This window comes from Pogona vitticeps, chromosome 2 (assembly GCF_051106095.1).
Source record: "Pogona vitticeps strain Pit_001003342236 chromosome 2, PviZW2.1, whole genome shotgun sequence".
Classification (NCBI taxonomy): Eukaryota; Metazoa; Chordata; class Lepidosauria; order Squamata; family Agamidae; genus Pogona; species Pogona vitticeps.
This window is the reverse complement of record NC_135784.1, coordinates 25,177,245-25,282,176: the sequence shown is the minus strand read 5'-3', so window position 1 is coordinate 25,282,176 and position 104,932 is coordinate 25,177,245. Positions and strand designations below refer to the sequence as shown.

Genomic DNA, 104,932 nt, shown 5'->3' with positions numbered 1-104,932 from the left:
TTGCCTTGGGAGGTGGCTAGTGCTCCAGCGCTGGAAGCAATCAAGAAATAAATTGGACAAACATCTGTGAGATCTTTCGATGTGCAACTCTGCACTGAACAGGGGTTTGATTGGACTCCTTGGCCTTATAAGCCCCTTCCAACTCAAATTATTTTATGATTCTAGGAAATAAGCACTTCTGACGCTGCACATTATTTGCAGTCTCTTAAAATACAAAACTTAGCAATTCCTTCTTCCTACGTTTGTGCACTTGCAATGACATAGTAACCTTAACTCTGCTATTAAACTGGCAGTTTTCCCCTTGATAATTGAATTTCCCTCAATATTTTTTAAAAGGAATTTTCGCACTAGTATTTAAAAGGGAGAGAGAGAAAAGTATCACTATCAGCAATGAGAATGCAAACACGTGGTATTTGATAATTGCTTTCTCTTTTTTAAATGACCTATATAATACAGGGATTAACTAGTTGCTCTCAACTGTGTCTACATGGACAATGCACTGCAATCTACCATGATTTGTTTCATTGCATGTCATTCATACAAGTTGGTGCTGCGAGTTAAACTGCAGAAGTCTCTGTGCTGCAAGGTCGGAAGACCAGCAGTCGTAATATTGAATCCACATGACGGAGTGAGTGCCCGTCGCTTGTCCCAGCTCCTGCCAACCTAGCAGTTCGAAAGCATGTAAAATGTGACTAGATAAACAGGTACCACCTCAGTGGGAAGGTCACGGAGTTCCGTGTTCAATCACACTGGCCACGTGACCACGGAAACTGTCTTCAGACAAATGCTGGCTCTATGGGTTGGAAGCAGGGATGAGCACCGCACCCTAGAGTCGGACACGACTGGACTAAATGTCAAGGGGAAACTTTATGCCAGTCCTGATCACATGGAACATCTTCCTTAGCTTTGTGGAGCTTATATATCCAAGATAGATGAACTGTATAAAATCCTTAAAGCAGAAACAGCCCCAAATGAGACTAAGTTATTTCACTACACCTATAGTTCATTTCAGTTTATTGCTCGTTTGCCTGCCAGGCCTTGTACATACACAAGACTACAAACAAAACTAAGAATACTAGAACAAGATACTCAACAAATTAACTACTAGAGTAAATCTAAATGAAAACAAATGCCTGTGTAAGTAAAATGTCACAATAAGCACGTCTCGTTGTCCAGTGAGATATATAGCTTCCTCTTCCCCAAAGCCAACCAGGCACCTTTAAAAGCCATTTTTCCTCCAACACAGTCTTCCTGCCAAAATAAAAGTTTACTTGGGAATTAAAAAGCTATCTGATACTCCTTCTGACAGAGGAGCCTCAGGTTGGAGTGGTTACACTGCAGTACTGCAGTCAAGTCTCTGCTCGTGACCCAAATTTAATTCTGATAGATTGAATTTGGGTCAATCCATCTTTCCAAGATTGGTAAATTGAGTACTCACCTCACCAGGGTGTGTGTGTGTATGTGTGCAATGTATAGTTTGCAAACTAAGTTGTAAACCATCCACAGAGTGTTTTAAATGCTATGAGGCAGAACACTTTGCTTTGCTAATACCAGTAGCAGGCGGTTTCCTGTACCAAATCCTCAGATCAGATCCTAATGGGAATTCAAGTTGAGTGAGATCCCCACTGGACAGCATCTCTCCCCTCCATACTGTCCACACCTCGGTGAACTCTTTACTTTCATCGACTGTAGTACATTTTGTCTGCTCTTAGTTAAAACCCACAGCATCCCTCATATGCAAGGAAAAGTTAGATGTCGGGACAGTTTTCCAGGAAGAGCAGTGTAATCTTTGTATATTGTATTACGATAGCACTTAACCCTTTACAGATATGCTCTCTGACATTTACTATTAACTTGAAGCCTCCTCTTTGACATTGACTGAAAAATCCAATTTGGAAATGAGTTCATTTCAGAAGCCCATGATTCTAACCCCATAGCTTCAAATACCAAGAAAACAAGGGGTGAGGCTGGCTGAAAAGTGAGCTTTTTACCCAGAAGTAATATGTCACCTTCTGTACTAATATTCCTACTGAAGTTATAATAATTTAGTTTTAATTTTAAAAGTTCAAGCTAGGGAGCCACTAGCTTAGCAACTGAATTGTGTATAAAAGTGAACCAAAGCTTTTAAACACTGATATTTTGTTCCAACAGCTGGCTACCCAGATGTTCCTTTTCTCAAACACTAGCTTGTTTCATTTGTATGTTTTTATTATGCAAATATGAGAAAAGGTAGGGGGAGGACAATCATAAAATGTCCAGAGGAACAACAGAAAATGAGGTAGTGGGAACAAGACATTGGAAAAAGAATAAATGAAGAAGAATGGAGGAAGATATGGAAAATGAGGGTTTTAAGATTTATGTCAGTAAGAATAAGGGGAAAAAATTTAAATTCAGTTTAAGATGGTATTTAACACCGTTCAAATTAAACAAAATTAATGCCAATCATCTGAATGTCTGTTGGAAATGCGAGAAAGAAGTTGGTACATACTTTCATATGTGGTGGGAATGTGGAAAAAGTGCAAAGATTTTGGAAACAAATTTTCAAAGAATTAAGCTATATGTGTGGAAAAGATATAGAATGTGATGCCGAGATTGCTTTGTTATCAATATATGAGAATGTGGAATATGACAAAATGACTAAAGAATTGATAATTAATTTATTAACAGCAGCTAGATTGATTATTGCTAGGGAATGGAAATTAAAAACTGAATTGCAAATTGAAGAATGGTACAAAGAAATATGGAATATAGCAATAAATGATAAATTAACTTGTAATTTAACGATTAAGAAAGGAGAATTGAAAAAGAATAATTTTTATGAAATATGGGGCACATTTTTGGAATATGTGCTAAGGGGGAAAGGGAAAGCTCCAAATCAAGAATCTATGCAGTTTTGGAGAAGAGGACAATAGAAGAAAAGAAGAAGATGGCAAGAGGTCCCATACATAGTGGTGGGGAACACAGTCATTGTATTTGAGTTTATATGTTATATGTATATGTTTTGTTTATGTTATAGTTATAGAAAATTAAAAAATACTTAAAAAAATGAGGTAGAAGGAAACCAACAATCATGCGTTTAAATGTGTAAATTGAGATAAGAGGTTGTTTTCAATCCCAGCTAGAGCACATCCACTGAATTCCTGGAACCTATGTAAGCATTAACTATGTGTCTGCAGATTTGTTTCTGGACTATAGTTCCCCAGGTGCCAAACGGGGATTTCTGGGAGCTGAGACTATCAAACACAAATCCACACACTTCTAGTGTTATCTGATCAAAATCTCATTTATGTAAGCCCCTTTACTCTAGTTAGCCCATACATCTCAACAAAATAACAGGATGAAGCTGGCAGCTGAAAAACACAGATTCAATTTTTTTTAAAAAAAACCTAGATCTTCAGAAAGCTGAGTGGTGAGTGTTTTGTCCTTCTAGCCATGGAGTGGGGATCTTCAATGGAAGAAGGGTGTCCTTGCTCCATGTATGCTGTCCATTTCTTACTCCCCATCACATGGTCTGGATGTACTGGAAACCACTTTCAACTATTGGGTGGTGCTCATGTTTCTTACCACTTAATACTACCATCACCTTTATTTCAGAACCAGCCTTCACTTTTAATGTGCCTATACAGAGACAGTTTTCCATTGAATATGCTGTGCAGAACATTCAAATCCCTTATTTCACTTAACACCGCGTACCTACATTTACTTTATTTCACAAAGCTTTTTTTGGTGGCTCCTCCCTTGCTCGTTATGATGATTAGAGGATTCCAAAAGAAGTCTAAAAAAAGTAACTTTTCCAACATCAGACATACATGGCCTTACTTTTGTCATTTTGTAATTTTGTTGATGATGGTGTGATAAAAACATTACTACAATTTGTGCACTCAAGGTATTTCCCTCCAAGTAATGTTTGGGGCAGCTTGTTGCAGTTGATTGGACTAAGGGGTGTTTCCAAAGGCCAGAGACCTGGTGAAGTTTCTCCTCAACATGTAATCTCTGGTAAATTATCCTAGATAATATTTTGCATGGTGAGAATGGTTGGAAAAATCTTTGAATGAGTTCCCTATTAAGTCCATTTTCTGAAAATAGTCTTAGAATAATAATTTCAGTGAGGACTACAGAGCTGGAAGGACACCTATGGCTCATTGAGTCCAGCCCCTGTCAGGGAGGCACAGAAGGGAATCGAACCCTCAACCATTGGCTCCACAGCTAGAGACCTAAACCACTGAATGACCCACCAGTTCAATACAGAATCTGTGCAATTCTGTCAGACTTCAAGTGTAAGCAAATCATATTCTACTGGGATTTGCATGGTTTTTCCTGTGTATGGACTCTCTGATGCCTCACAAGCTGCGAATTCCGACCAAACAGTTTCCCACATATCTGGCAGCTGTACAGCTTCTCTCCTCTGTGGATTCTCTGATGGTACAGAAGGGTTGCATTCTGAGCAAAGCCTTTCCCACACTCCTGGCACTTGTATGGCTTCTCACCAGTGTGGACTCTCCGGTGAATGACAAGAACTGAACTGGAAGCAAAACATTTCCCACACACCTGGCATTTGTATGGTTTCTCCCCAGTGTGAATTCTGTGGTGGGTGACCAGAAGTGAATTCTGAGCAAAACACTTCCCACACTCTTGGCATTTAAAAGGTTTCTCTCCTGTGTGGATTCTATAGTGGGTCAGAAGTTGTGAACTAGAAGCAAAGCATTTTCCACACTCTTGGCATTTATATGGTTTCTCTCCTCTGTGGACTCTTAGATGGTACAGAAATGTAGAATTGTGAGCAAAAGATTTCCCACATTCTTGGCATTTGTATGGCTTCTCTCCTGTGTGGACTCTCTGGTGGCTCACAAACTGTGAACTAGAAGCAAAACATTTCTTGCATGCCTGGCATTTATAAGGTTTTTCTCTTGTGTGAAATCTCTGGTGTTTTCGAAGCTGTGAATATGAAACGTAACATTTCCCAAATTCCAGGCATTTGTACAGTTTGTCCCTTGTGTGAACTCTCTGGTGCCTCACAAGATTTGAATGATGAGCAAAACATTTTCCACATTCCTGGCATTTGTATGGTTTCTCTCCTATATGGATTCTCTGGTGCCTCATCAAGTATGAACTCTGAGCAAAACATTTTCCACACTCCTGGCATTTGTATGGTTTTTCTCCTGTATGGACTTTCAGATGGCTTGAAAAATGTGAATTGTGGGCAAAACATTTCCCACATTCCTGGCATTTGTATGGTTTTTCTCCTGTGTGGACTCTCTCATGGATCACAAGCTGTGAACTGGAAGCAAAACACTTCCTGCACACTTGGCATTTATATGGTTTCTCTTTGGTGTGAAATCTCTGATGGCTCACAAGGTTTGAATTTTGAGCAAAACATTTCCCACACTCCTGGCATTTGTAGGGTTTCTCCCCAGTATGGACTCTCCGATGGATTACAAGGTGTGAATTCTGAGCGAAACATTTCCCACACTCCTGGCATTTGTACGGTTTCTCTCCTGTGTGGACTCTCTGATGCTCCAGAAGATGTGAATTGGAAGCGAAACATTTTCCACATTCCTGGCACTTGTATGATCTCTCTCCTGTATGAACTGTTTGATGTCTTATAAGTCCAAACTTATGAGCAAAACACTTCCCACACTCCTCACATTTGTATGGTTTCTCTCCTGTGTGGACTCTGTGATGGATCACAAGGCCTGAACTGGAAGCAAAGCCTTTCCCACACTCCTGACATTTGTATGGTCTTTCCCCTGTGTGAACTCTCTGATGCTCCACAAGGTGCGAGTTGCAAGCAAAACATTTCCCACACACTTCACATGGAAAACGTTTCTTCCTGGCATGGATCTTCTTGTGAAGGATAAGTGCCGCCCTGTGTGCAAAATCTTCCCCACATTTGCCACATGTGTAGTTTTGCTCTTTGGTAAAACCTTTCCCTTCCTTGGGGGTTTGCTGGCCTCTAGCAAGATCCATTTTGTTTGTAAAACTCCTTCCATGATTTACGCAGTCATTCATTTCTTTCCAGTTATCTGCTAGGAAGAAGGATAAGGGAAGACAAGACTGAATCTTAAGTCTGAGAGACATGCAGACCAACAATGAGGAATGTGAATGAAAGGAAACTTAGGGGGCAAAGAGAATATGTAATATATCTCTCTTGTTCCAGTAGTTATGGTGTTTGTGTCTCCCTTCTCACATTGCAGTGCTTTCAAAACTTTGCCGTCATTCAACTTGCAGCTGCTTTTACTTTAACAAACTAATGTTTCTGTGCTTTGCTAATGTATCTGGGGCTTAAACTACAGTCTCTTCATTTACTATATTATTGTTTGTGTTTTTCTATTTTTAATTTGTGATGCACAACCTTGAAAACCTTGGCTGTTTGGAGGGGCTAAAAATACAGTGCTAACCCATGCAATGTAGTGGGGCAGAGTGATGGACTAGGGCTCAGGAGACCTGGATTTGCATCTGCATTTGGCCATGGAAACTCACTGTGCTTGGGAATTGATACTGCTAAAACCACTCCCTAACTATGTCACTTACCTTGAAAGCCTATTAAGGTAGCTGTTCTGACTTGACAGTTCATAACATAACAAAAAAAAATCATTCAATAAATAATGATAGCCAAACAGAACCAGTTAACACATATGAATAAAGAAATGGCTGGTCTGTTGCTTTTTATGTTCTCATTCTGACCATCTCAGGAGCATCTCCTAACTTAGCGGTCCTCAACCTTGGGTCCCCCAATGTTCTTGGACTACAACTCCCAGAAGCCTTCACTGCTGGCTGAGCTGGCCAAGATTTCTGGGAGTTGCAGTCCAAGAACATAAGCTTCAGCATAGAAGAATGAGAGATGCAGTTACCCAAAAACTTTATAATTTATCCAGGACTGGGACCTAGATTTCAGCATCACTTACTAATCCTGTAAAGATGGATAATGTTTTCGTGAAGGCTTTCACGGCCAGGATCTAATGGTTGTTGTGGGTTTTTCGTGCTGTCCTTTGAAGATGCCGTCCACAGAGACTGGTGACACGTTAGGAAGAACAACCTTCAGAACACGGCCAAAGAACCTGAAAAACCCACAACAACCAATGGATAATGTTCATCTGTTAAGAACCTAAGAAAAAGACACCACTGTGCTCTCTCTCTCTCTCTCTCTCTTTTCTTTTGTACTCTGTGCTTTCCCCCTTTTTTAATTTTGCTGCAGTAGTCACAGCAAAATAAACATACATCTGCTCCAGTTTTCCAAGAAGCTGTGTGTTCTCCAAGCCAATATTTTACAGATACTCCTGTATCATATTCTTGGGCAGACAACTGTGCACAGGGTGCACCAGGACTGTGCACCTTCTTTCAAAGGGAAAGTAGATTGCTTTTCATCATCAGCCTGGCTGTGTATTTTGCAGGGCTAAGATGACCCCCAACCAACTTCCAACAAAAAGCTGATGGGTGAAAAATGCAACTTTGCAGAGCAGAGTCAGTGACAAGGATATTTCTAGTCAAGTCTTCAAAAGATATTTGGTGTGGCATCCTGTCAAACTGTGATCTGGTATGTGAGATGTTCCTTTCCTCAGCATCCAGAAAACCTTACCTCCGCAACTCCTCCAGTGAGGAGAAGTGAAGCGACAGGAGAAATACAGCAGGTAAAGAAGGGAGCATGGCAATTCAGAAACTAGAGGGTGCAATGGGTAGGGACTTGCTATAACGACACTGCAGAAAAATAATGTCATGTGGGGTTTTTTTCTTCCCAGACCTACGATAATTATTTTGGCCTGGATAATAAAGTGAAGCCTGCCAAAACGTTTGTCTGAGTAAACAATACTGCAGTATTAATGTTGGAAAAACCAGCGGTGAAGATATGGTGTCTTCACAACCAAAGTAGCCCATTGCGATGATCTGTCTGGATAATACGTAACAAGTGGCTAACAGCACACACAGTTGTGGAACAAACCACAGATACCAGATACCTTGCAGTTGTGGCTAGGTATACATTGCAACCACAAAATGCAGCATCCACACCAGAACCAAAAAACATGAGACACTGCAGACTAAAACAACCGGCAAAACCATCAGCAGCTAAACATGCCCTAAAACAAGCTGGACATGAAATTCTATTTCAAACTACTGAAGTACTGGACAACACCAGCAATCATTATATTAGACTGCACAGGGAAGCCATTGAAATCCACAAACACCAGCAGAGCTTCAACAAAAAAAGAAGAAAGTGTAAAACTCAACAAAGCCTGGCTCCCAGCACTGAAAAATACAGCCTGCAAAAAGTCTACGAACTCTACCCAGCTACAAGGACCAGTGATCACTGCACACAAAACACCAGCTAACAACACCCATTAATCACAATGACAGATAATCTCTCCCTCTTATCACAATAATACACCCACAACAAAAAACACGCTGATCACCACAATCACCCATCTCCTGAAAAGGACAAAAGCTGATCCCTTTTGTCCTCCTGAAAAGGACAAAACCTGGTGCAGTTTGTTTGGATACTCAACTATCCAAACAAACTGCACCAGAGCACAGACAGAGTTCTGACTCCTGATCTCAGAAGATGCCGGCCACAGAGACTGGTGAAACGTTAGGAAGAACAACCTTAAGAACACAGCCAAAGAGCCCAAAAAACCCACAACAACCATCAGATCCCGGCCATGAAAGCCTTCGAGAATACCGTTTTGTCACACCTTAAAGGCTGACAAATTTTATTTGGCATTTTCAAAGACTTCAACATGCTTCACGAAGTAGGCCTACAAAAGCTCATGCCCAGTAGTAGTCTTTAAGGTAGCACGAGACTCTCTCTCTTTTCAGCAATGGCTGTTCCTGGGAACTGATCAAGAGAAGGGTGTGCATACAGTATGATACAAAGGTTGAACTTCTAGCTGAGAAAGAGGAGAGATGCATTTTGTAACAGAAAAGGTAAGGAATGGGTGGCTTTCCAGATGTTGGTCTGCAACTGCCATCATTCTTGACTAGGCTGTTGAGCAACATCTGGCCATACATTCCATAACCCTGCTTTAGCGTTCAGAGCAAATATGCAATTCAGGGGGTCCCCGATACTGTTACACCATTTGGCTTTCTTTAATTTGCGGGCAACGTAAGTTTTCCACTTCCTATCATGTGAATGAAGCCAAGTCAGGCTCCTGGCAAATTTTTGTTTCTCTTTCTCACCTGTGTTGTGTTCTGATGTGACCTCCATTTCCTTCAAGGTGAGTTGATCAGAGAACAATGGGTCTGGGACACCCAATTTAAGTCTGACAAGTGGAAATCCTGCTCAAGAATAGATGAGACAGAAAAAGAGAGAAAATATTAAGTTATGGGATTTAGGATTCAAAGTATGCACTTGCTAATTGAACTGAACAAACCAACACAGATACTCTTAACTCTGCGGGCTCTTTCATAGCCACCAGGTGCTTCCTGCTCATTTCATTTTATTAACTGTTTAAGAAATCTAGAATATGGTGTAAGATAACATGCTTCCTTCATAGGGTACAGAATTCTCTCTTCAATTCCAAGACAACACACCCTAGTTACTTCCCAGCTGGATTACTGTAATGTGCTCTACGTGGAGATGCCGATGGAAAGTGTCAGGAAACTTCAATGGGTCCAAAAATGCAGCAGCCAGATTGCTAACTGGGGCTGGTTACAGGGATCACATCCCCCCCCCCCCGTTACAGCAGCTCCACTGGCTGCCAATCAGTTACCAGGCACAATTTAAAATGCTGGATTTAACCTATAAAGTCCTAAATGGTCTGGGTCCAAACTATCTCAAAGACCGTATCTCCCATTATGAGCTGTCTCAGGTGTTAAGATCATCAGGAGAAGCCTTTCTCTCATCCCGCCAGCTTCGCAAGTGCATCTGATGGGGAAACAGGACAGAGCCTTCCCTGTTGTTGCTTCCAGACTTGGGAACTCCCTCCCACAGGAGGCCAGGCTGGGCCCATTTTTGCTATCCTTCCACAAGCAGGCAAAGACTCTTCTCTTCAGGCAAGTGTTCCTTCAATAAACCAGCTACCTGTGTGTCATTTTTAGACAGACTATTATGCACTACTGCTTGGATTTTTATTACTACTTGTGTTTTCCATTTTTCAGAGTGACATTTTAAAATTTTTTGTATACTTACTGATCTTCACCTTAATACTGCCTGTTAATATTGTAAGATGCCTCCTTGTTCACTGAACGTAGTTTTAAATATTGTCTTTTAATGACGCTAACCACAGTTTTATACTCATTGTTTTCAACTTTAAATATTGTATTTCATTGCTGTATGCCACCTTGGGTCCTTTTTAAAGAGAAAAGTGGGGAATTTTTTTTTTAAAACAACCAATAAAACAAATTAGTAGAAAATGCTTAATATATTTTGCTAACTTACACTGAGTTAAAACTATCTAATTCTTTGTCATTCACTTGGGAGGACCACTATTAAAACAATGGCCAGAATTTTATTGCTGATTTTCACCTTCATAATGGAAATTATGTAGCTTTTGGCAGCAAATTGCCATAAATGCCTTTTCTCCTTGTTGTTCTCCTCCCACTAAAGACTGGATATCATCACAGCTACTTTTAATTGTTGTTGTAATTATGCTGTTTTATGTTATTGAATTTTATCTCTGTTGTTGGCCGCCTAGAGTAGTCCACCGCGACTAGATAGGCGGGATATAAATTAAATAAATAAATAATAATAATAGCTCTAATGATTGTAGTTATGGCAGTTTTCAAACAGTGATACCGTGCCGCATCGGAAGCAGTCCTCTCTTCAGCCCATAAGGTCTTCTCCATCCTGCCTGCCTTCTCCCATTCATGTTATCTTAAATAATCATCTACAGCCAGCCACCACAGATTGTTATCTATACAAATATCTCTTGAATCAAGATCTTCATCAACAAAATGATTTTATAATTCAGTATCTGAAAATGGCAGGTGGAATCTTATTGGGCAGAACCGACCGGTTCTGATAAATTGTCAAGGGGAACCTTTACCTATGTGATGATCACCATAACAGTTAATGCAATTAAAGCTCCACATGTGGATAAATATGAAACAGGATACCGGCCGTCATCTCTGAAATTTCTGGACTACATAAATCGTGTTTCCACACACTTGATCACTTCTTCAAATGAAACTTTGCAATATTGCCCATGTTTGGAACTTCCTGCTTGTGACTTAGAGACTTACAACCCAGAAAACAAGCGTGTGAGGGGCTGAAATAAAAGATTCCCACGTTCACGTCCAGGTCACCAAAAGGTATTAGAATAGAGATTTGGAATTTGAGGTCCCGCATATATTGGTTTGCAATCCACATCATGCCATGGATTGGTTTGCAATCCACATCGTGCCATGGATTGGTCTGCAATCCACATCGTGCCATGGATTGGTTTGCAATCCACATCACGCCATGGATTGGTTTGCAATCCACATCACGCCATGGATTGGTTTGCAATCCACATCGTGCCATGGATTGGATTGCAATCCACATCGTGCCATGGATTGGTTTGCAATCCACATCACACCATGGATTGGTTTGCAATCCACATCGTGCCATGGATTGGTTTGCAATCCACATCACGCCATGGATTGGTTTGCAATCCACATCACGCCATGGATTGGTTTGCAATCCACATCGTGCCATGGATTGGTTTGCAATCCACATCACGCCATGGATTGGTTTGCAATCCACATCGTGCCATGGATTGGTCTGCAATCCACATCGTGCCATGGATTGGTTTGCAATCCACATCACGCCATGGATTGGTTTGCAATCCACATCGTGCCATGGATTGGTTTGCAATCCACATCGTGCCATGGATTGGTTTGCAATCCACATCACGCCATGGATTGGATTGCAATCCACATCACGCCATGGATTGGTTTGCAATCCACATCGTGCCATGGATTGGTTTGCAATCCACATCACGCCATGGATTGGTTTGCAATCCACATCGTGCCATGGATTGGTTTGCAATCCACATCACGCCATGGATTGGTTTGCAATCCACATCGTGCCATGGATTGGTCTGCAATCCACATCGTGCCATGGATTGGTTTGCAATCCACATCACGCCATGGATTGGTTTGCAATCCACATCACGCCATGGATTGGTTTGCAATCCACATCGTGCCATGGATTGGATTGCAATCCACATCGTGCCATGGATTGGTTTGCAATCCACATCACGCCATGGATTGGTTTGCAATCCACATCGTGCCATGGATTGGTTTGCAATCCACATCACGCCATGGATTGGTTTGCAATCCACATCGTGCCATGGATTGGTTTGCAATCCACATCACGCCATGGATTGGTTTGCAATCCACATCGTGCCATGGATTGGTCTGCAATCCACATCGTGCCATGGATTGGTTTGCAATCCACATCACGCCATGGATTGGTTTGCAATCCACATCGTGCCATGGATTGGTTTGCAATCCACATCGTGCCATGGATTGGTTTGCAATCCACATCACGCCATGGATTGGATTGCAATCCACATCACGCCATGGATTGGTCTGCAATCCACATTGTGTCATGGATTGGATTGCAATCCACATCGTGACATGGATTGGTCTGCAATCCACATTGTGCCATGGATTGGTTTGCAATCCACATCATGCCTACCGGCCATGGTGGCCTGGAGCGGATGGGACCTAAAACATCTGAAAATTCCCTACTTCTGTATTAGAAAATTGCAGCCACCCACACTATCCGCTTGGCTTTTCATCTCTGCTCACTAGAGGGTGTTGCACCCATACCTGTTGAATTAGATAGAGATGGGCAATCAAGGTGCAGAATGCGCATTATAGCCTGCTATGCGCAGCCAAGCATTTCCAAATACTCCCCAAAATGGATGGAGGTCGGTGCAGCCACCCCAGCAGAGTCGTCCACCACCCCCTCCCCTTACAAAAGCTTCATTTGCTTCTCTGTTCATAAAATTGCTCCCTTGCTGCCTCACTTCTCCCCTTCGCTCTTTTTCTGGCGAGTGGATTTTCCTTTTTTTGAGCCCAATCCGGCCCTAGTTACTCCCTCTCACCTTGCTCGCTCCTTGACCTCTTACTCGCCTTCCAAGAATCCTGCTTCGGGTGGGGTTCGAGCTACGGAACAGCCCCCGATCCTCTTGCCAGCAACCCGGGCTGCCTTTAATTTGCGGCCGACATCGGAGTTTTTACTTCCTGTCATGTGACTGAAGCCATGCCAGGCTCCTGGCAAAAAAACATAACAAAAGCCCATTCCATTGTACGCCTCGCCTCCTGAATGAGTGCCGGAGGACTTTGTGGTGGATCATAAATTTAGATGCGGACAGATGAGCTCAACCAATTTAAATAAGTGTCGGGATCTACCAGGAGAGAGAAACTGGGAGCAAAGCCTCTACATCTTTTGTTCTCCGTCTGTGCCATTTCCAGACCAAAACAATCCAACGCCTTCTATTAGATAGCGTTGGATTTTTTTTTAACTGAGGTAAAGGCACTTGAGCCAGTGAGAGCTGAGTTCAAGTCCTCACTCAGCCATGGGAACTCACAGAATGGAGGACGAGGAGAATGGAAAAAAAACATTCCTTAAAAGCACCATAGTGCACTGGTTCTTAACCTTGGGTTACTCAGGAGTTTTGGACTACAACTCCCAGAAGCCTTCACCACCAGCTGTCCTGACTGGGGTTTCTGGGAGTTGCAGTTCAAAAGCATCCGAGTAACAAAGGTTAAGAACCACTGCCATAGTGCTTAAAGCAGTCTCCCGGAGGCTTACAAGTTATTTATGCAGGCAACACATGCCCCCTTCAGCAAACTGGATATATAGTATTGCCCCCTTCATCAAGCTGGATACTGAATTTACCAGCTTCAGAAAGATGGAAAGCTGATTGAACCTCAAGCCAACTCCCGGGATTGAACCTGGAGTTGTGAGCCCAGTTTTGACTGCAGCAGTTTAACCACTGTGGTGCAAGGCTCTTCATATATTACATTCCTAAATATCTCACATACTGTACCTTCAAAATCCCGGTAGGATCACTATTACTCAGATGTGACTTGGTGGCAAAAGTTTATTGCCGGCATTGCCAATTTAGGAGTTTGCAACTATGGGGCGTTCACACAGCATGCATCAGGGACAGCACACCTATTCATCAGGAGCTGTTGGAGGTGATTTTGAGGATGGGTTTCAGTGAGGCAATTCTAAGGGAAAGTGGAAGATACCACAGAAAAAAAGAGAGACTGGGGAGACCACAAGCTTGTAAGTGAATAAAAAGCATCGACTAGGAGAGAAAAGAGATTCCTTCTACCTCACCAGTTAATATATGGTTTCATTCATTCATTTACTGCATAATAATGTGTTTTTTGGCATATTTAGGCAAGTATCTGAACATGAATGGGGCTTAAATTAGGAGTGTCTGATGCAGTTGCCCACAAAATAAGATACTTTTATCCTGAAAGCCTGCGGAGGGGTCTGTGACTGCCTTTGGCTCAGTGTGCCTACAAACCCTTTGCAGTGCACACAATCACATTCAGCCTGCGAAGGTCTAGGATGCTCCAGGACACAGCTTCATTTAGGAGTGGATTCTGTACTTACTGAAACACATCAGTATTTAAAGTGATAGAGTACTTAAGGGAAATTCAATTTCGTACTGCGGGTAATTTGTATTTAGTTAGACTACACGGGTTTTCTTTTTGTTACTTTATACAGCACCATGTGTCTCTTGTTTTGGTTGGCTATTGTTTAGGAATGGGGCAAACCCCCACATCCCCGTCCCCACTTCAGGTGAATGCACAAAGAGGGCTCTAATATTGTCACATCACACAGCAAAAAAAAGACACCTCGTAGAAACCATATAGATTCCCTTACTCTCCGAAGGCTGTAAACAACCCTCAACACTTTAAAGTTTCCAAATGGAACTGAGCACGGACATTCACAACTTATTGTTATACTTATATTGTCATGCCTTTCCTCCCTATATGAGTTGAAAGTGTCCTTTGTGGTTCTCCTCTCTGCTTTTACCATCACAACTACCTGTAAAATAAGTCAGGAATGTGTTAGTGGCCTAAGATAACAAAAGGCTTTGAATTACTCGAAGGTTTGTGTCTTTTCCAAGGAGTCTTCTCTTCTCACGAGATGGCCGAAGTATTGGAGCCTCAGCTTCAGGATCTGTCCTTCTAGTGAGCACTCAGGGTTGATTTCCTGCAAAATGGCCACAACTGCTTTTTCTCTGGGGAATATGCAACGTTGGCAGTGTTCCAGAAAGCTTTGCCTGGACTGGGTTTGGATTGGCTGATTGGCACCTTCTTTATTAGCAGGGGTTCAAATACTGTATATGAATGGGCAAATGCAAAACCTGCTTGGCCCTTGTGTCTGTTGAAGTTCAGACCATCATTTTGCCCATTTCAGCTGACCTCTGTGTGAGATCAGGAACCCTGACTGCTGTTGTTTTGAGGTCCCATGGTGTAAATATTCACTAGTTACTTAAACAAAAATCGGTGGTTGTTTCCAAACTGTTTTTTTTAACTTGGCCTTGCTAATCTGCTTTAAGAATTATGTTCTCGTTTGGATCTGGCATTCTTTTCTAGACTTTCAATAAATACAAAAAACTCCTCCACAACTGCGTTCATTCAGTATAGGTTGGAGAGCTGGTACTAAATCCACTAAAATCAGAGGCACTGAAAGACTCCAGGCATTGCTATATTTTCATCAAAAACTCCATCAGTATGCACTTATTTTTGGTTCCGTTAACAGTCCTAATCAAGAACATTTTCTTTGATGCCTTCAAAGAAGGACCAATAGTTCTAGGTGGCAATCTGAATACTGCTATAGAAGCTGTGGAGAAGAGGAACTACTGTACTGTCATACTCACATACATGTACACCCTATGCTCCATTTATTGGGAGTTTGAACTACTTGATCAAGTCCGGCGTTTGATCTAGTCTGGTGTCTATCACCGGACTAGATCAGATGGAAAGCTCTTTAATCTCTCCAAGAGCAAAGACCAAAGTCCAGCTGAAATGCATGTGAGTCTTCGTCTTCAACAATGATGCAGCTGTTGTTGCCCATTCTGCTGAAGAGCTCCATCAACTTATGAATCGTTTTAGAAAGGCCTGCCAAGATTTTGGACTAACAATCAGCCTGAAGAAAACACAAGTCATGGGCCAGGGCGTGGACTCACCTCCCTCTATTACCGTCTCTACACAAGAATTGGAGCTTGTTCATGATTTAATGTACCTTGGTTCAACAATCTTTGACACCCTCTCTCTAGACGTCGAGCTGGATAAATGCATTGGCAAAGCAGCTACCATGTTCTCTAGACTCATAAAGAATGGCTGAATAAGAAGTTGACGGCATATACAGTGGTGCTCGCTTAACGGCGATAATCCATTCCAGGAAAATCGCTGTTAAGCGAAAACATCGTAAAGCAAAAATAAAAAGCCCATTGAAACGCATTGAAAACCTTTCAATGCATTCCAATGGGCTTAAAACTCACCGTCCAGCGAAGATCCTCCATACGGCTGCAATTTTCGCTGCCTGTATAGCGAGGAATCCATCCCTAAACACAGCGGGGAGCCATTTTATTTACCTGGTGGCCATTTTGAAACCGCCGATCAGCTGTTTAAAAACATCCTTTTGCAAAGAATCGGTTCCTGAAACAGGGAACCAATCATTGCAAAGCAAAATTCCCCCATTTAGACCATCGTTTTGCGATCGCAACTGCGATTGCAAAAAGATCGTCGTAATGCGGATTCGTCGTAATGCAGTGAGTCCTGGACCCTTTGTGCATGGCAGAAGAGGAAGTTGAACACGTTCCATATGCGCTGTCTCTGACGCAGTTTGGGTATCACCTGGCAGGACAAAGTTCCAAATAGAGTAGTCCTAGGAGCTGGAATTTTTAGCATGTATACATTACTGAAACAGTGATGTCTATGTTGGCTCAGGCATGTCATGAGAATGGCTGACGATCTCCTGAGACTGAAGGATGCCTAGAACTACTAAGCATCTAATGGTTTAGCTGGCAGGAACTTCATTCTGCAAAACAGATATATTAAATTTATTCACGTAGATGCTACTGCTATTCCAGATTTGACTACATTCTCTTATCCAGCTCTATTAGACATTAACTCTGGAACTCAAACACCAGATTAATTTCCATCTCTCACCATATGCCAGTTTTAGCTAAAGTACACTTCCTAAATAACATGCCCAAACACTTTCAATGGACTTTACCCCTGGTTTGTTGACCAAGATCAAGCAGGTAATTTCTTCCTTTTTTACTGGATAATGACACTATAGTCCAAATACTAATATACACTCCCTTTGGGACCCATTCAAAGTCATCCTGAGGGGTGAATGTATCAAAGAATATAGCTTTATTGAGAAACAAATGCATATTACTGAAAACAGACCGGGAGCCAAAAGCAAAACTTTAGAAGATCATTATGAAAAAAAAAATTGTCACCAAGATCACATGGCAGAATTAATTTTGAGAAAAAGAAAAAGAACAAAAAAGGCTTGATCTGAACAAAATACAAATATAAACACATTTCCCACTGCTCCAGCAAGCTCCCTGGTCCATGCCCATTCTCACACTAGCTGCAAGATTAGTCACACAATAGAAAGCCTGCTAGAGCAGATTTATGGAAAGACGTAATTTTTACAAAGTCAGAACTTCAGATGAATGTTCTCTTCTGATCCTCCTTTGTTTTGCTACTGCCGTGTTGCTGAGTTTTTACTTGTCTATTTTTAAAGGAAAACCTTCTCTGTGCATCTGAAAATTTCAAGGAAGAGAATGCGGGGCGGGGAAATCAAAGAATTTCCCCAAACAATCAAGTAAAAGCTAATATACCCAGACATTATATTTTGGGATTTCTTTTTCTCTACCCACTTTTTTCTTTGAAGAATGAGCCTTAATTTAAAAAGAAAGAATTAGCACATATAGGTAAGGTAAAGGTTCCCCTTGACATTTAGTCCAGCCGTATCCGACTCTAGAGCGCGGTGCTCATCCCTATCTCCAAGCCATAGAACGAGCGTTTTTCCGAAGACAGTTTCCGTGGTCATGTGGCCAGCGCGACTAGACATGAAACAGTTACCTTCTCACCGAGGTGGTACCTATTTATCTACTCACATTTACATGCCTTCAAACTGCTAGGTTGGCAGGAGCTGGGACAAGCGAGAGGAGCTCACTCCATTGCGTGGATTTGATCTTACGACTGCTGGTCTTGTTACCTTATTGCACAGAGGCTTAACCTAAGGCTGTTAAAGCTGTTTTCTATGGATTACATTAAATAGAACATTTTAACGCCTTATTTAGCTTGACCTGAATCTCCCGACCATCAAATTTACTAGATTCCAAAAAGCATTAATATACAAAAATTGTGAGTTTAGCAGATTTCAGTTATGATCTCATAAGGCATTCTAATAATACAGTAGATGCTGGAGCACTCAAAACAGATGGGTCTATGAAGAAATGCTAGTTGTAACTGCAAATATTGCTGCTAACTAGCTTGCTGCAGGATAATAACATTTCACCTTTTCACTGGTTGGATAGCTCAGTAAGTTAAGTTTCCGGCTATGGAGCCAACTATTGGGAGTTAAATTCCCCACTGTTCAATTGAGAGTTTAGTTCTCCCTTTTGGGAGAAAAGCCAGCCTATGTGGCTTTGGGCAAGCTGCACAGTCCCAGGGCACCCCTTAGAGGAAGGGTTTGGTAAACTACTTCTGAGTATTCTCTACCTGGAAAACCGTGAAAAGGGTCACCATAAGTCAGACCTGACTTGATAGCACATGATTATTATTATTAAACATGCAGATCCATAGCACTAAGAACTGCTGTGAAATCCCAGCAAGACCATGTACCAATAACAAAACACTGCCTAATTGCAGTTGCCTCATTCTTCTGCCAACATCATTTAGCCTTACTCAGTTGGGCTCAATTCCAAGTGAAGCATCTCATTTGATGCTCCCCAGTTTCAATGGGGGATATGGAGCAAGGGCTGGGACACTGCAAATAGGTCATCTGAACCTCCATCATTATAGGAGTATCTCTTTTATTATCCCACCTTTCTCCCAATACAGAAAACCAAGGTAAATTACAACATGATTTAAAAAAAAAACACACAGCTAAAAACCATCAGTTGTAACAGTAGAACACAATTAAACATATCATCTTGAAACAATTACTGCATTAAAATAATTCAAAAGCATGCCAGAAAAAAAGAAGTAAAAAAATACAGCATCTTTCATTCAAAGTCTCTTCTTCCACAATCAGTCTGGACACTTGACGGGGGCGGGGAGTCTTTATTTACTGGAAAAGGTGGAGGAGGAGGCCAGCACTGTCTCTCTTGGAAAAATGTTTCCTAGCCAGGGAGCAGACACTGAAGAGGTCCTCATATTTGTCGGTGAGGGTGCTGAGGCCACTAAGGAGCAACCTCTGAACATCTAGAAACCTAGGAAGGCCTGTATGGTGAAATATGATCCTTCAAACAGCCTGGACCCTAATCATAGAGGGCTTCATAGGTCAAAATTGGCATTTTCAATTGTGTGAATAAATGCACTGCTATCTTGCAAAGCTGAACTGACATGGAATTTCTGCTTTTCTCTATAATCAACCCCAGCCGACAGTCTGGCAGCAGCATTTTGGAGACAATTAACTTTCCATGGGCAGTCCAACACAGTGTGTTACAGTAATCCAAAGAGGCGGTACCGAAGATATGTGTCACTGTGAAGAAAAGCAGAACCAAACCATTTCCATCTTGGGCTTTATGGCCAAGGTCAGTGTGATCAGAGCCACGTGGAGACAGCTTGATTCCCAGTGAATGTCAGCCACTACTTCCAGAGGTGCACCTGTATCACTGTTTTGTAACCGTAAGGTAACGAAGACTCCACACTAGGTGGCCAAGCTCGCTGGGGATTTCTGAAGCTGTGGGTCCCAAAATAACTTTCCCAAGGTCACTTCTTACCCTTTACATGATTTCATTTCTGTAAACACATTGTGAGAATCCACAAGTTGAATGTTGTGAGAAAAACTTTCTCCACATCATGTGCATTCAAAGGCTTTGTTGCCAGGGTGGTTTTTGGGATGGTTTAACTGACAGTGATTGACAAAGAAGACATATCTCATAGGCATGGATGAAATTTCTCCCCTGAACTTCTGGTAATGTGTAAACCTGAATGGTACCAAAATATTTTCCAGACTAGGCACTGACAGGATTCCTCCCTTGTACAATGTCAAGTATGTCTCTTAAGATTCAGGAAGTGAGCAAGCCATTTTCTACCGCTGGAGAATTCGTTGGGCTTCTTCCTGCTCTGGATTCCAAATGCTCCCTAAACCTATACAAGGCCTGCAAGCTTTTCAGTTCTGTAGAACCATTCAGCAGAAAAAGTGGTTAAAAAGGGGGTAGGAACCTGAAAATCAAAAAGTGACCAAAAAGTGACCAATTAATGGTCAAAGTACAAAATAGTTAAGTTATAAGTGCTAAAGTTGAGACTGTATGCTTGATTGGTCTCTGACAGACATGAAATAATCATCGTTATGTCCCATCAAGTCAATTTTGACTTATATCAAACTTTTACAGGGTTTTCCAGGTAGAGAATACTTTGAAGTGGTTTACCCTTCCCTTTTTATGAGAGCACTTTGGGAATCTGCAGCTTCCCAAGCCACACAATTTGGCTCTACTCATGGGAAGCACAGTGGGGAATCGAATTCACCACCAAGGGGCCTACTGCCAGATACCAACACCACTGAGCTATCCAGCCAAATGGTAGACATGTAGGTGTCCAATTATACCTTGCAGTACATGCTGGGCTGGCGAGGAAATGATAGGCTCCATTCTTTGAAAACAAAAGGCTAGGAGTGTCTCAGAGATTTGCTTACTGCCTTGGGCAAAATACACAGCTTGCTAAGGCAACATAGAGTAGAAGTACAAGAAACAAAGATTGGCCAATCTGATGAAATTTTAATTTGTTAAAATGAAAGTGACCTATGGATTTTTTTCCCTCTGGCACCAACACATGACCTTCTACGTGTAAAGTCCGAACTATGACCAAAACATTTCCACAGTACTGTACTGGCATTTTCATTGTTTCTTTCCTGCATGGACTCTCTGATGCCTCACAAGTTGTGAGTTCCGACCAAACACTTTCCCACATTCCTGGCAACTGTATGGTTTCTCTTTCCTGTGGATTCTCTGATGGTACAGAAGGGTTGAATTCTGAGAAAAATATTTCCCACACTCCCGGCATTTGTATGGTTTCTCTCCTGTGTGGACTCGCTGGTGAATGACAAGAACTGAACCAGAAACAAAACATTTCCCACACTCCTGGCATTTATATGGTTTCTCTCCTGTATGAATTCTCTGGTGGGCAACGAGTTGGGAATTCTGAGCAAAACGTTTTCCGCATTCTTGACATTTGTATGGTTTTTCCCCTGTGTGGATTCTGTGGTGAGTCAGGAGATCTGAACTAAAAGCAAAGGATTTTCCACATTCCTGGCATTTGTACGGTTTCTCTCCTGTGTGGACTCTCTGATGATATAGAAAGGCCGAACGATGTGAAAAACACTGCTCACACTCCTGGCATTTGTATGGTTTCCCTCTTGTGTGGATTCTCTGGTGGCTTAGAAGCTGTGAATTTGAAGCAAAACATTTCCCACATGCCTCACACTTGTATGGTTTTTCTTTTGTGTGGAATCTCTGGTGTTTCACAAGCTGTGAATAGGAAGCATAACATTTCCCACAATCTGAGCATATATACGGTTTCTCTCTTATGTGAACTCTCTGGTGCCTTACAACATTTGAACTATGAGAAAAGCATTTTCCACATTCCTGGCACTTGTAAGGTTTCTCTCCCTTGTGGACTCTCAGGTGTCTCCTCAAATTCGAATTCTGAGCAAAGCATTTCCCACACTCCTGGCAATTGTATGGCTTCTCTCCCGTGTGGACTCTCTGGTGGCTTGAGAACTGAGATATATCAGCAAAACATTTCCCACAGTGGTGGCATTTGTATGGTTTCTCTCCTGTGTGGACTCTCCGGTGGCTCACAAGTTGTGGCTTTGAAGCAAAACATTTCTTGCACATCTGGCATTTGAATGGTTTCACTCCTGTGTGGACTCTTCGGTGGCTCACAAGCTGTGAATTACTAACGAAACATTTTTCACAATCCTCACATTTGTATGGTTTCTCCCCTGTGTGGATTCTCTGGTGAATCACAAGCTGTGAATTCTGGGCATAGTTTTTCCCACATTCCTGGCATTTGTAAGGTTTCTCCCCTGTGTGGACTCTCTGATGCTCCAGAATGTGTGAGTTGGAAGCAAAACATTTTCCACAATCTTGACATTTATATGGTTTCTCTCCTGTGTGTGCTCTCTGGTGGATCTTAAGTCCAGACTTGTAAGCATAACATTTCCCACAATCCTCACATTTGTATGGCTTCTCTCCTGTGTGGACTCTCTGGTGGATCACAAGATTTGAAACTCGAGGAAAGCACTTCCCACACTCTTGGCATTTGTATGGCTTCTCTCCTGTGTGGATTCTCTGATGCTCCCGGAGGTGTGATTTGCAAGCAAAACATTTTCCACACACTTCGCACTCAAAGCGTTTCTTTCCACTTTGGGGCTTTTCGTGAAATGTGTTTTGGTTGATGCATGTGTAGCTTGACTCCGTCATACCATCCTCCTCTTCTGTGTGGGTTTGCTGGTGTCTGGCAAGATCAAGTTTGTCCATAAAATGCTGTTCTTGCTCTATATGTACCCTCGTTTCCCTCCAATTATCTTCTGGGGGGGGAAAGAAACAGAGAAAAGTTTGGCTTCCAAGGCTGACGGATAAAAGGAGCTAAATGAACTGTGCAGATTCTGAAGGAAACACTGGACACGTCCCCTGCCCCTGTCTCATGCCATCCTTCCCATATTAAGGGTTCAACTCATCTTGTTTGTATCCCATTATACATGCACTGGTATCTAGACATATGAAACTATAAATATTTCCCTCCCTTCCTTTTCCATCAGTTGGTTGCTTCTTGTGCCATTGGTTCAGTTTTTGGCCCTCAGCCATTTCAATGGCTGGTTCATTGACAGTTCTTCTAAGCAACTGCCAGTAGGTTTTATTGTTGCTGTTGTTTGGTATCAAGCTGGCTTACCCAATTGTTTGCCATCATTCCACTCCTCAGAATCTGGCACCCAGATGTCATCCTCCTGCTCCATATGAGAAATAAGCTCAGGCTTTGGACCTGGGAAATATGTTAGGGAAAGAAAAGAGCAATGAAAACCAGTCATCATATACACAAATGAATGTGCCTGCCTTGCAATTTTTAAGAATCTTAAGACGAGCCATGATGGATCAGACACAAAGCCTCTATGGAGTCCAGCATTCTATCCACACCAATCAGTTTCTCTGGAAAGCCTGGCAGGAAGACGTGAGGGGAAGCTCAACCTCCATTTCGTGTTGCCCAGCATCTGATACACAGAGACATACTACTGGAATACTGGAGAAAATGTACAACAATCCTGTTTCACTGTGCTTTTCTCCACTTACCTGTGCTTTGCTGTGAGGTAACTTCCATATTCTCCAAAATGATCTGATCAGAAAACCTTGGGCTTTCCTCAAGCCAGATGATCAACTCAAGGTTGATGAGTTGGAATTCTGTTCAAAATTGAGAGAAAGGGATGAAATATTCAGAATGTGAAGCATGGACTTGTACACTAATCAAAAGCAGGGGGGAGGGTATCAATACAGATACTTTTCTGGACCAGTTCAGAACTAGATTTTTCTAAGGAAATGTTTTGGAGAATATAGAACATGATGTGGGTTAATGTTCCATTCCAGGGCCACAGGGAAAATTCCTTCTTCAATTTCAGAGCTTTGAATTATAGTAGAAAAGATTTAAAACATTTTGGTAACCACAGTTACGTCTTTCTGATGCACAGAGGCTACTAAATTATCATTGTAGTTTTTTGTTATCTTGTTGCTCGTTAACATTTTTGAAAAATCAAGGGACAGGCATGGCTTGTTTCTGAGTGCCTGTGGGAAACAGGATGCTAGACTAAAGAGGTTTTGCTCTGACAATGCACAAGTTGTGCCTTCTTTGTCTGAAAGCATTAAAATCAGCATTTGACATTAGAGAACCATGTGCCTCTGAAAAATCAGTACAGAAGGATGTATAAGAAAAGATGTTCTTTATTTACAAACTGTCCCTCTCTTCAATTCCCTGAAATACAATACTTGAAAGGTACAGAGGAAAAGTAGGATCTGTTCTTGATTACCCCAGAATTCAGGACACATAATAACGGGCTCAAGTTACAGGAAGTCAGATTTGCGCTGAATAGCTGGAGAAATCTCTTAACTGTTAGAGCAGTGTGACAATGAAACTAATTACCTTGGATGGAGAGTGTCCCCTTTATTTTGCCATAAAATATCTGATTCTGAACCCACAGTGCTCATTACCCTTCTGTCAAACAAAACAGTGCTCACCACATCCTCAAATGCCACTGGGCCTAAAAAAGATTAAACTCAACCCTAAGCACATACACAGTGCCTGCAATCCATATGCTATCCCTTTCAAGGTAAACCCCTATTGGCTCCTGTGCTACTCCACAGCAGAATGTGGTAGTGCCAGATGGTGTAAACCAACACATGCCAAACAAGTGAATGTAGTTCTTAGTGATTTATGTAAGATTACTACTGGTTGCCTGAAACCTACCCCCTTTGAAAAAAATTATTCTTTAGCTGGCATTGCCCCTCCAGAAGTATGTGGGGAGGTATACTAGCAAAGAATGAACAAAATAAGTAATACAGCACCAAACTCTCCCACTTCATGGATACCAGCACCCAGATGACAGCTAAAATCAAGGAAAAAGTTTTCTGCACCACGTGTAAAAATGAAAATCTAATAAGTGGCTGAGATAATGCAATTGAAAAAGTCTGCTTATAATGGTCTTAATATTTCAATTTGTTTTTAACTGTACGTATATTTCATATACATCCATAATATTAAATTATGCTATGCTCTGATACATAAAAAGAAAGTTTACTTTTGTGTTGACATCACAGTTAAAGCAGAAATTTAAACTGGGGGCTTTAAGGTAGCAACCGACCGTGACCCATTCTGATGGGCCCATTCTGATGCAGGCGCTTTGCATCAGAATGGTCCCAAGTTCAGTTTCTGGCATCCATCGTTAAGACAGGAGTGGTCAAATTGTGGATGACCAAATGTTCCTGGACTATTAATCCCATCAGCCTTTAGGATCAGTTATGACACCTAAGATTGATGGAAGCTTTTCTCAAGGTTCGTTTCTATTTGGGAAAGCAATTACATTTTAAATAATATTTTTAGCTTTTTGAAACAAAATTTGAATGTGTTCTTACCCTGTTTCCCCCAAAATAAGCCCTAACCTGAAAATAAGCCCTAGTATGATTTTTTAGGATGCTCATAATATAAGCCCTACCCCAAAAATAAGCCCCAGTTAAGTGAAACCCCACCCTCCACCATTGTGCAGCAACCAGAAGAAGATGAAAGGACTGTATTTAAATAAACGTAGTTTGTTGTACATAAAAAAAACATTCTCTGAAAATAAGCCCTAATGCATTTTGGAGCAAAAATTAATATAACACCCTGTCTTATTTTGGGGAAAACAGGGTATTCCACTTTATTACAATAGTGTGATTCTGGTGTATCTCCTTCTTGTCACTCATGATGTAATTTTTATAAAATAAATAAACGTGCCTTATCTTGGAGGATTGCCACTTTACACTTTGCAGCAGCACTCATTCCTTTCTTACATACAGTATTTTGGAAAACAACAACTGCAGAATCTACTTGTGATTTCCACATCCTTGTGTCTTCCATATCCTGTTTATCAGTTGCATATTTAGAAATTGAGAAAACAGATCTGGAAGGAACTGTGTTTGGAGTTGGTGGAGTGGAATAAGCAATTCTGAAATCCCTTTAAAAACGGAGGCGAGGGATTCCTGCCAGCTTCCGCCTCCCTCTCTCATCATCACCAGCAAAGCATCACCTCCCATCGCTGCCCTTCCCACCAACCGCTCTTATTATCACCTCTTCCCACCCTCCAGCCCCATCTTTCCCTCCTCATGGCTGGCTTTTTGTCGTGTCCCCCCTCCCGACTCAATCCTGCACCCCTAACACTCCCCGGGCCTCCTCATTTACCTTCTTCATGATCTCAAATGAAGCCCTACTCCGAGCCAAGTTCGTAATTTAGAAAAATCCGCCCCCCATCCCCCACTAGCGACGCACCTCTTGTGGGTCTTTTTCTCCCATCTGAGGGCAAGCTTGGGTTTCTACTTCCCATCACGTGACCGAAGCCGCGCCAGTCTCCTGGCAGAGCCCGCACCAGTCCCTCCAATCTACAGCCTGAGGACCACGATTAGGGAACAATATATGACTGCTGGCTTTGAACGAGGCGGGGGACAGAGCTGTGTTTCACATCATCCCTTTCTTACCCTTTCTTACCTTTTCTAGTGTCTGTCCCATTTGTCTAAAGTTCTCCCCTTATTTTAAAATTGTTTTTATTTATATTGTCATATTATTGTTGTAAGCCGCCTAGAGTGGTCTTAATCAACTAGATAGGCGGGATATTAAATAAATAAATAAATAAATAAATAAATAAATAAATAAATAAATAAATAAATAAATAAATAATATGCCTCTGCCTTTTTCTGCTTTCTGGACCAAAACCATCTTGCCCGAATCCCTGCGATGGCCAGCTTTTGATTTCTTCATTGGCATGGGCTGATAGGTTTGGCGATCTGGCTGCAGAACCAGAGATTGGGAGTTCGATTCCCCACTGTGCCTTCATGACAGAGGCTGCACTCAAATGATCCACAGGGTCTTTTCCAGCTTTTCAGTTCCAAGATAGTGATGATGGTTGGTTAAGCTGTTTACAGCCAGAAGGGTGGTCACAGGCTGTACAACTTCATTTGCAGAGTGCGACCTGCCCTCGCAGAAGTTGCAGAATAAAAAGCAGAACATCTTCAGTCAAAAGGGACAGGGAGCAAGAAAGGACACAGAGCGTCGAGTGTACAGAACGCCAGCCTTGCCATAAGGTACTATGTGGTGATTACCTTAAGCAGCCAATGCCAGAGCAATAGCAATGCCCACCCCAAACAGGTGTGGCACAACCATGGGATTCCTCATGCAAGACAGTAGGACTCAGCTGAATCATATGGCGATCAAGGACCTGGGCGAAGTAGCGTGCTTTCACTGGTCCCAAGTACTCTGGGACGTGGTGGCACTGCGGGCTAAACCGCAGAAGCCTGTGCTGCAGGGTCAGAAGACCAGCAGTCGTAAGATCGAATCCACGCGATGGAGTGAGCGCCCGTCGCTTGTCCCAGCTCCTGCCAACCTAGCGGTTCGAAAGCATGAAAATGCAAGTAGATAAATAGGAACCACCTCAGTGGGAAGGTAACAGCGTTCCGTGTCTAAGTCGCACTGGCCATGTGACCACGGAAGATTGTCTTCGGAGAAAACTCTGGCTCTATGGCTTGGAAATGGGGATGAGCACCGCCCCCTAGAGTCAGACATGACTGGACAAAAATTGTCAAGGGGAACCTTTACCTTTAAGTACTCTGTCCTTCTGAGGATTCGGCTTTAAAAACTAACATCAATTTGGGTGTTGAAAACTGCAGCCAAACATCTCTGATATTCCACAATTTCAGTCCTGGACACAGCCGTTAAGACATGGAGCTTGAACTTTATGGCGCTTCAACTCGTAGAAGATAGCCATAATTCTAGCCATAATCTGGCAGATGTTTTGATTATTGAATATCCCAGGCTTTTTTGGGGAAAAGATATAATTACATGTACATTGGTGACATTACCAAGCAGTTTTTGATTTGATTATCTTGCTAGCTGCCCCATACAAGCAATTTTTGCTACTGAACTATCTCGAAACCATAACCAAGGGCAGAAATGTTATCTAATGTGCATAAAGAAGGGAACTACGTGCATGCTGCTACTGTGCAAGTTTCAGGAGTTTCTTAGGAATAGGAAAGTACCCAGACATTGAGATTTTGATTTTCCATTGGTCCTTGACAGGAGCTGGACTAAAGGATCCATAGGATCTCTTCTAGCTTTGCAGTTCTAGGATGATGATGATTACATCAACTGCATTGCCAGGAACCAGCTATCCATAGGGGCAAAAGCAAATTCTCTTGTGGCTGCCCAGGCAGCTTGACATCTTTTATGCTTCTTAGGGAGAAGATATATAAAATGCTCCCCCGAAAAAGCTTCTGCAGTATTTCACTTTCCCCGTCAAAATAGAGATGCCACCAATAGGAATTGCTAGAGCTCATTGTCTTTCTGAGGAGGCCTAGTGCAGTATATCTTTCATATTGTGAGGGACTCTCCCTTTAATCTGTACCAACATGTGGTCTATCGCAGATTTATTGCCAAGTTTTGATCAGGATTCCTTACAGCTTCCAAACTTGTGGGAACATTTTGGGTTGACGGATCAGAAATAGAGACGAGAGGGTTCCCAAGTTTTTCCTCCACACAGATCTGGACTTTACTTTTTCTGCTGAAAACGAAAGGAACCCTCCGTCCAATTCCTGGGGTGCCCTTCCAGGATGCCGAGCCCCTTCATCAGGTCTTGTTTTCATGGAATGGCTAATAACAAAGAACTTCAAATGAGGGGCTTTCTCCACTGAAGAGAGAGAGAGAGATGGCAGAGGTACCGACTTCCATAACACTTCCACAATTAAACTTGCTGTCTTATATCTTGGGGGACTGAGTTTCTGAGAAACCATGCCTGTAGTGAATGTAACAAGACCATTGTGTGATACATAGTTACGAAGCGCCACAGAACGTGAGAGGAACTGAGGGGGCTACAACTGAGCAGGACATGCTGCTCTCAAAATGGTGGCTGCCAGGACAGCTTTCAAAATGGTGGGCAAGAGAGGTGACCAAGCCCCTGCCCTTTGTCAAATCTTTTGCACTTCCTTCAGAGACCTCCACAACCACAGGCAATGTTTTGCAGGAATCAATAGCTCTTTCCTTCTTGCTACCAATGCCCATTTCCCCCCGTTCATTTAAAAAAGCCTGTTCTCTCTCTCTAGAGGCTCTGGAAGGGAGTGGCCATGGATCCAGCAGCTAAGATGGCTACGCAGGCTCTCAAACTGGCAGTTTCATCAGTGGCAGAATGGGTTACAAGGGGCACGCAAAGGAGCCATTAAACCACTGAACAACCAACTGTTTGCTGTGCCCTGAGGGGAGCCTGTGTTCAGTAGAGAATGCCGTGCAGTCTCATTTCGTAATACAATGAGTGACTGGGCACATATTTAAACCCGGGTGGAGTGACCCTCTGTTCCCCGGGCAAACAGACACAATTTATGACCCAAGTCAGAGAGCCAACCCCTGCACGATTCAAAGTCACACAACGTGGAGGGTGCCTGCTGGCATTATCTGAGGATTTGCTGCCATCTTCTAAGGCAACTACCCAAGACCCTGTAAAGGTGGCGCTGGTGACATAAATGGCAGTTGTTGAGGCGCTGGCAGCCGGAGCAAAGCCTTCTGGCTCCGGAGGCAGCAGCCAGCCGGCTACAACCCAAAGTGCTCTTGACAGCCATGACCAATGTAACTTATATTCATACCCCCTCCTTCAAGGCAAAGCTATGGAAAAAAAAGGCACTGCTTCATTACCACTCATTACAAGTCCAAAGGTTTAAACTTCGAAAGCATGATGGTTGTTTGCAGGCAAATATTTTAAAACAGAATAAGCAAGATCATAATTAAGATAGTGAAACAGTGAACAGCAAATATAAAGAATTGTATGATACAGGAGTCATTTAATATCTGCAGTGATGCCTTGTTTCAGCATTCACTACAAGAAGAATAAAATATGCTTCTCTTTGCCAAGGGCAGTCCTGGCTCATTTAAAGAAGAAGAAAACAAGCAGAAAGGCAAACTCAAGCAACGTAAGAAAAACAAACCACCCAGGGGAGCCTGTGGGTCTCCATTATCGCTTTCTGCCTGTTATTATGTGCTGTCAAGTCCCTTCTGACTCTTGGCAACCCAACATAGTGTTTAGCACCATCATCGCCAGTGTGTTTCAATGGTGGTCAGAACTTGAACCCAGGTCTCGTAAGTTCTACGAGTAATCAAACACTCTACCCACTATACCACACAGGTTCTCAAGCAGATCAGCTGAAAAGGTAAAAGTTGGCAACCTCTGTGGGACTGGGGCCACTTTTACCATCAGCCAACTGGTTTAGGAATGCACACTCAGAAAGAAGTGGCATAAGGAAAACTAGGAAAGAGAGTTATATTCACAAGTGTATATTTTTATATATTATTTTATAAGTTATGATACTAAAAGATACTGAAATACTAGTTGAGAAACACCACAGCTCAACTGAAACACAAGTAATTATTACTATAAAAGAGTAATTTAATTTCATTAAAGATTATTTCCTCATTTGCTTCCAAACCCACTAAGAACTAGAGGCTTAAAAAAACTAATTAAGAACTTTTAGTACTATATGCCATTACAAGTTGCATCCAACTTATAGTAACCCTAATAGATTTTTATGGAATGGCTTTTGTCATTGCCACACACATACACCCCAGTGATTTTTCCATGGCCAAATTGAGATTTGAGCCTAGATCTCCAAAGTCCTGGTCTATCCTTTTATCTACTATATACCATGCTGGCCCTCTAATTGACAATTATATTTAATTAATTACATAATAAAGTTAAATCAAATTAAAGAAACTCTAAATTTTAAAGTAACAAATGCTTACAGAATCTGTTTAAATTACAAAGGAAGAAATTAGTGATTGAAAACAAAAGAAGACAGACTCTGTGGAAGAGGCTTGTACTTAATGTTAATTAAAGGTTTCCACTTTCAATAAATAAATAAAAACATTCAGGGGAACATTGAGAAGGGGATAATGGGTTGCCACAGAAAAGACGTTGGGGGCCACATGTTGACCACAATGCAGTAATATACTCTGTGTGCCACACAAATATGATTATATAGCAAACCATAATTTAAGTACTGTACATTAAAATGTGTAGTGTATTTAGTAGCAGTGGCGGAAGCAGAAAGTAGCTGGGAAATGGATGAAACAGTTCAATTTTCTTTACTTAATTGGCAGTCTAGCCTTCAAAAATGAAAATGGGTGTCATTTTTCTGCTACTCAAGCAAGCAAAGTTGAGACTCAAGGGCAAGGTTGTGTCATAATTATTTAATCCCATGCAAGATTAAATAATTCTCATAGACTTTCTTGTTTCAGGCTTCTTGCAAACACTTAAAGTATGCAGATTAGATTCAAGAATGGGCCTCCAGGGTATTTACTTTGGCCCGCAGTATCTCATTGGCATTTTGCAAGCACATTATATCTACCACCTATTTCACAGCATGAACTTCCAAACTCTGGGACTCCCTCCCTTAGTAGACTAGGTTAGCTCCACCTTTGCTGTCCTTCTGCAAGCAGAAGACCTTTATTTCCAGGCAAGCTTTCCCTTAATAACTGGCTTTCTGAGAGAGGTTTTTAATGGACTAGTTGTGTCTTGTTGCTTTAAAATGTGTTTTTAGTATCGATTTTAGTTACCAGTTTTAATATATTTGTTTAATTCTTTTTAAATGTTTTTCTTCTTACTGTTTTTAGATTTCACATATTGTCTTTTCATGATGTTAGCCACCAGGGTCCTTTTTGAGACGAACGGAGTGGTAAAAATATTTTAAATAAATACATAACAAATAAAATTATGCTCTCAGCCTCTTTGAGAAAAAGAAAATTTCTGTCCACTGAAGTCTGAAGTATAGCAAGAGATGTTTTAAGTGTCACATCCCTGAACACTATACAGTGGTGCCCTGTATGACGACGATAATCCATTCCGTCAAAATCGCTGTACAGCGAAATCGTCGTCATGTGGAAAAAAAACATTGGAATGCATTGAAAATGATTAATGTGTTCCAATGGGGGAAATACCTGATCGTCCAGCAAAGATCCTCCATAGGGCAGCCATTTTGCGATCTCTGTCTTGCGGAAATAGGTCCAGAAAACAGTGGGGAGCCATTTTGCGAACCACCGATCAACTGTTTTAAACTGTCATTTTGTGAACAATCAGTTCTCGAAGCACGGACCTAATCATCGTAAAGCAAAAAAAACCCCATAGGAACGATCGTTTTGCGATCGCTATAGCGATCGCAAGTCATCGTACAGCAATTTTGTTGTCATGCAGGGTAATTGTATTGTGGCACACCACTTATTTAGAAGTGAACATATAATTTTATGGTTTTCATAACATGGACCCGTACCACCTTTTCTTCCGACTGTCATCGGAAATCATGCCTTATCGGTTGTGGCCCCATCCTTATGGAATGCGCCCCGAGCAAAAGTACATCAGGCCCTGTCCTTCCCATCCTTTAAGAGGATGCTAAAGACTGACCCATTTCAAGAGCCATTCAAAAGCATATTCCCTTATGTTTGTTGCCATCATTTTTGATATCTATTGCTTGTTTTACTTGACATGTTTAATGTGGTTGGGTGACTGTTACACTGTGTTGTTGTAAACAGCTTTGAGTAGTGCTTTGCCAGCAGTAAACAAACAAACAAATATCTTCTTGTCCCTCCTAAGTTTAAAAAAAGGGGGGATTAAGAATGCTCCAAGGGTGAACTTTCTTCCCATCTGTCTCTTCTTTTAATGCTATTAGAGCCAACTTGTAAAAAGGTAATTACACAAAACAAACAGAAACATTTTTATCTTGCTTTCCCACATGAATTAGAAGGATGAAAGAAATAATAAGGATCCAAGCTGAAGAAAAGGGAACCAACGTTCAACACAATCCTGCCACCTCCGTCGTCTTGATTAGAAAGAAGGAACATAACAGCAATGATGGAGTTTCTTCCAAAACCTCCAATGCATTATCAAACCTGGGCTGTATCAAAACATTTTCCAGACTGGTTCTTTTGAATAATTTCTCTCATGTCTCTTAAAACTACAGAAGTGGGAAGTTTTCCACACTTGGAGCATTTGCGGGGCTCTGCCGTTTTACACTTTAAAATACAGGTCCAAATCCTGTTGCTTAGCATGGTGAATTACATTAGAGTAGAGCCATTGAATCTATAGGGATTTGGAAAGTCAGTTCTTCTGCAAGTTCCACTGATTCCAATGGGCCTACTCTAACAGCAACTTAGTTTTGTATAGTGAGTTGTATTTGAATAGGTCCACTTGAATAACTTGAACTTATGGAGCAGCTGACTCACTAAATCCTCACTGATTCAAAGTGTGATTAACTAAGCTAAACATCAGGATTTTGGCCATTGTCTGAAATGCCATAAAGTTGTGCAGGCTTCTGAATTCTACAATACTCATCATGATGGGTAGTACAAAAAGGGGAGGAGCATGAACATTAAAAAAAACTGTCCGTTTTTTGAAGCTGTTAGGTACATAGCTTTTCTCTCAGTCCCGCCACATACACAGATACATTTGGTGGAGATATGGGTCGAGGCCTTCTCTGTGGCTGCACCCAGACTCTGGAACTCCCTCCCACAGGAGGCCAAGCTGGAATCTTTGCTGTCTTTCCACAAGCAGATGAAGACCTTTCTCTTCTGTCAGGCTTTTTCACACTGACTGGTGATGTGAGCTGGGTTTTAAATGAAGTGTTGTGCCTTGTTGCTTTTGGAATCTGGTTTTGGTGTTGATTTTGTCTATCCTTTTTAGTGTAGTATTTATCTGATCATTTTTAATACAGTACAGTATTTGTATACTTACTGTTTTTAGTTTTTAAATATTCTCTTTTAATGATGCAAGCCATGTTGGATCCTTTTTAAGAAGAAAGCTATCTTTACCTTTAAAAAGGTAAAAATATTTTATATAAATAAATAAATAAATAAATAATAGCTACACTGAGATGCAAAATGAGATTGCGAGATTTTTGAGTCCATGTTAGCTAGCTGTTTATTGAGGCGAGATAGGTTCCCACCTCTGGAATTATCAAGCTGGAGCTACTTCAGAGAACTGTCTCTAATCTTGGGCCAGAGACAGACAAGGCCAAATTCAAGCACTAAAACCCGCTGCAGAGGATGTACATTTGCTTCTGGTTTTCTGGAGATGGGGAGGTCTTGATAAACATCACCAAGGTCCTTGAGCAGAAAACTGCTTTCTCTAGATGCCTTCTTTCTTTGTTTTGCTTTTTCTTTTCCTTCCTTCTAGCCAAAATGGTAAAGGAACAATACACACGGAATACTCCAGACTGGAATGTTAGTTGACCCAAATAGAGGTCATCATCATGGCCTGTCTAATTTGCATTGTTCTCAGGCACTTGTACAGTTACCTTGTATTTAGTCAAGCAGAACATTTTCTGAAGTACTGGCAATGTCATAGTTCCTCCTCTGTGTGGACTCTCTTATGTCTTATAAGTTGTGAGTTCCGACCAAAGAATTTCCCACATTCCTGGCAACTGTATGGCTTCTCTCTTTTGTGGATTCTTTGATGGTACAGAAGGGTTGAATTTTGAGCAAAATATTTCCCACATTCACGACATTTGTATGGTTTCTCTCCTGTGTGGACTCTTTGATGTATAATGAGAACAGAACCAGAAACAAAGCATTTCCCGCATTCATGGCATTTGTAAGGTTTTTCTCCTGTGTGGACTCTATGATGGGTCATGAGCTGTGAATTCTGAGAAAAACATTTCCCACATTCCTGACATCTGTAGGGCTTTTCTCCTGTGTGGACCCTATGGTGGGTCAGAAGATCTGAACTGAAAGCAAAGCATTTTCCACATTCCTGGCATTTGTATGGTTTCTCTCCAGAGTGAACTCTCTGATGATATAGAAAGGCTGAATTGTGAGCAAAACACTCTCCACACTCCTGACATTTATACGGTTTCTCTCCAGTATGAATTCTTTGGTGGCTCACAAGCTGTGAACTAGAAGCAAAACATCTTCTGCATGCTTGGCATTGGTACAGTTTCATTTTTGCATGGAATTTCTGGTGTTTCACAAGCTGTGAATAGGAAGCACAAGATTTCCCACACTCGGGGCATTTACATGGTTCCTTCTTTATGTGAACCCTTTGGTGTCTCACAAGGTTTGAACTATGAGCAAAACATTTTTCACACTCTTGGCATTTGTACGGTTTCTCTCCTACATGGCCTCTCTGGTGCCTCCTCAGGTTTGAATTCTGAGCAAAGCATTTTCCACACTCTTGACATGTGTACGGCTTCTCTCCCGTGTGGACTCTCTGGTGGCTTGAGAACTGAGAAATATCAGCAAAGCATTTCCCACAGTGGAGGCATTTGTATGGTTTCTCTCCTGTGTGGACTCTCTGGTGGCCGACAAGCTGTGGCCTGGAAGCAAAACACTTCCCACATTCCTGACATTTGTATGGTTTCTCCCCTGTATGGACCCTCTGGTGGCTCACAAGTTGTGAATTGCTAACAAAACATTTCCCACAATCCTGGCAACAATATGGTTTCTCCCCAGTGTGGATTCTCTGGTGAATGGCAAGCTGTGAATTTTGAGCATAGTTTTTCCCACATTCCTGACATCTGAATGGTTTTTCTCCTGTGTGGACTCTCTGATGTTCCAGGAGATGTGCATTGCGAGCAAAACATTTCTCACACTCCTGGCATCTATATGGTTTTTCTCCTGTGTGGATTCTCTGGTGGACTGTAAGTCCAAACTTGAAAGCATAGCACTTCCCACATTCCTCACATCTGTACGGTTTCTGACCTGTGTGGACTGCTTGATGTCTCACAAGCCCTAACTTTTGAGCAAAATACTTTTCGCACGTCTGGCATTTGTATGGTTTCTGTCCTGTGTGGTCTTCCTTCTGGCTTGTATACTGTGAATTGCTTTCCAAATGTTTCCCAGACTCTTCACATTTCTTTCCAGTGTGGACTCTCTCATGATGTGTAAACGCCATCTTTTGGAAAAATTCTTTTCCATGAACAGTGCATGTGTGGGTTTGCTCGTTGGTATATCCTTTTTCCTTTGTGTTGGTTTGCTGCTGTCTGGCACGGTCCAGTTCTTCTGTAAAGCTTCTTTTGTATCTTACGGATACCTCCATTTCCTTCCCGTTATCTGCTGAATAAGAAGAACAAGCGCAGACAGGATTTAATGCTAAGGCTGAGGGAGAAGAAATTCCAAGAAGAAAAATGTCTGAATAAACAAGGATCCTGAAAGACAGCAGAAGGGGGGGGGAATTGTATGTATCTTTTCCCATCTCCAAAGGCCCCTGTATTATTATATTTTAGATTCCAAGTGCAGGTTTGTTTATTCTATCAGGCATTTTAACAACTGTTTGCCTTGCTTTTAGAACACTCCAGTTTGCTGCTGGTTTTATTTTACTTTCCATTGCTATAGTATTTTTATTCTTTGCTGCTGGTTTTATCTTGGGTTTAGTATATGCTCTATTTGGCTGCTTTTTTAATTTCCTGCATTTGTCTGATTAAGACAGTGTACACTTTCCAGAGAATCCTTTCTTATTTGAGGGGCATCTAAAAATGCTAGTTAAACAGAACAACTGAATGTAGTTAAATAATGAACCAGGGGAGACAAACAGCTGACTGGAAGGACTGTTCCCTTTTTGCTGTCTGTGACTTTCCTGTCAGCATCTCCTGGACAAGGGTGACAAACTGTTCATAACAGAAGGTCAGTGAGATGGGGTTCCCCGGCACTTTAAATGCTAAGCCAGAATTAAGGCCCAGATGTCAGCGGGGTTTAGCGCAAGGTTGGGGTTTAGTTCCAAATAACATTATTTTTTCAGACATCATCCATGGAAAATGTGAAATGGATAGCTCAGTGGTTTAGGCATCTGGCTGTGGAGCCAGAGTTTGGAAATTCACTTCCCCACCGTTCCTCCTTGACAAGGGCTGGACTCAATGATCCATAGGGTCCCTTTCAGTTCTGCAGTTCTAAGAAGAAGATGATGATTGGATGGATACTGCTTTACAGAAGAAGGCCAACGTTAACCTTTTAAACATCTACCTCTACAATACTGTGGGTTTTTGTATGTAGCCTGGGTTCCTCTCATTGCAGATTAACATGTTCATAACAATATTTATTTACGTACTCTTTGCTGAGGGCACACATCATTCCATAATCCCTTTTGTCAAAGGAACCCATATCTTTGTTTCAAAAATAAATTTATACTAGATTGCTGAACCTTGCTTCAATAAACTCATCTGAAGTGCTAATACCCAGAAGATTTACTTTACATATCCAAGAGGTTATTATATTTATCAAGGCATCTGGAAGTTATCTTCAATGATCATCAGGAGTTTCAAGGTTGGAAATCACTGCTGTATGAATGGCCAATTGACCACTTCCAGTTACAATTTATGAAGTGTAATACTAAAAGATAATTATATAAGAATGAACTTAACATTTTAATTTGTTTTTAATTTTACCTATGTTTCACATAGAAAGAATAAGAGAGGGAGAAAAAAGGAAGGGAGGGAGGGAGGGAGGAAAAGAAAGAAAGAAAGAAAGAAAGAAAGAAAGAAAGAAAGAAAGAAAGAAAGAAAGAAAGAAAGAAAGAAAGAAAGAAAGAAAGAAAGAAAGACACACCAAAATTACAGGCCTGGTTTCAACAGCTATTGAAATCACAGGCACCAATTCCTATTCGACCCAAATCAAAAGGAATGTCTAACGGCTGGTGGGAGGAGATGGTGGAATACTAGCTTCAATATCCTCTGGATGACGTTTGAAAAATATTGTCATTTGGAACAAAATCACAAATTGAGATTAAGCCCAAAAGCTTTGTATGGTCCCTTCACTAAAAGTATCTCCACAATACAGAGACTGATGATGTAACAATAGAGAGATCATGATGTAATTCTGGATGAGGGTGCTGACCTGGCATAGATTACTGAGACCTGGGTGGGACAGGAGGGTGGTGTCTCCCTCTCCCAGCTGTGTCCGCCTGGGTACTCGGTCCAGCACCAATGCCGCTTGGAGGGTCGGGGAGGGGGAGTTGCTATAGTCTATAGGAGTTCTAGCTCCTTGATCAGGCTTCCTATCCCTTTGAGAGGAGGTCTCGAGGGCCTGTATTGTGTGTTGGGCTTGCAAGACAGATTAGGGATTCTGTTGGTGTACTACCCACCCTGCTGCGTACCAACAGTCTCCCTGCCTAAGCTGACGGCGGTAGTCTCAGACCTGGTGTTGAGGACTCCCAGGTTGTTGGTGCTGGGGGACCTCAACATCCATGCTGAGGCTGCCTTGACTGGGGCGTCTCAGGACTTCATGGCCACCATGACAACCATGGGGCTGTCTCAATGCGTCATCGGCCCGACACATGAGAAGGGCCATACCTTGGACCTGGTTTTCTCAATGGGACTGGAAGATGGTGGTTTGAATGTGGAGGGGCTGGTTGTGACCCCAGTGTCATGGTCAGATCACTTCCCGGTCAAGTTTAGTCTATTAGCTTCTTCGTCCCTCTGCAAGGGTAGGGGAATCTATTAAGATGATCCGCCCTCGGAGACTAATGGATCTGGATGGTTTCCTGAACACTCTGGGGGATTATCCGTCTGATATGGTTGGCGCTCCTGTCGAAGCTCAGGTCACCCTATGGAATAGGGAGGCGACGCGGGCGGTTGACCCGATGGCGCCTAAGCGCCCTTTCCCTGCACGCAGAGCCCAGATAGCTCCTTGGTATACTTCTGAACTGCAGGTGATGAAGCGAGAGGGGAGACGGCTGGGGCGCAGGTGGAGGAAGTCCCATTGGGAGTCCGATCAAATATGACTTAGAGCCCATTATCAGGCCTATTTCGTGGCAATATGGCTGTCGAAACGGCAATATTTCTCCATCTGTATTGCTTCCTCAGAATGTCGTCCAGCAGAGCTGTTTCGGGTGGTCCGGGATCTTCTTCAACCGGAAAATCTGGTGGAGGTCCCGGACTGCTCATCAGCTCGCTGTGATGAGTTTACCATTCATTCTGAGGGAAAAATCGCTCAGATTCGCAGAGGGTTGGACTCCACCATTACTACAAAATCAGAGGATATGTCCAATGTGCCATGCTTAGGTCAAATATTAATGGATGAGTTTCATTTGTTGAGACCTGAGGATGTGGACAGGGTGCTTGGATCTGTCCATCTTACCATCACTCTGCTCAACCCCTGACCATCTTGGCTAATTGGAAGATCTGCTGGGGGGGGTCGAGGAGGCCATAAACGCCTCTTTGAGAGAGGGAGTGGTCCCTACCACCTTGAAAGAGGCGGTAATTCGACCATTCCTTAAAAGCGTGCTGCACGCTTTGCTTTTAAAAAGCCTAACCTGGACCCAAGGCTGGTGGTTAACTACCGGCCAGTGGCGAACCTCCCTTATTTGGGCAAGGTGTTGGAGCGGGATTTGGCTGGGCAACTCCAGGTGCTGCTGGATGAAACGGATTTTCTGGATCCATTTCAATCGGGTTTCAGGCCAGGTTTTAGTATAGAGACTGCCTTGGTCACCCTGTACAATGACCTTTGCTGGGAGAGAGACAGGAGGAGTGTGACCCTGTTGATACTCCTGGACCTCTCAACGGCTTTCAACACCATCGACCATGGTGTCCTTCTGGATAGGCTGGCTGGGTTGGGAGCTGGGGGCACCGCTTTACGGTGGTTCAGTTCCTTCCTGGAGGACCATGTTCAGAGGGTGGTGCTGGGGGACAGCTGCTCTGGCCCATGGCATTTATGTCATGGGATTCCTCATGGCTTGATACTGTCCCCCATGCTGTTTAACATCTACATGGAACTGCTAGGAGAGGTCATCAGGAGGTTTGGGCTGAGGAGTCAGCAATATGCTGATGACACTCAGCTCTACCTCTCGTTTTCCACCAATCCAGGTGAGGCGGTTTCTGTGCTGAACTCGTGTCTGGACCTGATAATGGACTGGATGAGGGTTAATAAATTGAAACTCAATCCAGACAAGACGGAAGTGCTGTTAGTATTGCTTCGCCAGACAGGCTGGAGGGCCTTTTCCCTGCCCTGAATGGGGTTCCACTCCCCCTAAGGGACAGAGTCCGCGGCCTGGGGTTGCTCCTGGACCCCAGTCTAACTCGGGAAGCCCAGGTGGACTCGGTGGCCAGGGGCGCCTTCCTTCAGCTGTGGAAATTGTACCAGCTATGGCCCTACCTGGACGAGCGGAGTCTCATGACAGTTACACACGCACTGGTAACATGTCATATAGATTATTGCAATGCACTCTATGTGGGGCTGCCTTTGAAGACGGTCCGGCGACTGCAACTGGTCCAGAAATGAGCTGCACAGCTGGTGAGTGGCGCGGCCGCTAGGGAACATATCCAGCCGATTCTGATTAAATTACATTGGTTACCAGTTGCTGCCCGGGCCCAATTCAAAGTGCTTGTTTTGACATATAAAGCCCTAAACGGTTTGGGCCCTGGAGACCTGATGGACTGCCTCCTTCCATATGAGCCTACCTGGCAGTTGAGATCTAGCCAGGGGGCCCTTTTGAAAGAGCCGTCTCTCCAGGAGGTAAGAAGGATGGCTTGTAAACAAAGGGCCTTTTTGGCAGCTGCCCCGAGACTATGGAATGCCCTCCTGAGTAAGATTCGTCTGGTGCCGATACTGATGACATTTCCGTGCCAGGTCAAAACCTTCCTGTTCCAGAAGGCTTTTAATTGAAATAATATCAACTGTGGGTCATGATGGCAATTTTTAGAGTATCTATTTTAATTGTACTTTAATTGTTTTATCTTTATTGTATTTTAATTGTTGTAAGCTGCCCAGAGACTTTTGGGTAGAGTGGGCGGTGTATAAGTGAAATACAGTGGTGCCTCGCTTAGCGACGTTAATCCGTTCCAGAGAAAATGTCGCTAAGGGATTTCGTCGCTAAGGGAAATAAAAAAGCCCATAGAAACACATTAAAACATGTTTAATGCGTTCCTATGGGCTTGAAAACTGACCTTATCTGAAGATCCTCCATTGCGGCGGCCATTTTGGGTGCCTCTAAAGCGAGGCAACACAGCGGGCGTCCATTTTGTTTACCCAGTGGCCATTTTGGAACCGCCAATCAGCTGGCCAAAAACAGGGGCCTTGCGATGGTTGCTTCCGCACGATCATCGCAAAGTGAAATTCCCCCATAGGAAACATCGGAAAGCGATCACTAAGCAGCGTCGCAAAGCGATTTCGTTACTCAATGGAGCGATCAGTAAGCGAGGCACCACTGTAAATAAAATAAATAGGCCTGACCTACTGCTGACAGGCCAGGTTAACTGCTCATTGCATGGGTAGCTAAATAAAACAGAAAATGAATGGTTAATGAACGTGAAACAACAAAAACCAAAACTTGCATTGATTCAATAAATGACAGAAATGCTAATCCAGATTAGGGCCAAGAATTAAACCCAAGTCTCCTGGGTTGAAGTCTGTCAGTCTATCCACCACACTACATTGGGTACCAAAAGTCTTAGCCACACTCTTTTAAATAACATTTCATGCTTCTGACGAAGGAACCCCAGATCACAAAAGTCTGAGCCATAACAAATGCCTTGTCTTTTAAGCCTAAAGCACAAACCTTTGTAGCTTTGTTATTATTTTCTGTTGCTTTGTTATTGTTCTTTGTTGCTTTGTCTCTCTTCACTGGTTTTGCTGCAAACAGACTAACACCAGGTATGTATTTGCGTATATCCTAGATATACACCTATATTCTTAGACTACAGCTCCCAAAATCTCCTTCTCAGCATGTTCACGGGCCATGGAAATCTTGGGAGTTGTAGTCCAGAAAAACAAAGATGCAGCTCTGACTATTTACACACATCCACACCAGCATACAGGATAATCCTAATTCTAATTCTAATTCTAATTCTAATAATAATAATAATAATAATAATAATAATAATGATAATGATAATAATAATACTGCAAAGTCCTGTTGACTCTGCTTTTACTATTACTGCTACAAATACTGTAACTTTAAAGTGCAAATATGAGCAACATATGAACCCTGAAAAAAATGTAGTTTCGGCCAGGTGCTGCCTTTACAAGAAATGTGCTACTTTGTGAGAAAATATCTAGGAGCAATGCAAAAATGATCTACAAACTGTACATTTATGAGTCAAAAACCCAGTAGTAGGGAAAAGCCTCTAGTACCCCTATTTCACCTGAGGTGATCTCTGGGAAAGTCTTGGATTTCTGTTGGTGAAGATCACATGACTGCTCTTCTGGTTCCTGTTTGATTGTCCCATCAGGAAACACTGATCAGAAGAAAGATGTAAGAAGACGGGGTTAAGAAAATTAATTGTTCTCTTACCAAAAAAAGAGAGTATAAATAGATTTTGTAACAAATAATGAGATCAGGGAATAAACTAATATCACTCTATTAATTGTATTTTAATTGTATTTTAATTGTATTTTAATCATTTTATATTTTATTGTATTGAATTTTAATTGTTGTAAGCCACCCAGAGACCTTTGGGTAGAGTGGGCGGCATATAAATTAAATAAATAAATAAAAATAATAAATAAATATTCTTCCCCTAACAATGGTTCTGTTGGCATGGGCTAATCGTGAATTTGGTTAAATAGCTTCTAATAGATTGTGTTCCACATCCCTGATCCAAAGTTTAGTGCAAATACGCAATTTGCCCCCCACCTGTGTTGTTCCGTGATGTATCCTCCATTTTTTTCCCCAAAATAAGGCATTCAGGGAACCATGAGTCTTGCTTAAGACAGGAGCTTGGATCAGGCTTGGCGATGTGAAATCCTGCTCAAGAATACAGAAGAAAGGGAGGAGGTGAAAGAGAGAATGCAAAAAAGAAGGCATTGAGGCGGGACTTCAGATTTAAAGTCTAGAGTTGTGCTAATCAAACTGAACAAATCAATATAGCAGTTGTCTCCTAACAGAGGCTCTTTCTGAAGGACCTCTAAGACACTGTAGACATTTCTAACTCAATTCAAAGTACCTTCATTCTGAAATATGGCGATTTTAAAACATACTGTGAGTTAATGCTCCCTTTCCTCAGCCCAACTCCTTTCTCAATTTTCAGATGGCTCTGACCAGAGATTAGAACATCAGGCAAAAACCAAAGAAAAAGAACAATAAAAATTTAAAAAGACAAAAAACTTCTGTTCCCTTAAAACCAACTGTTATGTGAGCTTTCATGGTGAAGTCCACTTCTTCAGACATATAAGGTAAAAAATACAGAGTTGACACAATAAAACATCCATGCCCTGCTTTAAGATACAGTTTTGCATTCTTGCATTTCACATGTGCAATACTTTATGACTTATGTTTGGTGTTCATTTCTTTTGAAATCTGGTTTTGTAAACAATCCCACAAGAGACAGAAAACAAAATAAGAAAAAAAAAGGGGGGGAAGGGGAGTTGTGGTGCCCTGATTTTTGAGCTGCAGTTTTGGCAAGCAGACAGGTGAAAAGAGGGACGTTACACACAGCCTCAGTCAAATGCGATCTCAAGATGATCAGTGGGTGAGCAAGACTAACAGTTGTCGGTACAATGGTATAATTTGTCCTCCTGCAGAAGAAGAGAATCCTATGCGGGAAAGCCAGCACTCGAATCAACATGAGCCACTTTTGCAAGGGGTCAGCTGTTACTCACGTCAGTCCCAACCAGCTAGAAATGCCAGGTAGTCTGGAATAAGCACAGCTTGCATGGATTGACTGGAGTTACAACATCGTGTGGTGTCACTCCTGGCCAGTGGTTCCCAACTTTGGGTCCTCCATATGTTCTTCAATTAAAACTCCCATAAGCTTTTACCACTAGCTGTGCTGGCCAAGATTTCTGGGAGTTGTAGTCCAAGGACATCTCAGGACTCACAAATGGGAAACGATGCTCTAGACCAGTGGTCCTCAACCTTGGGCCTCCAGATGTTCTTGGACTACAGCTCCCAGAGGCCTTCACCACCACTTCTGCTGGCTAGGATTTCTGGGAGTTGAAGTCCAAGAACATCTGGAGGCCCAAGGTTGGGGACCACTGCTCTAGACCACTGGTTCTTAACCTTGGTTACTCAGATGTTTTTAGACTGCAACTCCCAGAAGCCTTCACCATCAGCTGTGCTGACTGGGATTTCTGGGAGTTGCAGTTCAAAAACATCCGAGTAACAAAGGTTAAGAACCACTGCTCTAGACTGAAGTCTACAGTATATATTTTTAAAAATCTAAAGTCATATTTCAGACCTAAGAGATATTTACAAAAACACGGACCTGTCACCGTGCCATGACTTTTAAAGCGCATCCAACTATTTTAAAAATTAAACACTTCAATATAGTACAAAAACTCTTAAAAAATAGTCTGCATAAAATATACCTCAGAGATCTATAGGGATAGGAGGTCAGCTGTTCCATCCCCAACACTTTAAAAAGCCATTTCTTCAGGACTCCTGGAAAACGAATAAGATATAGGTCTCTGTAGGGTCATAAGTGACACACCTCAAACAAAAGCAAGCCCCACATTCATTTCTATTTGCTGTTTTTCACACAGGGACTCTCTCTGTGTGTCTATGTGTGTCATACACATACAGTATAGCGCAGTGCTTCAGCTGCTGACTACAGCAAACTAGTAAGGTCTCATAGTAAGATGCAGTTACAGTAGTTAAATATCCTAGTCTCAAGTCTTCAATTCATGTGATGTGACACATTATTGGGGTCCTTCTTGGCATGTGAAGAGGTCTACCTTTTACCATTAAGCACTGCTCGCTGCAACACTTTGTGACAAGGACTTCTTGATCCAATGTGGCTGAGAGGTGGAAGGGGATAACTTCCCTATATACCAGAAGCCTTGTTCCTCTCAGGTTAGAAGATAATATGCTTAAGCAATTATTGCTTTATTTACTATCTGCTATGTAGTAGAAGGATATGCAGCTGTCAGACTCGGACAGTAATCTCACAGTTGCTGTTGATTAAATTGTCGTAGTCCCCATGCTTCTTATCATTTTGCAAGCACTTGTACCTTTAAATTTCATATTTTAGGTGGTTAAAGTACATTTTCTACTTTTGAATTTTATTGTCTTTATGTTTTACACTGCTGTTACTGCAATGAGTACTTGATTTTCATGTGAATTGCCAAAAAAAAAATCCTCTTCCGGGTTCATAAATTTTATAAATAAAAATAAAAATGAATACACTATATCATTAGCCATCTGCATTCAATTTCTTTATTTAGGAATCTATATAACAAGTTGGAGGTGGGTTAAAATATTTTGTACGTACGTACAAATAAATAAATAAATAAATAAATAAATAAATAAATAAATAAATAAATACTGGAGGCCAATAAGGATTTGGGCTGGAGTGAGTGAAACAGCAATTCTGAAATTCTCCTTCTCATTGCAGGATACAGAACAAGGATCATCATCACCCAATGTTGGACTACAATACCCATCTCATACATTACATGCTGGACTGAGGGAGTGAATGGACCTGGAGTTGACCCACGTTCAACTGTTGCCAAACAGTGTTAGGGATGCTGGGGTGGAGGAAGGAAACTTTAAAAAAACAATTCTTAAAAAAGGGAGCCGTCAAGCTCCTTTCTTCTGAGACCAGCTCTGATTTCACTCGGGTCGTCTGTGATCAAAGCCCTTCTGTAAATCAAATTTTAGGGTGGAGACGGGTAACGAGAAAGCGAAAAGGAGATTGAAAGGGCTGCTGTTTGCTCAGCTCCCACACCTTCCACCGCGGCATCACCAGGGTCGATCTTGCAGGCGTGGACAGAAGTGCACGCAGAACGACTGCATGTCAGAAACATTCAACACGTAGACGATGCATCGCAGGAAGCCATTAAAAGCCGAGCTACCCCTCGCATCGCCCTTGAAAAGGCCCGCCTGTACCGTCACTTTGCTCCTCCATCCCATTTCGCATGGGCTCCAGGACGAGCAGCCCCTTCAATGGCTTCCCTGCCCAGAGACCTAGTTTTCTCCATTCTACCCACCCCTTTCTTATTGCGGGATTTCTCTTTTCCGACTCAGCCCTGCGCCAAAAATTCCCACCCTCCTCTTTTACCTCCTTTAAGGTGTCTTGAGAGTCCTCGCTCCAGCTGGGATGGTGTTTATACAAGGGACCCCCCATTAAGGTTGCACCCCTTCTTTTCTTTTTTAATTTGCTAACCAGCTCGCTTTCCACTTCCCATCACGTGACTGAAGGCATTCCAGGCTCCTGGCTTACAGTTTACAAACCCATCCGATCTACCGCCTGAAAAAAATGGCTGAATGAGGGAGGCGTACTAAAACCTATAGGATTTGCCTGAGAGAGAGTGAATCCACAACAATGCTTCTGTAGCTTTTTCGTCTCTGTCCTGCTTTGCAGACCAAAACAATGCTTTTCTATGAGGGCACATCCCTTGCATCTCTTACCTGGGAGAGACACTCCCCTATTGTGGGTCTTTCTCATTTGTTGTTCCATTCCTCTAGTGTGTTTGGCAATGTAAGGAAAAAAGGGCTCTGCTCCAAGGAGTTTACAAGTCAGATTTGACCAGAAAAGACACTAAGGGCAACAACTGATTTCCAGGCTAAGGGTTTCATGTAAGAAAGGGCCACCTCCGCTGAAAACGGTCCAGGAGTCAATGACAAGATGGACTTTTTTCTTCCAGGGTTTTCCATTACCTTTATTTCCAAAGTGATGAAAAGAGTCATCCCATCCTCTTCTGAAGTCCCACTGATGCTTTACTCAGTGGGTAAATACCTACTCACAGACCTACTCTCACAGGAAGTCCTTCCGTATTGGAAGAAAACTCTCCTCCTAAAACTGAAGATTCATGCCATGAGGGGGTTTGTTGTCCCAACGCTCCTTTCCACAGGCCTATGGAATTCCTGATATCCTGCCAGTATTTTCCAGTTGGTGGAAGTGCAAGCACCAGGATGCTTAAGATACAATCCTTTTGGGCCCCTCTTCAGCTGCCCTGATAAAGCAAATCTAAGAGGGAGTGAGGTATTTGAGGGACGACAAAGACGGAGAAGACTACACTGTATGTGGAGAACATAAAGAAGCACCTACTTGAGAAGATGGTGGGTCACTGTAGCCCTCCCCAACCATGTTTTAGCCATAATCCATTCAGTAATGTGTTCTCTTACCTGACGAGGTCTAAAGGAACAACCCTGGCACATGGGATGTCTGAAGATATTTTTCTAAAAGGACATTACAAAATCCCATACACTCAGAACACATTTTTGTTTTTAGCAGAAGCAGCCTTAGCTTTGATTTGGAATTAGAAATAATATACAAAAAGGCCAAGGCGTTTTTGCCATTGATAATATTGTACAGAAAATTCTATTACCTTATTTCATTCTTACGCTCCTGAATGAAGCTACTTCTTTCAAAAAAACAAAATTTCTAAATGGTGGCTGCAGATTTATAAAAATTTCTGTGGAGTTCTAGTGAGGCTAAATAACCATGTGGAAGAAGCTGAAGCACTGAAAGTGGATGGTTATTAAAGAGATACCAGAAGGGCATGCAATTGCAAGCGTTTAAATACCAACTGCTACTGAAACACAGCTCCCAAGCAAATACATACTGCAAAGTGAGTTGGCATTTCAACTATGGACTGCCAAAATGTTGATTATTCCAGTTGGATTTTGGACTAGCCTCATGATCTTCCAAGTCAGTCTTATTCTAAATTAACCACCAAGATTGATGTTATCTAGTTTACATCAGCATCATAAAACTATAGAGCTGGAAGGGACCTTGTGGATCACTGCATCCAGCCCCTGTCAAGCAGGCACAGTGGAGAATCAAACTCCCAACCTCTGGCTCTGCAGACAGAGACCTAAACCATTGAGTTTTGTGGCAGACAGAAAGCATGGACTTAGATATGAAACAGCTCAACTGAACCTCCATCACCAGAAGCTGTACTATATACGTAGGTATAAAAAAAATCCAACCCACAGTGACCCTTCCCAGGGTTTATGAGTATAAAGTACTTAGAAGACACTTACCCGTCCTTTCTTCTGTGGAAGCTGTAGGACCATGTCGTTCGCCCAAGGCTACACAGTATTGCTCTTCTACAGGGGATTGTGAGAAACTGAACTCCTCGCCCTGTGCTCTAAGTCAGTGATTTATCCAGCAGGCTTTGTGCATATATTTATTTATTATGTATCCCACCTTTCTCCCAATACAGGGTGTCAAGGCATGGCTTACAAAAAAATTTTAAAAATCAGAAACAGCTAAAAACACACCGTTATAATATGAAAAGGGCAACTAAATATATGTGATCCTAATGAAACAACCACTGAATTAAAACGACGTAAAACAATTTAAAAGCACATCCATCAGAAAAACAAGAAACAGCAGTAAAAAAAAAATCCAGCATCCACCATTAAAAATGCCCTTTTCTCAGTTGCTGTTGGGTGCCCTTCCTGAATGAAAAGATCTTCACCTGGTGACAGAAGGACAACAGGAAGGGGACCCATTAAAGCCCTTTTCTGAACCAGTTCCACAGTTTCGGAACTACTACTGAACAGGGCTCCCAAGAAGACGCCACAAAGGACTGAGAGGCTCCTTGTGTTGATCTTAAAATCCTGGCGGATTCGTTTGGGGAAACACAAGCTTCCAGCTAGCCTGGATGCAAACTGTATAGTCCTCTATCTCTATGTCCTAACCTGCACCATGAAAGATGCTGGAAATGAACAAGTAGTCTGTGATGCTGACATAAGAATGAAACCACCACCATCCCCTTTAACTGGCTCTGGTCAACATTCTTGTTGCAAGCTTTGGGGGCCCACCCAAGTTTCTGAACACTTTCCAAAGGCAGATACATGTACAGCATCTGCAAGTAAACTACGCAGATACATCTCCTATGGTGTGTCACGCACCCAAATCAGAAACTCCAGGAATAAGCACAGCCAACACACTGTGGAAATACACAAGACATCATCAAAAATGGGGTGTTCAGGATCAGGGCTCAATCCAGGAATACGTGCAAGCTGTAAACCTAAGTTTTCAGAGGGAAGTAATCTCAGCCAACCAAAATTAAAACCATGTTACTGGACCACTTTTCAACTGACCAGGAACACTGTTATAAGCAGAAGTACTATTGTCATGTCTGAATTAAGTTTCAATTTGTTTGCACTCATCTAGTCCGTTACTAATATCTGACAGTGCAGGAACCCTTCCCTGCTTGGAGGTTCCTCAAAAAGATCTGTAACATGGAAGGAAAATGCTGAACGATCAACATCTTGGCCAGATCCATCAGGGCTCTTCATACAGCATCACTAATAAGACTCTTTTTAAGGGGTTCAATGATGTATCTTGTTGTCACTTTTTTGTGCCATCAAGTCGCCTATGACGTTTGGCGACCTTATCAATGGCCGATCTCCAACATGTCCTGTCTTCAACAGCCCTGCTCAGCTTCTGCAAACTCAAGCCTGTGGCGTCCTTTAGGGAGTCAGTATGTTTTGTATTTGGTCTTCCTCTTTTCCTGCTGACTTCAAACTTTTCCAGCATTATTGTCTTTTCCAGAGAATCCTGCCTTCTCATGGTGTGCCCAAAGTAGGACAGCCTCAGCTTCAACATATTTATCTCCAGAGATAGTTCAGGCTTGATTTGATCTAGGACCTACTTGTTCATCTTTCTGGCAGTCCAGGTATCCACAAACATCTCATCCAGCACCACATTTCAAATTAATCAATTTTTCCTGTCATCTTTTTTAAATGTCCAGCTTTCACACCCATACGTGGTGGCTGGAAATACAGGAGTGTGGTTGATCTTGGTCATGGTCTCTAGTGACACATCCTTACACTTGATTATCTTTTCTAATTCCTTCATTGCTGCCCTTCCTAGTCTCCATCTTCTTCTGAATATTTGGCTTCAGTCTCCAATTGGAATTTGCACTCTTACAGTAATAGCAAAAATATTGCTTTAGGAGTGAGAAAAGTTCCTGAACCAACATATAATAGAAATAAAAAAACACACACAGCTTACACATTCTTGTACAGTTGTAGTTTAACCAAATAAAGGCAGACTGCTGATTTTAATGTAGCTGCACTCTCCCAACATAGCTACCTTTCCTTTTGTAAAGCCTGACCCCTAGAGATATTTTCCACAGTAGTGACATTTTTCATGGTTTCTCCCCTGTATGGACTCTCCGATGCCTCACAAGCTGTGACTTTCGGCCAAACAGTTTCCCACACTCTTGGCAACTGTATGGTTTCTCTCCTCTGTGGACCCTCTGATGATAAAGAAAAGTTGAATTCTGAGCAAAATATTTCCCACACTCCTTGCATCTGTATGGTTTCTCTCCTGTGTGGACTCTCTGGTGAATCACAAGAACTGAACTGGAAGCAAAACATTTACCACAGTCCTGGCATTTGTAAGGTTTCTCTCCTGTGTGGATTCTGTGATGGGCCATAAGCTGTGAATTCTGAGAAAAACATTTCCCACACTGCTGGCATTTGTATGGTTTTTCCCCTGTGTGGACTCTATGGTGGGTCAGAAGCCTTGAGCTAGAAGCAAAGCATTTCCCACATTCCTCGCATTTGTATGGTTTCTCTCCTGTGTGGACTCTCTGGTGATACAGAAAGGCTGAATTGTGAGCAAAACATTGCCCACACTCCTGGCATTTGTATGGTTTCTCTCCTGTGTGGACTATCTGATGCATCACCAGCTGTGAGTTGGAAGCAAAGCACTTCCTACATACCTCACATTTGTATGGTTTCTGTCTTAAATGGAATCTCTGGTGGCTCTCAAGATCTGAATTCTGAGCAAAACATTTTCCGCATTGCTGGCATTTGTGTAGTTTCTCCCCTGTGTGGACTCTCTGGTGGCTCAGAAGGGCAGAACTTGAAGCAAAGCATTTTTGACACTCCTGGCACTTGTATGGTCTTTCTCCTGTGTGAACTCTCAGGTGAATTGAAAAGTGTGAATTGTGAGCAAAGCTTTTTCCACATTCTTGGCATCTGTATGGCCTTTCTCCTGTGTGGACTCTCTGGTGGATCACTAGTTGTGAACTGGAAGCAAAACATTTTCTACATTCTTGACATTTGTATGGTTTCTCTCTTGTATGTAATCTCTGGTGACTTACAAGGTTTGAATTCTGAGCGAAACATCTTCCACATTCCTGGCATTTGTATGGCTTTTCTCCTGTATGGACTCTCAAGTGGATCACAAGGTGTGAATTCTGAGCAAAATATTTCCCACATTCCTGGCATTTGTAGGGTTTCTCTCCTGTGTGGACTCTCTGGTGGCTTGAAAAGTGTGAAGTATGAGCAAAGCATTTCCCACACTCCTGACATTGGTACGGTTTTTCTCCTGTATGGACTGTCTGGTGTCTCAGAAGCCCTATCTTATGGGCATAACATTTTCCACATTCTTGGCATTTGTATGGTTTCTCCCCTGTGTGCACTCTGTGATGGATCACAAGAACCGAACTAGAAGAAAAGCATTTCCCACACTCCTGGCATTTGTATGGTTTCTCTCCTGTGTGAATTCTTTGATGCTCCTGAAGGTGTGAATTGCAAGCAAAAAATTTCCCACACACTTCACATCCAAAGCGTTTTTTCCCTGCGTGGACTTTCCTGTGAAGTGTGAGTGCCGTCTTTTCGGCAAAATACTCTCCACATACAGTGCATTTATAGAACTGCTCTTTAGTGTAATGCTCCTCTCCTGTGTGGGTTTGCTGGTGTCTGGGAAGATCCAATTTCTCCATGAAACTCCTTTCATCCTTCGTATCCTCTCTTGTTTCTCTCCAGTTATCTGCTAGAAAGGAGGATTAAAAAAAATACAAGATTGAACGCCAAGTCTGAGGCAAGTGGTTTACCTTTCCCTTCTTCTGAGACTGTGCAGCTTGCTCAAGGCCCCACAGTCTGGCTCTTCTCCCAGGCGGTATGGTGGGAAATCCAACTCCCAACCCCTGGTTCAGCAGCCAGATACCTAAACTACTGAACTATCCAGCCAGCCAAGTAATTTTTTCATAGCAATAGCTAAATGGTACAATGATCCATACTGAAAACTGTACAGTGGGGTCTTGACTTGAGAACTTAATCCGTATTGGAAGGCGGTTCTCAAGTCGAAAAGTTCTCAGGTCAAATCTGCATTTCCCATAGGAACGCATTGAAAACCATTTGATCCGTATCTGCTCTTTTCCGTCCATAGAAACTAATGGGAAGCTGCTATTCTGCCTTCGACCACTAGAGGGGGATATTTTGTTTCTTTTTTTCTTAGGTCAAGAAAGGTTCAGGGAAGGCAGGGAAAATACAGTCCAGGCAGTACAGGACCAGGCAGTCTGAAGACTGTCTCCCAATCCACTCTCTAAATGCTGGGAGGAGTGAGGAAGCAGACAGGCACCCTTTTCACTGGCCAACAGTTAACTGAAAGTTCACTTTTTGCACTTTCCCTGCCTCCCACGTGGGTTTTTTTCAGTTCTTAACTCAAATCTAAGTATGTACGTCAAGTCAATATTTTCCTATGAGAGTGGTTCTTAAGTCAAAATGTTCTTAACTCGAGCCGTTCTTAAGTCAAGACCCCACTGTATGAAGAAACAATCCGTTGATGGTGTGTGACTACAAAGAATGTCTAAGATAGAGTTCCTGGTTTTTTTTTTTTTTTTTTTTTTTTTTTTGGTTTTTTTTGCTTTTGTCGGGGGGATGTTATACATTTTGTTTTGTTTTTGTCTTTTGGTTCCCCAGTATCTGCTAGGCATTGATTACTTTGGCTGTAATGCCTGCAGGGGAAAAAAAAGGATGCTCTAACTTCTTTAAAGGCACCGTTTATTTGAAGCTTTTTACATATTTGAATAATTTACTGTTTTTAGCTTTTAATATTGTGTTTTAGGATGTAAGCCACCTTGAGTCTCTTTTTTTAAATCGGAGAAAGGCAGCATAAAATATTTTAAATAAATCAGGTAAGTTGACAGCAAGGTGCACATTCTCAATGTATTCTTTACAAACCACATTCCTGGAAATATGATTCTGTTTGTAAACAAGGTGCACAAGGACCCAGGGAAAATGCATTTCCTTTCATTGCTAGCACAGCAGCAAAATTGTTCTGTGTGTTTAGTGTCAGGGGGATTCAGGGGAGTGCAGTGTGGTTCCAACCCCCCAAAGATCTGCTGCTTTGAAAATAATTTCTGAATGTTTTAATGGTTTATTTATTTCATTAATTTAAAACATGATTACCCCACCTTTCTCCTTAAATGAACTGTTATGCATTACTATCTTGACTCGATTTTGAATACTATGTATGTTTTCCTTTTTTTTTGTTTTTAATTTCTCAGAGTGGTCTTTTAAAATATATTTTATACTGATTGTGCTTAGCTTTAATGTTGCCTTTTAATGATGTAAGAAGCCTCTTTATACTGATTGTGCTTAGCTTTAAATGTCTTTCAGTCTTGTAAGCCACTTTGGGTCTTTTTAAAAGAGAAAGACAGGGTAAAAATATTTTTTAAATATAAATAAATTAAAAAGGACCAAAAGTGGCTTATATTATTGAAAGATAGTACTGAAAGCTAAAAACAATGAGTATATAGCTAAGGCTTACATCATTAAAATAAAATATTTAAATCTAAAAACAATTACTATAAAAAGGAAGTTGAGTCAGTGACAAGATTTCTCCCAGGCAGTGGGATTTCTGGCTTGTATGGTGACAGGCTGGCTCACCTGATGAGTCACCTGATCTGGTGTCCGAGATTTCTGCTTCATCCCAATCCTCAGAGTCAGGGAGCCACAGTTCCTCTCCCTGTTGCATTTGAGAAATGAGCTCAGACTTTGGAACTGGACGATCGGCTGAAAAAAGAACCCCAGAAAATAAAAGCAAGATCATGAGTAATCCATGAAAGGACACGGATCATGTGCAATTCAGAAGAAGGCAAGAAGAGCTGTGTTAGCTAAGACCAAAAGACCCTTAACTCGAGTGTTTTGTTCATGTAGCGGCCAACCAGAGTAGTCTAGGACAGTGGTCCCGAACCTTGGGCCTCTAGATGTTCTTGGACCACAACTCCCAGAAGGCTTCACCACCACCTCTGCTGGGCAGGATTTCTGGGAGTTGAAGTCCAAGAACATTTGGAGGCTCAAGGTTGGAGACCACTGGTCTAGGAAGCCTGCTGAAAGGACATGAGTGAAACTACGTAATAGGAATTAAAGCCCAAAGGTATCTGGTGCCCAGCTGCTTCCCCTGCCTGCTCTAACACTTCAGTTCAAACTGTAATTTGAAGATGCTGTTCAAATTGTACAAATTATACAAATTATTGTATGGGTATACTGTGTATATATTTACAATGACAATTAATAATAATAATAATAATAATAATAACAATAATAACAATAATAACAATAACAACAACAACAACAACAACAACAATAATAATAATAATAATAATAATAATTATTATTATTATTATTATTATTACTACTACTACTACTACTACTACTACTACTACTACTACTACTACTACTATTATTATTAATTACCCCTTGTGTTTTTGTTTCCTTACCTGTATTCTCTTGTAATGTATCCTCCATTTTCTCCAAGATGAGCTAATCTGGGAACTAAGGATCTTGCTCAAGCTAGGAGATCAACTCAGGCTTGATGAGTGAAAATCCTGTCAAGAATATATAAGAGGCAGCCAGAAAAAAAATTGTCAGGTGGGATTTAGGATTTGAAAGGTGAAATGACTAGATAGGCGGGGTATAAATACAATCAATCAATCAATCAATAATCAATCAATCAATCAATAAAATATAGATGCTTTCTCATGAAACAGGCTCTGCTACAGTCACCAGGACCTACAAGCTCAGGACTAGTGGTTCCCAACTTTGGGTAACCCAGGTGTTCTTGAGTCACAACTCCCAGAAATCCTAGTCAGCACAGCTAGTGGTGAAAGCTTTTGGGAGTTGCAGTCTAAGAACATCTGAATTACTCAAGGTTGGGAACCATTAATCTAGACCAGTGGTTCTTAACCTTGGGTTACTCAGGTGTTTTTGAACTGCAGCTCCCAGAAACCCCAGCCAGCACAGCTGGTGGTGAAGGCTTCTGGGAGTTGCAGTCCAAAAACACTTGAGTAACCCAAGATTAAGAACCACTGATCTAGACCAATGGTTCTTAACCTTTGTTACTCGGATGCTTTTGAACTGCAACTCCCAAAAGAAACACCAGTCAGGACAGCTGGTGGTGAAGGCTTCTGGAAGTTGCAGTCCAAAACTCCTGAGTAACCCAAGGTTAAGAACCAGTGATCTAGACAATCTGCTTCAATCTGGTTGGGCACTCTAGAATACCCTTCGAGCTAACACACCCCTTTCTCTTTTCAATTTCCTTCTCCGTTTTTAAGTGACTTGAATGAGAGAGTGGAACATCAGCAGAAAAAAAGCTTAACTTCTTTTGCTGTCACTGAATTTGAAAATCTAATTCTTGTACATTAATGTTGGGTGGGAATGTGGACTGTAATCCATGAAAGCTCATGCTGAAAAAAAAATCAGCTACTCTTTATGAGTCCATCATCATTTTTTTTTTATTTTTGCTATACATGCTGAAAGATGTTGGTGTTGTAACTTCATAGAAAATGTTGAAAACTTTGCATGTGTAACCAAAAGGAACTTGTTACAGGTAACTGTTATTTTAAATTGTTACTTCCTAGCTCTGTCCCTAACTATAGAGCTGGTTTCTAAACCATGGTCTGGAGGCGAGGGATAACCATAGCTCACCCAATTCAAATGGCACATTCTGCTATACAGTGGTGCCTTGCTTAACGATTTTAATTGGTTCCAATAAAACCATCACTATGTGAAAACATCGTTAAGCGAAACACCATTTCCCATAGAGATGCATTGAAAACTGGATAATCCGTTCCAATTGGAACGGATTACCATCCTTAAGCGAAAATCCCCATAGGAAAAAACGTTAAGTGAAACCCATTGAAATGCATTGAAGCCTATTTCAGTGGGGAAAAAAAATTCACAAAAAATTCAAAAAGACTCAGAACAAAGCCAAAGTAAGTTAACGAAGGTTTTATTAGGTGCACTACCGATTCCAAGCATTTTAAACATTTTTAAACATTTTAGAATATTTTTAAAATAGCAAAAACGGGGCTGTAAAAAAAAACGTTAAGCGAAACAAGGGGACCTAAAACTGTCATTGTTAAGTGAAGCATGGTCCCAAAATCGTTAAGCGAAAATTGCCCATAGGAAAAATCGTTAAGTGAAGCACAAGATTGCTCTGAAAAAGCCATCGTTAAGTGAATTTTTTGTTGTATGAAGCAATTGTTAAGCGAGGCACCACTGTAGTTGAAATAATCTGGAAGCAAAGGAACGAATACTTCCGAGAAAGGGGAGCACAGAAGCCCACCACTTCATTCCAGATCTTACAAATCACGATTGAAAAAATCAATAAACATATTATTCTCTTTGTCTCTAGGTCACTGTAAGAGCAGAAGGGATTTTTTTGAACAAAATAATCACATTTATTTTATTTATTAAAATATATATATATTGCAGCCTTAATGGAGTAACTTTTAATGGATTACAGGACTTAAACCAACACATAAACAGAAACAGTACAGTTTCATTAAAACAACAGGCAAAGTACTGTAATAGCACAACAATGGAACAACAACATCCATTAAATATGCACACGAACCAAATGCAAGGAGGGAAGAGTTACCTTGAATTTAGGAAAGTTTATACAAGTTCTGCAAAGCACATAATCTGAAATCTGTTAAGACTGGGATAAAAAACAGAATGGCCAGAATCACTGTACTATTATATAATTACTGAAGCCCCGTGGCGCAGTGGTTAAACCGCTGTACTGCAGCTAAAACTGTGCTCACGACCTGGGGTTCAAATCCCAGGTAGCCGGCTCAAGGTTGACTCAGCCTTCCATCCTTCCGAGGTCGGTAAAATGAGTACCCAGCTTGCTGGGGGGGCAATGTGTAGCCTGTATAATTAAAATTGTAAACCGCCCGGAGAGTGCTTGTAGCGCTATGGGGCAGTATATAAGTCCAATAAATAAATAAATAAATAAATATAAAGGAGAGAGGTGGTTACACTGGAAGTACTTTGTAGCCCCATTCTGCCATTATACCCTGTTTCCCTGAAAATTAGACAGGGTCTTATATTAATTTGTGCTCCAAAAATGCATTAGGGCTTAATTTTCAGAGGATGTGTTTTTTTTTTTCCATGTACGTTTATTCAAATAAGCCATGTCATCTTCTGGTTGCTGCACAAGGGTGGAGGGCGGGGTTTCACTTATCTATGGCTTAATTTTGGCGTAGGTCTTAGATTACAAGCATCCTGCAAAATCCTACTAGGGCTTATTTTCAGGGTAGGTCTTATTTTAGGAGAAACAGGGTATGTCAAAGCATGGTGAGCTCTAATCTTGGTAAGGGTTGAAGGCATCCACAGGAGCTACTTCTTACCCTGTCCAGTAAGTTAATCAAGACCTTTGCATATTGAGACCAAACATCTGGAGAGAAACATAGACATCCCTACAGAGCTTCCATATCAGAAGTTCTGCCTTATCAAGGTTACCTGGCCTTATAAAAATGATGTGAGCTAATAGCCTAAAACTTGATCATAGAAAAAAATGTACAACTGGAAGGAACTGGAAGGCTCGTCTAGTTTCACCCTCTGCTGATGCAAGAATCTGCAGCAAGAACCTTCCTAGCTGATGGCCACCCCATCTCTAACAAAAGACAGCTCACCGCCTTCTGCGGCAGTCCATTCCACTGTCAAATGGCTCCTATCACCACAAAGTTCTTCCTAATGTTTAGTTGAAATCTGCTTTCTTACAATTTGAGTCCACACACTTGCGTCCCTCCCTCTGGAGCAGCAGACAAGAAGCTTGCTCCATTTCCCATGTGACAGCCTTTCCGATATTTGCAGATGACTATCCTCCCACCTCTTGCATTCTAATTGCTCCATTGATTTCCTACTCAGCCCCAGGGAGCAACTGCCTTGGATCAGCCAGAGCTACAGAATGCTAGGTTATATTTGTGATTTTTTAGAATATTCTGATAAAAGTATCACCTATCCTTACCTTTGGGTTATGTACAAGGATGACACAGCTGCTGTATCTGAGGGGAGAAGATGAGACACAATTCATATAGACTTGAGACACACAGTTTAGAAGCTAACGTGAAATTAAGCTTGAGTCCTCTAGGCAGACGCATCGAAACACAGCAAGCTCTGTTCCCCCAAAGGCGCTCATACTTCAGATGCAACTCTTGTTCCTTTGACTATTTACTAGCAAAAATATGCAGCCTTCTCTGACCAGCATTGTTGTCACTTGACTGTAATGTCTATGGTGGCTTTCCATTGAACTGGAAATTCCTTCCTTTTGGCCCAAACAGTTTAACTTTAAAATTCATATTTTTAACTGGTTGACATAAATTGCACACTGCTATTTATAATGAATGTTTAAGTTATTATTGTAAAGATTGCTTAATTCTTGTGTATATTGCCAAGAAACAATCCTCTGCCTGACTGAAGGCCTGACTGGTAACCTTTATAAATAAATGCTGCTTTCAGACCTGGCTACAGACAGACTCCTGACTCACTGTTCTTAAGAGACAGACAAAGGCCTCCATTAGTGACTTGTTTCAGGCTGTGTTTAGAAATTAATAGAATAAGTATAATTAATAAAATAAAATTAATAGTAAAATAATTCATATTATTGCAGTTGTTATATGACATCAAGTTGGAATTGACTTAAGGCAACCCTTATGGGGATGTGGTGGCGCTGCGGGCTAAACCGCAGAAGCCTGTGCTGCAGGGTCAGAAGACCAGCAGTCGTAAGATCGAATCCACGCAATGGAGTGAGCGCCCGTCGCTTGTCCCAGCTCCCGCCTACCTAGCAGTTCGAAAGCATGCAAATGCAAGTAGCTTAATAGGGACCACCTCGGTGGGAAGGTAACAGCGTTCCGTGTCTAAGTCGCACTGGCCATGTGACCACGAAAGATTGTCTTCGGACAAAATGCTGGCTCTATGGCTTGGAAACGGGGATGAGCACCGCCCCCTAGAGTTGAACACGACTGGACACAAAATGTCAAGGGGAACCTTTACCTTTACCTAACCCTTATAGAGCTTTCAAGGTAAGTGAGGTATTTAAGGAGTGGTTTTACCCGTTCCTTGAAACGAGTTAAAACCCGTTTTACGTGGTGGCACTGCAGGTTAAACCGCAGAAACCTCCGTGCTGCAAGGTCAGAAGACCAGCAGTCTTAAGATCGAATCCAAGCAACAGAGTGAGCTCCCATCGCTTGTCCCAGTTCCAGCCAACCTAACAGTTCAAAAGCATGTAAATGCGAGTAGATAAACAGGTACCATGACAGTGGGAAGGTAATGGCATTCCGTGTCTAGTTGCGCTGGCCACGTGACCGAGACTGTCTTTGGACAAATGCTGGATCTACAGCTTAGAGTCAGGCATGACTGGACTAAATGTCAAGGCGAACCTTTACCATTACCTTTTTTACCCACTCCACACCCCCATTCAGTTTCCATGGCTGAGTGGGCATTCGAACGCATTTCTCCTGAGTCCTAATCTGTCAGTCTGTCCACTACACCACACTGAATATTGCTTGATTACCATAGTAGCTATAGTATAATTAATAGAATAAGAAATGGGGGTGAGTGTTGCTAAGACAGCTATTCTGAAATTATCACTGACAGGGCGGGATAAGTTGTTAGAAGAGAGACTATAGCACCCATCTTCCCATATATGCCATTCTGGGCTGGGGGAGGTGGGACCAGGAGTTCATCAACATCTGGAGGGCAGACAAACACCGCCTGTCTTACTCACATGCAGATTGCAAAACATAACTGTTTTTTTCCCCTCTGACCGATAACTGATATTCAGCTAATCTTCCGCATTTTCAAGGAAAGGGAAGGTTACAAACGCAGAGGAAGGATTCGAACCCTGTTCCTTTCCATCACAGCTCTGATCCTGCCCGGGCCAACATCTGGTTTCTGGGAGGACTGGCCCTTTCGGGTGTAGAGAGACAACCAGAGAGCAAAAAAGGGGGTTTTTAGAGAGAGAGAGAGAGAGAGAAAAGCAGCTCGCCCATGGGGCAGGCATTCAGCTCTACCTTTCATCTATGCTGACTGGATCTTGCAGGCTTCGGCAGCTGCGCAGGCAGGACCTGTTGAACTACAGACGAGCGATGAGATAAGAGAAGAATGCAGGATCCACATGGTAAATAGCAGCCGTGGAAAGCCAAGCCTCGAACCTCTTTCTCACGAGCAACACATGCCGCCCTCTATGCCTTCCCGGCTCCCTCAAATTGCCCCCCCAGCTTTGTTACCGGATTCCTCTTCTTCCCCCCCAAAGGAACCTTGCACCCTCACATCCCCACCCGCCCTCCTCTTGTTGCCTCTCCCTCCAGATGTGCAGCAATCGTCATCCCAGTGGCGGGGGGGGGGAGATTTCAGCGGGGTCCTCTTTCAAGGTTGCACCGCTCCTCTTTCTTGCCCGGCAGGGGCAAGCTTGCTTTCCACTTCCCATCATGTGACTGAAGGCGAGCCCGGTTCCTGGCAAAGCAACCCCCGACCCCCCCCCCCCCAATTCCATGGATCCCAAAATCTAGTGAGCACCTTAGAATGGGCGGCCATCGGGCTGGAGCCATTGACAGCCTGCTTCTGCCCGGGAGAGAGAAAAGCTCCCTGCAATGATCATCAGCTTTTTCCCCTCTCTCATTGTTTCTGCCCCCTCCTGCTTTCCCAGACCATAATATCCCGTGATTGGAGATCTCTTCCCAGATAACGCTTAAAAAAAAAAAAAAAAGGAAACAAAAGAAAAAATAAAGAAGACAAAAACGTTGTGGTACCTTCAAGACTAATTGCTATACAGTATTTTAATCGAAGTAAAGGTTAGCTGTGTGGTCCAAACAAAATAAAATCGAAATGCCAAAAATAGGCAACACCTTTATAAACCACTAAAAATCATCCTACAATTCAGGAGCTTTCATGGATTAAAACACCTCTTCATCAGATTTTAACGTGAGCTTTCAGGGAGAAGTCCACTTTGTCAGACGTAAGAGTGTAGCCTTAAGAGTGGGTATTATAATGATAATAAATAAGATCTCTATATTTGGATGAATCCAATCCTTTTTTTGGCGATATGCTTGCTGCTACTTCTTGGAAAATTACAACCATGGAACGAATAATTCTTGGATTGCCTGCTTGTTAAACAATTGGGGGGGGGACATGTTTTGCTGGGACCGTCTGTGTCACTATGTACCCTCTGTGGCCACCCCTCAGACCTTTCCTGTGTAAACCCTTCAGGGCTGAGAACCTGCCTTCTTGTACTTTATCAGGACACTGAAAGAATTGGATAGTAAATGAACAAAACCAACAGTTCACAAGGTAGACAGACCTTCGCTCTATTTGGCTGAGCCCAGTGCTTTTCAAAGTTGTAGTTTTTGAAGATGTGCACATGGTACCTTTTAGTCTCACAAGCACATCAGACAAGAAAAAAAAATGTTGTGGCACCTCTTAAAGAAACATGCTCAGGTACAAAATGACATTGCCTCCCTTCATTTATTCACAGACTGATCACAAAGGAATAATTGTCACTTTGGTTACTAAAAAAAACTGTCCCCTTGTCGATTTATCTGTACTCCACCACCTACTCGTGGGACCTTTTGTAAATACGACAAACACCCTCACTCTTATATCTGAGGAAGTGGACTTGATCCACAAAAGCTCACATTAGAGAAATGTACTGTAGCAGTAAGGCTTTAAGGTACCACAAAGTTTTCTTCCTTGTTTGCTTGCTTCTGTATGTTTGTCTGATACACGTCTCTCCACATATTCTCAAGGATACTGTATATGGCAGGGCTAGTTTAGCTGTTTTACCTAACGGGCACAGGCAACAAAGACTGGAGAGGGGCCAACGGAAGTGCTGATGTAGGCAATACAGAATGTCTGGGCCAGAATCCTGTTGGTACATAGTCCTGAACATTTAACTATTACACCAACTTCCTGTTCAACACTTTCCTTCCTTAAGAAGCCTGATCAGCAGATTTCTGCAACATCTGACAAAAATACTTGCTATGTCCTTTGACTAATGTGTGTAAAAGTGGTCAACCTGTCCATTTTCAGCGCTTCCTAGCTTGCTGTCGTCTTGGCAAAATTAATTAGGTCAGTATAAAATTTGGTACGTTTGTACGAAACTCAAAACACACTATACTTGGAAGCAATGGAATGTGGAGGATTATGACAGAGCCTTTTTGTTGTTGTTAATTGCTCTGACTCATGAGCACACCCCTATTTATTCTTCAACCCATCTTTATAGTTACAACATTTTCATTTGCCCCCCTCCCCAAATTGATTGCCCATTGTTTGATGTCATAAGATGACAGAACGTTTGAGACAATTCAACAAGTTTATTGAATGCTTCTAAAACTTTAAACAAATCAGCTTCAAATGAGATTGTAAAAGAAACCTTACTCATGCTTTGAAGCATGTGGAACCCACACTCACTGACGGGAGCATATTATTCCCAACTTGTCCATCATCTCTTAAATCATGGAAACACGACTGCCTGAAAAGCAGTAACTTGGCATAACGGAGTAGCTAGATATACCAGCCTTTCCTGCTTCAAACAGTTGTGTTTTTGTGATTACACAGATTATTCAAGTAGACCAGTCAAGTTCCATTTATTGCTTATTATCCAACCAGGCCTTTTCTACACACACAACTACAAAATAAAACAAGAATATATCATGACAAGATATTTAACACATCAACCAGACTGAAACTAAATAAACATGATTATTTAATTCAACTGGCACAAATGAACATGTCCTGTAGGCTGCCAAAATATACAACTCACTTTTCTTCTGAGCTAATTTAGAAAATTTACAAGAACTTTCTATATCACTTTCCCTGCCAAAATAAATAACATTATTTTCAAGAAAACACTGACAAATGGTTACCAATGTATCAAGTCCTCTGAGCAGCATTCAATGCATGTGTGCTTGCAAAAGAAAGAGAAAAAATGAACTTGATTTTCTACTTTCTGGCATCAATTTGGGCATTGTTTACCTCATACCAATGACAATATCCTCGCTTTACCTGAGTGAACTGCAAGGGTATTTATATAATGTCATCTTAAAACTGCAGAGGTGGAGGGGACCCTATGGACTAAGTATAGTCCGTCAGGGAAGCACAGGCGGGAATCGAACTCCCAACCTCTGGCTCCACAGCCAGATACCCAGACCACTGAACTATCCAGCAGTTAGTCCACTTCTAGTTAAAAACCATGACAACAAATATGAGCACATAATGTATGAGGCCAATTTCTCTGGGAAGAAAGACACATATCATCATGCCATTCTGCCCTGGCAGGAAAACTTTCTGAAAATGACTGGCTGGAATCATGTTTCTGGAAGTAGACTAATGAGTTCCTCGGCTGTGGTAATTTTTCAAAAGTTAAGCCTGACAAGGTGCTGGGAAGAAGCCATTGGTGGGCCTCAAGATGGGGTGTGTGGGGTATGACTCTTTGATTTCCAACGGTTGCTACTGCCAGGATGTCTTGCCCCACAATGAAGGGGATTCCACAGGAGTTTCAGGATCAAGGGGAGGAATCAGAAATATTTCACTACTGAAAAATCGCCACAGCGGATGATGTCATTAGCCTTATGCAGTGTAACTAATGGAATGGGATTTGCAACAGTATCTTCCAACCTTTACCAGGGTACCAACTGAAAAGGCCAAATTGGAAACATTTTTACTTCAGGAGACTAAGATTCTGCTCTCATATTTCACAGGCCAACAGAAAGGCTACAAAAACAAACAAACAAAAAACAAAACAAAAAAACCCTAACTTGACTCAGAAGTAAACAGCGGTCTTTGGTATTATTATTTCTTCTGAATGCATGAGGCGATTTCTTTTTTCATTTTAAACACTTAACTGAGGGAGACTCTAGCTTGGCCTCAGTCTGGCATGGGCAGTAGTGTTCATTCTCCAGCAACCATCATCCAGGCAGTCAAGGATCCTCAGGTATTGATTGCCCACACATATAATTGTGTTTTTTTAAATTATTTGAATATAACAAAATAAAATGTAGTCAGAAAGAAAAAAAGAGGAAAAGGAGAAGACAGGGAAGAAACTGGAACATTTCCAGTGGAAAACTAGGAAAGGGAGAAATGATCATGTGTTAAGTCTTCTCTTCTCATGAGATGGCCAAAGTATTGGAACCTCAGCTTCAGGAAACATTAATTTCCTGGCTCATCATCTGTGCAGGCACTGCATCTTATTGACAGACTTCAAAAACAACAGGATTTGTACTCCACTTCAATCACTAGAAGTATGATTTACATCCATTTACCATATACAATGCAAATCCTGTCATCCATGCTATTCAATGCAAATGCCAAAAGAGAATCATGCAATTCGGCCCGCACCAGCAAATGGCTGGGCTAACTTGCAGCAATTCACCAATGAAATTTATGCCAACAGCGTTATCCTGGTGTAAAAATTCAACAGGATTTTGGCCAATTATTCTGCAACAGACTTTGATGCTGGGAAGCAGAGAGGACAGTACTTACACAGGGTACTTAGTGATGATAAGATCTTTAAAAAGAACCAGAACAAGATTCCAGAATGAAAGACTTTGGCTGTTTTAGAGCTTAATGAAGAACTGAAGTTCTCTCAATCCTGTAACAGTATGATCTACTTAAAATTCTCCCCCTTTTTCAGCCTAGTCATGTACAGAGAGGATCGTGAGTGAATCTAATTAACGTACAGTATTCCACTGGCACCCATCTGACAGAATAAAATCCAGAATCTTCTATTCATGTTTTACCTGTCACTAGTAACAAGAGATTCTTTTTTAAAAAGTCTGAAAATGTTATTTCAAGAAAAGTATGTAAATACTGCAGTGTAAGTACCAATTTTTCCATTTTGGGATGTCTCTACAAATGAATTTATCTGCTGCCTCTTATATATTGCTCCTCTTCTCACACAGAAGGACCTGAAACCTTAACAGGCCGAAATACATTAGAAATTCCAATAACAAACAATTTCACAGCATCTTGAGAGGTGCCTCTTTTATACATGCACCTCATTTCAATATATTCTCTAAAATTTCAAAGTCCCAAGGTTTGGCCAGTTGTTTTAGCCATGAGGTGTGTCATTCCACTAAGTTCCAAAACAGAGACTGCAGAGTTTTGAAGATTTACACAGGTTTCCAATTACACCAGGAAATACTTAATAAGATGGAGGCTGGGTATAATTTGGAAAATACAAGACTTGTTGTAAGGTAAAAGATCTGACATTTCTGAGGCAGCACTGGGTTGAAGTACAAAGAAACAACCCGGCGTACTCAATATTTTGGAATTTTAGTTTAACCAAATAAATGCAGACTACAACTTCTGTATTTCGTTATCTGGGACCACCACAGCTGCCTTTAAAAAAAAATCAAGTCTGAACTGTGAGTAATACATTTTCCACAGTACTGTCATTTTCATGGTTTCTCCCTGTATGGACTCTCACATGCCTGCCAAGCTGTGAATTCTGAGCAAAACACTTCCCACACTCTTGGCATCTGTATGGTTTCTCTCCTGTGTGGACTCTCTGGTGAGTCACAAGAACTGAACTGGAAGAAAAGCATTTTCCACAATCCTGGCATCGGTATGGTTTATCTCCCGTGTGGACTCTCTGGTGGGCCACAAGCTGCGAGTTCTGAGCAAAACATTTCCCACAATCCTGGCATTTGTAGGGTTTCTCTCCTGTGTGGACTCTATGGTGGGTCAGAAGATGTGAACTGGAGGCAAAGCATTTTCCACATTCCTGGCATTTGTATGGTTTCTCTCCTGTATGGACCCTCTGATGGTACCGAAAGGCTGAATTATGAGCAAAACTCTCCCCACACTCCTCACATTTGTATGGTTTGTCTCCTGTGTGGACTGCCTGGTGCCTTACAAGATATGAATTTTGAGCAAAACATTTACCACACTCCTGGCACTTGAATGGTTTGTCTCCTGTGTGGACTGTGTCATGCCGTACAAGCTCTGCCTTTTGAGAAAAACACTTTCCACACTTTTCACATTTGTATGGTTTCTCTCCTGTGTGGATTTTCCAATGGCTCTTAAGGTGTGAGTTGAAAGCAAAGCATCTTCCACATTCCTGGCACCTGTATGGTTTCTCTCCTGTATGCAGTGCCTGATGCAACATGCGGTATGAATTCTGAGCAAAACACTTGCCACACTCTTGGCATTTGTACGGCTTTTCTCCTGTGTGGACTATCTGGTGCTTCATCAAATATGAATTCTTAGCAAAGCATTTCCCACATTCATCACATTTGTATGGTTTCTCTCCTGCATGAGTTCTCTGATGCAGTAAAAGTTCTGCCATATTATCAAAACATTTCCCACACTCTTGGCATTTCTGTGGTTTCTCCCCTATGTGGAACCGCTGGTGCATTAAAAGCTGTGAACTGGATGCAAAACATTTTTCACATTCCTGGCATTTGTATGGCTTCTCCCTTGTGTGCAGTCTTAGGTGACTCACAAGGTTTGAATTCTGAGCAAAACATCTTCCACATTCCTGACACTTGTACGGTTTCTCTCCTGTGTGGACTCTCTGGTGGATAACAAGGTGTGTATTCTGAGCAAAACATTTCGCACATTGCTGACATTTGTATGGTTTCTCTCCTGTGTGGATTCTCTGGTGGCTAAGAAAATGTGAATTGTTAGCAAAACACTTCCCACACTCCTGGCATTTGTATGGTTTCTCTCCTGTGTGGACAGTCTGGTGTCTCATAAGTATGAATCTATGAACAAAACATTTCCCACATTCCTGGCATTTGTACGGTTTTTCTCCTGAGTGAAATCTCTGGTGCATTACAAGCTGTGAACTGGAAGCAAAACATTTCTCACACTCCTGACACTTGTATGGTTTCTCTCCTGTGTGAAGTCTTTGGTGGACCACAAGGACTGAACTGGAAGAAAAGCATTTTCCACATTCGTGGCACTTGTATGGCTTTTCTCCCGTGTGGACTCTCCGGTGGATCACTAGATGTGAATTCTGAGCAAATGACTTCCCACACTCCTGGCATTTGTAGGGTTTCTCTCCTGTGTGGATTCTCTGATGCTCCCGAAGGTGTGACTTGCAAGCGAAAACTTTCCCGCACACTTCACATCCATAGTGTTTCTTTCCCTTGTGGACCTTTTTGTGAAGGCCAAGAGCCTTCTTTTGAGTAAAATGCTTCCCACATATGGTGCAAATGTAGGGTTGCCTCTTGGTACGTTTGGTAAGGTCCAATTCACTCACAAAGGTTTTTTCAGCCTTTGTGCATGCTTTCACTTCCTTGCTGTTATCTGTGGGGACAAAGGTAAGAACAAATAAAACTGAACTCCAAATCTGATGGGGACAGAACATCAGAGATCAGGAAAGGACTAATCTGTGAAGATCCTAAATGGAAAGATACATTGGGGAAAGCAGAAGAGATATTTTCTCCTCATTGCTCTGTGATCCTTTTACTGTAGTCTTTTAGTTTTCAGGTAAATGGATTTCTATTCTTCCTGCCATTTTAAGAACTCTTTTTAGTCATTTTAGAACTTGCTGCTGGTTTAATTTTGCTTGGCATAGCATTTCCATTCTTTACTGCTGGTATTATTTTGGGTTTAATACGTGCTCTCTTTAGTTACTATTCTTGTTCTTGCATTTTGCATCTTTACGGTACTGTACACTATCCAAGGAACAGGGATTATTCTGAACACGAAATAAATAATTCGTAACAGAACCATGTAACATATCCAAATATAACAACCTGGGGATAAACAACTCACTGGCAAAATCATTGGTTTCAGGCCTTGTTTGTGACATCTCTTGGACCTACGATGTCAGACTATTAACAACAGAAACTTAAGTAGGAATGTCTGAGAGATGGGATTCTCCAGGACCTTAGCCACAAATGGGACCCACATTTCAGTGGGTTCAGCTGAGTGAGTCAGCTTACTACTCAGCAAAGATGGAAATTATTTGTTTGCAAAGAGGCTGTAAGAGAGGGGTGGCAAGTTCTGTGTGCCACCTACCCATTTGAAAAAAATTTCCTTCATTGGTGGCAGCAGGAAAAAAAAAAGCTACTGAGGCTTTAAAACAAGGTAGGTGGTCTCCGGACACCTTTTTTTTTTCTAAAAGAAAAAAATCACATGTCTGGAAGTGTGACTCCTCTTGTAAAATAAGGAAGCATGTGCCTTATTTTAAAGGGGGGGGTTCCTTTCATTACAAGCTGAGCAATAAAATTTGCATTGAGTGTGATGTGAGAACCAATGGCTACAGGGGTTGTCAATGTGCCCACCCCCTAAACTTCCAAAGACTCTAGGATGAACTGGCAAACATTAGAATGGCTCAGCCTGTGACAAGAATTTTTCTTGGCAACTGCCAGTAGATGTCATGGCCCTGTTGAGTTAACTTACCTAATGAGTTGCCTGATCTGGTATCTGAGCTTTCTGCTTCACCCAACTCCTGAGGATCTAGTGCCCTTAGCTCTTCTCCCTGCTTCATGTGCGAAAGCAGCTCAGAGTTTGGTGCTGAAAGATAAGTTAAAGATGTGGATAAAGAAGGTGATACTGTGAGACAGAGGGTGCCGTCCCTCCTCAGCAGCAAGACTAAGAGGATCCCAAACCCACACCAGAATCTACAGCGAGACCTCATCAGGAGACAGAAATAGAGCAGCTGACAGAAGAGATGCAGGAAATGATGATGGGGGAGGTTCAGGGAGAAAAGGCGAGGAGAGAGAGGAAAAAAGAGGATGGAGTCTGAAGCAGGAACAGGGGAGGTGGAGAGAAAGGAAGGACAGTTGCCACCCAGTTGGGAATGGGTGTGGATGGAGGATCCCTGGACGGGATTATGGGAGAGATTAAGAGTGCCCAAGGAGGAGGCAGAATATAGAAGGAGAGCAGAGATTCCAACTACACCCTCTTATTGGGGAGAAGCTGAGGTGAGAGAGTGGAGAAGGAGACTGAGAAGGGAGAAAAAGAGAGTTGAGAGAGAAAGGAGAGAAAAATTGGTATAGAGAGTAAGGGAGATGAAGAGAAGGAGTTACAGGGAGGATCCTAGGAGAGACAAGACCCTGATGGACAGATCCTGTGGGATGATGACCTGCACAACAAGACCGTGCCCTTGTTGGAAGGCCCGATGGGGCCGACCATAAGAGACTGGGTCCCCTCTGACCTACCGGGACCATAGGACAACAGTTATGGAAACCTGTTCCTGTTTTGAAGATTGGAAACCCCTACCGGACCCATTGGCAGAAGGAGAAAAGACTCACAATCATGTTCCAGACACTTGTTTATCGTTAAATGCACCAATAAATCTTTCACCTGTTTTTGAAACAACAAAAATCAACTGATTTCTTTGAAACGAACTTGGAGCCAAAAGTCGAACCCGCACAGATACAAAAACATAAAAAACACCATGTCGGGTCAGACCAAAGGATGACTAATTAGGATGACTGCCAACTCAAGTAATGAAGGCAATAGGCACTCGTATCTTTTTGTTCTAGGCAAGTCCAACATGGTATTTACACAGTGGCCAACCAGTCACCTCTGGAAATCCTGACAGAAGAAAGTGAGTGCCCGCTGCCTTTAAAATGGAGCCGACAGTCATCCAAACTTGTTTCCATGAGAGATGTGTGGAAAATCTGTGTTTTTGTTTCCTGACCTGCCTTGTGGTGTGATGCAACTTCTGTTTTCTCCAAGATGAGCTGATCCGGGAACAAAGAGTCTGGCTCAAACCAGGAGATCAAATCTGGCTTGCTGAGTGGAAATGCTGCTTGAGATACAGAAAAAGAAAAAGGTGGGATTTAAGGCTGGAAGCATGGAGCTGAGCAAACCAACAAAGATGCTACATTTCCTGCTTAATTTAAACAATATTTTCATTTTACAGTTTTGGGATCTACAGCTAGGATGTTTATTTGTGGATGAGCATGCTCCTTGCTCAGCTCCCACCATCTGCTCCCACTAGCTGTGCTGGCTAGGGCTGACTAGAATTGAAATCCAATAATAATCCCCACCCCTCCTCTAGACCAGCCATTCTCAATGGGGGGGGGTCATATGGCCCCCCAGCACATTTGAAGAGGGACACAGACTAGAAACAATTCTTCGCACACTGCCTTATAATGCGACTTATACAATCCTGATTCGGCCTATATTTCTTTTATATTGTGTTTATGGCCCTAGTTAAAAAAAAAAAAGTTGAGAATGCTGCTCTAGAACGTAAAGGAAATATGCAGTTCTTACAACTCATGTTTTTATTTCCTCACCTGTCTTGTGCTGTGATGCATCCTCCATGGTCTACTAGATGAGATGGTCTGGGAACTATGGGTTTTGCTTAAGCCAGGAATCAAATTAGGCTTGATGACAGCAAATCCTGCTCAAGCATATATGAGACAGACCAAGAGAGAGTAAGTACTGTATTTAGATGGAAAATTTCAAGTGTGGAGCTTTCCATTCATCAGACTGAATAAACCAATACAGGCCCCATCCAACATGGGCTCTGGGTTCAGAATCTCCAAGAGTCACCAGGAGCCCCGGGCTCCATTCAAACCATTTGTTTCAATTTATAGAACACACTATCATCATATGCCCCTCCCCCCCCTTAGTTTCTGAGTGACTCTAAGTGGAAATTGGAACGCTAGCAGAAAAGTTTTACCACATTTACTTAGTAACTGCTGAGTTAAAAATCCTTTCATGTCAACATGTTAGAACTTCAACACCTTATGTTGCTTGTAGATGCTAATGTTAGAAATATTGACTAGAATCCTATGGCATAAGCTACTGCTCTGGAAGGGTGATGATCTCACCAGAAAAGGGACATCTTTGGCAATTAGAAACTTCTCTCTCATCTCTTTCTTGACTCATATTTCATAGAATCATAGACCTGGAAGAGGCCTAGAAGGTCATTGAGGCCAACCTCCTGCTCAATGCAGGAATCCAAGTCAAAGCAGACCTGAGAGATGGTTGTCCAATTTTCTCTTGAATTTCATCATCCTTATCTTAGAACTTCAGAGCTAGAAGGGATCCCATGGATCATCAAGCCCAGCTCCTGTCAAGGAAGCACAATGGGGAATCGAACTCCCAACTTCTGGCTCCACAGCCAGAGGCTTAAACCTATGGTTTTCTGTATCATGAGAAGGCAAGACTCAGAGGCAAGGCAAGACTCGCCAACCAATTTAGAAGGTTTCAATTGCACCACTCCCATTTCAGAGCAGTTGCTGTTTTAGGCCTGCCAGACTATAGGAAGAAACCAGATTAAACTGCCTTGCTAGAGTGAAGAGGCTATGGAGTATAAATTGTCTGGACCGCCTCCTTCCATATGAACCTACCCGGCAGTTAAGATCTAGCCAGGCGGCCCTTTTGAAAGAGCCGTCCCTTAAGGAGGTAAGAGGGATGGCTTGCAGACAAAGGGCCTTTTCAGCAGCTGCCCCCAGACTATGGAATGCCCTCCCGACTGAGATTCGTCTGGCGCCGACACTGATGACATTTCGGCGCCAGGTCAAAACCTTCCTGTTCCAGAAGGCTTTTAACTGAAATAATATTAACTGTGGGTCTGATGGCAATTTTATATATATTTTAATTGTATTTTAATTGTACATATCTTTATTGTATTTTAAATGCTGTAAGCCGCCCAGAGACCTTTGGGTAGTGTGGGCGGCATATAAATTGAATGAATGAATGAATGAATGAATGAATGAATAAATAAATAAATAAATAAAATAATTGAGATTGCAGTATTTATTATCCAAAGTACTTCTCTCTTCTGCATCTTTCTCCCATTTTTGTACAAAATTTTGTACATTAAATTATGTCTTTCAAAGTTTCCATTCTAAATGTTCAATGGCTTTCCATTACAGTATTATCAAATTTATTAGGTAAATCCTTAGTTAGTTAGGCATCCTTCAGTCTCAAGAGACTATGGTAACGTGTTCTGAATAGACTTGGAACAGCATCTAGGGTGGCTGAGAAGGCCAATTCGAGAGTGACAGTCCCTTCCACACTGAGGACAAATACAATCTGTCCCCTGTCCAGACTGCCTTTTTGCCTCAGCTTGCTAGACATCTCTTCAAAATGGGAGAAGCCATAGTAAACACCTGCCTCCAGGCTGAACGCTCAGATGTCAAGGTTTCCCATCTGCTGAGGTCCTTTCCTAAGGCCTTCAGATCCTGCTTGCAGATATCCTTGTATCGCAGATGTGGTCTTGAGGTAAATCAATCCTCAAATATTAAATAACTTTACTTTGTGCAGAATATATGCTTTATTTATTTATTTATTTATTTATTTATTTATTTATTTATATCAAATATATCACTCTGATATATTTACTGTATCTTCTGCATATTAGATTGATTTCCATTGATCTGATAAGATGACATTTAGCTAAACTCTAATAGTCACTTCTTGGTGTTATTTCAGTTTTTGACTATATACCACATTATCACCTGCAGAAGGCCAGTTCTGTTTAGCCAGTTTTACCCCATTATTCTTGGAAGTTTTGGATTTACCTAAGTCTCTAATTTGAGACTAAGCTCCGCGGCTTTGATTGACCATTTTGTTTTTTAATGCTGGTTCCTGATCCTCCACAGTTTTTATAAACACACTGATACCATAGGTTCCTACAATTCTCTAAGATTATCCAATAATTAAAAAACAAGTGTTTATAAAAACCCTCGTAGGACAACTATGACCTTCAGAAAAGCAGCCAGGCAGAATATACTTTAAGGAACAGTACAGCCCTCTTCAGACAAGGTCAAATGTATGTAGGACTATAATCATGATGATGATGCTGAGATGTAGGCAAGTCCCATCCACATGTTCTTCTCTGGAAGTAAGGCAGACCGTCCATGTTCACCTGAAACATCTCCAGAAGCTTGTCTAAGTAGGTTAAACTGAGCATGCTCCTAAGACCCTTGGCTGACCTTTGCAGTGAAAATGGGCAGATCTCTTTACATCCAGGTAGGGGAAGGACATGGAAGGCAGGGCTTACATACACACCCCTCCCCCCCATGTTATATAGCCCTATATGTGTTCATACTTAGGGTTGGTCAGCTATTCCATTCCAATCACTTTTTCAGAAATGCATTTATCAGTTAAAAAATGGGTAAACACCATGTTTTTTTTAAAGTTACTCTTCTACTCAATGGGAATTATCCCCGGTGTTCCTCCTTGCTTGCCGAGGAATTCTAAATTGTATTTTTAGGTGTGTGAAACACGTTTTAAATCTCTCTCCATTTAGCTAAATTTGGGTTCACCTTTTACAATGTCTTTGTTTTAAGACTGTTTCATTCTTGTGGCTACCGCCCAGATTCTATTTTTAGTGATGCCATGCTTTATACATTCTTTAATAACAAACAAATAACTATGCCATGCTTGTTGACCTCACCTTTGCTCATCCCTCTCTAAGGCACTTCTCGAGGATTAATAAAGCACTCCACTCGTGACTGGTCTTCCAAACTCCATATCTTGAAATTCACAGGCCTCATCCAGGGTCTTTAACTTCTGGGTGAATTGAGAACATCAATTCTGAAAATCCTTATTTCCACAGATGTGTGTGGTTGTGGGTGTGCTGTACCAAATCCCCATCATCCCCAAACTTGCCATGTGGGGCTGTAGATGAAAGGACCAGGAGCCCAACAATTAGAGTCCCCATCCCTGTGCTGGGTTTATCTCATAAATTAAGATCCCTCTTAGGATTTTCCTCCTTGCCCCCAAAGTGAAGTTCAGTTGCCCTCAGATAATGGGGACAACATATATATTCATATCTCTAGTACTTCTGAAAAGCTTGCACACTTGGGTACACAGATTGCACCCTTTTCTGGAGCTGCATTTTGCACAGCTGGTCCGTTTGCAACCGGTAATCCCACAAAGCCATCATCTCCTTCTGAGCCAAACTCCCGCTTCATTGTGGGATTTTCATTCAGAAAACCGTGCCTGTGGGATCGACCGGCCCTTTCGGGGGTTGCAAACGGGCAAGCCTGTGGAAAAAGCAGCTCCAAAAGACGGCACCCTCGGTGCACTCTCTCTCTCCCTACCCAAAGTGTGCAAGCTTCTTAGGAGAAAGAAGCGCCCAAGCTGCAGAACTTGTTGCAACGCGATGCGACCAGAGAGAGAGAGAGAGACAAAGGCAAGTAGGGAAGGCTCTCCCCCCCCCACAGGCAGTCCTGGGGAGCCAAGCCTCTCTCAAGCCCCCCCTCTCCCATAAATGGGGATTTCTGCCTGCAGCCCCTTCTCCTCCCTGCTCACTTGCACCGGCACAGCACCCTCTTCCATTGCTTCCCTGCTCAGAAAAATCAATCGCCTGTTTCCCGCCCTCCTTCTCTCGTGGCTGGATCTTTCTCTTCCGACTCTTCTTTATGCCAAATCAAATCAAATTTTAAAAAAAGTCAGCAGCAGCACTTTCGTTTACCTCCTTCACGGTCTCCACCATACCGCCACGCTGGGGTCCAGGGGCTATTTTGGAGGCGCCCCTTTTGTTCTGGTGTTTTTAATCGGGTAGCACCTTAGCCGCCACTTCCCGTCACGTGACTGAAGCCAGGCCAAGCTCCTGGCAGGAGAAACAGGAAGTCATCCCGGCGCCTCCTGCAGCGCATGGATGAATGGGAGAGAGGAGTGGGATTAGCCCTTGTTTGGGGCGGGAGGGGGGAAAATCATCATAGAACTGCATAGCTGGAAGGGACCCTATGGATCATCAAATCAAGCCCTTATCAAGGAGGCACAGCGGGGAATTGAACTCCCAACCAGACCTAAGCCACTGAGCTATTTAAAGCCGGAATTGTCTCACTTCAGGGCAGGCAGCAGATTAGCCTTAAACTGCTTCAGGCAGCAGTTTTTGCGGGGTCAGCAGTATTAATAAAGCAACAAACTGGCATGTATCAACCTACACTAGCCCGCACACAAATGATAAAAGTTCTGTACAGTGGTGCCTCACTAGACAATGATAATCCATTCCACTGAAATTGCTGTTTAGCGAAATCGTCTAGCGAAAAGCATTTCCCCATTGGAATGCATTGAAACCTGTTTAATGCGTTCCAATGGGGAAGAATCGTTGTCTAGCGAAGACTGGCCATAGGAAAGCTGCTCTGCGAACCGCCAATCAGCTGTTTAAATAGCTGTCTTGCGAAGCTTGGGTCCCGAAAACACCCCTTTTGCGAGCACGAGCTGTCAAAATAGTCGTCTAGCGAAAATTGGTTTGCGAAGCAGGGACCAAACATTGTCCAGTGAAATTCCCCCATAGGAATCACTATTTTGCGAGTCGCTATAGCGATCGCAGAAAGTCAATGTCTAGCGAAAAAACTGTCATGAGGGGTACCTGTCTAGTGAGGCACCACTGTATATTGGATCCTCCTTCCAGTAATTTATAATGAAGGTTGTTGATGTTTTCTCCTGTTGTATTTCTAGTTCCTTTTCTCAAATTTTCCATTCCTCTAACCATTTCCCCAGCATTTCTTACAGTATGGCTGCTTCTTGGGTCAGAAGTTGATACAGTGGACCCTTGACTTACAGAAGGCTCGACTTACAGACTTTTCGAGTTACAGACTTCTCTAGCTGCAAAATTTAGATTCGACTTACAGCCAGAGAATCGACTTACAGACCAGAAAAAAACCAAAATGGAACAAAAATAGAATAAAAACCGCTGGTTATGGGATTAATCGGTTTTCAATGCATTGTAGGTCAATGGAGATTCGACCTACAGACTTTTCGACTTGCAGCCACCATTCCAATACGGATTAATTCCTTAAGTAGAGGGTCTGCTGTATAATACTTCCATTTGACAGAAACATGAGCCTACTGCTGCATCTGTGTAGCCTATCAATTGGTGGACTTTATGATTGAATTTGGATTGTGAGCAGATTCTTGACTGCAGTAGTACAGTTTAACCACTGTGCCACGAGGGTCTCCATCCATCCTTCCATTCCACAAGGCTCACTCACATGTTACGTTAATTGAAGTTCAAGACTTTTTAGATCTTAGGAACTTCAATAAGAGATTCTGAACATGAGCTTTGATGTAACCATTGGGGGGCGCACAGGCCAGGGTTGAATAAAGTGTGCAAAATAAACAATATAATGTATGGAGCAGCCGTTGCATTACTCAGTATATAATAACTTCCCTGACTAATGACTTGCTTCCAGTGTTTTATGGCCATTAGTTGGGAAGCTGAGACAACAAAAATATTTCTTGAATGGCTCTTTAAATCCAAGATAAATGAGAAAAACAGCTTTGAAGCAGAAACAGCTTCAATTAAAGTTTAAAGACCTCCGTTCAGTTTATTGCTTCTTAGCTTACCAGGCCTTTTGTACACACAAGAAAACTATAAACAAAGCCCAAAAATACATAATAGCAAGATACTCAATAAATCAATTAGATAAAACAAAACAAAAAAGAACTACTATTTAATTGAACTGGCATGATTATCATCCAATAGATGTATACAATTCTGTCTTCTGCGGAGCCTCTCTATTCCAGCCAAAATAAATATAATTTCCTTTTGGACAGTAGTCTGTCTAAAACTATTCGTAAGTGGTTCATTATACTGACTCCTCAGATCACAGTATAACTGATATGCAAAAAAATAAATGTGTAAAATCTTTGATCTTTTGGCATCCTACTGGGGAAATTATGTCCACCCCATATAGTAGGATATTCAATTAACAGCCATTGCAACCCAGCTGGTCAAGGACAAGCACAAATCTTGAAAAGACTCACAGGAAAAAACCCACAATGCTAGGAATGTAGATAGCAGTGGGAGAAGAGGAAGATCAAATGTGGGATGGATTGAATCAATAATCCACGACCATTAGTTGGTCTGAACACGGCTTTTTGTGAAAGAACCTTTTGGAGATTATTTATTTATAAGACTAATTCAAGGTTGGAAATAACATGACAGCACATAACAACATAGTAACAGTAAAATCATTTTACAGTGCATTAGAATGCCATTATCCACTAGTGTTGAGATACACTGAAAACTGATATCAAGAATCCTTCAACCCCTGTCAATCACCAGCAATTTTTTCTTTTGGTTGTTGTGGGTTTTTCGGGCTCTTTGGCCGTGTTCTGAAGGTTGTTCTTCCTAACGTTTCGCCAGTCTCTGTGGCCATGGGCATCTTCGGAGGACAGAATGCTGGAACAATTTACAAAGATAAGGGGGGCGGGAGGTAAAAAAGGAAATGACTGTCACTGCTGGCCACCGTCCTACAGTATTGTAGAAATTTGTTGTTGTTTAGTCATAAAGTCTCCGACTTTTTGTGACCCAATGGACCAAAGCAGGCCAGCCCCCCCTGTCTTCCACTGCCTCAGTTCATGTTGGTAGATTTGATAACACTGCCCAGCAATCTCTTCCTCTGTCGTCCCCTTCTCCTCTTGCCTTCACACTTTCCCAACATCAGGGTATTTTCCAAGGAGTCTTCTCTTCTCATGAGATGGCCGAAGTATTGGAGCCTCCGTTTCTGGATCTGTTTTTCCAGTGAACACTCAGGATTGATTTCCTTCAAAATGTATAGGTTTGTTCTCTTTGCAGTCCAGGGAACTCTCAAGAGTCTCCTCCAGCACCACAATTCAAAAGCATCAATTCTTCAGCAGTCAGCCTTCTTTATGGTCCAGCTCTCATTTCCATACATCACGACAGGAAAAACAATAGCTTTGACTATTCGGACTTTTGTTGGCAAGGTGATGTCTCTGCTTTTTAATATGCTGTCAGGATTTGTCATCGCTTTTCTCCCAAGAAGCAGGCATCTTTTAATTTCGGGGCTGCTGTCTCCATCTGCAGTGATCATGGACCCCAGGAAAATAAAATCTGTCACTGCCTTCCCCTTCTATTTCCCAGGAGGTGATGGGACCAGTGGCCATGATCTTAGTTTTTTTGATGTTGAGTTTCAGACCGTTTTTTTTGCACTCTCCTCTTTCACTCTCATTACAAGGTTCTTTAATTCCTCCTCACTTTCTGCCATCAGAGTGGTATCATCTGCATATCGGAGGTTGTTGATATTTCTTCCAGCCATCTTAATTCCGGCTTGGGATTCCTCCAGACCAGCCTTTCGCATGATGTATTCTGCATATATATTAAATAAGCCAGGGGACAATATACAGCCTTGTCTTACTCCTTTCCTAATTTTGAACCAATCAGTTGTTCCATATCTAGTTCTAACTGTTGCTTCCTGTCCCACCTATAGTTTTCTCAGGAGACAGATAAGGTGGTCAGGCACTCCCATTTCTTTAAGGACTTGCCATAGTTTTTTGTAGTCCACACAGTCAAAGGTTTTTGCGTAGTCAATGAAGCAGAAGTAGATGTTTTTCTGGAACTCTCAGGCTTTCTCCATAATCCAGCGCATGTTAGCAATTTGGTCTCTGGTTCCTCTGCCCCTTTGGAATCCAGCTTGTACTTCTGGGTTAGTTATCTTTTAACTCATTCTAGTTATCTTTTAACTCCTTCCACCACCATCCCAAGACTTTAAAAAGCAGCTTTCCTGCCAGCACTCCCTGTTCCAACACTGATATGGATAAGAGGTTGCATTGCACGAAAGCCACACCCATTCCAGTCACCATTCAGATAGTGGGATTAGTAAGCTAATGCATCTGGAAAGTATCAGGAAGAGAAGCTAGAAACTAAAAAATAAGCATTTTGAAGGACACAGTAGAAACAAAGTGTGCCACAAAGAGGCAATGGTGTCAAACATGCCATTGTCTGTAAGTTCCATGGCTTCTATAAAACATAAACAATTTTGAACCAGTTAGGTGTTATAGTAAATTAAACCCTACCCTTCACAACATTAATTTCCTACTTTCTAATTATCAATGTTTTGTTTGTTTGTTCAGTCGTTTAGTCGTGTCCGACTCTTCGTGACCCCATGGACCAGAGCACGCCAGGCCCTCCTGTCTTCCACTGCCTCCCGCAGTTGTGTCAAATTCATGTTGGTTGCTTCCTTCGATGACACTGTCCAACCATCTCATCCTCGGTCGTCTCCTTCTCCTCTTGCCTTCACACTTTCCCAACATCAAAGTCTTTTCCAAGGAGTCTTTTCTTCTCATGAGATGGCCAAAGTACTGGAACCTCAGCTTCAGGATCTGTCCTTCCAATGAGCACTCGGGGTTGATTTCCTTCAGAATGGATAGGTTTGTTCTCTTTGCAGTCCAGGGGACTCTCAAGAGTCTCCTCCAGCACCACAATTCAAAGGCATAAATTCTTCGGCGGTTAGCTTTCTTTATGGTCCAGCTCTCACTTCCATACAACACTACAGGAAAAACCATAGCTTTGACTATTCGGACTTTTGTTGGCAAGGTGATGTCTCTGCTTTTTAAGATGCTGTCAAGGTTTGTCATTGCTTTCCTCCCAAGAAGCAGGAGTCTTTTAATTTCGGGGCTGCTGTCTCCATCTGCAGTGATCATGGAGCCCAAGAAAGTAAAATCTGTCACTGCTTCCATATCTTCCCCTTCTATTTCCCAGGAGGTGATGGGACCAGTGGCCATGATCTTAGTTTTTTTGATGTTGAGTTTCAGACCGTTTTTTGCACTCTCGTCTTTCACCCTCATTACAAGGTTCTTTAGTTCCTCCTCACTCTCCGCCATCAGAGTGGTATCATCAGAGGTTGTTGATATTTCTTCCGGCAATCTTAATTCCAGCTTGGGATTCCTCCAGTCCAGCCTTCCTCATGATGTATTCTGCATATAAGTTAAATAAGCAGGGTGCCAATATACAGCCTTGTCGTACTCCTTTCCCAATTTTGAACCAATCCGTTGTTCCATATCCAGTTCTAACTGTTGCTTCCTGTCCCACATATAGGTTTCTCAGGAGATGGATAAGGTGGTCAGGCACGCCCATTTCTTTTAGGACTTGCCATAGTTTGCTGTGGTCCACACAGTCAAAGGCTTTTGCATAGTCAATGAAGCAGAAGTAGATGTTTTTCTGGAACTCTCTGGCTTTCTCCATAATCCAGCGCATGTTGGCAATTGTTAATTAGGTCTTTTTAAACCTAGCATCATAGGCTCTACCCAGAGCATATTTTTATGCTTCCAACCTTCATTTTAAATCCAAAGAAATAGCATGTTTAGGGACTTAAGATGGTTTCCCATTAATTACATTGCTATGTACATCAGACTGTCATATGCTTAGAAGAACGAATGCCCTGCTTGCTGACTTTCACAGAAGCAGCTTTCCTGCCAGTGTCCGAATTAAGATGCTGGGCTATCAGGACCTTGACTGGGTACATCTGATAAGAGGTGGTTTTTCCAGAGGTTCTCAATCAGATTACTCATTGATGAAGACATTCTTCTCCAAAAAGTAATTTCTTTCGGATCTGGTCCTAACACTTCCATGACCCTTCATGCTACAGGGACTTTGCTAATGATTCGAAGATATAATCACTGTGGTAAAAACATTTGCCAGAGACTGCACATTCAAATACTATATTTCCAAGGTTAGTTTTGGAGTAGAAGATTAAGTGTGGATGGTCAGAAGAAAATATTCTAAATGCAGAGCCCTGAAAGATGTTACTGAAAAAAGAAAAAAAAAGGGATTTTGACATCAAAATTTTGGTCCTTTCAGTTCTTAAGGAAAAACAGAGTTGTTTACACTCCTCTCAGAATAAGATATAAGAGTTCTAATAATCTACCTTTCCCTTCCTTAGACCAGACATGTCCAGGTATGAGTGTCTTTGAATGTAATTAGCCTGTACCAAAAGCACACATTTGTAACAGACAGAATAAAATTCACAGCCTTCCATTCTCATGTTTTAGTTACCTGGATATAAAATAAATCCTTTTATCAGAAATATCCACAGATCGTTGTTTGAAAGTATGTCAAAGCCGGGAAGATAACAACAGGTCAACATGCGTTGGGCATTGTTCTCTGGTGCCAAGGCAGCTACCTTTCATTGCCGAAAGTTTGAACAGTATAGAAAACTTTTTCCACAGAAGTGGGATTTTCCGGCTTTCGCCCTATGTGGACTCTCTGATGCCGCACAAGCTGTGAATTCCGACCAAACCATTTCCCACATTCCTGGCAATGATACAGTTTCTCTCCTCTGTGAATTCTCTGATGGTTCAGAAGTGTTGAATTCTGAGCAAAACATTTCCCACACTCCTTGCATCTGTATGGTTTCTCTCCTGTGTGGACTCTCTGGTGAATCACAAGGACTGAACTGGAGGCAAAGCATTTCCCACAATCCTGACATCTGTAAGGTTTATCTCCCGTGTGGATTTTCTGGTGGGCTGCAAGATATGAATTCTGAGCAAAACATTTCCCACACTGCTGGCATTTGTAGGGTTTCTCTCCTGTGTGGACTCTATGGTGGGTCAGAAGATATGAGCTGGCAGCAAAGCATTTACCGCACTCCTGGCATTTGTAGGGTTTCTCTCCTGTGTGGACTCTCTGATGGTAGCGAAGGGTTGAATTGTGAGCAAAGCATTCCCCACACTCCTGGCATTTATATGGTTTTTCTCCTGTGTGGACTGCCTGATGCCTCAAAAGGTATGAATTCTGAGAAAAAGACTTCCCACATTCATGACACTTGTATGGCTTATCTCCGGTGTGGACTGTCTGATGTCTTACCAGTTCTCTCTTTCGAAAGAAACATTTTGTGCATTTCTCACATTTGTAGGGTTTCTCTCCCGTGTGTATTCTCCGGTGGCTTGCAAGGTGTGAATTAGAAGCAAAACCTTTCCCACATTCCTGGCATTTGTATGGTTTTTCTCCTGTGTGGAGTGCCTGATGCATCACAAGGTACGAATTCTGAGCAAAACATTTCCCACACTCTTGGCATTTGTATGCTTTTTCCTCTATATGAACTCTCTGGTGTTTCATCAGATATGAATTCTTAGCAAAGCATTTCCCACAATCCTGGCAGTTGAATGGTTTCTCTCCTGTATGAACTCTCTGATGCATTACAAATTGGGAACTAGAAGCAAAACATTTTCGACACACAGGGCATTTGTATGGTTTCTCTCTTGTGTGTAACCTCTGGTGGCTCACAAGGTTTGAATTCTGAGCAAAACATCTTCCACATTCCCTGCATGTGTATGGTTTCTCTCCAGTATGGACTCTTTGGTGGATCACAAGCTGTGAATTCTGAGCAAAGGACTTTCCACAATCCTGGCATTTGTACGGTTTTTCTCCTGTGTGGACTCTCTGATGCTCCACAAGATGTGAATTTGAAGCAAAACATTTCCCACAGTCTTGGCATTTGTATGGCTTCTGCCCAGTATGGAGCCTCTCGTGCCTCATGAGTACGAACCTATGGGCAAAACATTTCCCACAGTCTTGACATTTGTAGGGTTTTTCTCCCGTGTGGACAGCCTGGTGGATCACAAGAACTGAACTGGAAGCGAAGCACTTCCCACATTCCTGACATTTATATGGTTTCTCTCCTGTGTGGACTCTCTGGTGGATCACGAGAACTGAACTGGAAGAAAAACATTTTCCACACTCCTGGCATTTGTACGGTTTCTCTCCTGTGTGGACTCTCCGGTGGATCACAAGATGTGAATTCTGAGCAAACGACTTGCCACATTCCTGGCATTTATAGGGTTTCTCTCCTGTGTGGACTCTCCGATGCTCCACAAGGTGGGATTTGCACGCAAAGCTCTTCCCACACACTTCACATCCATAATGTTTCTTTCCCTTGCGGACCTTTCTTGGAACACCTACTTTTTGGGCAATATACCTCTCAGGTCTGTGGGGTTTCTCTTTGATAAAATCTTCCTCTTCTGCTTGGGTTTGCTGATGGCTGTCCAACTGGTCAACAACATTGTGCTCTACAGATCCATCTGATTGCTTCTGGTTCCCTGCTGGGAAGAAGAACAAGCATAGGAAGCACTGAATTCCAAAAGATGAGACAGAAGAAATTGAAGATAATAGGAAAGCAAAGCAAAGTGTGCTGCTTATATACCGCCACATAGCACTTCAAGCACTCTCTGGGCAGTTTACAAGTTAATTACGCAGGCTACACATTGCCCCCCCCCCAGCAAGCTGGGTACTCATTTTACTGACCTCGGAAGGATAGAAGGCTGAGTCAACCTTGAGCTGCTACCTGGGATTGAACCCCGGGTCGTGAGCACAGTTTTGGCTGCAGTCCACTGTCCCACAATACTAAAGATACTAAAACAACCTTTAAGTTCATGAAATAAAAGAAGCATTAAAACAGAAGAATTAGGAAGAAGAGGCAGTGTGTAAATTTTGCCTTTCAGAAGGCTTTGGTTTTTAAGGTTCCAGATGAAGACTTTATAATTGCTACTGACATTTTAAGAACTGTAGTGCTTTTAGAAGTCAGGAAAATATTATATTTTTTGCTGCTGATTTTATTTTGTTTTCACATGCTGATGTGTTTCTATTTTTTAGTTTCCTATATTCTATTCTTTAATTTCTTGCTTCTGTTTTTTTTTTTAATTTGCCTTTGGTGTCTTTCACATTGATTTTATCTATTTTGGGGATACAGAAGTATGGTTAAAGTATGTCACTGATAAAGCTAAATAGAACCCTTTAATTTGCCTGAGTACAAGAACCTGGGAACGAAGAACGGGCTGAGATGGTTGTTGTTTCACATGCCCCTTTCTGATCTTCCTACAGGCGTATTTTCTGGAAACAAAGTGCTGAACTCTTAAACACAAAAGATTAGTTAGGAAAGGTTGAGAAGTAGGGTTACCTCCGGCACGTCATGATTTCGCCAGGACTGGGGGCCCTATTTCAGCTGTGTTGCTACTGTTGGCTTTTAACAGTAGCTAAAACAAGGGTGCACGCTTCTGCATTCACCCAGATGTCTCTTCTCCTGCAGCAGATGTTCTGCTACAGAAAGGGCAGGGGAAGACAAGTTATTGCAGCTTTCAAACAAGATGTACGTTCCCTGCACACCTTTCTTACAATTAAATTACACTCCTGGAAGCATAGTCCTGCTTCTAAAGAAGGCACACAGGGAAGGCGCACCTTATTTCCAGGTGAAAATAGATTATCTTCCTTTGCAACGACATCAGCAAATTGGGTGCCAGCATGGTGACACCCAGCCCTTGGCTGCTCTCAAGTGACTGTCCAAATGTTGTAACTGAATCAGAGGCAAAAGTGTGGTTCAACAGCTGTCAGCTACTCTTTATTTTGTGTGTTATTAGGCTGGAAAGCTCAGTGGTTTAGGAATCTGGCTGCATAGCAAGAAGTTGGGAGTTCAATTCCCCATTGTGCCTCCTGCATGTAGAGCCAGCCTGTGTGGCCTCGGGCAAGCTGCGCAATCCCAGGACATCCTCAGGAGAAAGGAAGGGAAAACCACTTCTGTTCTCTAGCTAAAAAACCCTGAAAAATGTCACCATGAGTCAGAATTGACTTGACAACACACAATTATTATCAGTCTGGCTCACCTGATGAGTCACCTGATCTGCCATCAGAGATTTCAGCTTCATCCCAGTCCTGAGGGTCTGGCTCCCACAGTTCTTCCCCTTGCTGTATTTGAGAAATAAGTTCAGGCTTTGGACCTGGGATATTGGTTGGGGGAAGAACAGTAAGGATCAGAAGCCACCCAAAGAGATGCACAGGATACCTCTGCAGCTTGTAAGAAATCTAAGAGTATAAGAGGAGCCATGATGAATCAGACTGAAAGCCCATATGGCCCAACCTTCTGTTCACACAGAGACAAACATATTTATTTAAGTACTTAACACTCTCCTGTTTTCCAAAGAAATGGACCCAAGGTAGCTTATGAGGTACCTTAAAAAAAAAAACAACCCCCACCAAACGGTAAAACAGCTACAAGCTAAATACCTTGCAATTTTTTTTAAATTAAGCATATCACAATTACAACTACTGAATAAAAGCCACTGAAACAATATAGAAATACATTTTTGAAAGATTAAAAAAATACAACAGCAGGTGTATTTACAACAGTCAGTAATCTCAGTTTTGTAGCACTTTAACTGTCACGGCTCCATCCAAAGGAATCGTTTGGCAAAGTGTTTAGAATTTATGCTAGAGGATTCAAGTCCACTTCCTTGAACTACAAATCCCAAAGTACTCTGAGTGCCTTATCTACACGGCAGAACAAAAGCGATTTAATATTCAGTCCCCTTCTCAGAGTACTCTGAGAAGTACTCTGAGAAGTACATTCCCAAGACTGCTCTGAGAAGTACATTTCCAAGTTAAAAATCCGAGAATCTGGCCCTAGGTTGCAGATCTGTGGTCTACAGCTTAATGCAAATATTTAGCTCTTACAGTATGTGTATCTTTTTGTTCCCTCACCTGAGTTGTTCTGTGGCGCCACCTCCATCTTCTCTAAGATGAGCTTATCAGGAAACCAGGAGTCTTTCTCAAGCCAGGACATCAGATCAGGCTTGGCAACTGGAAACCCTGTTTGGAGTACACAGAAAAGAGAAATTTGGGGGGTGAGGAGATATTATATATTTGTTTGTTTGTTTGTTTGTTTGTGTGTGTGTGTGAGAGAGAGAGATTATTCAAGTGCAATTATGATTTGAAGTACAGAGCTATGAACGCTGTTTGCACCCTCTCAAATACTTACCAGGAGCTTTTAATTTTAAACAATGGTTTGGCGATCTAGGACTTGCTGTGAGTTAACATGCTCCCTTTTCAAGGAACAGAAGCAATTTGCCCCAGTTTCTAGGCGTTTCCAGCCAGAGATTTGACTGCTAGTAGACGATGTTTAAGATGTTTTGTTAACTGTCACTGACCTCAAAAATATAATCCTTCTATATTAATATTGGGTGAGGGAGATACAGTGGTGCCTCACATAACGAGCGCACCGTTTAATGACGAATTCGCATAGCGATCCTTTTTTGGGATCGCTAATGCGATCACATACCGATGCCTTCTATGGCCGAAAATCGCTTTGCGACGATCGGTAAGCGTTTCGCTTAGTGATTTTTTAAAATCAGCTGTTCGGCGGTTCCAAAATGGCTGCCGGAACACCCAAAATGGCCACGCGCAGCGTTTTCGCGCCCTGCCCTCGCTTACCGAGGGCGCGAAAATGCCTGCGCTATGGAGGAACATCGCATAACGGTGAGTTTTGGGCCCAATTGGCTTTTTTGTTCCGTATAGCGATGTTTCCCCATAGCGACGGTTAATCCGGAACGGATTAACCTCGCTATGTGGGGCACCACTGTATTTTTGCAAAACAAATTGCCATTAATGCCCTCCCTTGGAGGAAGTAAAGTGGTGCCTCGACTTATGGACGCCCCTACCTATGAACATTTCGACTTACGAACAGCTCCGGTCGCAAAATTTTACTTCGATTTGTGAGCGAAGTTTCGAATTAAGAACAGATAAAGGCAGGGGAAAAAGGCGGGAAATTCAAATCAGGCTGCTTCTTTGTACTGTAGCTCTTTTGCCCCAACGGTTAGAGTAAGGGGTCAGGGAACTTTTTTACTCCTGTGGTGCAGGAGGAGGAAGGAGAGGCGGGGGTAGCTCCAAATTTCTGCCAGGCACCGGAAGCTGGTGCGCTCCTTGCCCATCCCTGGTGGGTCTACTCATGAGTAAGGCCTACTGAAGGCGTGGGTCTACTCATGAGTAAGGGCCGCTGAAGGCCCTGGGCTGGGACGCGCAGGTCGGAGGGGCTCCTCCATGGATGGGGCGTGCAGCGGCTGCTCAGGAGCAGGAAGGAGAAGAGAGGTGCCTCTGGTTCAAGTTCTATTGATTCAATGGACTTACTCTAGTTCTGAGTTATTACTCAATTTCAGCTTGTGATGATTGTACTATACACCACATCTGTCTAAATAATGTTTGGTGAGTCAAGGTTCCCAACCTTGACTCACCAGACGTTCTTGAAGCTAGAACTCCCAAAAGCCTTCATCGCTAGCTGTGCTGGCCAGGATTTCTGGGAGTTGTAGTCCAAGTATATCTGGGAACTGAAGGCAGAGAATCACAGATCTAAAATAATGACAGTGATAATTCACAGTCATCCTGAGGATCCTGTAGGACATTAATAACACAATTATTTTGAACGTTTAGGTGGCAGAAAGTGTTGTCTCACCAAAATAATACCATAGCGAGTGTTAAGAAAAGAAACTCTGGAAAATGTGATATCATTACTGCAAATATTTCAATTTATGTGCATATTTCTGGATCGTCTACAAGTACAATGGCGCCCTGCAAGATGATGTTAATTCATTCAGCGAAAATCACTGTCTTGTGAAAACACTGTATTGCGAAATGTGGTTCCCCATTGGAATGCATTGAAATCTGTTTAACGCGTTCCCATGGGGACAAATCGTTGTTGTTTTGCGAAAATTGCCCATAGAGAAACCATTTTGCAAAGTGCCGATCAGCTGATAAAATCGCTGTCTTGTGAAAATCAGTCCCGAAAACACTTGTTTTGTGAGTCGCGGACCTAGCTGTCAAAATCGTTGTCTTGCGAAAATCGGTCCAGGAAAAAAAAACTGTCTTACGAAGCACGGACCGAAATATTGTATAGCGAAAATTGCCCATAGGAAACACTGTTTTGTGAACCGCTATAGCGATCGCAAAAACTCATCGTCATGCTGATTCGTCGTTTCGTGAGGTAATTGTCTAGCAGGGCACCAATGTATACAGCAACTGCACATTTCTAAAATAAAAATCCAGCTGTAGGAGAAAGTCCTTCGAAGTGGATACTTTACCCGTGCTGGTCTCTTGCAGAGGCTTAGACTCCCACTGATGCAGGGCTTGAGGCTCCTCTTCTCGTTCCCGCTTGATGGTCACAACAGGAGACCCTGATCAGGAGAAACAACAGAGTCCTGTGCACGTTTAACAGGTTGTATTTGGCATGAGCTATTGCAGATTGCAACCGACTTCATGGAAGTGGGCTGCAGTCAACGAAAGTCTATGACAAACAAAATGTGTTAGTCTTCAGGTTGCTACAAGACTCTTGGTTGTTTTGGCTGCAAGAGACCAACATGGGCACTTATCTGAAAATTCCTGACCAGAAGAAAATTGTAAGAGGACAGGGTTAAGAGACTAAGCTTGTAACTGAGGGAAAAGGAGAAATTAATTTGAAAACGTATTGCTAGAGATGAAGTCAGGAATATGTAGTCCTCCAGGTAACACTGGATTGTAATTTTCATCATCCATCAACTTTGGCTATGCTGGGTAAGCCGATGGGAACTCAGGTTCAGTAGCATCTGCAGGGTCGCATGTCTCCCAACTACGTCGTCATTGTTGTTTAGTAGTTTAGTCGTGTCTGACTCTCCATGACCCCATGGACCAGAGCACACCAGGCCCTCCTATCTTCCACTGCCTCCCAAAGTTGGGTCAACTTCATGTTGGTTGCAGTTTAGAGCAAATACGTAATTTTTATGATCTGTGCTTTTATTCCCTCACCTGTGGTGTTCTGCACTGTATCCTCCTCCATAATCCTTCCAGATAAGCTGACTATTGGAATTGTGACTCAAACTGGTGTATCAAATCAGGCTTGATGAATGGGAAGTGTGCTAATCAATACAAAAGAAAATAAATATTCAGCTGGGATTCAGGATCTGAAGTACGGCACTTTGCCCTAATCAAACCAAACAAATCAATATAGATGCTCTTTCCTAGCACAGACTCTTGTCTGAAGAGCCTCTCAACATCATCATGATCTTCTATCTCACTTTAAACAATCATCTCCCTTTTATAGTTTGCAGGATTCAGAACACATTGGTTGAAATTCAGTCTGTGTAACTTTATATTCCGCAACCAGGATGATATCATTTAATGAAAACAGCAAACAACAACACTGATCAGTAGGAGGGTTTCTACGACATTTCACATTTTCTCTGCAACCTACATTTGAATTTATAAGCAAATTCAAACATGTTTATGAGTAATCCAGTGTTACCTGGAGGACTACATATTCCTGACTTCACCTCTAGCAATACGTTTCTTGACTGATTTCTCATAAACATGTTCAAATCCATCCATGAGGTCAAACACAGTCTGCAGGGAAAAAAATATGACATGTCATAGAAATCCTCCCGCTACAGATCAGAAATAAAGCAACAAAGTCATCACTACTGACAGGCACAATCATAATAACTTAGCACTCAAAGCAAGGAGGAGAGGATTACCTTCTATTCCAGAAAGTCCACACTAGAACAAAAAAGTAAATATTCTGAAATCCTTTTGAACAGGGAGGAAAAGCAGAATGGCAGGTATCAAGACACTTTTATATAATTTGGCTATATTTTCAAGGTTTGCAGGACTAGAAGTGAAAAATCTTTAGAAAAAAAATTCTGGAGTGACTCCCCATTCCATCTTGCTGCCTCAGGTGAAGCAAGAAGTGGAGAAACTGGAGTCAGGATACATCAGAGGCCAGCCATATTGTCACCTGGGAGAAGAGCCAGCCTGGGTGGCCTTGGGCAAGCTGCAAGTCCCAGGATGCTCCCACCAGAAGACGGGAAGGGGAAACCACTTCTGAGTACTGTCTACCTAGAAAACCCTGCAATTGTCGTAAGTCAGAACTGACTTGATGGCATGCTATTATTATTATTAAAATTACAGTGTAGAGCTTAAGGTTGGGACAAACACACCCCAAAGCCACTGAAACACAGGATGCTGCTGACTTCTATAGGCTAGAGACTGTTGGTCTATCCAACACAGTATTGTCCACCCCAGGGTCTGGGATCAAAGATCTTTCTCATCCCCAGATCCTTCTAAGTAAGACATTAAACTATGGCCCTTTTGCGGACAAAGAATGAGCACTAACCCTCCACAGCGGTGGCCCCACCGTTAAAGCTCTCAGTTCACATCTCTGCCTCTGCCACAGTTCTGCAACCAAAGTTAATAACACAGGCTTACCATTAAGGGATTAGTATATCAGGTTCTAGACACGGTTTAAGATGCGTTTGATCTCATTCAGGCCCCTCTAGCTTTTAAGGGAGTATTTCTCACCTCTGGATTGTGGTGCATCAACACTGTGTAAGCACAACGGAGATTATCTTTTGGCTGAGATAATCAGCTGGAAATGGGCACCCAGACTTCAAAGTCACGTTGAAAGGGGGGGAAAAACACCTTTCCTTCCCAAAATGTCTGCTTTGATACAGTATTTGTCTTCCTTTCTGGAGACTCATGGAAGCATTTTAGCTCATCTCTGGGTGCTGTGGGGTGTAATTCTTAGGTCTGCCCTCCCTTCCCCCCACCCCACAACGCCAATTCTCAGGAAACATTTATGAAAATATTAATACTATCTATATTGGATAATATAGATGATCTCACAATTTTTTAAATTTTACACACACACACACACACACACACACACACACACACACACATCTTTGGATCAAAAACTCACCCCCCCCATATCAAAGATCTGTAGGAAAAGTAGATGAATTCTCTTGAATGCCTTCTTAAAAAGCCCTTTTTGCAGCTCTATGGGGCCAAACTGTGGGGAAACGCAACAGCAGCCACCCTCCAGTACTTCAAGCAGGGACACACATTAACTCATAGGAGTGACTTAGTCACTGACCAAAATGTCTGAATCGGTTCATGTGGGAAAAGGCTCTTCCCTGAAGTATACTGGTCAAGAAACGTACAATCTCTAGAGTAGCAACAGGCAGGGCTAGAGTGCCTCTGGGTATGGACAGAGAACTTTCTTTCACCATTAAGCATCACCAGCTCAAGCATGTCCCAGACTAGTAACAAAAATGGTCAGATCAGCAGCAGAGACCAACAACAGAGCTTCCTTATAGGCTTGGAAGTCTGGTGCCTCTCACGTTAAGAAACATATTGTGCTTAAGCACTTTAGGTTAAAGCAACTGAGCTACTACAAAACCACTGTGGTAAATATGATCACCATGATAACTCTTAAGATCACAGCCCTGTTGCTCCTTTTACCATCTACTAGCAGAAGGATAAGCACCAGGTCAGTCCTCTCTCGACTATAACCTCTACAACAGCCTTCCACGAATAACACTGAAATCATCCCCTATCTTTTTTTATATACAGTATTGCCCCAAATGCTTTCAATTTAGAACTCAGCTGGTTAAAATAAAATTGTATATTTCTACGTTTTACACCCTCTTTAGGTTATTAGGTTGTTATGCATACTGCTCAGAGACCTTCTGGATGACGGCATCATTTAATACAATATTGAAATTAATTAAGTGTGTATAGTCATCTCTGGTCACCTTTCCCATTTAGCAACCAACAGTCCTCATTCCACTTCTCATATTCCTTGCAGATCCTTTTCTGATTTGTTCTCAAATTCCATATCTAGAAATTAATGCAAATCTGTGTGGAGGCTGTGAAGAACTGAACTGGAGAAAATATAAGTGTCCTGAGCGCGTGTGCGCACACACACACACACACAATGACAAGCCATGCTGGATAGCTCAGTGATTTAGGTCTCTGAGTTTGGGAGTTCAATTCCCCCACCGGGCCTCCTTGAAAGGGGCCGGGCCCCATGATCCATAGGGTCCCTTCCAGCTCAGCAGATCCAAGTTTATTATTATTTACCATACACTATGGGAAGGCAGAAAGAAGCCTGTGGTTCTCCAGATTGGTTGTCCCCAACCTTGGGCCTCCAGATGTTCTTGGACTTCAACTCCCAGAAATCTTGGGCAGCAGAGGTGGTGGTGAAGGCTTCTGGGAGTTGCGGTCCAAGAAGAACATCTGGAGGCCCAAGATTGGGGACCACTGCTCCAGATGATCCCTGACTCCCATATCAGGGATCATCTGACAGGGATCAACTCCCATGATCCCTGACTCAGACAAATACAACTCACCAACATCTGGAGGACCCTTCATTCCCCATTCCTCTGTCTATGAGGAGAATTACGACACACACACACATATACTCAAAATTTCACACCGCTTTCCATCCCCTCACTTAGAACTGAGGATGAGCCATCCTTTTAAAACATTCAGAAAGACTGGAGAAGGGGGCAGGAATTGCGAAGCAAAGGGAAGCAGATCTAAACCCAACTCTAATTTCAGGCTAGCCCTCTGTGTCCAGACCTAGTCCCAGGACTGCTAGCCTTTCAAGGTGCAAAAGGCCAAGGGGAGAGTTCAAAGGACCTTGGCCGGCCCAACTTGATCCACAGCACATCCTCCCCGCCGTCCTTCCCCCCCCCCCTTGCTAAATAGATCTGGCAGGCTTTGCTAGAGATACCTGCAGAACCTGCTGAGCCCAATCAGAAAGACAAAAGCGAGGTACAGGTTCATAACTAGCCCCAGGATGCCCAAACTCTTGCAAATTCCCCCTGAAAGATGGCAGTCTCTACCTTCAGATCCTCCCTTTTTTCCTCTTTCTCTCCGGCAAAGCAAAAACAACCCCCTTTCTTCAATTGCTTCCCTGCCCAGCAATTGCTCTGTTGTTGTTCCTCCTCCTTCTTGGTGCAGGACTTTTGTTTTTCCAACCCAGGCTTGCAGCTGAAATGTCCACCCGGGCTCCTCTTTTCTCCTCCCCAGGATCCCTGCTTCCACTCGGGTGGCTTTATTTTTTTTTTAATTATTATTTTTTTCCTCCCCCTCGCCAAGTGTCTTTCTCTCTCCCCGCCTCCCTTTGGATGTTGCACCGCCTTTCTTCGGTTTCCATTCGCAGCCAAGCTGGTTTTGCCACTTCCTGCCACGTGACCGAAGCCGCGCCAAGTTCCTGGCAAGAGAAACGCGAGCCCATTCCAATCTATCCCCGAGCACATGGATGAAGGGCAGCCTCGGAGGTTTGGGATTGACTGGTCACCCGTTGGGGCGGGAAGAGGGAGCGGTTTGAAACACAAAATCTGCCCCCCCCCACTATATATAAATCCTCAGGCTGTATCCCCTTCCCTCTGTTTTCCAGATGAAGGAAGCCCAGGATCCCGCGCTATGTGCTGTGGAGCCAGAAGTTGAGAGTTCGATTCTCCACTGGGCCTCCTTGCCAGGGGCTGGGCTCAATGATTCACGGGGTCCCTTCCAGCTCTGCAGTTCTAAGAATATTATTATTAAAAGTTCACAGGTTTCGAAATGTCTTGCATGCTTTTTGCTTTGTTCTCTGTGCATTTCTGATCTGCTCCGTTTGTTTTCTGTTCTTTTGCAATGGTTCATGCATGCTTCCCTTGCTTTTTTGCTTTGTTCTCTTTGCTGGGGTCTAAAATGCAGTTGAGTCTTTTGCTTTTAAAATCAGAAATGGTTTTGCAAAGGTTTCTTTGGCTGCTGGGAGGTCTAAAATGCATTTTAGTCTTTTGCTTTTAAAATCAGAAATGTTTTTCCAAAGGTTTCTTCTGGTGGCTGCTGGGGTCTAAAATGCATCCCCTTAGTGGTAGAGGACAGATCAACTGGCTTTGCATTCGTTTCGACTTACGAACCGTGCCTTGACATAAGAACAAAAAACAGGTGGAATGGATTAATTGGTTTTCAATGCATTCCTATGGGAAATGCTGCTTTGACTTACGAACGCTTTGACTTACAAACACCATGCCAATATGGATTAAGTTCGCAAGTCAAGGCACCGCTGGTGGAAGGTTTATTTTCTGCTTCCTGTCATATGACTGAATCCAAGCCAGGCTCCTGGCATTACAAAGCCAAACCTCTCCACTCTACTGCCCAAGCACGTGAAGAAGAATTGACAATGTGCAAGCACTGCTTCGTGAAAGCATCATCACTCAATTCATCAAATTAATCTCCCAAGTATTCTTGTAAGGCTCAGATGCTTTGCAAACCAAGAATAACGGGGGGGTGTGTGTGTGTGTTAATTAGTGCCAGGCTATTTATCTTCCTCACCCGAGTTTCCCTCTGGAGTGGTTGTTGCAGGTTTTTCGGGCTGTTTAGCCGTGTTCTGGAGGAAGAAAAACCTCCAGAACATGGCCAAACAGCCCGAAAAACCTACAACAGCCATCGGATCCTGGCCATGAAAGCCTTTGAGAATTCCCTCTGGTGTTACACTTCACAAGCTACAAATACTGCAATTATTGCATCCAGGAAAGCCAGTATGGTATAGTGGATAGAGTGACTGACCAGGACTCAGGACACCAGGATTCAAATCCCCACTCAGCCATGAAAACTCACTGGGGAATATTTAATCCCTCCTTTGGCACCTCATGAGCTGGCTGCATAGCTCTAGGTATCTGGCTGCAGAGCCAGAGGTTTGGATTTCAATTCCCCACCGTGCCTCTAGCCAGCCTGTGTGGCCTTGAGCTAGCAGCACCGTCCAATATGATCCCAGAAGAAGGGAAGGGTAAACCCCACATCTGAGTAGTCTCTATATGGAAAACCCTGCAAAAGTCAGAATTTACTGGATGGCACGTGATAATTATTATTAAGCACCTCATACACCAGCATTCAAATGCAGCTTGATGGCACTTGGCACATAATTGCATCTTTAATGTGCCAGAGGTAATACAAACCCTCAGCATCACCTCAGGGAGTAGATTTTTGGATATAATGAAAAGGTAGCAGATCCTGTTTTTCCCCCCAAGTATTTTTACTGCCACAGGGGGCTGTTCCTTGTGGGCTTGCCTGCCTTATGTACCGAAATAATATGGTTGGCCTGAGGTATTGCCATCTTCAGGTGGTGGTATTTGTTACTCTGCCTCAGACTGTGAAAGACCTAGGGCTGGTTGTGCCCTTCAGGATCAACCGTCTTCACATCTCATGAAAAGGGATTTAATAATGTAGGCAAACCGGGAAGATGGCCGCCACCTATGAGGGGCAGCACAAAAGCACTGTATACAATAAAACGTAATAGTTCAGGAGTCTTTGTCGGTCGTTTAAATGATGGGCCTACATCATTTCCAAAGCACCTTTGTCCTTTTCCCTTGAGGTTTTTCCAACACCACAAATGTATATGTGAGCAATCCCAGAGAATTAACTTTGATTCCTAACTGCTATCAAGGACAATCCATTCCACTTTTGCACCTCCACTGCGGAGCCACTAATCCGGACAAACTCCCCTTCAGACAGACGTACAGGGAGAGGCCTACCCTCTCCTTGACAAGGGCAACCTTCATTCCAAAGTCAGAGAGATGCAACAGGTTCTGACCAAATGCCACAACTCCACAGATAAAGATTGGTATAATTTTCCTGTATTATCTCTGTCTGAAGGAAGGCCACACACACACACACACCCTGCAGCTCAGGATGATGTATTGAAGGTCCAGATAAACACAAGATGAATAGAAGACCTGGGAACTCTGGAACAGGAAAGGACTCACACACATTAAGACTGTAAGAGAATTCTTTAAGCAGCTCAGTCAGTTTATTGCTCGTGAGCCTACCAGGGCTTTTGTGTACACAAGAAAACTACAGGCAAAATCAAGAACACAGAGTAATAAGACAGAAAAAAAAGTCAAGTGGACTATAAATACGGGCTATTGACCTGTATCCCCTTGCAAAGCTCGAAGTGCACCATGGAAATTACCTCACCAGCAGATTGCTGATAATTAAATAATTATTTTATTTTATTTTTATTTCGCAAAAAATATCGTCTACACCACAGTGTGTGTGTTAAGTCGTGTCCGACTCTTCGTGATCCCATGGACCAGAGCACGCCAGGCCCTCCTGTCTTCCACTGCCTCTTGGAATTTGGTAAATTCATGTTGGTAGCTCCGGTGATGCTGTCCATCCATCTCGTCCTCTGTCGTCCCCTTCTCCTGCCTTCACACTTTCCCAACATCAAGGTCTTTTCCAGGGAGTCTTCTCTTCTCATGAGATGGCCAAAGTGTTGGAGCCTCAGCTTCGGGATCTGTCCTAGATATATAAATATACTGCCCCAACCCTAGCTGAGTTTGTGGAAACAATTTTCTCCCTTGCCTGGCTCACTTCCCTGCTCATGGTGCTTGGCACACTTTTCCTTCTTCCGTGATAGATCACCTGCCAAACTGAGCCTGATCTCTCTTCTGCCTGTTCCCTGTTCGGATAGTTCTCCTGGGATGGGATCACTTTAGAGACTGACTCTGACTTTTAAGTCAGACCGTCATGGTGCTGTGGTTAAATTGCAGTGCTGCAGTCAAGACTCTGCTCATGACCTTGATCCTGACAAGCTCAGGTAGCTGGCTCATGGTTGATTCAGCCTTCCATCCTTCCAAGGTTGGTACAGTTGAGTACCTGGTTCGCTGGGGGAGGTAGGAGACAATGTGTAGCCAGCATAATTAAATTGTAAACCACCCAGGCAATGCTTTAAGAACTATGGAGTTTTATAGAAGCAGCACATTTTATTTTTCTGCATGCTTCCCAAACTCATGCTAACAACTCTTTTGATCTACCAACTCAGCTTGGCCTTGGATTTCCATTTCATTCCCCCTTACAAAGACTACCTCCATATTATGCATAACGTCCAGCTTTCCAAGCACTGGCAGCCTGTAAGCAGGACAGTTCTCACCAAAACAGAGAGATAGGGATGTTCTCTTGAATGTATCCTCTGATGTGACTTAAGATGCAGAAAGTGAGCAAATAGTTCCCCTGGGAAAAAAAATGCACAGCTTCTCTCTTGCAGACTTCCAAATGTTGTCTAAAATGCCATAAAATTCTAAAAGACTGCAAATTCCTGAGTTCAACAGAGAGTTTTAAGATTAAAAAGAAAGTAGCAGAAGCAGGAAAAACATAGAACTGCAAAGAATTGGCCAGCTGGGTAGTTCTTTCCCAATTCATTGACAGATATGCAGCTAGGCAGATGACATGCAACACCACACACTGGGTCCCTGAAAATGCAGGGCTAAGTGTAACTCAGAAGTCTTATCTCTTGCCTTTTGAGAAAGATACAGGTTGCTTAGACAAAATAAAATGGTAATACAGAGGAATCCTATTGTGCACTCAGGTGGGATATGGGTTTGTCAAAATGAAGGCAGCCTCTAGATTTTGTCGTTTTGAATTTTGTTTTTCTTCAAGAGACCATCGCGACTGCATTTAGATTGCTGTCTTCATGGTTTGTATCCTCTGTGAACTCCCTGATGCCACAAGAGTCTTGTAATCTGAGCCAGACACTCTGGGCATTGTTAGCCTTGGTATGGCCTTTTTTCCTGTGGGAACTCTTCTCACATAAGTAAAACATTTTTGAAGAATACATCTTGCCCACTTCTAATATTTGTGTCCTTTCTCTTCTGTATGGGCTCCTTGGTGCCTCACGAGTGGTGCACTGAAAACAAAATCACCACCTTTCTTACATTTATATGGTTTTTCTCCTGCATGAGTACTCAGGTGCCTCATGAAGACTGAGTTTCAAGAAAACTCCTTTCCGTACTCTTTATGCGTTTTCGCTCCTGTGTGGGTTCTCTGGTGGCTGTCAAGCTCTGAATAGTAAACAAAATATTTTCCACAGTCCTCACATTTGTACGGTTTCTCACCTGTGTGGATTCTCTGATGCTTCAGGAGAGATGAATCCCGAGCAAAAAATTTCCCACATTCTTGGCATTTGTAGGGTTTCTCTCCTGTGTGGACTCTCTGGTGGGTCAAAAGGGCTGAACTGGAAGCAAAGCACTTCCCACACTCCTGGCATTTGTATGGTTTCTCTCCTGTGTGGACTTTCTGGTGGGCTACGAGCTGTGAATTCTGAGCAAAATAATTCCCACACTCCTGGCATTTGTATGGTTTTTCTCCTGTGTGGACTCTATGGTGGGTCAGAACCTGTGAACTGGAAACAAAGCATTTGCCACAATACAGGCATTTGTATGGTTTCTCTCCTGTGTGGACTCTCTGATGGTACAGGAAAGATGTATTGTGAGCAAAAGATTCGCCACACTTCTGGCATTTGTACGGCTTCTTTCCTGTGTGGACTCTTTTGTGCTTCACAAACTGTGAACTAGAAGCATAGCATTTCCCACACTCTTTACATTTGTATGGTTTCTCTCCTGTATGGACTCTGTGGTGGGTTGCAAGATCTGCCTTCCGGGCAAAACACTTCCCACACTCCTGGCATTTGTATGGTTTCTCTTCTGTGTGAACTACCTGGTGCATCACCAGCTGTGAACTGGAAGCAAAACATTTCCCACATTCTTGGCATTTGTATGGTTTCTCTCTTGTGTGCAATCTCTGGTGGCTCACAAGATTTGAATTCTGAGCAAAACACTTCCCACACTCGTGGCACTTGTACGGTTTCTCTCCTGTGTGGACTCTCTGGTGGATCACAAGAACTGAGCTGGCAGCAAAACATTTCCCACATTCCCGGCATTTGTAAGGTTTCTCTCCTGTGTGGAGTCTCACATGAGTTGCAAGATGTGAAATCTGAGCAAAACATTTCCCACACTCCTGGCATTTGTACGGCTTCTCTCCTGTGTGGACTCTCTGGTGGCTCAAAAAGTGTGAATTGTTAGCAAAGCATTTCCCACACTCCTGGCATTCATATGGTTTCTCACCTGTGTGGACTCTCTGGTAATTCAGAGAATGTGAATTGACAGCAGAAGTTTTCACGGACTGCTCACACCCAAAACGGTTCTTTCCAGCATGAATTCTCTTGTGACCTGCGAGAGCCATCTTTTGCACAAAATATTTCCCGCACACGGTGCACGTGAAGGGTTTCTCATTGTCATAACCTTCCACTTGTGTATGGGTTTCCTGCTGGCTGGCAAGCTCTGATTTGTCTGTAGCATTAGTTTCAGGCTTCATGCGTTCCGACATTTCCCTCCAGTTATCTGCTAGAAAGCATAGAAAGAAATGGAATTTCTGGGTTAAGAAGGGATGAATCTCCGAGAGTTCAAAAAAGAAAAAAAAGGAGACCAAGCAAACTATGAAGATATTAAATGAAAAGGAAGCTTGAATACAAATTAAGAGATTGTGCGTACCTGTAGTTCCCAACCTTGGGTCTCCAGAGGTTCTTCAACTAAAACTCCCAGAAGCCTTCACCACTAGCTGTGCTGGCCAGGATTTCTGGGAGCTGTAGTCCAGTTTTGGAGACCTCAAAATTGGGAAACATGGGTGTACAGTATATCCTTTCCTCCTAGATAGGTGTCTGTCTTTATTCTGATAGTGTTTCAGAAGTCACATTAAGAATTTTTCCACCTGCAGGCATTTTTAAAAAAGTGTTTCAACTGCTCCTAGAAATTAGCACTCTTTTACTTTGCTGCTAATTTTATCTGGACTTCAAATGCAGGATGTTTCTGTTCTCTGCTAATGTTCTTGGCTCTCTAGTTGTTACTTCACTATTTGCATTTTGTATCTTTAACGGACTGTGCTCTGCCCAGAGATGCATGGTTATTCAGGGGAAGTAGAAACTGAATTCTAATTCTGATTTAGTATCTCTGCATACAAGTACCTGGGGACAAATAGCCACCTTGGACACCTACTGCTTTCATACCTTATTACTTGTGGTACAGTGGTTAAACTGTAGTACTGCAGTCAAGACTCTGCTTATGACCAGAGTTTGAACCCAACGGACTTAGATACGTAGCCGGCTCAAGACTGACTCAGCCTTCTATCCTTCTGAAGTTGGTAAATTAAATACCCAGCTCACTCGACGGCAATGTGTAACCTGCATAAGTGAATTGTAGACCACTCAGAGAGAGCTTTAAGCATTGTGGGATGGTACCGTATATAAGCAGCTCACTGCTTTGCTTCACCGATACCCCCAGAACCATCTCTCAGAGCTCTTGGTACTCTTAGTACCTAAAGGTTCAATAGCCAAGTCAGAAATGGGATCATCCAGAGCTTCACAACTGAGCCTGAGCAGAGATTCATAGCTCAGAGGGACAAATTGCTTAGCAAGTGTGGATACTCTTACTTTGATAGGAGATTCTAAGCAAAGCAAAAAGTACAGTGGGGTCTTGACTTAAGAACGGCTCGAGTTAAGAACATTTTGACTTAAGAACCGCTCTCATAGGAAAATATTGACTTGACTTACATACTTAGATTTGAGTTAAGAACTGAAAAAACCCACGTGGGAGGCAGGGAAAGTGCAAAATTTGAACTTTCAGTTAACTGTTGGCCAGTGAAAAGGGTGCCTGTCTGCTTCCTCACTCCTCCCAGCGTTTAGAGAGTGGATTGGGAGACAGTCTTTGGACTGCCTGGTACTGAACTGCCTGGACTGTATTTTCCCTGCCTTCACTGAACCTTTCTTGACCTAAGAAAAAAAGAAACAAAATATCCCCCTCTAGTGGTCGAAGGCAGAATAGCAGCTTCCCATTAGTTTCTATGGACGGAAAAGAGCAGATACGGATCAAATGGTTTTCAATGCATTCCTATGGGAAATGCAGATTTGACCTGAGAACTTTTTGGCTTGAGAACCGCCTTCCAATACGGATTAAGTTCTCAAGTCAAGACCCCACTATAAAGCACAGCGTGCTGCTTTTATACTGCCCTGTAACATTTAAAACACTCTCTGGGTGGTTTACAAGTTAATTATGCAGGCTACACATTGCCCCCACCCTCACATGAGCTGGGTACTCATTTTACTGACCTTAGAAAGATGGAAAGACTGAGTGAATCTTGAGCTGGCTACCTGAGACTGAACCCACGTCATGAGCAGAGTATTGGCTGCAGTACTGCAGTTTACTCACTGCACCACAACGCTCTAAAATAGGGGTATCTGTTTTTGTTTATGCCTTTGAACCAACTTCCACTTTTTTTGTGTGGCAGTGGAAAAATCCTGCTCTAACCTTTTTTCTCTCTCTTTTGCACAAGCAAAGCCACAATCCTAAAAATGTGATTCTGCACAGGGCACGCATCTTATTTTAGAAGGGATAAACCGACTGTCTCAGCAACCAAATGGGATGTGCCTTCGTGGCCCCCACACACCTCAACCCTGGCCGCTCAGAGATCAGTTTCTAACCCTAACCATGGCTGACTTAGCGATAAAGCGTTTTTCTACACAACACCCCACCCCCACCCCAGCAGAGTTCTGGAGCTATGTGAATGTCAAGCAGACTCACCCAACGAGTCAGATGATTTGGTATCTGAGATGCATGTTTCATCCAAGTCCTGAGAATCTGGCTCCCACAGGTCCTGTCTCTGCTCCATAGAAGAAACAAGCTCTGGTTCTGGAAGAGAAGTTGAGGAACAAAAAGGACGGCCAGGATTAAGAGTAATCCGCAGAGGTGTGGGGATGCTTTGCACAATTCACAAATGCATAAAAGGGCCCGTGATGAAATGGACCAAAGAACTAGCCAGCCCACTATTCTCTCTATAGTGCGGCTACTTAGCAAGCCTCCGAGAAGCCAACCAACAGGACACAAGGGCAACGGCACCCTCCTGTCTCCCGCTTCCGATCAACTATACACAGAGACATGTACATTGCCTCTGATACTATGTTTTTTATTAATTTAAAATATTTTCCCTGCCTTTCTCCTACAGAAAAGGACCCAAGGTGGCTTGTGTCATTAAAAAGATAATATTAAAAACGGAAAAACAGTAAATGATTCAAATATTAAAGAAGCATGAATAACAGTATATTAAAAACGTTAGGTAAAAGCATTACAAAAATAGCTTTAGATACAGCAGCATATATATAACTATTTAAATTTGCTCCCCTTTAAAGCCATCCAAGTTGGCCACCAGAGCTGTATCTCAGGGAAGTGACTCCCACAGTTTTAACAGTGCGTTGGTTAAGAACAACTTTCTTCTATCTTCCTAAAATCTTCACCATTCTACTTCATGGGATGACTGTAGATTCAGTCTTAGGAGAGAGCAAGGAAAAAAATTCTTCTATTTTATTTTCTCCAGATCATGCCTAGTTTTCAACACCTGTCTCATTTCTTCCCACACCAAACTTTTTTCTTAATCCAAATAACAACTCAATTGGGATTTAATTCTAAATCTTCTTTTTAGAATTGGTACTCTGGAAGCTTCTAAGCATCCCTCCAAATCAGAGATTTCAGGATTTGGCCACATTCTACATGCCTGCTTTAGAACTGAGTTATGACTTGCATTTTTCTGCCTCACCTGCATTTTCTTGTGACATGACCTCCATGTTTCTCCAATATGAGCCGGACCAGAACACTATGGGTTTTTCTCAAAACAGGAGATCAAACTGGGCTTGACAACAGGAAAACCTGCTTTAAAAATGGTGTATATGAGAGAAAGAGAAAGAAAGAGAGAGGCGGGAGTATTTAAGTGTGATTTAGGATTTACAGAGCAATGCACAAATTAAACTGAACAAATCAATATATATGATGCTCTTTCCTAATACAGGATACAAGGTCTGTTCAAAACTTCTGTAATGCTCATCAAGAGATCCAGCTCCATTCATACCATTTTCTCCATTCAACTGCTTGGACAATCTAGAACACTGGTTCCCAACCTTGGGTTCTGCAGATGTTCTTGGACTAAAACTCCCAGAAGCCTTCACCTCTAGCAGCGCTGGCCAGGATTCCTGGGAGTTGTAGTCCAAGAACATCTGGGGGCCCAAGTTGGGAAGCACTGGACTAGAAGCTTCAGCTGAAGTAAAACAAAGCAGCAAGGCTGATCATGGGGACTAGTTGCTTTGAAAGCATCAGTCCAACGGTGCATCAACAGCACAGGTCACAAGGCAGGCTCCAGGCCCAACTTAACATGGTGGTCATGACTGTAAGAGGCTAGGATCAGTTTACCTGAAAAATTATGTCCTCCCATGTGTATCTAAATGAACAGTGAGATCATTTTCTGAGCATCCTTCTCCAAGTGTCTGTACCAAATGAGATACTAGGAACAGCTCACAGGGAAAAATTAACCTTCCACGTACAATGTCCACTTCATCAGCTGCACAAATGCTTGGTTAGGTAACACTTTGAAGGACATTTTGTCCACCTCACGAAGTCAGCTCATTTCACAGAGAATTAAGCCACACGAAAAGTGTTGGCCTCTAGGGTTTTACTCCAACAGCTCGCATTGAGTAAAAGCTGGCACTGTCCATGTATTAAAAAAATGCAGTCAGCAATCCAAATGAGACTGCAACCAAGAAATTAGAAGAACTTCAAGACTCTGCAGGGTGGTGGTGGTGGTGGTGGTGGTGATGATGATGATGATGATGATAATGATGATGATGATGATGAGGAGGAGGAGAAGAAGAAGAAGAAGAAGAAGAAGAAGAAGAAGAAGAAGAAGAAGAAGAAGTGCCATCAAGTCAATTCTGACTTCTGGCAACCTTTTTTCAAGGTTGTCCCAGTACAGCATATACAGAAATGGCTCTCTGTTCTCTTCTTCCGGGGGGGGGGGGCACTCAGGACTGCGCAGCTTGCTCAAGGCCACACAGGATGGCCCTTCTTTCAGGAAGCACAGTGGAGAATCGAACTCCCACTCTCCGGTTCTGTAGCCAGATACCTAAACTACTCAGCTATCCAGCCACTACATGGTAACATTAGCTGCTAGAATACTCTGGGATCTTCGATTACGACAATCATCTTCCCATACATAACATGCTAGCCTGGCACGAATCAGCATCATCATGTGGCTGTCAAGTCAATTCTACCTTACAACAACCCTTTTCAGGGTTTTCTCAGGAGAGAGTACTCAGAAAAGGTTTTTACCACTCTCTCTTTTTTTCTGGGGGAAATCCTGGGACTGGGCAACTGCCCCGAGGATGCACGGGTCGGCTCTTCTGGGATGCACAACGGGGAACTGAACTGACAACCTCTGCCTCTGCAGCCTCAGTCCCTGAGCCATCCAGCCAGTGGAGAGGTCATTTTATTTGTTTGTTTGTTTGTTTGACAACGTCTACTCAGGGCGGCCTACATGAATAAAAACACAACAATATGAACAATATAAAAATCATCTAACAGACAGTTTTAACACTTATTTCAAACAGCATATTACCAAGATGACATAACTAAAAAAAAGAATCATGAATCCAAGAATACCTGAAGGCTTTCCAACCCTCTGCTAGCTGGAGGGAAGATTAAAAACTATCTCTCTTACCTGTCTATAAGACCTGTGTATGTATCCATCTCTTAGAAATTGTGTGTTGTGTAGTGCGCGCACATGCACTGAGATGAAATAAGAAATTCTGGCATCCCCATATTCATCTACAGGGCACCCTAAGCTATTAAAAGATGAGGATCTCTCTCTCTCTCTCTCTCTCTCTCTCTCTCCATGGTATTCAAGTATTAATCAGATCTTGCAGGTTTTGATTTATTAAAAAAAACATGCAAAACCTAATGAACCAAGAGCCCATCAATAAGAGCAAAGGCACACGGAGGCTCTACCAGCGGAGACACTCGGGGCAGCCAAAACCCCAGAGGTCAGCTCGCAGTCCCGGCTTCCCCCTGGATCCCTCCTCTTTCTCACGACCACAGCACCCCACAGAATGGGTTCCCCGCCCAAAGGAACCCCTTTCCTTCCCCAGCTTTCCCCCCCTGCACACAACCAGTCCCTGCCCCCCCCCCCGGCATCTTTCCTCCTCACCTCCCCGCTGACCGCCTTTGAGACCATCAGAAGCCCGGTTGCTATTTCCGACGTATCCCTAGTTAAGGTTGCACCGCTTTTGTTCTTCAATCCCTTTAAAATCGGGGGGGGGGGGGGACGGTTCGTTTCTTCCCTTCCTGTTCACGTGATTGAAGCCGAAGAGGGGATTCCTGGCAGGGCAACCTCAAGGTCCTCTAATCGACTGCCGGAGCACATGGATTGGCAGCCAAATCATTTGATTGTTATTTGATCCCAGATTGGGGAGGGGGGAGGGGAGCTTCTCAAAAGCATGAAGTTGGTTCATTTTTCTTATTTATTTATTTATTTATTTATTTATTTATTTATTTATTTATTTATTTATTTATATTTATGCCATGGTTATGGACTGGATGAGGGCAAATAGGCTGAAATTGAATCCTGACAAGATGGATATCCTGTTGTCGGGAGGGCACCCTGATGGGTGAGGAGGGGGCCTGTTACCTGACCTTGATGGGGGTCATACTCCCCCTTGAAGGATCAGGTGCTTCTGGACCCAGCCATCATGATGGAGAAATAGACCCCGGCTGTGGCCAAATCTGCTTCCCCCCCCCCCATCTGAGGCAGATTGTATACCTTGGCCCCTTTCCGGACAGGAGATCCCTAATAACACTGGTTCATGTGTTGGTAATGTTGAGGCTTGACTATTGCAACGCTCTCTGCATGGGGCTGCCCTTGAAGGTGGTTCGGAAGCTGCAGCAAGTACAAAATGTAGCAGCCAGGCTGGTCACGGAGACATTTAAATTTGACCATATTTCACCTGTCCTGGCTCGCTTGCACTGGCTACCAGTATGCTTCGGGGGGGGGGGGGCAAATTCAAGGTATTGATGCTAACTTATAAAACCTTTTAAGGTTTAGAACCTTTCTACCTGTCAGAGTGCCTCTCCCTCAGGTCATCTTCCCACCCGCACCTCCCAGTCTTTAGTGTTGCGGGTGGCCACTACTCCAAAAGA

At 42.5% G+C, this 104,932-nt stretch overlaps 4 protein-coding genes across 31 annotated transcripts; all 4 read right to left on the bottom strand.

The window, feature by feature from the left end:
* Positions 1-997: 997 nt before the first annotated feature.
* LOC110070415 (uncharacterized) lies at positions 998-46,317 on the bottom strand. Of its 6 annotated transcripts, XM_072988821.2 has the most exons (9): positions 45,879-46,317; positions 44,188-44,260; positions 42,515-42,625; positions 42,024-42,116; positions 23,487-23,594; positions 23,092-23,181; positions 21,157-22,729; positions 20,702-20,705; positions 998-5,766 (listed from the first exon to the last, which is right to left on the bottom strand). In XM_072988821.2, the coding sequence occupies exons 3-9, from the start codon at positions 42,540-42,542 to the stop codon at positions 4,294-4,296; spliced, it is 3,369 nt and encodes a 1,122-aa protein (XP_072844922.2). In that variant the 5' UTR covers positions 42,543-42,625; positions 44,188-44,260; positions 45,879-46,317; the 3' UTR covers positions 998-4,293. The 6 variants fall into 6 exon arrangements, with proteins under 6 accessions (XP_072844922.2, XP_078244692.1, XP_020633744.3 ...); XM_078388566.1 differs by lacking the exons at positions 20,702-20,705; positions 21,157-22,729; positions 23,092-23,181; ... (3 more) ...; positions 44,188-44,260; positions 45,879-46,317 and adding exons at positions 6,906-7,058; positions 9,169-9,267; positions 13,026-13,184 and having other exon boundaries at positions 998-6,026; XM_020778085.3 differs by lacking the exons at positions 20,702-20,705; positions 21,157-22,729; positions 23,092-23,181; ... (3 more) ...; positions 44,188-44,260; positions 45,879-46,317 and adding exons at positions 9,169-9,267; positions 13,026-13,184 and having other exon boundaries at positions 998-6,026.
* Positions 46,318-47,939: 1,622 nt separating this feature from the next.
* On the bottom strand, positions 47,940-61,008 carry LOC144587538 (uncharacterized). Of its 9 annotated transcripts, XM_078388554.1 has the most exons (6): positions 59,875-61,008; positions 57,831-57,867; positions 56,457-56,516; positions 54,295-54,402; positions 53,462-53,587; positions 47,940-51,563 (listed from the first exon to the last, which is right to left on the bottom strand). In XM_078388554.1, exons 4-6 carry the CDS (start codon positions 54,320-54,322, stop codon positions 49,927-49,929), a joined length of 1,791 nt encoding a protein of 596 aa, XP_078244680.1. In that variant the 5' UTR covers positions 54,323-54,402; positions 56,457-56,516; positions 57,831-57,867; positions 59,875-61,008; the 3' UTR covers positions 47,940-49,926. The 9 variants fall into 9 exon arrangements, with proteins under 9 accessions (XP_078244680.1, XP_078244679.1, XP_078244682.1 ...); XM_078388553.1 differs by lacking the exon at positions 56,457-56,516; XM_078388556.1 differs by lacking the exon at positions 56,457-56,516 and having other exon boundaries at positions 47,940-51,560.
* A 1,144-nt stretch (positions 61,009-62,152) lies between these two features.
* On the bottom strand, positions 62,153-92,611 carry LOC110070112 (uncharacterized). Of its 8 annotated transcripts, XM_078388520.1 has the most exons (7): positions 91,949-92,611; positions 88,071-88,180; positions 87,371-87,463; positions 85,002-85,109; positions 84,128-84,241; positions 80,736-82,573; positions 62,153-66,959 (listed from the first exon to the last, which is right to left on the bottom strand). In XM_078388520.1, exons 2-7 carry the CDS (start codon positions 88,099-88,101, stop codon positions 65,211-65,213), a joined length of 3,933 nt encoding a protein of 1,310 aa, XP_078244646.1. In that variant the 5' UTR covers positions 88,102-88,180; positions 91,949-92,611; the 3' UTR covers positions 62,153-65,210. The 8 variants fall into 8 exon arrangements, with proteins under 8 accessions (XP_078244646.1, XP_078244643.1, XP_078244644.1 ...); XM_078388517.1 differs by lacking the exons at positions 62,153-66,959; positions 88,071-88,180 and adding an exon at positions 88,796-88,847 and having other exon boundaries at positions 76,034-82,573; XM_078388518.1 differs by lacking the exon at positions 62,153-66,959 and having other exon boundaries at positions 76,034-82,573; positions 87,371-87,487.
* Positions 92,612-94,877: 2,266 nt separating this feature from the next.
* Positions 94,878-104,505, bottom strand: LOC144583000 (uncharacterized). Of its 8 annotated transcripts, none has more exons than XM_078388576.1 (5): positions 103,944-104,505; positions 102,155-103,270; positions 101,508-101,617; positions 100,499-100,606; positions 94,878-98,269 (listed from the first exon to the last, which is right to left on the bottom strand). In XM_078388576.1, exons 3-5 carry the CDS (start codon positions 101,533-101,535, stop codon positions 96,858-96,860), a joined length of 1,548 nt encoding a protein of 515 aa, XP_078244702.1. In that variant the 5' UTR covers positions 101,536-101,617; positions 102,155-103,270; positions 103,944-104,505; the 3' UTR covers positions 94,878-96,857. The 8 variants fall into 8 exon arrangements, with proteins under 8 accessions (XP_078244702.1, XP_078244704.1, XP_078244703.1 ...); XM_078388578.1 differs by having other exon boundaries at positions 94,878-98,266; XM_078388577.1 differs by having other exon boundaries at positions 101,508-101,620; positions 103,070-103,270.
* Positions 104,506-104,932: the final 427 nt, after the last annotated feature.

What these genes read in the sequence shown, in the direction of transcription:
- LOC110070415 (XM_072988821.2), bottom strand. Translation starts at nt 42,542, where the DNA reads ATGGAGGATACATCACGGAACAACACAG. An exon ending in TACATCACGGAACAACACAG is followed by an intron (nt 42,117 to 42,514) that starts GTGGGGGGCAAA and finishes TCTTCTGATCAG; the next exon opens with TGTTTCCTGATGGGACAATC. An exon ending in TACCTCACAGCAAAGCACAG is followed by an intron (nt 23,182 to 23,486) that starts GTAAGTGGAGAA and finishes CATATTTCCCAG; the next exon opens with GTCCAAAGCCTGAGCTTATT.
- LOC144587538 (XM_078388554.1), bottom strand. Translation starts at nt 54,322, where the DNA reads ATGGAGGATACATTACAAGAGAATACAG. An exon ending in TACATTACAAGAGAATACAG is followed by an intron (nt 53,588 to 54,294) that starts GTAAGGAAACAA and finishes TTCTTTTTTCAG; the next exon opens with CCGATCGTCCAGTTCCAAAG. An exon ending in CAGATCAGGTGACTCATCAG is followed by an intron (nt 51,564 to 53,461) that starts GTGAGCCAGCCT and finishes CCTCCTTTCTAG; the next exon opens with CAGATAACTGGAGAGAAACA.
- LOC110070112 (XM_078388520.1), bottom strand. Translation starts at nt 88,101, where the DNA reads ATGGAGGAGGATACAGTGCAGAACACCACAG. An exon ending in TACAGTGCAGAACACCACAG is followed by an intron (nt 87,464 to 88,070) that starts GTGAGGGAATAA and finishes TCTCCTGATCAG; the next exon opens with GGTCTCCTGTTGTGACCATC. An exon ending in GGCGCCACAGAACAACTCAG is followed by an intron (nt 84,242 to 85,001) that starts GTGAGGGAACAA and finishes CCAATATCCCAG; the next exon opens with GTCCAAAGCCTGAACTTATT.
- LOC144583000 (XM_078388576.1), bottom strand. Translation starts at nt 101,535, where the DNA reads ATGGAGGTCATGTCACAAGAAAATGCAG. An exon ending in CATGTCACAAGAAAATGCAG is followed by an intron (nt 100,607 to 101,507) that starts GTGAGGCAGAAA and finishes CTTCTCTTCCAG; the next exon opens with AACCAGAGCTTGTTTCTTCT. An exon ending in CAAATCATCTGACTCGTTGG is followed by an intron (nt 98,270 to 100,498) that starts GTGAGTCTGCTT and finishes TATGCTTTCTAG; the next exon opens with CAGATAACTGGAGGGAAATG.